Source organism: Cervus canadensis, chromosome 3 (genome assembly GCF_019320065.1).
Source record: "Cervus canadensis isolate Bull #8, Minnesota chromosome 3, ASM1932006v1, whole genome shotgun sequence".
Taxonomy (NCBI): Eukaryota; Metazoa; Chordata; class Mammalia; order Artiodactyla; family Cervidae; genus Cervus; species Cervus canadensis.
In genome coordinates, this window is record NC_057388.1 from 72776176 (window position 1) to 72889449 (window position 113274).

General features: G+C 55.5%; 2 protein-coding genes across 12 annotated transcripts; one reads left to right on the forward strand and one right to left on the reverse strand.

The window, feature by feature from the left end:
• Positions 1 to 727: 727 nt before the first annotated feature.
• Positions 728 to 94085, forward strand: CAMK2B (calcium/calmodulin dependent protein kinase II beta). Of its 10 annotated transcripts, XM_043463468.1 has the most exons (24): positions 729 to 1033; positions 34595 to 34689; positions 52196 to 52255; positions 58207 to 58261; positions 62319 to 62384; positions 67968 to 68040; positions 71459 to 71561; positions 71654 to 71737; positions 72432 to 72526; positions 72689 to 72811; positions 73276 to 73359; positions 74153 to 74195; positions 75129 to 75203; positions 80134 to 80171; positions 80328 to 80399; positions 81864 to 81908; positions 83541 to 83589; positions 85027 to 85140; positions 85454 to 85534; positions 86384 to 86497; positions 91169 to 91244; positions 91372 to 91466; positions 91747 to 91981; positions 92253 to 94085. In XM_043463468.1, the coding sequence occupies exons 1-23, from the start codon at positions 969 to 971 to the stop codon at positions 91977 to 91979; spliced, it is 1938 nt and encodes a 645-aa protein (XP_043319403.1). In that variant the 5' UTR covers positions 729 to 968; the 3' UTR covers positions 91980 to 91981; positions 92253 to 94085. The 10 variants fall into 10 exon arrangements, with proteins under 10 accessions (XP_043319405.1, XP_043319406.1, XP_043319408.1 ...); XM_043463470.1 differs by lacking the exon at positions 81864 to 81908 and having other exon boundaries at positions 728 to 1033; XM_043463471.1 differs by lacking the exon at positions 75129 to 75203 and having other exon boundaries at positions 728 to 1033; positions 80131 to 80171.
• Positions 94086 to 96725: 2640 nt separating this feature from the next.
• Positions 96726 to 106108, reverse strand: YKT6 (YKT6 v-SNARE homolog). Of its 2 annotated transcripts, none has more exons than XM_043463482.1 (7): positions 105848 to 106108; positions 103359 to 103441; positions 102053 to 102153; positions 100939 to 101043; positions 100603 to 100668; positions 99173 to 99274; positions 96726 to 98491 (listed from the first exon to the last, which is right to left on the reverse strand). In XM_043463482.1, exons 1-7 carry the CDS (start codon positions 105949 to 105951, stop codon positions 98456 to 98458), a joined length of 597 nt encoding a protein of 198 aa, XP_043319417.1. In that variant the 5' UTR covers positions 105952 to 106108; the 3' UTR covers positions 96726 to 98455. The 2 variants fall into 2 exon arrangements, with proteins under 2 accessions (XP_043319417.1, XP_043319418.1); XM_043463483.1 differs by having other exon boundaries at positions 103359 to 103434; positions 105848 to 105996.
• Between the last annotated feature and the right edge of the window lie 7166 nt (positions 106109 to 113274).

The following is a 113274-nucleotide window of genomic DNA, read 5'->3' on the forward strand; positions in this document are numbered from 1 at the left end:
CTGACGGAGCAAACACTGTTCCCTGATTCAGGGACCTCTTTCTGAATAGGAAATGTCTGTTCCGGGGACCTCTGCTCGGGAGCCCCCAGAGCCGAGAGCTAGGAAGAGCGAGGGGCTGAGACTGTGGTGGAGCAGGCAGCCTCCACCCTTTCATCTAGTACTGTGTCCCCAGTGTGCACACCTGGTCTGGAGGCTCCTGGGTGGCTCTGCCAGGGAGCCTGGACCGTGTGGTGTGTGGAGGGGTAGAGACCCGGGCCGGGCAGGAGGGGTCCTGCAGCATCTCCTCGTGGGGGTGTCAGGAATGAGCCTGTGGAGGGAGGGCTCTCCCCCCCCCCCGCCCACCATGTGCACCTGCGTCCCCTCTTGAGGTCCAGGTCGAAGCAGCCCTTCAGAGGAGAAAGGGGGCTGGGTTCATTGCGTGCAGTCCCCGGTGTATGTGCGCGCGGCAAGGGAGTCGCCAGGAGGCAGCGGAGAAACCAGCTCAGGGAGCCAGCGGTTGCCCGTGTGCGTGGCCCCAGGCGCCTGGGCGCGGGTGCGGGTGCCAGCGCAGCAAGCGCAGGGCGCGGGCGCGGGTACGAATGCCGGGAGCAGGAGCGGGTGCGAGAGCGTGTGCAGGGCGCCAGTGCGGGTGTAGGTGCAGGCGCAGGGCTCAAGTGCGTGTGCGGGTGCAGGGCGCGGATGCGGGAGCGGGGCGCGTGCAGGGGGCGGCGGGCGGGGCCCGCGCGGCGGCGGCGGCGGCGGCGGTGACAGCGGCGCCCGCGCTCCCCGCGCGTAGGTGTGCGGCGCGCTCCTGGCGGGGACGGAGCGCGCAGATCTCGCGTGCGCTCGCCGCCCGGCCCCCGCTCGGCGCCGCGAGCCGAGGTGTCGCCCGCGCCCGCGCCCGTGTCGCCGCCGTGCCCGCGAGCGGGAGCCGGAGTCGCCGCCGCCCGAGCGCAGCAGAGCGCACGCCGAGCCCGTCCGTCGCCGCCATGGCCACCACGGTGACTTGCACCCGCTTCACCGACGAGTACCAGCTCTACGAGGATATTGGCAAGTAAGAGCTGAGGCGCGTGCGGGCCGGGCCGGGGACCCCGAAGGGCGCTGCGCTCCGAGGGCGGTGATCCTGGCGACCCAGACCCTCTGCGCCGCCGGCTCCGGGCGCACTGCGGCCCCGCGCGCCCCCGGCTGCTCCCGGCGCGGGGCCGGGAGCGCACGTCCCCGCGCGGCCTCGACCCCCGGGCCCCCGGGCCTGGCCGCCGGACAGCGGCGCGTGCGGCCCTACCGGGCCCTGTCCGGCACAATCGCCGGACCGGAGGCCCCGGCTCGAGGCGCGGGGCTCGGCGCAGCGGGGGCGGCAGCAGGTGTCCCCGGAGCGCCCGGCAGACGTGACGCATTTGGCGGCGGGAGGTCAGAGAGGAGCCGCGCGCGGTTTCGGCCGCGGGGCCTAGAGCGCGGGGGAGGGGGCGGCCCTGGCCCGGAGTGTCGTCCCAGGCGCGGGCCACGTTGTCCCCACCCCCACCGGGCGGCCGGGCGCGGGGGCGGCGGGACCTGCTCTGCTCCTGCTTCTCCGCGTGGCTTCATCTACGCGGGGGGTGCCCGTTGCGCTCCGCGCCGCGTGGGAACAGCCTCTGCTGTGGGTCCTCAGGGGATCTGGGGTTCTGAAGGCTTTTTCCCCAGATCATTCTGGAAAGAGGAGTCTGGAGAGCTGGGGGCTGAGATCAGGGAGCTGGGACCAGGTCACTGGGGTGAAGATGAGGAGGTGAGGTGGGAGCTTGATGGGCTTCAGGATCGTGGGGGTAGGTGGGGGCGCAGTTTCTGTAGAGTTATTTGTGGGGAGGCAATAGGACGGACTTTGAAGGCTCTTTTCAGGTAGGGCCTCATAGAGGGAACAGGTGGCTCCTGGGCTCTGCTCACCGATGTGAGCCGTGTAGAGCCCTAGATGGGGCTCTGCCGTCGGACTCTGACCCGAATCTGATCGGAGGCTCCTGTCCGGCCTGGGAGTCTCCACTCTGAATCAAGGTGGCTTCACCTGGCATGTCCTGGTCTGGCTCCAGAACTCCTGAAATCCCTCGGTTCCAGCTTGGCGGCGGGCAGAGCTCTCCTCTCCGCCATCCTCCCCCATCTCTCCGGCATGGTGGGGGCGCTGGCGAGGTTTCCTCTTACACCTCCAGCGGCAGATCCCTTTTCCCCTCTTTATTAAGAAACGTCTGTGGTGATTCCTTGTGTTGGCGAGGGATGCTGATCACTGATAATTGTGGGTGAGAGCTGGGAGGAGTGTGGGGGCGTGTGAATTCACCAGTTCTCCCTGCACGTGGGGGAGGATGGCAGTCAGGCCTGGGGGGCTGAGGAGTGGAGGGGTGGAGTGGAGGAAGCCCCTGATGGGGTCGGAGGAGGCTGGGCCCTGGGGACTCAGAAATTCCTCGCCCTCAGGTGGGGGCTGGTTGGGTGCCTGTCCCCAGGGCAGGGGGACCTGGAGAGCAGAGCAGAGAAGGGGGGGAGGGGTCCAGCACCCAGATTATATATACCCCCTGAGGCCCTGAGGAAGCTTCCAGGGCTTGTCTGGGACCAAGCCTGTGAGGATAGTGTGATGGGCTGGTGGTTCTCATATCGGGACAAAGCGGGGGGTGGCAGTGGGAGGAAGGTCACCCCATTCTAAGAGACCTTCTTGTTGTTTCTCTGTGCCCAGGCCCTCACGCCAGGCACCCCGGGTCCCCTTTGCAGAAGTGCCTCTTCCCATTCACCCCATCTCCTCCGCCCGAAGCTGGCTCCACTGACCGCTCCTTCACTTTTCCGTGAACCTCTTTGGGCCAGCGTCCCAGCAGGGTGGTCGTCCCAACCCCAGGCCTCTAGTTCCAGTGGCCACAACTGGTTGTCCTGGCTGCTGCCATCCACACCCACACTGGGGGATGGAGGTCCTTGGGACTGCCCTCGGGGAGGGTGTGGGGGGTGGTGGTAGACCCTGCAGTGGAAGCCAGGCTCCTCTCCTGTCAGCAGGAGTGTGAGCCGTTGTGGAAACGGAGCCGGGGGCTTGAGGCATGAGTAGGTGAGGAAGCGTAGCTGTTGAGGGGGACCAGGGGCCTGGGAGAGGAGAGGAAGGTACCCCATTGCTTGGGCTGGCCCAGCGCCCCTTGGCAGAGCCTCCAGTCACCAGGCCCTCTGAAGGATGCCCAGAGGCCTCTCATAGCCCCTCTGGGTGGGGAGGAGGCTGGGCCAGTGCAGGGGGAGCTGCAGTGGGGCAGGTGTCAGGAGGGAGGGTCCGGCACTGGGGCCACTGCCTCTGCCCAGGGCTGGGGTCCTCAGTGGCCATGTAGGCAGTTGTTGACAATGCCTGGCCTGCCCGACGCACAGTTGGTATTGCTTCCTGGTCCAGGTGGATGAGTCCAAGTTTATTTAAAGCTGCAGCCCCTGGCACCAGTCAGGCGACACTGAGCTCCCTGCCCGGGAAGGGCCGGGCCACAGGCCCACAGCTGCTCGCGTGACATGGCCACTGGCCTGTCCCCTTCCTGCCCTGTCCCTTCTCTACCTCGTCCCCACCACCCCCCGCCCAGCCCGCCGCTGTCTCTGTGCGGGATCGGCCCTTGGGGACCTGGGCTTTGGGTTCGAGGGCCAGGAAAAGCTGTTTTCTGGGGTTCTGCCCTTTCTTGCCTGGCCAAGGCATGGCTCCCAACAGCAGCATAGAGGTAGAGAGCCTTAACTTTGGCTTTAAGTTACAAACAGTTACAGATCAGGGCTGCGGAACCCTCAGCCCAACACTGAACTGGCCAGCAACATGGCTTAGAAATGTTTCATATTGGATAGATTTTTTTTTTTTTAATGGGAAGAACTTCTAGGAGTAATAAAATAAACACTTGTATCTCTTCTACCTGGAATTGGAAACTGTTTCTTCTTTTGTCATTTTGGCTTTCAGTTCAGTTCAGTCTCTCAGTCATGTCCGACTCTTTGTGACCCCATGGACTGCAGCACACCAGGCCTCCCTGTCCTTTAGAGTTCTTTTTTAAAAAAATCATCAGAAATAAAGCCTTACCAAGAAATGTTAAGTAACCATTCTCTGCCAACAACTGTGATGTGTTCAGATTTATCCTTTTAGACTCTTGGTTCATTTGCACACAGATAGATTCGCAACTAACATACAGGATTCTTTGGGGGTGTTTTCTTTTTAACTTTATATAAAAATGTGGAATCCGGCGCTTTCCCTCAGCCTAGTCTTCTGGCGTCTGTGTGGGGACACTGACCTTTCGCTGCTGCTCTGTGTAGTGACCGTAGTACCTGTAGTACGTCGTGTTCGTCTCCTCGTGGCAATCCCCGTGTTGCCAGTGTTTCTTCCAGTCCCACTGTGGGTTTGCTGGTGCCCAGGGGCGAGGCTTTCCTCAGAGTTTGTCTCTGGTGGTGGGCATGCCAGTGGGGGTCTGGACATTCTCCGTGTCTCCCCTGGGCCCACTCCCCGACAGCCCCTTTCCTGGGCTCCGTGCTGACCTCCTTGTCTGGCTGTTTGTTGGGTAGGGATTTTGTGCATTTTGTGTTCAGGCTCCCGGAGCTTAGACTCTGGGGAGTCATCCCCTTTAAAATCTGAGTGATCCCCCTCTCCAGGAGAAAGCAGCTCCCACATGGCTTTGGATGTAATTCAAGGGTTCATGGACCCCTCCCCTTGAGAGAAGGTGAGCCCCATTGTAATAACCTCTAAGTGGCACAGTACTTTGAACGCCTGATTTTATTTGATTCGAGTTGCTCGGGAACCCCCCCTCATACTCCCTCTCCCCATTTTATAGACACAGAGCTGCAGCTCAGAGAGAGTGAACAACTTGCCCCCGTCAGCCAGGAAGGCCCCCACTCCCAGTCCAGGGCGCCCCTATCCTTCCCAGCTTCCCCCGAACCTCAGGCAGGCCCCGAGCTGACCTTGGTGTGTCCTTGACTCTATCCAGTGTGCCCCAGTTGGGGGAGAGCAGGTCTTATCCTGGGGTGTGACCCCTCAGCGGGAGAATCATCACCATCCACCTTCTGTGCTTTCTTGACGTCCTCTCCACTAGCCACCAGCCTGCTTGGTGGTTAATAGATAAACTCAGGAAATTCAGAGCAAATCGACGGTGAGCCTCCTGAGCCCCAAAGCCTGGTTGCCAGGGAAGCGAGGACTCAGGTGGAGGAGGAATCACTGTGTTTGCTTTCTCCTGCCCTCAAGCACATTGGGTACTTCCTGCCCCAGGACCTTTGCCAGTGCTGTTCCCCCCTCCTCTGATGGCCCCACAGCTCATCCCCCTGGCCGCTCCCCTGGAGAGGTTCTCACGCCGCTTCCTGCTCCTCCCCTACCTCGCCTCCCTGCTTCTGTCTTCCCGGGTCACCGGGCACCATCTGACCCAAAGGCGGGTGGGTGTCTGGCCCTGCCCACAGTGGACTTTCCTGCACGCGTGAGGAAGGGGTGAGTCAACCTGCCTGTGGCTTCTGCCTGCTGGGCCGGGCCCCAGGGTTGGAGTCCAGATGCCTAATGTAGGGTATTTAGAGAAGAAGTCGCACATGTTGAGGCTGCTGTGAGATGCACATGAAGGTGAGGCTAGTTTAGTTACTATTGAACGGTATTTTTATACCATAACCTACTTTGCTGAGAGCTAAGAATATATCTTGCGCTTGCTACCTGCACTCTTTCTCTCCTGGTAACAGTCGCTAGCAATTAAATGGTGCTTGTTACATTAAGGTGCTTGATCTGTGAAATAGGTACCGTGATCACTCCCAGTTTGGAGAAGAGGTGCCTGAGACTCAGAGACGCTCCACACAGGGCTGGGGTTTGAGTCCAGGCTGTTGACTAGAATCCACTTTCTGCTTCTCTCAGAAGCTCATGACTCGACTCCATTCTGTGTTTTTAAAAGGCGGTTATTCCACTGGCTGACTCACGGCCCGCTTGTGGTCCACTCTGACTCTGGGCTCCTCAGGGTCTCACTTGTCCTTAACAGGCTGCTCGCCAAGCCCTCTTTGTGCTTTACCAGCACAAAGCATTGCCCTATGGCTCCTTTTTATAAAAACATCCTATGGTTTTTATAAAAACCATTTCCTATGGTCGTCCCTCTGTGACAACCAATACTCTACCCCCATTTGGGGCCAGCAAGGCTTATTTGATTTTAATGATTAAATAGACAACAGGGATAATATCTTAAAAGAAAAATCAATACATAACTATGTGCAGTAAATGTGACTCCTTCACACTCAAGTTTATTCATTCCACAGAGGAACCTGCACTGCCTGTTTTAATGTTAGTATAAGGTATGTGTGGTGTATATATGTACACATTTGTATACATGCATATACGTTACACACACACGTATATGTATATGGCTTAAAAACACGATGGAATCACCATATATGTGATTCTGCAGTTTGTTTGCTTCTAACACTTTTTCATGATGATCCCTCAGGTCAGAGAGACTTTTCTTACAGCTAAGTGCCTGCCAGTTCTCTTAGAATCAAGAGATGGATGTATATGTGGTGGCCTTATTTTTAAAACCCCAAATGGGGACCCGTTCTCTGACTAGCAAGACAGAGGGAAGAGAGGATGCTGTGTTTGAAATAGGGGCTCCCAGGGTTATCAGGTGGGCATCATCGGCGGTGGATGAAGGAGCACTTCTTGGTGGAACCCTGGGTTGGGGCACAGGGGTCTTGATCAAAAAGAAGCCAAGAACGTATTCCTCTCCTTTTTTTTTTTTAATTTGTGGGATCTCCCAAGAGCCTAGGCAAGAGAGATGCAATGTTGGATTTTCTTTCTTCTACCTAAAGTGCAATTCTATCAGAGATGGTTCCCTTAGAAAGTCCATATTGAGTTGCCTGGAATTTACCAAGTACTTTAATAAGAAAGATCAAGTGGAGGTGACATGAACAGCGTCTGCTCCCTGGAAACATCTTGTCCCTCCCACTGCTCTCTGAGGCCACCTGGTCCAAGGCAAGAGATGAGGCCTTTCTGGAGATCTCACATATATTTTCAAAATTTTTAATTCCTTCTCTCTCCCCGCCTCAAAATGGAATCCGATTTAGTTATTTTTAAAGCATCTTTCACAGCTGCAAGTCACTTTGTTAGTGTAGAAATGTAAAAATGCATTATGTATCAACTTGGTTTTCCAAAAATTACCATATTGGCATGTTACAGAGAAATGTATATTTTATTCATATAAAGACTGAATCTATTTAAAATGAAAACATCCTTATTGGCAGCTAGTGGTGTTCCTAGGTTCTTAACTTTTGGGTGGCCTTTGTCTCCTAGGTTAGAGGGTCACTAGGTCATTCAGTGGCCAAAACTCCTGGTGGACTGTTGTTTTTTTTTTTTTTGCATTGACATAATGATCCTAAAATAACTAAAGTTATGCTTCTTTGTTAAGCCAGATACAAGCTTTTGTTGAATTCAGGAACAGATTGGCAATAGCTGGGCATAGATTTAAGAACATTTTTTGGAGGATACATAAACCATGCTGTTCTACAGGCCTAATTTGAGAACCACCTCCTTTCCCTGCTTTATGAGCAGCCAGTGAGCCCTGCGGGGAGGAGATGCTGTGACCATTCCCATGAAACAGGAACACCCTCCATGGTGTTGGGCATACCCGGGTTGGTGCCCGTTTCTAGTGAAGAGCCAAGGGCGGTTCCTGCCTCCCTGTCACTCAGCCCACGCTGAATTCCAGGGCTTAGAACCATACCCATTGCATAGTAGTGCCCAACAGAGTGGCTTTATGTCACCCACTAAAAGACGGGGGCCCTTCAGGTGGTTGGGGGCAGGAGGTGCTGGTGGTCTCGGGGGTCTCAGATGCCTGGCCTGAGTGACCACCTGTCTTATGACCTGGTGAAGGGTGGCATGACTTGGGTGCTGGCCACAGAGCTGGATGCCAAGGGGTTGAAGCATTTTGCCCATTTCTTAGTGAAGTTCTTCATGTGGCTTTTGTTCTTGTATATTGAGGTGCAGCCTGATTTTCAAAGCCCTTGGTTCGATCTGGGACATCTGTTGGGGGCTTTCCGGGTGCAGAGTCCTGGTCTAGTTGGGAGCAGTACCTGCTGAAGAAGGCGATCAGGGTGGTGCATCCTAGCCCCCGGCTGCACCTGTAGACCCCACCCCAGGCCTGCTGAATTGGACCCAAGGAGGGTGGTTGCCCCTCAGTGATGATCAGTGGGCAGCACAGATTCAGACCCTGCAAGGGGCCTCTATGCCCAAGACCAGGTGCCTGCGCCTGCTCCCTCCCTGGGCTCTGTAAGAGCCTTACTTGACCATGTGTTTGGAATTTGCCTTCCTTTTTTCAGGCACTCGATATTACCCCTTGACCCTATCCAAGTCTTCTGGAGCAGAGCTTTCTAGAAGAAACAAAACTTGAGCCGCAAATGTCAGGCATATGTGTAATTCAAAATTTTCTGGTACGTGAAAAAAACCTAAAAAGGAACAGGTGAAAAGAACTTTAGTAGTGTATGTATTTAACTCAGTTTATCCAAAATATTGTTTCAACATATAACCAATACAAAAATTATTGTTAAGCTATCTCAAATTAAAAAATATATTGTTTTTGAAATCTGTTGTATCTTTTTACACTTACAGCACATCTCAGTGTGGACTGCCACATTTCAGGCTGTTAGGGCTACACATCGGCAGTGGTTACTCTATTGGACCGCACACATTTAGAGCTTTAAGATCATTCCTGTTATTATTATTGTTACTATTTGCACCGTTTCTGGTTTCTTTTGCTTTACTTCAGATTCCTTCACATATCCAGCAAATCTCCCTGCACACTTATCATTTGCCAGGCATTTTCTTCGTGCTTAGGAAACAGTGAACAAAGCTGAGGGTGCCTGCCATCATCGAGCTTATACTGGTGGCAGAAACAGGTGGTAAACCCTAAACAAATTATATGATGGGGTAGAAGGTGATTTATACTTCTGCTTTTTGGATTAAGGAAACTAAAGAATACCAGTTAGCAGGAAGGTTGTAGTTATAAAAACAGTGGTTAGGCCAAGAAAAGGAGAGAAACCTCAAATTGCCAAAATCGGGAAAGAGCGGACATTACAACTAATTTTATAGAAATAAAAGGCTGATAAGGGAGTTCTATGAAAGACTGTGTACCAAGTGAAAGGTAACCTAGATGAAATGGACAAATTCTTAGAAAGACAGAAACAACTGAAACTGACTCAGTAAGAAATGGAAACTCTAAATAGACTTGTAGCACTTAAAGAGAATAATTAATAAGTTAATAAATTTTTAATGTCCCCCCAAAAAAGTCCCTTCAGTTCAGATAACTTCACTGGTAAATTCTATCAAACGTTTAAAGAATTAATACCAGTCCCTCACAAACTTCTCCAAAAAATAGAAGAGGAAGGAATTCTTCCTAACTTACTCTGTGAAGCCAGTAACTACCCTGATACTAAGGCCAGAGAAAGACATCTTAAGAAGACTACAGACCAATATTCCTTTTAGGTACAGATGCAACATCCTCAGCAAAACACTAGGGAAACAAATCTAGCAGCATGAAAAAGGGTTCATTATGAGCAAGCAAGATTTATTCCAGGAATAAAAAGTTGGTTCAAAATACAAAATTCAGTCAATGTGATATGCCATATTAACAGATTAAACAAAGAAAGTGTATGATCATTTCAATAGATGCAGACATAAAACATTTAACAAAATCTAATACCTTTTCCTGCTAGAAACACTCAACAAACTAGGGTTAGAAATGAATTTCTTCAACTTGATAAAAGGCCTCTATGAAAATGCCACAGCTAACATATTTAGTGGCAAAAAACTGAATGCTTTCTCCCTAAGACCAGAAACAATCAAGAGTGTTCTATTCAACATTGTACCGGACGTTCTGGCCAGGACATTTAGGCAAGAAAAAGAAATAAAAGGTACCCAGATAGGAGAGGAGTAGGTAAAACTACCTCTTTTTACAGATATCATGATCTTGTATAGAGAAAATCCCAAGAAATCCCTGAAAAGCTATTAGAACTAAAAAATGAATTTAGCAAAATCACAAGATACAAGCTCAAGATAAAAGAATGCGTATGTTTCATTACACTTGCAATGTTCAATCCCAAAATAAAATTAGAGGGAAAATTCATATTTTAAAAGAATAAAATACATAATAAGAAAATTTTAAAAAGGTAATACAAGAGTTGAACATTGAAAACTACAAACTACTGTTGAAGAATATTAAAGATCTAGATAAATGGAAAGATGTTTTATGTTCATGGATCTGAAGACTTAATACTGTTAAATGGCAGTATATGCCAAGTTGATTTATAAATTCAATGTAGTACCTATTACAATTCCAGCTACCTTTAAAAAAAGAATAAAAAATTAAAAATAAAATTTGTAGGTAAATGTAAAGGGTCCAAAAGAGCCAGAACAATTTTGAAAAAGAACAAAGTTGGAGGATTCCTACTTCCTGATTTAAAAACTAACTATACTGTTACATCAGTCAAGTCAGAGCGGATATTGTCTAGCATAAATGTGGGTATAGTGTGACTAAAGGATAAACACATAGATCAGTGGAATAGGATTGAGAGTCTAGAATAAACTCATATTTCTATGGTCTGTTGATTTTTTTTGACAAGGGTGGCAAGACAATTCAATGGAAAAAGAATAATGGTTCCTTTAACCAGTGGACAAATGGGCATCCATGTGCAAAAGGATGAAGTTGGAACCCTATCTAATGCCTGATACAAAAGTAGATAGGACTTCCCTGGTGGTCCAGTGGTAAAGAATTCATCTGCCAATGCAGGGGACATTAGTTTGATCACTAGTCTGGGATGATTCCACATGCCATGGGGCAACTAAATCAGTGTGCCACAACTACTGAGCTTGTGCTCTGGAGCCCACAAGCTGCAACTACTATGAGCCCATCACCACAACTACTGAAGCCCCGGTAACCTAGAGCCGGTGCTCTGCAACAAGAGAAGCCACCGCAGTGAGGAGCCCATGCTCTGTAACTAGAGAGTAGCCCCCACTCTCTGCAATTAGAGAAAAAGCCCTTGCAGCAACAAAGACCAAACACAGCCCCAAATAAATAAATATTAATAAACAAACTTTTAAAAAGAAATAAATAAAAACAAAAAAGATATATTAGTGGTCAGGAAGCAACAGTTAGAACTGGACATGGAACAACAGACTGGTTCCACATAGGAAAAGGAGGACATCAAGGCTGTATATTGTCACCCTGCTTATTTAACTTACATGCAGAGTACATCATGAGAAATGCTGGGCTGGAGGAATCACAAGCTGGAATCAAGACTGCCGGGAGAAATATTAATAACCTCAGATATGCAGATGACACCACCCTTATGGCAGAAAGTGAAGAGAAACTAAAAAGCCTCTTTATGAAAGTGAAAGAGGAGAGTGAAAAAGTTGACTTAAAGCTCAACATTCAGAAAACTAAGATCATGGCATCTGGTCCCATCACTTCATGGGAAATAGATGGGGAAACAGTGGAAACAGTATCAGACTTGATTTTTTTGGGCTCCAAAATAACTGCAGATGGTGATTGCAGCTGTGAAATTAAAAGACGCTTACTCCTTGGAAGGAAAGTTATGACCAACCTGGATAGCATATTTAAAAGCAGAGGCATTACTTTGCCAACAAAGGTCCGTCTAGTCAAGGCTGTGGTTTTTCCAGTGGTCATGTATGGATGTGAGAGTTGGACGGTGAAGAAAGCTGAGCGCCGAAGAATTGATACTTTTGAACTGTGGTGTTGGAAAAGACTCTTGAGAGTCCCTTGGACTGCAAGGAGATCCAACCAGTCCATCCTAAAGGAGATCAGTCCTGGGTGTTCATTGGAAGGACTGATGTTGAAGCTGAAACTCCAATACTTTGACCACCTGATGTGAAAAATTGACTCATTGGAAAAGACCCTAATACTGGGAAGGATAGGAGGCAGAAGGAGAAGGGGATGACAGATGATGAGATGGCTGGATGGCATCACCGACTCGATGGACATGGGTTTGGGTAGACTCTGGGAGTTGGTGATGGACAGGGAGGCCTGGTGTGCTGCGATTCATGGTGTCACAAAGAGTTGGACATGACTGAGTGAGTGAACTGAACTGACTGAAGCACACAAAAAGATACTCAACATAGTTATCTCAAAATGGCCTAATTGTAGGAGCTAAAACCAAAAAATTCTTGGAAGAAAACTTAGGAGTCAATCTTTGTGCCCTTCAATTTGGCAATGTTTTTTTTAGGTACAACACCATAAAGCACAAACAACAAAAGAAAAATAAATTGGACTTAATTAACATTAAAAAAATTTTGTGCTTTAAAGGACACCACCAAGAAAGTACAAAGACAACCCATGGAAGGGAGAAAATATTTGCAAGTCATATATCTGATAAGGAACTTGTATTTAAAGTATTTTAAAAGCTTACTGCCTAACAATAAAAAGACAAATGACCTAATTAAAAAATGGGCAAAGGACCAGAAAAGATATTTCTCCAGAAAAGATATACCAGTAGACCATAAACACACAAAAGTATGCTCAACATCATTAGTCATTTGGGAAATGCAAATGAAAAGCACATTGAGATCCCACCTCATTTCTACTAGAATGAGTAGAATCAAAAAGACAATGTCAAGTGTTGGTGAGGATATGGAGTTGGAACCCTCATATGTTACTGGTGGGGATGTAAAATGGTGCAGCTGCTATGGAAAACAGTCTGACAGTTTCTCAAAATGTTCCCTTCCTAGGTATGTACTCAAGAGATATGAAAACATGTTCCCAAAGATATACAGATGGGCAGTAGACACATGAAAAGATGCTCAACATTGTTAACTATTAGAGAAATGCAAACCAAAGCTAAAGAGACTTTCCTGGTGGTGCAGTGGTTAAGAATCTGCCAGCCAGTGCTCAGGGGACACAGTTTGATTCCTGGTCCAGGAAGATCCCACATGCCGTGGGACAACTAAGCCTGTGTTCCACAACTGCTGAGCCCAAGCGCTGCAACTACTGAAGTCATGCACCCTGGAACCCATGTTCCACAGTAAGAGAGAAACGACTGAAACAAGAAGTCCATGCACAGAATAGACGTGCAACACCTGCTCACTGCAACCAGAGAAAGCATTTGAACACCACGGAAGACCCAGCAGAGTCAAAAATAAATACATACAACTTGTTAAAAAAAATCAAAACTTCAATGAGGCATTGCCTTACACTAGTCAGAATGGCCATCATCAGAAAATAAATGTCTATAAATAGTAAATACTAGAGTGAGTGTGGAGAAAAGGGAACCACACTGTTGGTGGAAATGTACTGGTGCAGCAATTATGGAGAACAGTATGGGGTTCCTTAAAAAACTGAAAATAGAGTTACCATAGAATCCAGCAATCTCATTCCTGGGCATATATCTGGAAAAGATGAAAATTCTAATTAGAAAAGATCATGCACCACAATGTTCATAGCAGCATTGTTTACTATAGGCAAAACTTGGAAGCAACCTGAGTGTCCACTGATATAAATGGATAAAGAAGATACTGTACTTATATACAGTGGCATGTTACTCAGTCATGAAAAAGAATGAAATAATGCTATTTGCAGCAACATAGATGGACCTAGAGATTCTCATACCGAGCGAAGTCAGACAGAGAAAGACAAATATCATGCAATACGACTTATGTGGTGTATGTGGAATCTTAAAAAATGATAAATGAACTTATTTACAAAACAGAGGCACAGACATAGAAAACAAACTTAAGTTACCTAAGGGGAAAGGAGCGGGGGAGGGATAAATTAGGAGTGTGGGATTAACAGATACACACTACTATGTATAAAATAGATAAACAACAAGGACCTACTGTATAGCACAGGCAAATATTAATATATTTTACATGTGGGGAAAAAAGCTCACATCCACACAAAAACTTGTTCATAACAGCATTATCTACAATAGCCAAAGAGTAGAAACAAACCACATGTCCATTAACTGATGAGTGGATGAAGAAAATGTCATTCCTGCACAATGGGGAATTATTTGTGGAGTGCATTATGAGTCCACTTGTGTCTGAGGGCAGGGTCCACAGTGCTATGGCCAAGACACAGTGAACCATCCCCCGGCTCCCTCCACCCCAGCCTGGGCTCCATCTCACCCCGGGACACCTGTCAGCATGCCCAGAAGCAGCTGAGAGCTGCCTGGGAGCTGGAGGCTGGAGGCTGGCATGAGCTAGACAGTGGGGAGTGAGAGGCTGCGAGGGGAGGCCCACAGACCTCCCCTCTTACTCTGCCACATCTTGGTGTTTCATTTCCCACGGCCTGGACTGGCTTTGGGTCCAGAGTGGTCTCAGAGTGGACACAAGACCATGGTGAGCAACAAGCGGCCACACCCCCACCCTGCCCCCCGACCTAGACCGTGCGCTTGGACACAGCTCCTGAAGGTCCCATCCTCTCAGCTCTCACCTGGCCCTGACTAGGGGAGGAGGGTGATGCCGGATGGGTGCTGGAGGGTGAGGCTCCTCTGGGAGCAGGAGGGGTGGGTCCCAGTGGGTGGGGTGATGGGTGAGGGTGGAGGAGGAGGACAGGCTGTCAGTGCGATTGGCAGTGATGGGAAGGGCTGGAGTAGGGGTGGAGCCCAAACCCCAAACCCCCGGCTCTGTGATTCCGGGATATCTGGTTGCCTTCTTTCTGGGCCTGCCCTGTGCTCCTCCTTCCTGCCTTGGTCCTCCCCACCGCCTCTCCTTACCTCCTTCTCTTCTCCTTGGCCCCTTTTCCAGGCTCCCATGTCTCCCACTCCTTCTGTCTCCTGGGGCACCTCCAGGGCGGGCTGTGAGCCCTGCTGGCCTCATCCCCAACTCCCTGGACGAGGAAGACCCCTGAAGTCCAGGAGCCAGGAGTCTCTAAGAGCAGGACCCGGCTGGGAACCCAGAGGCCAGGTGCCGCATGGGGTGAGGGTCCTCCCACCCTTGGTGGAAACCAGTGCGGGGACAGACCCCACTGGAACACCTCAAAATCAGGGTTCCACTTCGAGGGACCAGTAGGTGCCTTGGCTTCAGCGCTTTGGCCCTGGTGTTGATCTGTGTGCTGGGGCTCTACTTGTTTCTGTCCTGAGTGGTCCCCTTGGGACAGTACCATGCATGATTCCTGGACTGGGACCTGGGTGCTGAGGCCAGGGCCCCAGCATCCTTGTCATTCCAGTGTGGGGTGGGCTGTAGGGTCCCCTCATCCATGCCCCTTCCTTCCCTGAGGGTCTCTGGCCCCTCAAGTCTGGGTGGAGCTGTGGAGCAACAGAGAGACTTCCAGCTTGCAGACCATAGTGACTCAAAGGCAGTGCTTTTCATGATTCCTCTGCGGCCTGAGAGTGGGCACATTTGTACAATTGCATTTTTATTTTCTGACCCATGAACAAATGCTCATCTTGACTGATTGCCTGAGGGACATACTGCCTAGGACGGCCTGTCTTGTGGCAGTTAAGCTCTCTTTTCTGCCTCAAGTTTAGACTTTTCTTTCCTTCCTCCTTCATCTGCATACAGGCTCTTCCTGGTATGGCGACCAACGGTATCCCCTTCATTTTGCTGGCTGGACCTTGTAGAGCAGGGACTGGGGGCTGGGTTGGTCCATCCGTTTCCCTTCTCCTCTCCTCTCCTTACTTAAAGGATGTTTCGGGGTCTCTCCATAAAGAAGGCTGAGCACCGAAGAATTGATGCTTTCGAAGTATGGTGCTGGAGAAGGCTCTTGAGAATACCTTGGACTGCAAGATCAAACCAGTCAATCCTCAAGGAAATCAACCCTGAATATTCATTGGAAGGACTGATGCTGAACCTGAAGCTCCAATACTTTGGCCACCTGATGTGAAGAGCCTACTCATGGGAAAAGACCCTGATGCTGGGAAAGACTTGAGGGCAGGAGAAGAAGGGGACGACAGAGGATGAGATGGTTGGATCGCATCACCGACTCAACGGGCATGAGTTTGAATAAACTCCGGGGTATAGTGAAGAACAGGGAAGCCTGGTGTGCTGCAGTTCATGGGGTCACAAAGAGCTGGATGCAACTTAGCGGTTACACAACAAAGGGGTCTCTCCTGAGGCCGTCCTGGGGTTGCCTTCTCTGGTCTCCCCATTCTCAGGCTCCTCTGCCGGTTTGAGCTGTCACCTGAGTTCCAGTTCCCTCTGCTTTCCCATCTCCTGCATCTCCCAGTCCCGATGGTCAGTACAGACACTGGGTGGGGTCTGGGTCTTGCTCTCACTGGGGACTTCTGCGCATCACCTCTTGGAGTGCACAGGGTCTTCACCTTGCTTCCCCACTGGGGTGCTGTCTGTGTGGAACCCCTGCACAGTCTCCAGGCTCCGCTGTGCCTAAGTCAGCCTGGGGCTCCCAGGTGAGTGGACACCGAGGCCTGGGCTCCGTGTGGCAGGGGCGTCCAAGTGGGTCCTTACCAGCAGGAGGGGACAGTCACGAGTGTGTTCTCTTAGGAACAGTGGGTGGGTGTCACATCCCTGGGCAGAAGAAGGGTCACCTCTTAGAGCCTCAGTCTCCTCATCTGTGACGGGGGTGTGTGATCATGAGGTCAGTCACACAGTGCAGAGCTTGCCACGTGGCAGGGAGGGCAGAGCCCACGCCAGGCCTGGAGGCCTCCGACGCTTCAGCTTTCTCTGCACTGTCTCTGGGGCCAGGGCCTGGGAGGAGGGGCCGGGGTGACCATTAGGAGGACACAGCCCAGAACTGAAGAGGAGGCTGTCCAGGACACAGTGTGGTTGGCACTGTGGACCAGCCACTTTTCTGTGCCCAAACCAAGGAGGGTGGTTCCAGGCCAGGTGGGACGAGGAGGACGTCCATGGGCAAGGCAGGCATTTCCTGCCTGTTGGGTCATCTCTGCCCTGGCCTGGCCCACAGATCAGGGACTCTGCCTATGCCTGGCAGCACTGAGCCCATCACAGCTGTTCTTTTCAGTTCATGGTTTTCTGTCTGGGGTTGTTATGCTTTTTTTCTCTAAATGTTTCTTGTTTGTCAACAGAGGTTGAGGTATGCCACATGGTTCTAAAGGCACTCCTTTTGAAAATCTGATTTTAAAGTTAACAGGACAAGTACAAGTCTCTTTTACTTATTAGTGCTTTCTTAAGACATACGGCTACACATCCTACCAGTCTTCCTCTTTTTTTTTTATTGTGGTAAAATATATATAACATAAAATTTACTATCTTAACCATTTTTAAACGTGTAGTTCAGTGGTGTTAAGTACATTCATGTTGTGATGTTACCAGTACCACCATCCATCTCCTGAACATTTTTATCTGATTTAGAACTGAGACTCTGTCCCCATTAAACATCACCAGCTTCCCTTTCCCCCGACCCCTGGCACCCACCATTCTACCTTCTGTCTCTGAATTTGACTGCTCTGAATGCCTCATGTAAGTGGAAGCACACAGCATTTGTCCCTTTGTATCTGACTTACTTCACTCCACATACTGTCCTCAAGTTTAACCCATGTTGTAGCATGTATCAGAATTTCCTTCTTTTTTGAGGCTGAATGATATTTGTTGTATGGATGGACCACATTTTGCTTATCCATTCACCTGTCAATGGACACTTCGGGCCTTGCGGCTGTTTTAAAGGACATAAGATATGGTTTCCTCCCACTGGCCACGACTCTTCAATACTGAACTGTGTGGCTTGGGCCACCATGTAATCTCTCCAGGTTCAGTTTCCCCCGCTACAAGCCAGGAAAGTGAAAAGTGAAAGTGTTATTCACTCAGTCGTGTCTGACTCTTTGTGACCCTATAGACTCTAGCCCACCAGGCTCCTCTGTCCCTGGAATTCTCCAGGCAAGAATACTGGAGTGGGTCACCATCCTCTGGGGATCTTCCTGACCCAAGGTTTGAACCCAGGTCTCCTGCATTGCAGGCAGATTCTTTACCATCTGAGCCACCAGGGAATCCTGATAAACCAGGAGGTTTGGGTCAAATGACCTTCTGGGGTCCCTTGTGGCTCCATGAATTGACTGTGGAAATCCCGTTTCCTTCCTCTGAGACTTGCTGCAAAGCTCACCTGTCAGATGCTCGGGTGTCTGTGGGCCAATCACATAGGTATTTGCATTCCTGGAGAATACAACTTAAGGAGGATGCAGTATGATTGACCTGAAACATAAAAGAAAAACAAGTCCCTAGAGCTTTAATGGATATGCCCACCCCCTCCAGGAAAAAGGAATCAAATGGCCACAAAGCTCATCTTCCTAAGTTCCAGATCCTGTTGGGTCTGGGCCACCATGGGTGGTGAGTTGCCGTCCGTGTTCAGAGCATCTGTCCAGGCAGGCAGTGCTGCTCCCATGCCCGCCCAGATGCCCCGCCTCCCGCCAGGGCCACTGAACCTTCCAGTCACTGTCCCTCCTCCCTTGTCTGCTCCTGCTTGTCCTCCGTGAGCTGCGCAGCCTCAGCAGTAATTTCAGGCCCCCAGGGGGTTGACTCAGTTCTGTCCCCGTCGGTGACTGCCTGGCACTGTGACGAGTGGGGCGGACCTGGCTTTGAAGAGCTGCTTTTGAAGGTTGCTCTGTGGGCCGCTGGCTCACAGACCCAGGCTGCAAACACGGTCCCAGCTGCTGCGGCTGTGTGTGCATTCAGTGGTCCCATGGCTCCTGAATCGGACCTTGGTCCATCGACGGTCACACAGGGAGGGCAGCCACGTGGGCTGCTTTCTGGGCTGCACTGGCCCTTACAGTGGTGCTGGGCGCATCCAGCTGTGGGGATGCCGGCCAGGTTCCATGGCCCTCTAGGGTGGCCCCTGAGCATGAAGGTAGCAGATGGAGGCAGAGCTGGAGAGGACCCTGGGCTCAGGTTCTGATAAGGGCATCTTAAGAGCACAGTGGCCCTGAAGTGATGTCAGTGTCCCCAGATCAGGACAGGCAGCCTGAGGTGGGCAGGTGGGCTGACCGGGACCCCAGCAGAGCAGGTGTGAGCTGCTTCTCATTGGAAACTCCCGTACCAGCTTCCTTGGTGCCTCTGCTGGACCTTCCTGGGCCCGCCTGGCCTGGCCATCAGTGGAGGGCTGCTGACCATGGAGATTCCTGGGGGCACACACAGCCTCGACCTCTAGCCTTGGGGGTTCTGACACTCCCAAATTCAGATTTCTTTTTGGACCAGAAACCTGAGGGGGTGAGCTTTTCCCCTCGGGGTTCACATGTACACCCCCCACCCCAGAACCCCTTTGCCGAGGCAGCAGGTCTCTGCATCTGTGGGGTGAGGCGGGCGGGCAGCTTCCCAGAGCCTCCTAGCTGAGCACCTCCATGGCCATACAGTTCTGTCATCTTCACAATCAAGGGGACTTTTACTTCCTTCCCATAATATGTTCAATGCTTCTGACCAAGTATTTGGTGGTGAAACAACTTGGCCCTCTCTGTCCAAGTATCTGTGAGTCCCATGATGTGACACCCTGCCTCTGTCCAGAGCACCCCAGATGGCTGGACCAAGGGCAGGTGTGGGTGTCCAGGTAGGGCCAGGACCTTCTCTCTGAGCTGGTTCTTCTGATGGAAAACAGGTGAAAAGTCCATAACGGTTCTGGGAACCTCTATGGTCACTGGTGTCTGATAATGCAGGGTGAGTTGACTTCTGCTTCCTGGGTGCTCGAGGGGGACATCCAGGTACCCCAGGTAGGCATGGGGCTGGGAGTAAGGAGAGGAGGGCTGAGACCCAGGATGAGGGCCTTGAATGGGGTGCCTCATTCACACAAGGTGGTGGAGGCCCCAGGCCTCCCCAGGCTGCCCTGCCCCCCAGCTTGTCGCCAGCTTCCCTTGACGAGCTGGAATCCTGTGCCATCAGGATTCTAGGGGCCAACAAGTTCAGACCCAACCCTGCCCTTGAAGCATCCCAATTTATTTCAGGGGCCAACAAAAATGTGCCTTGCTACCTCACTCCCAAGCGTGCAATAAGCCTCCTGCTCCTTGCAGGTGGGCCACGGGGGCTGCATGCGGTGAGGAAGGGTTGCCTTCACATATAAAGAGGTCCTACAGGTCAATAAAAAAAGAGCTAAAATTCCAACTGACATATGAAGGACCTAAGCAGGCAGCTCACAGAAGATGAAATGGAAGTTCTTTCAGGTGGCCGAAAACATGAAGAATAGAAATGAAACCAAAGCCACTTTTGTCTTGTCCCTGAGTTCACCTCGTGCTTCAGGTATGAAACGGTTTTTCCAGGTGACCCGTGGGCTGATGAGGCCACCTCGGTCAGTCTCCAGGCTCAGCTACCCTGAAGCTGATGAACAGAGGGCCTGGGCGTGGGTAGGCTGGGCTGAGGCCTCTCAGTGTAGGCAGGAGAGGAATTCTAGAGATGCGGGTGCCTCCTCCTCCAATACTGAGCTGTGCAGTTGCAGAAGGCCTTGCTTACCCCCTCCTCCTGCTCCTTCTCCTGTTGTCCTATCAGCATGTGCCCCACCCCCACCATGGGTCAAGTGGGGCCCTAACTCTCCCATTACCTGCTCCCCCCAACCCCCTCTGCAGAGGTCACTGCAGGGCACAAGGCCAGGTCCAAACTGCAGGCTCTGCCCTGGCCTGGTGGGAGGAGGGGGCCCCAGGCATCAAGGGGTCCAAGGTAGTCCAGGGCCTCCCTTCGCCCTGTCCCACCTCTGTCCTTGTTTTGGTCTTTGCTTAATGCAAACCCTCAACTTGAGTCACCTGGGGAACTTGCTGCTAAAGATTGTACCTGAGAGAAAGAGGGAGAAGGAGAGAGTCAGACCCAGCACAGAGGAGGGGAGGTGGGGTGGGCGAGAGCACGGAGCATGTAGGCGTGAGCCTGATCCCACCAGGAGCCCAGGAATGGCATGTGTCCACTGAGGCTCCACATGACAGGCTGGATTTGAGAGGAGCCCTTGGCAGAGATCAGCTCTTACCTTGGGGCCCTCTCTTGTCCTGGGACAGCCTGGACTATCTGCCCTCAGGAGGCCTCTGGCCTGGCCAGGATCTCATCCACCCCACCCCTTTCCCCACATTCCACGCCATCCATAGAGGGGGAGGGAGTGGTGGCTTTCCCTGTTATAGTCCCCTTTCTAGTCATACCTGGTCAGTGTTAACAGCTGGGCGGGGGTATCCTGATCCATGGTGCTTCCCCATTCCTGTGGTGTAAACACACCCATCATGGCCCAGGTCAAGCTTGACATCAACCAGAACATTTGGTTTTGTGTAGCCAGTAAGAGCTGGCCTGTGAGCCAGACCCCTGGGTGGGGTGGGGCCGGGGAGGGCAGCCCCTGAGCCTTGGCTCTGGCCACAAGCCCCCAGCCCCTCTTTTCCCAGAGGCAGCTTCTCCTGCTCCTTCTCTGCCCTCAATGGAGTAGACCATCCATCCCCACCCAACCCCCTTTCTTTTTGAGCCAACAAGGGTCACCTGATAGGTGAATGTGTAGGAAGGGTGTGTGGTGGCGGTGGCGGTTTAGTTGCTAAGTCGCGTCCGACTCTTGTGACCCCATGGGCTGTAGCCTGCCAGGCTCCTCTGTCCATAGGATTCTCCAGGCAAGCATACAGGAGTGGGTTGCCATTTCCTTCTCCAGGGGGTCTTCCCGACCCAGGAATCAAACCCTGGTCTCCTGCCTTTCAGGCAGGTTCTTTACCGACTGAGCTATGAGGGAAGATCAAAGGGAGGTGTGCGTTTAGGTTCCGCCTCTGCCACCCACAGTGCCGCGGGCTTAGCAAGGCATTGGTGCCCCCACCCTTTCCATCTTCCACGGGGGTCCTGAGTGCCCAGGAGACAGGCACTTCGGAAACTGTAGAGGGCAGTCCTGGGAGCTGTCGGGTCTGGAGAGTCTATGACACCCCCAAGCACGCTTCTCACATTGTGCGGGTCCTTGGTCACGCTGGAGTGTCGAGGTTTCGATGTGACTGATATACTGGTATTTTCCTTAGGCTTTTCTACATGTGGTTAAAAAAATCCCCCAACCCCAATGTCTGTCATAAAAATACTTAATTTTCCTCTTTATACTTTAAAAAAAGACTGAATGGACCCTTTTTTAGAGCAGTTTTATGTTTACAGAAATATTGTATGGAAAGTAGAGAGTTTCCATATTTACCTCACAGCCGGGCCCCAGTTCCCTTTCCTATAACCATCTCCCTTCGGACGTGGTACACTTGTTACAGCTGGTGACCAGTATGGTTCAGCATGCTTTTCATAAAGCATGCAGTTAATATTAACTGAAGTCCACAGTTGCCATAGGCTTCACTCTGCGGCACAGGTCTGCAGGGTTGACAAAGATACAGTCATGTGCCTGTCATTATAGTATTTCAGGTCCTCTGTGCTCCTTTGTTCATTCCCACTCCCGACCCTCCAGAGTCCCAGACAACCACTTCTTACTGTCTCTATAATGTTGTCTTTTCCAGAATGTCACGTAGTTGGAATCATACAGTATGTCGTCTTTTCAGATTGGCTTCTTTCACTTAGTGATATGCTTTTAAGATTCTGTCATGTCTTTTTCTGGCTTGATAGCTTGTTTCTTTTTAGAGATAAATAATACTTCATTGTTGGGACATCCCAACAATGTCCATTTACCCATTCATTCTACGAAAGACGTCTTGGTTGCTTTTAAGTTTTGGCAGTTATAGCTACTATAACCATTTGCATGCAAGCTTTTGTATGGACTTAAGTTTTCAACTCCTTTGGACGTATACCAAGGAGCATGATTGTTGGATCATATGGTAAGAGTAGGTTTAGTTTTTTGGAAACTGCCAGACTGTCTTCCAAAGTGTCTGCGCCACTTTACATTCCCACCAGCAGGTAATGAGAGCTCCTGTTGGTCTACATCCTCACCAGCATTTGGTGTTGGCAGTTTTTTTGGATTTTGTACATTCTGGTAGATTGTGGTGGTATCTCATTGTTGTTTTCATTTGCATTTGATGACATATGATAGGGAGGATCTTGTCATATGATTTTTTGCCATCTGTATACCTTCTTTCGTGAGGAGTCTATTAAGGTCTTTGGTCTATTTTTAATCAGGTTGTTTGTTTGTTTTATTATTATTGAATTTTAAGAGTTCTTGATATATTTTATATACAAGTCTAATCAAATATGTGTTTTGCAAGTTTGCTTAACTCATCTTTCAAAGAGCAGAAGTTTTTTGTTCTAATGAAGCTTAGCATATGAATTCTTTCTTTCATGGATCATGTTTTTGGTGTTGTATCTGAAAAAGTCATTGCCAAACCCAAGGTCACCTAAATTTTCTCCTATGAGATCTTCTATAACTTCTGTAGCTTTGCATTTTACATTTAGGTCTGTGATCCGTTTTGAGTTACTTTTTGTGAAAGGTGTGAGGTCTGTGTCTAGATTAATTTTTTTGCTTCTGGATGTTCACTAGCTCCAGTACTCTTTCAGATTGTTCAGGTTGCTATAGCCTGGCTATAGCATCCATAAACTGGGTGGCTTATAAACAGCACACATTTATTTCTTACGGTTCTAGGAACTGGAAATCCAAGATCACGGCTCTTGGAGATTCAGAGTCTGGTAGAACTTGCTCCCTAGATGGTCATCTTTATCCTAGTGTCAGAAGGGGTAGAAAGATTTATCTGGAGTCTTTTTTATAAAGCATTAGTCTTGTTAATGAGGGCTCTGCTGTCATGACCTAATCACCTCCTAGAGGCCTCACTTCCTAATACCATCCCACTGGGGTTAGGATTTCAACATATGAATTTGGTGGTGGGGGATGGGGAGGGGATGGACACAAACAAATATTCAGTCCATAGCAAACTTCATTTTTTGAAAAGATAGTCTTTTCTTCTTTGAATTGCCTTTATTTCTTTGTCAAAAATTTGTTTACTGTGTTTGTGTAGGCCTATTTCTAGGCTGTCTATTCTGTTCCATTGATCTACTGTCTAGTCTTTTACCAAATCACACTGTCTTGATTCCCATAACTTTATAGTCTTGAAGTCAGATAGTGTCAATCCTCTACACTTGTTCTTCTCTCATCAATATTATGTTGGCTATTCTGGGTCTTTTCCCTTTCTGTCTGCTACACTTGATCTGAACCAAAAGGTTGAGAAGTGATTTTTGCCTCTCTGTATAAACTCTACAATTTATTTGTCAATAGCCATAAAATAACTTCCTGCAATTCTGATTAGGATTACATTGAATCTATAGATCAACTTGGAAAGAACAGACATTCTGACATCTATCTTCCTTTTAATGAACATGGGATATCTCTTCTTTCATTTACTTCTTTTATTTCATTCATCAATATAGTACATATTTTGTAGAGTTATACCTAAGTATTTTATTTTTTGGTGCTAATGTGAATGGTATTGTATTTTTAATTTCAAATTCACCTACTTTCTCACCAAAACTATGATGTTAGTTGAAGGTTTTTGGTAAATGCTTGTGGTAGACTGAACTGTGTGTCCCCCCAAATTCATAGGTTGAAGCCCTACCCTCTATATGGCTATATTTGGAGATAGGTTCTTTACGAGGTAATTAAGGTTAAAAGAGGTCATAATGATGGGGCTATAATCTGACAGGATTGGTGTATTATAATGAAATAATCTCAGATATGCAGATGATACCACCCTAATAGCAGAAGGCAAAGAGGAACTAAAGAGCCTCCTGATGAGGGTGAAAGAAGAGAGTGAAAAAGCTGGCTTAAAACCCAACATTCAAAAAACTAAGATTATGGCATCCAATCCCATTACTTTATGGCAAATAGAAGGGGGAAAAGTAGAAGCAGTGACAGATTTTATTTTTTTGGACTCCAAAATTGCTGCAGGCAATGACTGCAGTCATAAAAATAAAAGATGCTTGCTCCTTGGAAGAAAAGCGATGACAAACCTAGATAGCATATTGAAAAGCAAGATGTAACTTTGCTGACAAAAGTATGTATAGTCAAAGCTATAGTTTTTTTAGTAGTCATGTACAGACGTGAGAGTGGGACCATGAAGAAGGCTGAGCACCAAAGAGTTGATGCTTTCAAACGGTGGTGCTGGAGAAGACTCTTGAGAGTCCCTTAGACTGCAAGGAGATCCAACCAGTCCATCCTAAAGGAAATAAACCCTGAGTATTTGTTGTAAGGACTGATGCTGAAACTCCAATACTTTGACCACCTGATGCAAAGAGCCAATTCATGGGAAAAGACCCTGAGACTGGGAAGGATTGAAGGCAAAAGGAGAAGAGGGTGGCAGAGGATGAGATGGTTAGAGAGCATTGCCAACTCAATGGACATGAATTTGAGCAAACTCTGGGAGATAGTGAAGGACAGGGAAGCCTGGCATTCTGTAGTCCATGGGGCCACAAAGAGTCAGACACAACTTAGTGACTTAACAACAACAAATGTAAAGTTTAGTGGTATTGAGTCTCTTCACTGTGTTGTATAACCATCACCAGTACCCATTTTCAGAAATTTTTCAATACCCCAAACAATAACTCTCTACCCATTCAGTAATCTCAGTGCTTCCCACTTCCTTCAGACCCTACCATGTTCCCTGGGCTGGTGCCCACCCTCTTGTTTCCACTGGCTTTGCTGCCTTGAGTCCTCCTGGAAGCTTCTCAAGGATGTCTATGCCTGGTGGAACTGGTACCTGAGGACCCCGGCTATGGCAGGGGTGGTGGTGGGTGGGTCTGGGCAGTATTGAGGGTGACAAGGTGAAGTGTGAGGGCTGAGGGTTTAAGAGGAATGCAGTGTCACGGGCACGTCAAAGTTGAGTTATACTCATCTGTGTGAGACTCATAAACTTGATGTGACTATATAGTGTAATGATGATGACGTTAATGCCTAAGAAACATGAAAGGGTTACCCTTCTTGGTTATTTACATCTAAGCCTCCTTAGGCTGTAGGGTGCATTTTGTCATAAGCCTTATGTGGTCAGGACACAGCCCCCTGTCTGCTCATGGAGTGTTTTATCTGCTCTCGGCATTGTCAGAAATGTAAAGAAAACGTCCTCTCTGGATTGACCTTTCCGGCTTATCCACCTGAAACTCCACTCCGCAGGGCATCCAGGAGGAGGGCCGTGGGGGGACCTCGATGCCCGTGTGGTTGAGGGGCGGCCGCTGTAGCCTGGGTGCTCTGTTCAGAGGGGCAGAGAGAAGAGGAGACCACACTTGGGTTTTCCCCATCTGAGATGCGCCCACAGACTCCATGGCAGCACTGCCGTTTTTGTGTGTGGGTAGGTGTCCTCAGGTGGCATTTCTGTCCTACACTCGCCATTTGTTTGTCGATGGATTCATTTGACGCTGAAGCTGCAGACCAGAAGACCTCCCTGCCCTACCCGCTCTTGGCCCTCTTGAGATTTCTTTGGGTAAAGATTTCTCTGATCAAAGAAGTTAGAGAAAGGCTGCACTTCACACTCACTAGTGGGAAATTCACTGTGCAGACGACCATGTTAAAGGCCCTGAGAAGTCCTGCAACAGAAAAGGAGAGGAGGGAGGAAGGAAGGGAGGGAGGAAGACACTGTTTAACTTACTGGTTTCTAAACTTATTTGCTCACAGAGCCCCCTTTGTACCCAACATCTGTTAGCATCCTGTGGAATTAATATTTGAGGATGGTAATTCGGGATACGTTTGCCTGGTACACACAGTGGCAGACTCCGACTCCCTGAGGCAGAATGGAGGGTCAGCATGTGCTGTGGGTTGAACTGTGTCTTCTTAAAATTCAGATGTGGAGTCCTAACCCCAGTACCTGAGCATATGACCTTATTTGGAAATAAGGCGGTTGTAAATGTAATTAGTTATGGTGAAGTGGATGATGGGCCTTCATCCAAGTATGACTGTGTCCTTATTTTTTATTTATTTGTTTTGGCTGTGCTGGGTCTTCATTGCTGCGTGGGCTACTCTCTAGTTACGATGCACGGGCTACTCATGGCTGTGGCTTCTCTTGTGGAGCGTGGGCTCTAGGGAGTGCAGGCTTCAGTAACTACAGCAGGTGGGCTCAGTAGTTGTGGTCCTCGGGTTCCAGAGCACCGGTTCAGTAGTTGTGATACTCAATTGCTCCGCGGCATGTGGGATCTTCCTGGATCAGGAATCGAACCCGTGTCTCCTGCATTGGCAGGCAGAATCTTTAACCCTAGGGAAGTCCCCCCCCACCCCGCCCCGCTTTCTGTGTGTCTGTATAAAAAGGAGAAGTTTGGGCATAGGGAGACATACGGGGAGAATGCCATATGAGCATGAAGGTGGAGACGGAGGTGATGCTTCCGCAAGCCCAGGATCCCCCGTGGAGCCCCAGAAGCTGACAAGAGGCCTACATCAGTCTCCCACAGCCTCGGAAGGAACCAACCCTGCCAGCACTTTGGTCTTGGACTTCTGGTCTCCTAACTGTGAGACAGTAGTCTGGGGTTTCAGCTGCTCAGCCTGTGTACCATGTTGTGGCGACCCCAGTTCACTAGCACTGCATGGATGACCTATGGCTTGAGTTTCTGGCCTAAGCTCAGAGGTTGGGGCCGAGGAGCTGCCGGGATTTCAGAGAAGGACCTTGGAAAGGCCAGGGATGGATAGTGGGCCAGTGGCAAGAGCTGGCATTTTCATCGCTGGTGTGGTTGTAAATCACCCAGCGATTGTGCCTCTGGAAATCAACTCTACAGAAATAACTGAGATGTTTACGGCAGGCATTTGCGAGAAGGGAAATTGGAAACATCCCAAATGCTGCCAATTGAGGAAGTGCTCGGCTATCCGTGGAAGGAATGTTCTCTACTATGAAGATGACACGTATATGATCTAGGTCAGGGAATGGGAACTGTGTGTGAAGTGATGTTAAATATAAAAGGCCAAACACGAAGCCAGAACTCACCCGCTGGGAGGCTGCAGAGACTACTGTGATTTGGGTGTTCACAAACAAAATTAAATGTTGTCTAGCATCGGTTGCTAGTTTGGCTACTTTGGGTCCTATTTCTGGAACCCAGGATATTCTGGGTTCAGGGCAGGAGGGCGACATGGTTCCCTGCACTCCGTGGGCCGTCGATGATGGGCAGCCCTCGTGGGCCTGCAGCCTGGACATCACTCCTGTACTGGGCCCTCCTGTCCCCACCCAGCATGGCACACATTTGCCCAAGTCCTGTCAGAGCCAGCACGCTCTCCTCATCTGCCCAATCCTGAGGCCAGGGAGCCACGGAGGGTCACATACCCTCCTGGTGCCCACCAGTAGAGCAGTATGTAACGGCCAGGTGGTACTGTGGAAGAGTTGTTTGCAGGGTGGGGAAGTGGTAAGAGGAAGAAGCAGAGTATAAACAGCAAGAGATTCCTGAGTGTTGATGAGGAATGCCTTCCTGTGGTGTAGACCTCACCGAGACACATCAGAGCATCGTGGGACTCTAGCAATGGGTTCTGAAAGTGGAGGCGGCTTCAACTCACTCTATTGAAACTAGCTTGTTTACTCCGTTTTCTGCCTTGAGTATGGATTCTGTTTTTAAAATTATTATTATAAGCAAGAAAAAGCCCCCACAATAATTTCATGTACAAGTCCTTATTTTCTACCAAATCGCTTAGGTCCAGATTACAAATATAAACGGACCTCCCCTGTCATTTTAATCAAAGGTAGAAAAAATTTTTTCGCTAACACACAAATAACCAGCAGCTTGATTTAATTTAAATCCACAAATCCAAGCAAGCGGAGGGCCTGGTGTGGTGAGTGAGCATGTCTGCTGGACTGTCCACCCTCCCCACCTGAGCCCTAACCCAGACCCTTCTGAGCTGAGCCCACTGGGGCGGCCCAGGCTGGGCAGGATGAGTGTATTCGGCCTCAGGCTGCTTTAAAAGAACACCCATTTGTTAACTTACATGGGAACTAAAACTGTTGGACCAGCCAAGTGTATCTGCCGCCTGCTTAGCCCATTCCAGAAAGATCTTTCGTGGATCTGCCAGGGAAGTCAGGGGGCCGGGACGGCCGTTTTCACTGAGAGGACATCCCAGCATCTGACTTGAGTGGGAGCCTTTACAAAACAGATCAACAAGGGTTTGGGTCTTTTACTCAGCACTCCTGGCTGTGTTTGGCTCTACAATTTAAGAAACCCATGGACTGGTCCATGTGTGATGTGGGCCCTCAGCTCTGGTTGGTTGTCAAGAATTCCTGCTCCTGAGCATCCGGGTTAGCAGAGTGTTGATGGGGATTTACCAGGTTGTTCAGCCACCAGCTGTGTCTACAACAGGGCCGTGTCAGCCCTGTTAGCAGCCAGGCCAGTACCTGCGAGGCCAGGCCGGGGCACAGAGCCGGAGTCAGGTGCAGGGGCCCCGTCTTCCAATGGATCACAGGGATGGGGGCGGCAGAGAAAGGAGGTGCTGCATCCCCGGAATGTGCACCAGGAAGGAGGCAGTGGAAGTGCTGAGTGGCCGTGGAGGAGCAAAAGCAGAGGTTCTCTGGTTACATGAGTCTGATGCCTGCTCTGTGCCAGGGCCTTCACACATCCTGCGTCAGGAAGCCCCAGGCCCAGGAGGCAGGGTCCCGAAGTGATGTCCATCGTCAGCGCTTCCCTGTTCTGCAGCCCCCACTGTGGGGACAGAGCAAGACCAGACCCTCCTGCCCATCAGCCTCTCCCACCAACACCAGCTCAGCTCAGTGGGCAGAAGGTAGGCTGGGCCACTGGGCTCGGCCAGCAGAGCAGGAAGGAGGCAGGTCCCCAAAGCAAGTGCCATGGGGGCTCCATGGGGGCTGCAGGTAATCCATGTCAAGGGCAAGTACCAGGTGGCAGCAGGTGGTCAGGCATAGGGGCAGCTAAGAGCCCTGCAGGTGGAAACCCAGGCCGGACCCTGCCCCCGAGGGCCAGTGGGCTGTCTGTGTCCAGGTAGAGGCGGGGTCAGGGGCATACCCTCAGGTTGGACAGGGAGGAATGAGAGAGGAAATGGGCTGGGAGCCCCTTGTTGGCTCGAGGCTTCTGCCCAGCGTGTCAGGAGAGTGACCCTTGAGTGCCACCATGGGCCGGCACGGCCGCAGCAGTGCTGGGCACCCACGTGCAGCTGACCAGACCCCAGGCAGCTCCGGGGTTCACCCCCCCACCCCCCTGTCCCCTGGCCAGCCTCTCTGCTGTTGTGGTTCCTCAGTCAACTTTCTATAAATGGCTTTATGAAAAAGTGTTTTCTTTCTTTCATTAGCTTTACTTGATTCTTAAGAGCCCCTGCTTGGTGCCCCGGAGGCTCCTGATCTGATCACATTCTTCAAATAACTTTAAACCTGAGTGAAGCAGCAGGTGCCCCACCCGGCATCGCATATGACCTCAAGGTTCAGGGGAGCCCCCACCACGCCCTCTCCTGAACTTCACCCCCACCCAGACCCCCACCTTTCTGGCTTCTCCCACATAAGTTGTGCCCCAAGTGGCATTTCCAACCCTGCAGCTGGCCGCCACCTGCTGTGCCATTCGTGGATGACTGGAGCATCGGGCAGCCGATCCAGACACAATCCAGGGACCTGGTGCCCCACCACTCACCTGGTCTGTGCCATGCATCTGCACCCCAGGCCCCCTGTGGGCAGGGTGGGGGTCTGCCAGGCTCCTGCTTCGGTGGCCCTCTGCTTTGATCAGGGGCCCCATGGCCTCAGCCCCGCAGGAGACATTCCACCTACAGGCACTCCCCACCCTCCCGCAGACACTCGTTCACCCCATCCAGGGAGGGTTTGGGAGCTCACCTGCCCCTGCTGGCCTGCTCTCCAGAGTCTGACCCCTCCCAGTCTCTCCCTGTCTTCCCAGAAGGCTGCCCCTTCTTGTCCCGCAGGCCTGAGGTATGCTGAAGCCAAGCCCTTCCACTCACTTCCACTCATGGTGCTTGGAGGTCAGTCCTTACTCTCTCATCACAGTCTGGACCCTCTGCCTGTCCCCAGCATCTTGATTGTCTATGGAGAGCCACAGTGGAGGGCCAGAAACAGATAAATTATTATAATAAAGTGGGCAAAGTGAGCCGAGACATGTAGAGTACAGTGTCCCGAGGAGACCGAGCTGACCTTCTGTGGCAACTGGGGAAGATTTCCTAGAGGAGGTATTGAATTGGGTCTTGAAGGACGCATAGAAGTTTGCCTGGTGGCAGCGGGGTTGTGCTTTGGCATACAGACCTGGGTTCTTTGTCCGTCATTGTCTCAGTAATTCTAAGTTTCAGGTGGGCAGATGCTGTAGGTTCTGAGGAAGAATGGCGCTGGTGCTCACCTGACTGTTATTTGTGATGTTCAAGATGTTGGGGGCCTGGCCCGTGGTCCTCACTGCACATGCTTCTTAGCATCGGCTCTTCTGGGGAGCTTGCTTGTGATCTACATCAAGCAACTGGCAGAGCCACTGGAAAGGGGGTGGATGCCTGGGGAGCGGGCAGAAGGAGACTGGGAATGGTGGTGACCAAGAAGCTGGCTTCAAGGATGGGAGAGGAGAGGTGGGGGAGACTGGCCTAAGGAGCGGTGGTCATCGGGGGCCAAACTGCTTCCCTGTGCTCTCACTCCAGGTAGTTAAGCCATGGAGAGTCCTCTAGTTTGTGAGCTTTGTCAGGCACCTGACCAAGTTTTCAGGGAAACTTCCATGGGTCTTGAGCTGGAAGACTGAGCTCCGAGGGCTCCCGAGGCTGCCCCTCCCTGCTGCAGGCACAGCCTCGGCTGGCCCAGGTTCTCCCTCAGAGTCAGTGGGCACTAGGGTGCAGGTTTGGGTGACCAGACTTGGGGGAGGGTAGGGCATCTCTTTCTAGAAACTTTTTTCAAGCCGGGTCACAGAAGCAGGAGAAACCCTACCCCACAGGGGCTTCCAGAGCTGCCCCCTCCCCAGCAGTCAGGACTCTGGGAGAGAAAGACCTGTGTCCAAGAGCAGGCCATTCTCCAGCCTGAGTGCCACCTATAAGGTCCATTATTGAGCGCTTGCTGGATGCCGGGAGCTTGCCTGCCACGTTCCTAATTGCCACCACTCACCCAGAGCCCCCTGCAGAAGAGACAGTGGGGTCTGACCCGGAAGGACATGGGGCAGCAGGGCAGCTTATCTGGGATGGTCCATCTGGCTGTTCCTCTTGTTCACTTTAGGCACATCCTGCTGTGTCCCTGGGAGGATTCCCGGCTCACTGTGCCTTAGTCCTGTGCTTACCCTGGCTGGACAGCAGCAGGTGGACAGGCCCTGTAGGCCCCTCCCCACTCTGGGCACAAGCTCACCTTTGGGCCCCATGGTGCCTCACCCGGCACCCACCAGGCTTGTGAGCAGCCCTCTGGCTATTTGGAACTTCCAGCATCAGTGGGTTTGGATTCTGGCACTGGAAGCCCTGACTACTCCATGGAGGCCTGTGAGCCGGTGCTTGGGTGTCTGTGCCCTTTGGGGGCCAGAGCATGAAGGTGAAACTCAGCCTTGTACACCTGATACCCTCCGCGCTCCTGGGCAGGAAGTGGATGGCAAGACCAGGGATAGGCCGGGCTGGTGAGGAGGAGGCGAAAGCAGCCTTGGGCAGACAGCCACCTGGGGGCTGGCTCAGCCTTTGCAGTGGCCCCGTGAGCCTTTGCTGCTCCTTGGGTGGGTGGGGAAACAGGCTCAGAGGGTGCAGCCAGGGAGAGACAGAGCAGGGTTCAAATCCAGACCTGCTTGAAGCCTCAACACACTCTCCCTCCCCCCAAAAAAAATCACTGATCAAAAAAAAATCACCCTTTCTTTATGTTTTTTTCTTAAAATAAAAGAATATTTTGAGACTGTAACTCTTACACAGTGAGAAAATCACACAGGACAGAGGATGTGGAGTGACTAGTGTGCCAGCCCCCAGCTCCCCGCCGCGCCCCCCCAGAGGCAGCCACTGCCCTATTCTGACTTTGAAGAAGCAAAAATACAGCTCTAAGCACACCTATTGATCATAAAGACTTGGGATGTTAAGGAAATGTTCAATTAGATTTAGTGTAATATTTACTTTTTTCCCAAGGAAGACAAGAGTCCATCTTAATGAAGTTTAAAAAAATATTTTATTATTCTTATGGCTATTTTTTAAAGGTAAGTTACACTTTAAAAAAATTTTATATATGTATTTTCGACTGTGCTGAGTGTTCACTGTGGTGTGCGGGCCTCTCATTGCGGTGGCTTCTCTCGTTGCAGAGCATGGGCTCTGGGGCGTGAGGGCTTCAGCAGTTGTGGCACGTGGGTTCAGTAGTTGTGGCTCCTGGGCCCTAGAGCACAGGCTCAATAGTTGTAGCCTGCAGGCGTAGTTTCTCTATGGCGTGTGGGATCTTCCCAGACCAGTGTTTGAACCTGCACCCCCTGCATTGGAAGGGCAGAATCCTAACCACTGGACCACCAGAGAAGGCCCTGAAGTTTTATTCCAAAAAGGATTATAGCAGAAATGTGTTCTCTATGTAAGACGTTGCTTTCCCATCACCTGGAGCCTGGGCTCGGGCAGCTGCTGGGCTTCTCAGGCTCTGTGGGGAGCAGGGGTGGGGGGGTGCTGGGTTCCGATGGGGGCTGTGCCGGCAGGGCCTCTGCGGAGGGAAGACAGAGGGGGGCCTGTGGCCAGGGGTGTCCCCCGCCCCGCTGGCCCACGTGCTCAGCCTTTGTGCCCCCCTCCCCTGGCAGCCTTCCCCAGACATTTCCTGTTCTGGCTTTGTCTCAAACATGCTGGGTCTAATGTTCTTCGAAAATGATCTCAAATCAAATTAAACCAACGGTGGTGACAAGTCAAATACCGTGGAGGACCTTCTGATGGACCCCAGGCTCCCTCTGGCTGTGCTCCCCACCGGCCCCGGACCCTCATGGGCCTGCTCTCGGGGCTCACGGGTCTGCTCTCGGGGCTCTGGCTTGCTCTGCCACCTGCTGCACACCGTCCTCCTCAAAGGGTCAGTGTTTGGGGAGTTACATGCAGAACCTCTCAGTGACCTCAGCAGCGGTCACCCCTCTTTCAGGCTTCCTTCTCCCAGCCCTCCAGGCTGATCCCTGCTCCTCTCAGAAGCACTGATGCTGTGGGTGGGTAAACGTCTCCTCCGCTGTGGGACTGGCCGCCTCTGCTGTATAGTGGAGGTGGAGGATCTGGGGGAGAGGGCCTTTGCCTCCAGCTTTGCAGTGTAATTATGTGATGCGTCTCCCTCCTTCCTGAACCTTCAGTGAGTCCCCACAGGCTGCGCCTCCCTATTCCACTGTCTGGAGCCGGGCCAGCGTTCATTGCTCTGGCAGGACCCTGGGTCTCGAGGACTTGGCATAGAGTGAAGGAGAGTGCTCGCTGAGAGGCCCCCAGACAGGCCCTCAGTCCTGCTGGTCCATGAGGATGCTGAGGCTGGGGGTCTCGCAGGAGCTGAGTGTGCCAGTCAACTGGGATCTGCCAGCTGCTGGGAAAGAGGCCCCTGTGGGGCTGGCACGAAGGGCGCAGGGGCTGGAAGTCTTTTGGGGAGGGGTGCCCCTTCCTCAGGGCTTGCTTGGTGGCTCAGATGGTAAAGAATCTGCCTGCAATGCAGGAGACCCAGGTTCGATCCCTGGGTCAGGAAGATCCCCTGGAAAAGGGAATGGCTACCCACTCCAGTATTCTTGGGGCTTCCCTGGTGGCTCAGATGGTAAAGAATCTGCCTGCAGTGTGGGAGACCTGGGTCCAATCCCTGTGTTGGAAAGGCCCCCTGGAGAAAGAGAATGTCTTCCCACTCCAGTATTCTTGTCTGGAGAATTTCACAGACTGAGAAGCCTGGTGGGCTATAGCCCATAGGGTCACAAAGAGTCAGACACAACTGAACAACCAACATTAACACCAACTAACACACCCCTTCACACAAATCTCTGCCCGAGGCTGGGCATCAGGACTGAATGCTGGGTGTTCACTGGGGGGATTAACTGTCTGTTTCCCTGTTTCTCTCCCAGGGGGGCTTTTTCTGTGGTCCGACGCTGTGTCAAGCTCTGCACTGGCCATGAGTATGCGGCCAAGATCATCAATACCAAGAAGCTGTCAGCCAGAGGTAGGAAGGGAATGGCTGTGTTGGCCGGTGGGAGCTGGGGGCAGGGGGAGCCTGTGCTGGGGGATGGGGCATGGCCTGTGGCTCCCGGGGTGACACAGTCGGAGTGGGATTCATGGCTGCAGTGGGGTGTGAACAGGGCTCATGGCTGCGCAGGGCTGGGAGCAAGAGGCACCCACACACCCTCACATCTGCTATTGCACTCTCACTCTTGTTTAGGGGCCCATGGAACCTCCGTCTCTTCTCCCCAGAGCTGGAGGGGAGAGGCATGCAACCAGGTGACTGGACATGGTCCGATAGTGTCATCTGCCCAAGAATGTGGGCCAGAGGAGGACATAGGGACCTGAAGACTTTGGATGCTTCAGGGGCCACCTGAATGGCATGTTTCCTGACTCAGACTCTGCCAGTCTTCTGGACCCAGGGATGCACGTGGGGACTCATCTGACTGTGCTGGGAGGGCTGGGAGGGTGTGCCTGCAGGGGTGGATGTGATGCTGGCCATGAGCTGGCCCTGGGCATGTGGCCTCACCCCATCCGGGACTTCCCAGGCCCTTGCTGGGGGCGGCCTGTTCTGGGCAGACAGACAGACCCCTAATCCAGTGGTGTTCCATGTGGTGGGGGTGGGGCAAGATGTGTGTGAGGGGGAATGACATGTGGTGAGTGAGTGTGATAAGGCCATGGTGGAGGTGCCGCCCCGAGCAGGTGAATTCAGAATACAGAGGCATGGGGACAAGGGCGGGGAACCAGGGAAGAAGTTTGGCGGGACCTGCCACCCCCCAGGATCTCCAACCCAGGATTAGACAGGAGGGGCTGGATGAGCCCTGGGGAAACAGTGCTGAGTCAAGTCCTCTCCCACCTCCTCCCAGGCACACCCACGACCCTGGTTAGCATCCAGACACAAATCTAATTGAGAGGCTCCTTCTCCTCCACGAGGCCCTGACTGTCGGCAGTCCTGGCCCACATCCCGCCCTGCGGTTGGCGCAGAGAACGCCTCCGTCTGTGGGGTCTGCAGCTTCTAGCCCAGCAGCCTGCGGGGGCGAGCGGCTGAGCCTGCTGTGTGGTTCGCTGAGCTGTGTGTGGGTGTTTGGGTGCCTGCTGTGTACCAGGCCTTCGGGGCTGAGTGTTTCCAGGGGCAGGCGCTCCGGTCCCAGCCCATGTTGAGAGGCTGGTTGTGCACCAGTGGGGTCAGTCCTGCGTCCTCTTTTTTGCTGCCGGTGTTAGGAGGGGACAGGGGTGACACGGGGCACTGTGGAGACAGGTGGTCTTGGAGCCAGTGCAGCCCCGGGGCATGTGTGGTGGGAAGGCTCAGATCCTGCAGCTAGACTGATAACAGCAATAACATGAAGGCTAATATTTACCAAGCGATTGCTGTGCGTACTGCCAGATGCAGGGCTGCTCCTGTGTTCCCTGACACTGGGTGGGCGGCACCGGTCGGATACCGTTGTCACATATGTTTGGGAGCTGTGTCCGCATACGTGGAGTTTCTAAAGCAGGAGGAGCACTCTGCTTCATTCTCTAGGCTTGTGCCAGGCCACAGGAGGCGAGAGAGCCCACCTTCAGATGTCCCCTGGGCTGCTGAGGGAGACCCTCACTCATTTGTCAGCTTTACCCAGCGCCTCCCACGTGCCTGGCACTGAGAATGGGGTGATGAGCAAATACATCCAAACAAACCACTACAGCCCCATCTTTGGGGTGGGAGCCCAGGAGAGGGCACAGGAGGTTGGATGGGTCTTGAAGGATGAATAGGAGTTTGTGAGACTCAAGCAGAAAACCACTTGAGTATGAGTATGTTTCCGTGGAATCCGACAGCTCCTTTCAAGTATATTCACACTCCCCTGTTTATACCCTTAAAGTGAAAGTGTTAGTCGCTGAGTCATGTCCGACTCTTTGCGACCCCACGGTCTGTAGCCTGCCAGGCTCCTCTATCCATGGGATTTTCCAGGCAAGAACACTGGAGTGGGTTGCCATTTCCTACTTCAAGGGATCTTCCCCACCCAGGGATTGAACCTGGGTCTCCTGCATTGCAAGCAGATTCTTTACTGAGGATCAAGAGCAGTGGAAGTCTGAAATTCTCCGTGTTCCACAATTACCACCTGCTCTTTCTTCTGCCCCCGCAGCAGCAGGCCTGCTGCCCGCTTCCTGACAGCCAGCCTGCTCTCTGCCCTTGAGTTCCAGAGGCTGGGCCAAAGAGATTCCGGCTCATGGCGACTTTGTGGAGCTGTGCAGACATGGGGCTCCATCAGCCCTGCTTCCGGTCTCAGTGTCCCAGCTGGACGCAGCTCAGGTTGGGTGGTGGGAGGCAAGGCAGCTAGCCAGGGCTGGTCTGGAACTGGAGCAGCCAGCTCTCACCTGTTGTCACCTGCCCTCAGGAGCACTTCCCCCATGAAGACACTCCCTGCTTTGCGTCTACACTTGGGCCCTGGCATTGCTCAGGTCTGTGAAGGTCTTGGGCATTCCCCCTACCCTGTTAAACTCATTATCATGGAAAATTTCAACCACCCCCAAATATAGATAAAATGATAGAATGAGCCCCCAGGTTCAACACAACAGTTTTCAACACTCGGGGAATTTTGTTTCATCTGCAACCCTCCCCATGTTCCACCCCCACTTGCATATCTTGCGGCAGATCCCAGACCACCTGTCATTTCACCACAGTGATCAGCGTGTTTCTCTAATGGAAAAGGATTCTAAAACCAACCAGCCACCTCCATGTACAGGGACCTAAGGGTCTTTTGACACTCCCCAGCCCCTTTTCGAGCTGAATGGGCGACTGGAAGGGTAAGAGGAGAGAGTCTCGGACCCCCAACCCTCATCTTCATGCTGAGTGTGGGCCAGAAATGGGGTACCTAGGCTGATGGATTTGGTTTGGTAGCTACATGGCCCTGGCCACATGGTCCTGACTGCCTCAGTGTGTGACCTTGGCCGTGTTACTTAGCCACCCTGTACCTCAGTTTTCTCAGCTGTAAAATGGGAATAAATCTAATCACTACCTCAGAGGGGCATTGTGAGGGAGAGAGGAGTGAGGTACTTTGGAGTCAGCCTAGCACGGTGCTGCCCGAACACCCTTTGCTTTCTTTCACTTTTCTTGCCAGACCATCCTGCCCAGCCTGCAGGCTCTAGGACTCCTCCTCCAGGAAGCCTCCCTGGGTCCCCCCAACCAGCTTAGAAACCTAGAGGCCCAAAAGCAGTCACTTTATGAATTTTTCCATTGATCATTTGCTCCTTGAGGGCAAATGCAGCAGGTTCATCTCTGCACCTTCTCAGCTCCCAGCCCAGACACTCGGAAAATACATGTAGGAACATCCCACCCTCTTCTTACTTCCCTTTGAGGACTGGCTACATAAAACCCAAAGTTCTCATTTGGCCTGAAACTCTGCCTGTGGCCCTGTCTTCTCTCTCCCTCCCAGCAGCTCTGCTCAGGCACTGGCTTCTTCTGGTTCTGTAAACCCCAGGGCCTTTGCGCATGCTTTCTCTGAGGCTCAGACAGTAAAGAATCTGCCTGCAAAGCAGGAGACCTGGGTTTGATACCTGGTTCAGGAAGATACCCTGGAAAAGGGCGTGGCAACTGACTCCAGTATTCTGGCCTGGGAAATTCCATGGACAGAGGAGCCTGGCAGGCTATATACAGTCCATGGGGTGGCGAAGATTTGGACACAACTGAATGACTAACACTTTCACTTTCTTTCTAGAGATGCTTTTCCTGAACTTTGTACCTGCTTAACTCCTGTTGATGACACTTCTTCAAAGGGGTCTCCCTTGTTTCATACGTAGCAGAGCAGCTCCCTCGCTGCGATCTATTGAAAGTCAGCCCTCGACACAAGGGTTTGTCGCTCTGGCCGGCCGGCCGCCCGCCGGCGGGCCGGGGCGTTGTGGTGGTCCGTGCCACCCTCGCTCTTTTCCCTCTGCGGGCTCTGCCTCTCCCCCGGGGCGGTCGAGGGGCCGCCGTCCTCCACGGAGCTGGGGGATGGGGGAGCGGGTCGAGGAGAGGGAGAAGAGGGGGGCGCCCCTGACGGCGCCTCCCGGCCTCCGGGTGCTGTGCCCTCCTCCGCTTCCCCGCCGCGGGCCCTGGCCCCGCGGGCTGGGACGGGGGACAGGGGGAGAGGCGTGGCGCGGACGAGAGTCTGGGGGTGCCGCAGGGCGGCCCCGCCGTCCCCTTTCCCAGGGGGGGCGAGCGGGGCCGGGGGGCTGGTGGCGCGCGCCTGTGGCGGCTGTCACCTCCGTGCGCGCACGTGTCCCTTCCCTCTGGTCCTGGCGGCAGGGAGAGGGAAGATGACGGCACGTGGGTACTCGCGGGGCCCTTGCGCTCTTTCCTTCCCACAAAAAAAAAAAAAAAGACAAAGGGGTCTCCCTTGAGCCTCCAGTAGGAATCTGGACCCAAGCACCCTGTTTTTATTTGATGACTGTCTCACACACTAAACTGCCAGGCCTCACAGGCAGGACTTGATCTGTTTTGTTCACCATTGTATCTCCTACCCTCCACCCAGGCCCTGAGAGGTGGGGAGCTCTCCATACATCTTTTGGAATGAATGAATGCTTTGAGTGAGTGGGTTTTGAAGGAGTGGATGTGCAGCCTGTGCTGGAGTCAGGTTAGTCTCCCAGGTGAGAAGCTGGGACAGGGATTGGGTGGAGCAGCGTCTAGAAGAAGGTGTGTTGCAGGGTCGGGTTTGCAAGGGAGATCCCTGGTCACTGAACACCTGAGCATCTGGGAAGTCCAAGTCCAGGAGAAGTTCTGTGGTGAAGCCAGAGAGTGGTTGGGAAGCAAGGAGGGGAAGCCCAGAGCTGGCTGCTCCTCCCTGAGTCCTGGTGTTCACCTTGAAGCCTGCACCTATGGCGTCCTGCAAGGTCAGACTTGATCCACACAGAGAGTCCTGACTCCAGACAGTGCTCCCTCACCAGAGAGGCCATTCAGAAATGCTTGCCCCAGCTGTTATCCTGGAAGGTGGGAGCAGTGGATCCATGGGTGGGGAGTCTGCAAGGCAAGTGGGAGAGTGGGGAAGTGGAGACTGGACTCAGAGGTCAGAGGGGAAGCCCCTCTTCTGCCCGCTTCATTTTCAGAGCAGTATGGAGGGGCCTCACCCAGCCCTGCAGTGAGGGTGGTCCCCTCCTGGTCCGAGGAGACTGGCTTAGTCCTTCAAGGCTTCCAGTGATAAAGAAAGCAGCAGGAGAAGGGTGCTGGCACTGGACACAGAAAAACTGTCCCACTTGGTAACTGACAGTTCTCGGGGCCACGAGGACACTGCAGATTACATCCAGCTTGTGCCAAAGGCAGTAAGAGTTAGACTTTTTAAATTTAATACTTAATTAAATAGAGGATTGTGAGACATTCAGAGTCTGTGAATGTACTGAATAATAAGAGATTATTAAACTACCATTAACAAAAGCAGTTAGAGGAAAATTAATTGACGGGGGTGGTGGGGGTAAGATGATCATCAGCAGGCACTTCTTGTTCCTCCCGCCTCCCTGTCCCCTCCCCTTGCTCCTTGTCAGCACCAAGTGGCTGCTCTTTAGGGCTGGTTTAGTGGCCATTTGGAGGACATCCTGTGGACCGAGCTCTTTTAGTACTCACTGGCCCCGAGCGGGTGTCCCAGAAATGACCCCGGTCAGCGGCCGACCTTGAGGAAGGAAGGAGGGACACAGCTGCGCAGGAGCGGGGGCTCAGGCCCCTGGGTATGGTGCCCTGACCCTCAGCAGCATTTTCGTGAGGTCAGTGGTGGGAGGCCTGTGCCACAGCTGAGGAAACAGAACCCCACAGAAGCAGAGTCTGGCCCTGGAACCCACAGTTGTGATGAGCAGAGCCTGGGACGCTGGCAGCTCCAGTTTTCACTCAGCTGCCGAGGGTCGCAGGGGGATCAGGTGTAGGGGCTGACCTCACAGTGGGTGCTCACCGTACAGGTGGGGGACTCACCCTCCCCGTGAGGAGGCTGAGGCCACAGACGAGATCGAGGCTCACCTCTGACCCTCCTCCCGACCCCAGGCTGAAGCTCGGTTTACCTCCAGCTACCTTTACGCAGGGTCACGCCCTTCGCGGGGTCCGGATGGCCCCTTCTGCCTTGGGGGCGCCCCTGTCGGCGGTGTAACGGGGAGGAGTTATCTGGTCTCTAGGGGCTCTGGGGCTGAGCCTGCACCCCTGGCCAAACCTGCCCAGGCCCCTGCTTTCCTGCTGCAACCCGTGCTGCCGGTTTCCTGTCGGCCCCCACGACCCACAAGCGGGAAGACATCCCGAGACAGAGGATAATGGGCGCCGGGAATCCGCGGAACTGGGTTACTGGAGGACGCGGCGCCGGCACCGCATTGCAGGGGCCGCTGAGCATGCGCAGCGGGCGCTGGGGCACCCTCCCTCCTTTCTTTCCCTCCTCTCCCCTCCTCTCCTCACCCCTCCCCTCCTCTTCTCTTCCCTTTCTTCCCCTCCCCACTCTTCCCGTCCCCCCTCTCCCTCCCTCGAGCACCCCTCCCTCACCTGAGCACCCTTACGGGGCCATTCCTCAGCCCCGCCCCCTCCCTTGCAGCTCCCAGGGCCCCAGGGCCCCAGCCAGGGCCTCACTGTATAATGTCCTAATTTCAAATAAAAAATGATTTTTTAGAATAAGTATGTCCTAGGCCCCCAACCAGCCTTTGGTGCACCCTGCTTTGGAGTAGGGGCTCCAGGGGACCCTGGGTAATGGGAGGGGGTCTCCCTAGGGACCCAGAGGGTGCAAAGGAGTGGGGGTCCCTCCCTTTGTCCCGGGGTCAATCTTAAACTGGACAGACCCATTTCTCCCAGATTCTGTTGCCAGGGAGTAGGTTTGTGTGGAGTTGCAGGTGTCCTGGTGCAGGTGGGGAGGGAGTAAGAGGGAAAGTTGGGAGTTCTTGTGGGAGGTGATCCCCCCTCATTCCCATCCCAGTGGGAGGATGGGGGAGCAATGAGGGAACCAAACTGGGGTGGCCAGATTTTGCAGTTAAATTTGAATTTCAGATAGGCAATAAAAAATATTTGAAGACAAATCTGTCCCAAACTGCATGGGACATGCTTCTATTAGAAAACTGTTTACCTGCTCGTGGGACATATTTATATTAAAAAAAATACTTGTTGCTTATCTGAAATTCAGATTTAACTGGTCTTTTTTTTTTTCTTGAGTATACCATGCAGCATGTGGGATCTTAGTTTCCCAACTAGATCAAACCCGTGGCACCTTGCAATGGCAGCATGGAGTCTTAACCACTGACCCATCAGAGAAGTCCCAAACGGGTCATTTTGTGTTTTATCAGGCAATGCTAAACAGGTCTTTGTCATTAATTTGTTAACCAAACAGGCTAAGTCAAAACTTCCCTAAACTGGGCGAAGGCAGAGGAGGAGAAGAAAAGGGGTGGAGGCCAGGCTTTGTGGGCAGGAGTCCCCGTGGACACCCGCTCCGTGTTCTTGGTGGCCTCACCTGTGAGGAGGGGAGAGTGGCAGCTCTGTGGCCTGGCCGCTGCTTCTGGCTCTGGGGCATGGCTGTCCCTGTGAACCCCGGGTCCCGTGGGCTCTGGGGCCTGGTGGCTCGGATGATACAAATGCTCTGTGTAGTCAGGCCGAGGCAGTTCCCACCCCATTGGGCTGTAGAAGGTCAAGGGAGTATGGGGAGGTGGCCCAGCCCCAAAAGGAGGGCTGGTCCACGGTTATTGGGAAATGTTCCCGAGCTCCCGGGCCCTCTGGAGGGGTTGTTTCATCCGTTGTTCCTGTCATTCCCCCCAATCTGAAGAGCTCCTTCCTACCACCCCTGCCCACCCCACATGCACCAAGAGCGCCCTCCAGGGGTTCAAGGGGCACCCGCAGGTTTGAGGACCCAATTTCTGTCCCACTTTACAGCAGACAAAACTGAGGACATGAGAGGATAGTCATTTATAGTCGGATCACCTCTTTTTTGCCTGTTAGTCAAGGTGGGAGCCCGCCAGAGGATCGTGGGCATGACCAAACACAGGACATGGGGCCCAGAGAGCCGAGGTGGACAGCAGGCTGCACCGCACAGGCTCAGGGCCCGGGAGGTCCCTGCACGTCACACAAGCCACGCAGGGCAGAGTGAGCAGCAGACTCTGGGAGGCAGGCTTCATGGTGATGAGAGAGTGGGGTGCCACTCATTCCCCCAGGGGGCCGTGGTCGCTCGTTTGAATAATTCCTTGCCTGCAGGGGGCTGAGGCCACCAGTGGCGGACAGCTCAGGTCCGAGCCTGGGAGAAGCACCACTTGGCTGGAGGAGCCGGGTGGGGTGCCTACAGCTAGGCCATTAGGGGCCCTCCCGGTTTCACCAGACTTCAGGGCAGCACATCACATGGGGCCTCAATCATGAGATGCCACGTCTTTCTGCAGTGGTAACGTGCTGGGTAATGATGGCTCTGAGCCTGAAGAGGGCGCCTCTGCTCCCTGGAGGAGCCGCTGAAAGGCCAGACCGGAGGGACCGTGGAGTGAGGGCTCTGAGGACCACTTGGCCGGCTCAGTGCAGCGGGGTGGGGAGCTGCAGGATGCCGGCCGAGCTCCCGGGCACCTGGCAGCTTGCTCGTGCCCCCTCGAGAGCCCTTTCTTTGTTGCAGAGAGGCAGTGGCAGCTGCAGGACGCACTCAGGCGCCCTTGTGGGCCGTGTGGCTGCCAGGTGATGCTGGTGTGATAATTGCTGGTTGTCTTTTAGAAGCAAAATCTGCTACAAGAAGCTACAGTGGCGGCCATTCTTTTCATCCTCATGGCCCTGCCGGTGCCACCGGGGCTGCAGCGAGACTGGACTTTCCAGGGGCCCCCAGTGCTGGATGCAGAGCAGGTTGAGATGCCCCCAGGACCCTTGGTGCTCCCTGGGTGAGCAGGCTGGGCTCAAGCATGTCAGCCTGTTGAAGGCTTGAGAAGCCTGGTGGGAAAGCCTTGGGATGGCTGAGGCTTCTGGGCCAACCTTCCTGGGTGGTGGCCCAGCCCCATTCCTCGCACCCTCCAGCCTTCCCATGCCCTGTCGGAAAGTTGGGAGCGATGTTAATAACAGCTCTACCTCAAGGAGGGCCCTTTGGCAGCTCTGCAGGCCTGTGAAGAGCCCAAGAGCTGGTCTGTAAACAGCAAGCGCTAGTTGCAGTGGTCCTGAGGCACTCCTGTGCCCTGGAGTGGAGGAACCACCGGAGTCTCAGACCGTGTTCCACTGTGAACTTCATCCTCCCCCTGAACCAGCTTGCACCTGGTGACAATGACCGGATGGTCAGGCCCTGCTGCAGGACGCTGCGCTGCCCCTGGAGTCGGGCTGGTTTGTCCCACACGTCCCAGGCCTGGGAGCCCTGTCAGGAGGCAATAGCTGCCGAGGCCCTGGCTTCGTGACGTCCTTCCGGAAAGACCTGTCCTCCTCTGCAGCCTTCCATCCTGTGCCTAGAGAGGGGATGAAGCTGAGGTCAGAGCCTCCAGCATCACCGTTGCCGATCTGAGTGGTTGTGACCAAACGCCAGGGGTCCTGCACCAGCCAGAGACAGAGCCACCCCTCCCCTGGGTGGGGGGGGCCAGATGCTGACGCTGTCCATCTCAGAAGGTTTGAGGAGAGCTGTAGCCTTCGGGGGGAGGGGGAAGCTTCCATGTCCTGTTCTGTGTCAAGCTGTTGGCTCCGCAGGGTAGGTGCTGCCCAGGCTCCCGTTCCCTCCGGGCTAAACCAGCGGTGGGCTCAAACCGGCAGATGCTGGTGCTTACACTTGAACTGGCCTTTGCCCTGGTGCACCCACCCCCAGGCCTGCCCACCCCTTTCCTGGGACCCTGAGGATCCTGTAGGTGGTGGTGCAAAGCACCCAGGCTGAGGGCACCGTGGAGGGTGCCAGGGTTTCTGCTGTGCACTCCACTGGCTGCTGTGAATGCCCAGGGTATACTGTCAGATTCTGACCCAGCAGCTCGGAACCACAAGAGCTGCCCACCTGTGTTCCCGTGCTGGGTCCCTCCGGACTCTCACAACTTTGGGACACGTGAGTTAAGGACTTGATGCTGGGTAGTGACTAACATGAGCCTGAATGAAATGGGATGTGGGTGTCCATGAGCCTCCGAAGACTCTAGAAATCTCCCTGTGCCATCCGATGGCGTAGGCGGTGGAGACAGGTGGGAAGGAGAGGAGGGAACCCTGAATGAGGAATCCCAGGGCTCAGTGGGGTGGGTCACCTGGGGACAATGAGTCCTTGTTCTCATGTGCAGCCATGGACTCCCACCTCCCTTCGGAAGAATAGAAGCCCTCGAGAGGAGAGGGGAGATAACTGCTGGGGTCTTGAGTGTTGTCTTGGATAGAGGCTGGAGGAGGGCAGCAGGAAAGCAGGGAGGATGACAGGCCAGGTGCCCAGCTCTGCAGGGCAGGCTGCGGGGAGGGGCTAGCTGCTAGGGGAGGGGCCAGCAGTGGGGGTTTCCTCTCTTTGCTGGCCTCTCTCTGGAAACACCCCCCTAACCCTTTTCACACATGGGAAACTCTTGGAGCACAAAGCTTGGCCCTGTTTAGGGCCCTGTGCCCAGTATCCCCATGGTCACTTGAGTCTGGCCCATAAGTGAGCCTCCCATGCCCCAGCTTGATGATGTTGGTGTGAGCCCACCGCTGGTTTAGCCTGGAGGGAATGGAGCCTGGGCAGCACCCACCCTGTGGAGCCAACAGCTGAACACAGGATAGGATGTGGGAGCTACCCACCACCCCTGAAGGCTACGGTTCTCCTCAAACCTCCGGAGGTGGGCAGCATCAGCGTCTGGCATCCCCCCATCTGGGGGAGGGGTGGCTCTGTCTCTGACTGGTGCAGGACCCCTGGCATTCGGTCACAACCACTCAGGTGAGGATAGGAAGGCAGCCGAGGGCAGGGGCTCCTGCTTGGACACCCGAGAGCTGCGTCTTCCTGCTGCGCCTGCGCCGCACGGTCAGGCGGGTGATTCTATAGACAAGTCGCTGCCTGGGGCCTGGCCACACACACATTCCCACACCTCATAGCCTGAGAGCCGGCCCTGTCCACTCCTTCCCTGTGGGCACCCTTCTCCCCTGAGATCTCAGCCACAAGGGGTGGGCATTCCACACTTCGTGCAGAAGTGACCCCAGGTGGGGGCTTAACTCTGATATGATGCTTGGACCCCCGCTGGCTCAGTGTCCAGTAGCTGCCAGGTTTGGCAGGGTGTCCTGATGATGGGGTGTCCTAGGCAGCGGACACGGTGGCCCATGACCTCTAGCTGGTGCCCTGGCATGTTCCAGCCTCCTTGTCTCTGGCCAGGGGTCCAGTAGCCACCCAGGAGGAGAGAGCAACCCAGAGCCCCATCCACGTGCTGGGCAGTGTGGACCTTCCATGCAGGGTTTCATGTTCGGTCCAGCATGACATGTCCTCACTTCTGACTTCCTCACTTGTCCCAGGCTGAGCTGGGGAAGCGGGTGGCAGCCCCTCCCGGTGGCTGGGCCTCCTGTCCTTCCTCCGCCCCTGCCCGGCGCCTCGCGGGTGTCCTTCTGCCGGTGACAGCACTGCTGCTGCTCCTGGCAGCTGGCAAGGGGCCAGCCACCCACCCACGTCCCTCCTGTCGCCCTCCTCCTGGCTCCTTTCACCCCCCACCCCGCTCTGCTGTGAGTCACCCGCAGCCAGGGAGCAGGTGGGGGCTGGGGGGCTGGGAAGGCAGCTGTCACTGGGCCTTGGGTCGAGTCCTGATCTTGGGAACACAGCTCTCTGGGTACCTGTTTCCTCTACTGTGACTGTGCCCCACCCCGCAGGGTGCAGACATCCTCTCCCGCCTCTGAGGGCTGCATCTCTTCTCCTGCCCCCAACAGCCTCCTCTTTGTTCTTGACTCAGCTCTGGGTTCTCCCATCTGGGGGTCTGTGGCTGGGGGGACCCACCTCACTGTTGAGTTTAGGATAGTACAGAGCTGGTTTGAGTCTCCCATTGCCATTCTTCAGGGTATTATCAGAGTTAAACAGCTAACGCCTGAAACCACCAGGTGGCGCCCACGGCCTGATTGCTGTGTGTGGCAGCGCCAGTCTCTTCCTGTTCCTTGGGGGTCCCCTGCCCATCTCCTTCATGGTGGGCGGTGGGTGCCAGCTACAGCACAGTGGCAGCCCCAAATGGACCTGTTCCCGCCTCCTGGGGGCTCCTGGGGTCTGGGAACTGCACTGGGCCACCTCCCTTCCCGGGTGCCCCTGCCACCCACCTTGGGGACCTCCAGGATGCGGGGTGCGCCTGGCACTAAAATCAAGGTAGAATTACTCAGAAGCTTCCAGGCCCCGCGTTGCCAGGGACACAAGCTGCAGAGCTGCGGGGTGAAGCCTCACGGGCTGTGGCAGGAGCTTAGGGTGCAGGAGCCGCTGATCACAGGTCCCATGTAGCTGGTGTCTTTAACTAAAGTTCTTTTTCTTTTGTTGGATAAACACTTTCATAGGGTATAAGTGAGTGCTGTGTTTTATCAGTGGGGTGTTTCTCTGGCAGGAGAAATAAATAGCTTGTTTCTGCCTCTGCTGATGCTGTCTGGGGAGCAGGTGTAAATGTCACGTGTGTGTGTTAGGTTGCCCCAGACGCACCACACCAGTCATCTTTGGCAACCGGCCCACAGGTACTTAGGTGGGTCTCCATGGGTGCGGATCCATTAGATGCCTGAGCTTTTACAAGATGGCTGAACTCAGGAGTTCCCCTTTAGAGCTTCACATCAGAGGGGGTGTGGGAACTGAAGCTGTACCCCCAGGAATGGCAGACTCCTCCAAAACCTGCCTCTGGCATCCCCCGTGAGTCTTCCTGCCCCCTATCCTGCTGTCCTTGGGGCTTATGGTACTGCTGCTCTGCTCCTTGGGACCCAGGATGGGTGTCCCCGGGCTTCCTGGGACATGCTCAGCCTGTGGGCGAGGGGGGGGCAAAGAGCCCTCCCTTCAACAGGGTGGGGTTCTGGAGGCTGGAGGGGGCTTGGCTTGTGCCCTCACTCCCTGGCCCCTCATTCTTCCACACCCTGTTTTGGAGGTTAACCTGAGACCCCAAAGCCAGTATGCGTGAGGGGAGATGAAGGGACCAACGCGGGAGAGGGGGCCCCACACCGTCTGGGGGCAGGATCCGTAGGGGTGCCAGTGGGGTGGATCCTCAGGGCTCACTCGTCCTTGGATGCAAACCTGCACAGGTGTGGGACACGTGCCGAGCCACATACCAATGTTAGTAACTAAACACTAGCTGACATGGCAGGGGGTCACAAGCAGCAGGTGCTTGGGTCTCAGGGCAACTCTGGACACCCAGACCCTCAGTGCACCAGGCTGCAGCTCTGGGAGGGCCCTTTTGAGCCTCTCAGCTGGATTCAATGCCCCCATGACCTCTAGAGCCCTGGCAGTTGCTGGTGGGCCCCTCTTGGGGTTGCTCACTGCCTGCCCAGCCAGGATATCACTGCAGTGGGCATGGCAGGGTCTGGCTGCTCAAGAGGACTCTTGGACTTCCTTCAGGAGGGAGCACTAGGCTGGGGTGCCTGGTGTGCTGAGGGGTCCTGGTTGGGGTGGGCAGCCTTTTGATCGTGTTCTCTCCATGGCCCTGCTCGGTGGTCACTGCTGTGGTCTTCTGAGTCCAGACAGGTCTCTGGGGTCAGAGTTCCTGGAGGGAGGCAGGTGGCAGGCTGAGCAGGTGCGGCAGCCCTGAGAAGCCACAGAGCTTGCTCAGGGTCGCTGGCCCATCACATGTCCTGCTGTCCACCAGGGGACGGGTTAGGTGGAGTGTCCTCCCAGGTTCTCACTGACAGTTTAGGACTGGGTTGCACTTCTTGTGCGAAGCAGACTGGGTTAAATTTGACTCCTCAAAAAAAAAAAAAAAATTTGACTCCTCCAACCATGTCTATGGTTGTCTATTACGATGTTAATTTTGAAATTCGGAGACAGTAGCTCCTTGACTTTGTAGAGGGGCATCCCTGGTAGCTCAGTTGGTAAAGAATCCACCTGCGATGCAGGAGACCCCAGTTCGATTCCTGGGTCGGGAAGATCTGAAAGCAAATCAGAGGATGTGGGCAGAATTGGGATGCTGGGTTCTTCCTCCCACGGCCACATGCCTGGCCAGAGGTCAGCCTACTGGACCCGAGAGGAACAGCCTCCTCCTCCAGCCCCTTCTTATGGCTTCTGGTTCCCATCCAAGGTCACAGAATATCAACTTATATTTTTAATTTCAGGGCAAATATTTTATGACACTCTCTCATCATATTTAACCAGTGGCTTTGTGCTTACTGGAGACAGGACCAAATTAGAAAAAAACAAAACAGCATTTTTCCCTATGACAAAAGTAACACAAGGTTGTTGTCAAAGTTGGGGAAAAATATAAAGAATAAAAATTATTCATAATTCTGCCACCCAGAGCAGAGCAGTTATGATCTTAATGAGATGTCTGCACTTGAACTTTGACCAACTTGAAACATGTGTCGTGATACAGAGTTTCAGAGCTGCTCTCTGGTCAAGTGCTGCTGTGCCTGATACGGAAAGGAGACAGCCAAGAGGGTCAATAACCTGCGTGGCCATGGGGTAGACATCTGCACCTGGGCTGGGCAACCTGGTGCCCCTTCTTGGCCCCAAACAAGTAATTTATCCCCCAGACACACGCAGGAGTAGGACAAGATTTTTTGGATGGGGCTCTGCCATTGGTGATAAGACTCAGGAATATGGTTGTTTAAATTATCTGCTTTCCAAAGATGGGTCTCCACATGAATTTTCTCCTGGCTTTTATTTATGACTGCAATCAGGCAATTTTTCCAGGAAAGACGACCACCCCTGCTCTTATCACCTTACCATCCTGGGCTTTCTCTGACTTCAGCCTTGCTCCGCCCGTCTGCATGTAGGTGAGCTATTCATTAGCCATCCACATCAGGAGGAAATGAGCTATGACATTATGGGGACAGGGACAAAATTGGAATATGGACTGTAGGTTGTACTGAGTATTGTATCTGCATTGGATTTAGTGAATAGGGTAACTGCATTGAGATTACGTAAGAGAACGTCCTTGTTCTTACAAAACACGCACCGAGCTCTTAACCTGGTAGAAGGACGTCAAGTGTGGGGCTTACTCGCTCCTGCTGCAGAGGAAGTTAGTACGTGCATAGGAAGAACAGAGATTATACAGAAATGCCCCGTTCATTGGCACTTTGTGCTATTCTTGCAGCTTAAAGTTTGAAAAGTCTTCAGATAGTGTCAAAAAAAAAACCCACTAAGCAAGAACAGAAGAACCCCCCGAACCCACCAGCCTGCACCTCCAAGCCTCCGTACTGCTGCCTGCGGGGGAGCCGCCATCTTGGCTGTTGCAAGGACCACTCCCCTCCCCTCTAGAGTGAGCCTCACAGATAGGACCCCGACCCCTGTTGTTTGGTGTTGCCTGTTAATGAGCTTCATACAGATGGAAAAGTGGAAGCCACGTCGCTTGTGTTCTTCTGTAGCTGTTTTCCACTTATCCATCCTAATGGTGGGTGACTCTTGGGCTGCATCTTGTCGACTGATGCCGTACCCACCCCCCAGCAGGATGGGGAACGTTTGCTGCATTGGGTATGGAGGTGAGGGCAAGATGGAGATGGAGTGAGGCAAGACATGCGGGTCTGTCCCGAAGGCCCACCCACTGCCCTGTGGTTTTGCCAGAGCCCTCCCAGTCACAAGGGGTCTGGAAAGACAGGTGGGAGCCAGATGAGCAGCTCAGGGAGGTGTTAGCATTTCCGGGGCTATGGCAGGGGGCAGGGGGATGGGGTGGGGGGCGGGCTGAGTGCCCATCCTGAGAGGAGGGAGAGCCTGCTGGATCTCCTGGAGACATTCTGTCTGTAGGCATGGGTTGCCTCACTCCAAAAGGGCACACGCCTGTTTGCAGGTATGTCCATGTTCAGGGCTGTCCTGAGGCTCCCAGCCCACCATCATCACTCAGCCCAGGGAGAGCTGACCATAGATGGGCCAGGGGGCGCCCTTCCTGCAGGAAGACTTGGTGGCTGGGTCTTCCTCATCCCCTCCCAGCAGAGCCAGGGATGGGCTGGCAGGTCTGAGAAGGCCTGCCCAGTGACTTTATTGCTTCTGAGAACATATTGTAATTAGCCCAGTAACTGTGTCCCACTAGTGGGGCTGTCAGGAGTTCCCTGGTGAATCAGGTGATCCTGTGGTCTTCTCTGGTATATTACTGTCCTCAGGCCCTCACTGTGAAGGGCCCAGGGCAAGCAGGGGTGGGGGCAGGTGTTCCAGGCCCCGGACACTCCCTTTCCAGTCACATCCCACCCTGGGGCAGCCTCCCTCCTGATCCCCCGCCTTTTTTCGCCATCTGGCCACACATGCCTGCCAGTGCCCTGCTTGTTGGCCTCGATGTGAATGAAGTGCAGTTTGGGTCTTCTTCTGTGAGCGGCTTCTTCCACTTGTCCCCATGTTGGAAGATTGGGGTGATATGCACACGGATGGGTGTGTTCTGTTGTGTGATTTATTTCTGTCTTCTCTGGTCAGTGGAAATAGGTTTTTGTTTTTTTCAGTTTTTCGCCATTATAATCTCATCCGCTTTCAAAATCCTCCTGGCACCTCTGTTTGAAAGATAAAACTTCTGGCTGATAAGTTGCTCAGCCCTTGGGGGCAGAGAATTGAGGTTCTGTGCTTCTCTGGGTGGAAGGAGGCACACAGGGCTGGGGGGAGGAGGGGTAGTTTCATGATCAGCAGCTGTCTTGCCTGGGGCGACTTCCTTCTGAGGCTTTTTTTTTTTTTTTTTGATGACTTAGGGAATTTTTATTTCTCTCAAACTTTCTGAGTAATGCTTGGTAATTTTTAAGACTTGGTCCGAAGTCTACCATTTTGAAAATCTGGGGATCATGTTGCATACCCATGACCACTTTGTTTCATAAATTTCAAAAGCACCTCTAAAACATAATTTTAGGGAGCCTCATCTTAACCTGCATAAAAACTTAGATCCTGTGGAAGGTCCTCTGAGGCCTTGACTCTTCTTCTTGCTGACCTGGCATCGACACCAGGACCCATCAAAATCCAGGCCTGTGTTTTGGAGGTTTGTGCATGGGGTGGTGGTGTGGGGGAGGGTATGTTAGGTCACACATCCCTTCCCCAGATGCCCCGCCAGAGGAAGGCCCGGCCCCAGGCTGACCCCGAACACTGGTCGGATGCCCCCGTCGGCCGACAGCGCTGTTCTGCCGGCCCACGGCCGCCTCTGATGAACAAACTGGGCCTCTGCAGAAAGCTCCACAGAGAACAGAATTAGGACAGATAAGGAAAGGATTAAATTGGTGCTGTCAGTTCTGTTGCTGACAGCCGGCATTTTCTCTTTCTGCATCACGTAGGGGAAACTTTTGGCCCCGAGTGAGCACCAACCATGCCTCCCATGGGCCTCTCGCTCCAGGCCCTGGGCAGCCTCTTCCAGCACCAGTGCTGCCAGCCGGGGGTCTGGGCGTGGGTAGGGGGTACAACCTGATGTGCCCCCTGGGCAGGCGGTGGTCAGCTGGGTAGACATCGCAGGAAGTGGTGGCCACGTCTGCCAGCCGTGAGTCTCATGGTTGGCGGCCCGTCCAGCATGCCGTCGAGGGGCTCCAGGGTGCCACTCGCTGCAGGGCCACAGGGTGATGCTGTGTCCCTTTCTTTCCCCAGATCACCAGAAGCTGGAGAGAGAGGCTCGAATCTGCCGTCTCCTGAAGCATTCCAACATTGGTGAGCTGCCTGCGGCGGGGTGGGAGGTGGGGGGCAGGGGAGGTCCCAGCTCTCCCGTTACAGGCAGCAGGAGGACCCTGAAGGCGTCCCTTTCCTTCCCCATTGAAGGTCCCCACCCTCAGGCCCCTGGAAACATCTCCTCCTTTTGACCCAGAGGGAATCCTGCACAGACTCTGGGTCAGCCCCCTGGGGGAGGCCAAGGTCGGGTTCCTCCTGGACGGGTCCCTGCCGACCACTCTGTAACTCTATGCCAAGATTCTGGTGATAACACACAGGAGCCTAACATTCTGACGCTTTAGAAAAACAATGTGATGGCCTGATTACAGAGAAAAAAGTTGGGAAACCAAAGACCAGTCAAAGACCACACCCAGCCTCAGCCTGAGCTCTGAGGTCTGAGGACCGAGGTCTGACTCTGGAGGACCTCTGCTCTCCCCGAGTCCAGGGCTCTTGGAACTGTGGTCTGGGGTGGGTATCAGCTGCCCTGGGGGCCCGTGGAGTTCCCGGAGCCTGGGTCTTGGCCTTAGGGAGTGTGCCTGCCCTGCCTGCAGTAGGACCCTTCTTTCTGCAACCTCCAGGCTGAGTACAGACTCAGCCCAGACACAGTCACAGGAGCTGCTGGGACCCCAGACCCCGGAAGTTGGAGCAGATTTCCGGGGGCCTGTCAGCCTCTGCCCACCCGCCTCAGCTGTGAGGGGCCCCTTGTCCCCACAGCATAGCTGCCTGTCTCTCCACTTCTCATCCCTTTAGGGACTTCTGAGGAGCCCAGGACCCAGATCTTGCCCATGCTGGGAGGTAGACAGGAGACACAGAGGGGACAGTGGGCCTGTGGCCTCAGAGGCACCCAGGGAACTTGTCAGGGTGGATTCCTGGGCCCTCTCGCCCACGTTTGGGCACCAAACGTGCACCAGGATGGTGCCCGGCACTTTGTTTACAAGGGACGCCGGGCTGTGCTGAGCAGCCGCATCCGTGCCACTCCCAGACCAGGGCCTCAGCCGCAGGGAGGGCCCGGAGGGACCCTGGGAGGAGCCGAGAGGGCTCCCCTGGGAAGCAGGGCATAAGCTGTGAGGGCCCTCGTTTCCGGGGCGGTGTTCAGAGGTTTGGAGCTCAGAGACCTGGATTCGGGTGTGGCCTTCCACCCCCCCACCGCCCCCACCCAGAGAAGCCGCCGCAGCAGTCACTGAACTGCTCTGAGCCCCAGTCTTCTTGTTCGTGGACTGGGCATGTTTCACAAGTGTGTCAGTGGTCCAGGCTTCACAACAAATTACCCCAAAACTCAACCAACAGGCACTGATTTTCTCTGTTTCTGTGGATTCAAGAGCAGTTCAGCTGGGTGACTGAGGCTGCCACAGATTTTATGGGATCAATGCCTTTGTTCAATACTTACTATGAAGTTTAAGACAGCAACAGCAGGGTAGGATTCTCTTGAGTCTGGGGGCCTGGGGCAGCTAGGCAGGTGGCCTGGCTCTGAGCCAGCCCTGCTCAGGGCTCTGGAGACAGACAGACAGAGACAGAGAGGGTAACAGAAAGCGAGAGAGACACACAGAAAGAAAAGACAGAGAAGCAGAGACTGAGACAGAGACAGAGACAGAGGGGAACAGAGACACAGAGAGAGATGGAGAAAGAAAGAAAAAGACAGACATAGAGATAAAGACTGAGACAGAGAGATGGAGAGGGAAGGAGAACAAGGAAGACAGTGCCCCCCAATTGTGTCAGATATACATAGCATATATACATATACTTATCAGTTTAACTGTTTTTAAGAGCACAGTGCTGTGGCGTTAAGTATATTCACATGTTATGTAACCATTGCCCTTATCTGTACTCAAAACTTTTTTCATCATCATCAGTGGAAACTCTGCATCCGTTAACGCTAACCCCCACCTGCCCCCCGAGGCCCCACCACCCACCATTCTGCTTTCTGTCTCTATGAATTCAACACCGTAGGAACCTCATCAATGGGACCATGCCGTGTTTGTCTTTCGGGGACCAGCTTATTTTACTCAGCCTAATGTCCTCAAGCCTCATCCTTGTCGTAGTACGTGTCAGAATTTCCTTCCTTTTTAAAGCTGAATAATATTCTACTGTGTGTATGTTTCACATTGTGTTTATCCATTCATCCGTCAGTGGACACTTGGCCTTTTTCTGCCTGTTGGTTATTGTGACTAATGATGCCACGAACATGGATGTACAAATCTCTTTCTGGATCTCTGCTTTCAGTCCTTTGGGGGTAAACCTCGCAGTGGAATGGCTAGACCATGTGGTGCTTCTGTGTTTAACTTCTGGAGGAAGCACCACGCCTTTTGATGGTTTGGTCTGGAAGGGGTGATGCCGTCACCTTGCCTTATTTTTGCTTGAAGGAGCCCAGCTCTCCTCTTAAAGGAGGCTCATCAGAGGATGCGAATGCCTCTCACAACCAACACGGTGGCTACCTGGCTGCTGGCTGGGCTGTCTCATTAGGAGCGGGTACCCAGAGTCGGGCCCCCAGGGAGCAGCCCACAGGCAGAGCCCCCACCACTCCTGGGGCTTTAGTTTCCATTCAGAGACAAGCGGGCACCTGGGCAGAGGAGACAGGTGCAGGCTGCCTTGGCCCTGTGTGGGTACGCTGTGGGCACTGGGCAGCCCACTGCACCATGTGGGTCCCCGGGAAGCAGGCGAGGGTGTGCAGGATGGACATGAGCTCCAGGGCCTCACTGTGGGTTGTGCCCTCCACACACATGTCCGTGTTGTACCCAGCTGTCCGGGAGGTTGGCCGCCTCCACCCGGGGTCTCTGGAATTCGTATTCAGTGCATATTTCCCGTTGCCGGTGGGAGCCTGGAGTGGAGACTTAGCCAAGGGCAAGGCTTCCTGCACCCTCACCTCACTGGTGGGCCGTGGCCACCCTGAGAGGTTGCCGCTCAGCAGGTGAGCGTGTCCCAAGCTTCCCTCCCTGCCCCCGGAGCTGTGGGTGACAGATTAAGCAGAGTCCGTGGTAGGCAGAACCATCTGCTGCTGCTGCTGCTAAGTCGCTTCAGTCGTGTCCGACTCTGTGCGACCGCCTAGACGGCAGCCCACCAGGCTCCTCCGTCCACAGGATTCTCTAGGCAAGAATATTGGCGTGGGTCGCATTTCCTTCTCCAAGGCAGAACCATCTACAGCCTTTTAAAATGGGCCCTGTCAGGAGTGAGTAGAGCCATCAGCCTTGACTCTGAGGAGGGCAGCCCTCAGCCTCCCCAGCCTCCTTCCATCCTCCTCTCAGCCTCCTTCCAGCCTCCCCTCTGCACACTGATCCTCTCTCTCCTGGGCTCGGCTCATGGATGGCAAATTCCCACGTCCTGGTTTCCAGGGCTGGAACTGCCCTCCCTGGCAGGATAGTTCATCTAGGAGCTGGGCAGGTGGGCACCAGGGAGTACGATGGCCCTGGGAGGACTTCCTGCCGAGATGAGGAGGCCAGTGCAGGAGGGGAGGGTAAAAGGTCTCCAGTCTCTGACAGCTCAGGGCCCTTGCCGCCATCCACAGCCCTACCCTCCCAAAGCCGATCATAAAGCTAGGTCCCGGGGTCCTTCCTCCCGTCGCAGTACTGCAGTCCATGGAGGAGTTCGAGGGGCAGCTTGGGAGGGGCAGAAGGACCACCCCCACTGAGAGCCCCCTGGCCTGGGACTCTGTGTGGTCCCTGGAGGAGCAAGCCCCACAGTGGGAGGCTTGTCCCGGGGCTCCCGACCCCCCCCTGTAGCTATTGGTGTCCCCCAACCCCTTGCTCCCAGGCTGGACTCTCAGGAACTACCTGGACTCTAGTTGCAGCCGCTGTATGTCACCCACAGTTATTTACTTACTGTTTTTACTTAAATAGATTCTGTGACAATTCCCCTTTTTACTTAGCCCCGTCTGTGAAATCACGGGTCTGTTGTGCTAGGTGGGTGTTATTCTAAACCATTAAAGTAGTATATAACTATTTTTTAAATGTTAAAAATGTTTAAGTGAAAAAAAAGGAGAGTGTGTGCATGTGGCCTTAACTCTCAGGCTGAGGGTCCTGCCAGTCCCCTCTCACCTGCTCAGAGGGGCCTGGGCCTGAGGGCAGGGGTGGCCTCCATGGCGGGGGAGGAGGGGAAGGTCAGCAGGAACCCAGATTTATGGACCCCTGGGACTCCCCTGGGGAAGGAGGATTCCCTTGCATGGGAAGAGAAAATGGTCCCCCCAGGAGTGTTCCTCTAGGGGTGCTGTCTGCAGGCCTGGCAGGGTGGTGGAGGCAGACCCCTCCACTCCCTTCCCCCTTCCACCCTGGGCCTGTCTTTGCTTGGAGTTCCAGGGGAAGCAGCTGGGGGCAGGGGAGGCTGCTCAGAGGGGCCAAGCAGCTGGGCCCCCACCAGAAAGGAGTCGGCGGGGGGAGAGTTTCACTCAGTGATTTTGCAGGAGAGTCCTGGAGGAGGGCGCAGTGAGCCGGTTTGTTGTATGTTAGGAAAGTGCAGACCCACCTGGTGGAGTTGAGGTCTGGGTGGGAGTGAGAGGGTGCCAGGCGTTGGCCCCAGGACCTGGGTTGGATGAAGCTGGATACTGGCCCCTTGACCAGAGAGATCCAGAGCAAGCAGTGGGTGGGGGAGATGGTGAGAGAAGCAGGGTGTGAGATGAGGTGCCCCCTGGAGCCGCCCATGTACTTTGTCCTTAGTGGCCAGGTGCCCTGACTGCTGGGAGTGAGGCCTGCCCCCTGAGCCAGGCTTTGCCTGAGGTTGGGGGGCCACTGTAGCCAGATTGGGCTTCCTGATGAGAGGACCCTGTTGGCCGGGCCCTTTGGAAGTCCACAGCTGGAGGAGGAAGGAAGCCAACAGCCAGCTAGAAACCAGAGCAGCTTCGAGGGCATGAGGAAGGGACCTGTGGGGCCTGGGAGAAGCCTGCTCTTCGCTCTTCCAGCTCCCGCAGGCCCGTCCATCCTGGTGGAGCTCAAGACTGCCAGGAGGCCCAGGGAGCAGAGGGGCCAAGCGGGAGCTCTGCCCACACTGCTGCTCAGCGTTGTGTGAGCTGTGTGACCCTCAGCCGGTCACTTCTCTCTCTGCACGGCTGCTGCATGCGTGACCTCTCAGGATGACTGGGATGGTTTCTGATGGGCACACTGTAGGCTGCAGATACAGAAGGCAGGATCTGTCACCCGGCGGGAAGTGTCCAGAGTTTCCTAGAAATACCTGCCATTCAGTGCCGGGCGCATCTCCAGCTCAGGGAAAAGGAGGCCTTGGAGTGGTGTTCTTCATGACGAAATCTTTCTTGTTGTTCACTCACTCATTCATCCCCTCATTCATTCATTCGTCAACTCCTAACCAGCACAACTCTGGCCAGGCCTTGTTCCAGGCTCAGGAGATGGAGAAACAAACTAAAGCAGAGAGGGCATGCGTGGCCGTGGCGCCATCCTGCTGACTCTGCAGGTTCTGGAGTGGGAAATCAGGGTCTGACTCTTCTGCAGTGATGCCATACTGGGCCCCGGGCAGGTGGTCCTTCCCCAGGGGTCCCTGCCACCTCAGCCTGTCCTGACGGGTTAGCAGTGGAGCCCTCTGCCCTCCTCTCCCATGAAGTCCCTCAGCGGCTCCTTTCCAGGCCTGGTGGTGGGGGCCTTTGTCCCCGCCCCGCCCGCTCCTGCGGCTCTCTGCTGCATTTGGGAGCAGGGGACCTGGCCAGGGACTGAGAGGGGACTGGGTCTCCTTCTGGCAAAGGAAAGGAAAAGACAGGAAAGACCAGACCCCTGAGGCCCTCGGATGTTGAATTGCGGTCAGTTGACTGCAGGGCCCACGGCTCACCCCGCAGACTCTGCCTGCAGTGCCCACCCGGGCCCTCCCCAGCCCAAACTGTGGGAAGCCACAGGCCCTTGGGGGGGTGTATGGGCCCTCCCTGAAGGGCTTGTGCTGCTGGCTTTGGGCCTGGATGAGTGTCTGGGCAGTGTGGGTGGGCCCCGGGCTGTTGCCCCTGCTCATGGCCTCTCCTGTTCCCACAGTGCGCCTCCATGACAGCATCTCCGAGGAAGGTTTCCACTACCTGGTCTTCGATCTGTAAGTGCCGGAGCGCAGGGACATGGGCTCTCGTCTGCTCCCAGCATTGGGCCTGGGCTGGGCCCCTTGGCTTCTGTAGCCCTGGCAGACAGTCCCCCGACTCCTGGGTCACCTCGCCCCCAGCCTACGTCGTTGGTTTGTTGGCTTTGCATTGGTGTATGGAATCCCCCAGGGATGGGACTGCCCAGCTGGGCCCCTTCCCAACCACCCAGAACAGGGTGTGCTGGAGGCCAAGGGAGGGAAGGATCTCGGAGGAATGGTCTGGCCCTCGGTCTTCTGTTACCTTCCTTGGTGTTCTCATCACCGCTGCACTGGGGCCCATGGACTGGCATGAGTGTATGCTTGGGTGCATGAGACTGCCTGTGTGTTTGTGACTGTGTGTGTGCATTCACATATGTTGATGAGCAGGCATCTGTGGGTGTGATTTGTGGGGGCATGTGCATGAGTGGGTTTCAGTGTGTGCATATGTGTGTGATTATATGAACACATGTACACGTGTGATTTGTGGTGTGTGTGCATGTGTATGTATGTGAATGTGTGTGTGAGTTGGTGTGGATATGTGGGGTGTGAACATACATGTGTGTGCATGGGTGTATGTTGGCATCAGCATGTAACGGTGTGTGTATGATTGCCTGAAGTGTGAGTGTGCAAATGATTTGTGGGGGAATGTACCTGTTTGCATGCATGTCCACGGGTGCATGTGTGCACACACATGTGGCTTGTGGGTGTGTATGTGCCTGTGTGTATACATGAGTATAATCTGTGGGGTGTGTGTGCATATATCCACTCTCACGAATCATGCATGCACGTGTGTGCACATTTGTACGTGTGATTTGTGGGGGTGGATGTAGATGATGGATGTGTGATTCGATCAGTGTGTACATGGGTGTATATGTGCACATGTGTGTGTGAGCTGTGCTGAGTGAGAGCATCTGGGGCCCCTGCCTCCTCTCACCTCTTGCTGGATTTAGAAGCAGTGATCTCATCACCTCACCGACAGCTCTGGCTGAGCGGGGCTCTATTTAGCTGTCCTGAGTCAGTGTGACTCTGGACCCTGCGGTGGGCAGAGGTTGTAGTTTGGGGTGGCTCTGTGTGGCCTCTGGGAAGCCCAGCCAGGGGGCCCTGGCCATGGGGACAGGATGTGTCTCTGAAGGGACCTCCCCCCTCAAATGAGATGCCTCGGCCACGGGGTGTGGAGGCCTGAGGAATGAACCTCTGGCCTACTTGGGGTCCTCTGGTCAGGAGATGCTGGAACTGTCCCCCACAGTCCCCCGTGTCCCACAAGACACCACTTCGAGATACCAGCCAGGTGTCCAGGGCTGACCTGTGATACAGCTGCCTGTGCTGGGCCAAGGCTGTGCCCCGAGCGTTCTGTTTCACAGACCCTTTGCTGTGGACCCTTTGCTGTCACCCCCGTGGGTCCCCAGATCCATTCAGCTCCACCAGCTTTTTTCCAGGAAATATAGAGGCCCCGGGCTGGAGGGTGGCCATGTCCAGGCCCCTGGTGGCAGACAGGAGGGTGTGTGGGATTGAGAAGCAGTAAAAGGGGAGAGAATGATGTGTGAGCTGGTGCACATGTGTGTATATGTGTGTACACCCATACAAGTGCATGCACGAGTGTGGGAGCGCCTTGACTCTTCTGGCTCAAGCAACAGGCACGTGTGGGGAAGGCTCTGAGGGGGGCTAATGAGAGGAAACTGGTGGGTGTGTTTGGAGCAGGTGGGAGGAGGGAAGCCCTGGGCTTTGCACATCTTCCCCGCAAACCACTGTGGCCCTCAGGCCTGTTGAAACTGCATCTCTGGGGGCATCCAGGACACTGCTAGGCCTCAGGCAGCTGTTTGGTGGGGGCAGGAGGGCCTGCATGGTGTGGGGGGCTGTGGAGGGAGAGGGGAGGAGTGGAGGCGTAGAGATGCTGCCAGGCCCTGCCATCCCCACCCCCAGCCGCACGCCGCCCTCCTGTGACACGCTGCAGACCCTCTGGGACTCTGTAGCCCCAGAATTGGGTAGAAGTGTCTGGCCTGAGTTGGCATCACCTTCAGGAGGCCCTTGGACCTAGGCGACTTGGGGGGCTCTGTGGATTCGGGGACTGACAGATTTCCCCACTCTCCATGCCTCAGAATGTCACATGGCCTTGGAGACCAGGCCTGGGGACAGAGGAAGGGGCTCGCCCGGAGGCTGTGGCTGCAGCCCAGAATTGGCCATGCTGAGTGGCCAGGATCTGAGGAAAGGGAGAGGCTGGTTTCCAGACCACACCCTTTCTGGCCAGCTTGAGATGGCAGCCTCCCACCCCACCCTCGCCCCCACCAACTCCCCACCCTGCAGCCCTGGACCACAAGGCCCCTGATGCCTGTCAGCACAGCCGGAGCCTCCTGTGGATGTGGGGCCCCAGCGGTCTTGTCCCTGGCTCAGGGCAGGGCTACTGGGCTGGGGGGCTCCCTGGGCCCCTTTTGCAGCCCAGGTCAGTACCTGTGGCCTTTTCCTCTCTGCCCTGTGCTTGGACTCGGGGCCTGCAGAGCCTGACCTGTGAATTGTGGGTGCAGAAAAATAAATAGCGAGTCTTCTTCTGGGCTGGACCTAGTACTCCATCCTGCTGCTCCACACACATACGTGTACACATGGATACACAAGGACACACAGACACACGGGGCTCTGCTCCCTTGGACAGTCACCTGCTCTGAGCCTTGTTGTTGTTTAGTCGCTTAGTCGTGTCCAACTCTGCAACCCCATGAACTGCAGCACACCACCCTCCTCTGTCCTCCACTGTCTCCCAGAGTTTGCTCAAATACATGTCTGTTAAGTAGATGATGCTACCTAACCATCTCATCCTCTGCCGTCCCCTTCTCCTTTTGCCTTCAATCTTTCCATCATCAGGGTCTGAGCTTTAGTCTCCTGGAACCTGAAAAATTCCTTGCTCCTGGGGTAGTTGGCTTCCAACAGGATTTGAGGGCCAGCATCTAGCCTCCAGCAGGGGCATCCTAGCACCCACTGCATCCCCAGTTTTGTGTTTCTCTAAGAGAGAGCCTGCCCACGCCAGGGCCACTGTTCAGCAGTGCCCATGCCTGTGGTCACTGTGGACCAGCCTGGCCCTGAGTGCTGGGCACAAAACAAGGCCAACCCAAGCGCGAAGTCCCAAGAACGAATGGGAACTGAGATGCAAGTGGAGAGATCCCAGCATGTGGGGCCAGCACAGCTGGAGGGGGTGTGGAAGGAGGGTGTGTTTGCAGAGGGAGTGCCCTTGGTGTCCCCACTGGAGGAGACATGGGAGGGAGACTCAAGACCTTGCAGGGGTAGAAAAGCTCTAGATGGACCTTCTGGTGGACTTGGAGCTGGCCGAGTAGGCTGAGGGGCTCGGACAGACCCGGGGATTGAGCTTTCCTGCTCCCCTGTGCATCCAGCCTTGGCCCCTGCTTTTCACCTTGCTGTCCACACCCACATTCTCAGCCAGGGGATCCCGAGTGGCTGGGATCCCTGCTGGGTTCACTGAGGCTCTCCAGGCAGTGGTTTCTGCCCTGGGCAGGGGGATCCATCCTGACCTTAGGACCTGAAGGCTGCTCCCTGGCCCAGGAACAACCGGCGAGAGAGTGTGTGGATGGAGGTCCTACTCTCTTTCTGGAGATGGGACTTTGAACACCTCGTGACGTCACCCACTGGGGAGGCCACATCCATGCACTGTCTCTTCTGGCCCCTCTGCCTTGTGCGGGGGCCGCATCACTGGCCTTGGGGGTTCAAGGAGGGTAAGCCAGTTTTTCTCAGGCCTGGAATTAGTCACAAAGCCTGGGTAACAGTCCAGAGGCCTAGAACAAACTCCTGGGCTGCCCACTCTGGGAAAGTCACTGAGATCATTGAAGCTCAGTTTTCTGAGCTTAAGAGACCAGTGTCATGGAGAGGGGTGTGAAGACTAAAGCGTGTCAGTCCTGAGTAACTCTGAAGATGGAGGTGCTGGCGGTGTGGGGGACGTGGAGGTGAAGACGGTGGAGATGCTGGTGGTGATGACGAGCACGGGGTGGCAGTGGAGATGCTGGTGGTGATGGAGGGGACCTCTCTGCTCTTCTCACAGGGTCACTGGTGGGGAGCTCTTTGAGGACATTGTGGCCAGAGAGTACTACAGTGAGGCGGATGCCAGGTGGGTGTAGAGCCCTCGCACGCTCCCTCCCCCTCTTCTCCTGCCCAGCCCTCCCTCACTAAGCCTTGCTCCTCCTCCTCTGGCCCCCATCTTCTCTCATGCACTTTGTCCCTGACATGGTCCAGGGAGATGGTCAGCTGGGCGAAAGCCCTGCTTGGAGCCCTCTGGGGCGGTCCTGGGGCCAGGATGGGGGCGGGCAGCTGGTGTGTCCCAAGTCAGGGAGGGCCCAGCCTGCCCCAGGGTGGGGACTGGCCCACAGCGGGGCTCTCCGTGCGGTGGCTGGTGGGGGGAGAGCGGGTGGAGAGTGGTGCTGGGCCTCCTCTTGCCGCCGTGGATGTCTGACCAAGGCCTTCCCCGTGGAGACTCACGGTTTCCAAATGCTTTTGCCCAAGACAGGCCGGGAACCCCTTTCTGTGACATCCTCCCAGGACCACCTTGGAGGCAGAAAGGGAAGGCCATGGGGGCCTGGGCTGGTGGGAAAGGTGCCCACTGGCCCTCCTTCAGGGCTCCCTGGGGGGCAGTGAGCAGGAAACCAGGGCCTGAGGTGGGGGGTGAAGGAGCTTTATCAGCCCTCACGGGGGGTTGAAGGGAACTGACATTTTCAGACATGCTGTCTGCAGCGAGGCTGCTGGTGGATGGCAGGGCCCCGCCTGGAAGGGTGGGCACCGCCCCCCCCCCCCATGACCAATGCTGTTGCCCAGACGCCACTCTGATCCATGACAGTTACGTCACTCCTGACAGTGCATCTCTGGGCCACCACTGCCGGCCAGCCCAGCCTGACCCCGCCGGGCTCCCAGGAAAACATGCACTTAAAAGAAAAGAATAAAAAGACTAGCAGCAGTCGTCTCTAGGCCGTGAATTTTCAGATGCTTTTCAATTTTTGAATCTTCTTTGTCTATTTTAAAATTTGTCTTTAATGAATATGTATTCCCTTTCTAATCAACATTATTTTAAAAAGCAGCTATTTGAGACTGGCTTCTGCACCCCCAGACAACCTTGCCTGTCAGTGACAGCCTGAGCCCCCTTGAGAGGGTGGGAGTGGGTTCTGGTATCACCCAGGCAGGCCCCCACCTGGGCAGCAGGAGGCCAGGGGCCTGGCGGGCGCTGGGTGGGGTGTTGGAGTCTGTGGTGGAGTGGGGCGGCCGGTCAGGGCTCTGGCTCCCGAGGGTACATGGGCACTGGCTGCTTTCTTGAGGCTCCTTGAAGAACGGTGTTCACTTTGCATGACAGCCTGGGAACGACTTGCAGAACCCAGACGAGGAGGGCTGCCTTCCGGTTCTGCCTGCGGTGCCTCCCGGGTGCCTTGGGGGTGCGGGAGGGCTTACCTTAGCTGTTCTCTTTTACCCTCCTAGAACATCCTGCCAGAGCTTCTTGGTCTTACGGGCCCACCACGGGGCACGGCCTGGGGCCTGGCACCTTCCCACACTCTGTCAGGGACGGTCTCGCTGGAGAGGGGATGTGACCCACAGCGGAGCCTTGCTTTTGGCTGGGAGGCCCCCGTGCCCACCTCTGCTCCTGCGCTCCCTCCCCCACCCCACCCACGTCCCCTAGTTCCCCAACACCTTGTCGTTGGCGCTCCACCCTTGCCCCCCTCACCTCCTGACCTCATCTACTCCACCCCCTTCTGCACCACCCCACCCATCCAGCTCTGTGCCTCCCTCCTGCCCGTCCAGGTGGCAGGGATCTGGATCTTCCTCCCTGGGTATCTGTTGTGGAGGCTCCTCTGGAGTTTGGCGCCCCCCCCACACACACACAAATGCTTGGTTTCCTAGGCTCCGCCTTGCTGGTGGCCAGACTATGAGGAAGAGGGTGAGAGGCAGCGCTCTTGGGGATCCCTCCCAGCTGGCCCCACTCATTAAACCCGTATGTCTGGCTGTCGTTTCTCCCAGGAATCCTGGCCCCAAAACTGTGTGTTTGATCTTTGTGTTGTGTAGCCTGTAGGCAGGAGGGTCTGAGAGAGTGATGTGGATGCCCACTTGGGTGGGTCGCCCATGGGCATCACCAGGAGCTGTGGCAGATGGGGGTAAAGGCTTTCTCCCACCCTGGGAGGGTATTTCCCCTCGGGACCTCCTCTGAAAGGGATCTGGGCTGTGTTGAAACTGGAGCCCTAGACACCTGGCTGGGGTGGTGGGTACCTCCCTAACCACGATGCAGTCTGGCCCCCATCTAGTGGACCCGCCACCTTCCAAGGCCCTGCCTGGGGCCATGCTGCTCATAGCTGAGCATCCGATGAGTTCCCGAAGTGTCACATCTCTAGAGGAAGAGGACGCAAGGCAGGAGTTGCTTTTCTGAACCCTTTTCTAACCAAGAAGGCTGGAGATTCCTTTGAAGAGAAAGTGGAATCTTTATTTTGGAGTTTATGGGGAAAATTAGGGGTCTTTTTTTCAAACCTTGGAAAGCAAAGTTCAAATCCATTTTTAAAAAACCCTGAAAATAGTATGGCTCATGAGAGGTGCTTGGGGGTGTGTGTGTGTGATAATGCTGGCTGACCCTGGGGGGTGGGGGAGGAGAAGGAAGGGGAAGGGAGGGGAAGGATCATATCCCAGGTAACAGCAGAGCCTGGAACCAGGAGAATAATGTCCAGGACCGGCCAGCATCTGGAATGATGCGGGGGAACAATTCTGCCCACAAAGTGACTTTCTAAACTCTTTCGTTTGAAAGGAGTCCTCATGAGGAAGATGGTATAATGTAGATGGAAGGCAGAAGGGACCTTGTGACGGGCCAGTCAGTCTCATGTTCACCAAGGCCCTGGTCTCGGACTGGAGACCAGGGTGGGAGCAGGGTGAGAAGGGCGCCAGGAGCGGTCTCCAGGGATCCCTGGAGGGCAGGCTTCCCAGAATGGGCTGCTCTCCAGGCACGTGAGTGTCCCGTCCACCTGCTGGCTGCAGAGGCCACTTGCCCATCAATCCCAGGGATGCTGTGAAGAATAGGCTTGGGAGACAGGCCGGTGCTGCCACATTGGCTGTGAGAAGGGGTGTACCCTCCACAGTTTTCTCTGGGGCGGGCCCTGCGGGATGGGCGGACAGGGCTGTGTCAGAGCTGTAGGGCTTGATTTCAGCGGCCGGGCTGAGCCCTGGGATGCCCAGGGAGAGATGCAGACTGGTGCTGGCTCAGCAGGTGTAGTCACCCCATCCTGGCACTAGTTTGGAGCCCTGAATCCTCAGGAGGGGACACAGAGGAGGAGAGGGCACCGCCCACCCACATCTGAGCCGATGTATCAGTTGGTGCTGCGGCAGGTGCCTCCCGGGTCCAAGAAACCTTCCTGCAAGGCCAAGGAGAGGAGAGAACTAACACGTGTCTGCAGTCACGGAGGCCACAGTCCAGTGCAGAGATGCACGCCACCCAGAGTGCAGGGCCGCCACGTGACTGCAGGGGGGACGACGTGGGAGCCCCGAGCTCGTTCCACACGGAGGAAGGTCTAGAGAGCGTCCTGAGGTTGAGAGCAGAGGCAAAGTCATGAGGGTGAGGAAAGAAGATGGGATTGACCCAAAACTAACATCAAGACTTGCAGGGGTCTCAGCAGGCCTGAGGTTGGAGCCAGGTCATTCCAGGGCTTTCAGGGAGTGGCCAGTGGCCCAGGGGACTCCAGCCTGTGTCTGTGAGGACTGCTGATGGTGTGGAGGAAGGCTTGGGGTTCCACATGGATGGCAGAATACACAGCTCAGGTGGACACCCCCAGGGGCAGAACCAGGGTCTGGCCACAGCAGTACAGGCAGGGGCTGGTCAACCTGAGGGTCCCTGAGCCCCTGGGTGGGGTGGGGTGCTGCAGTGAGCAGGTGGTCCAGGGACTCAGGGCTGAGATCCAGGAGGATGCAGTGACGCCCCAGCACGGCTCCCCAGGGCTCAGATTTCCAGGAACTGGGAAAGCCAGCGCCCCCTTCCCGGGGCCCCGGCTCAGCGGCCTCAACTGCAAGTGCTGGCGCTTCCTCTGGCCTCTGCCTCCACCCAGTGGCCTGTCCTGCCCTCAGAGGAGCTCCCCAGACCTCACAGCTGAGCTCCGCCCATGAGGAAAAAGGCCCCTGGATGAACTTGCCCTGATGGGGCAGCCTGGAGGGGCTGAGCCCGTGTCTACAGTCATGGGAGGGCTGGTAGTGGCTGGATGTGGACCTGGGGATACAGGGATGAGGGTGAGGACAACAATAAGACCGAGGCTGGCAGATGAGAGTGTGGTGGGAGGGACAGGAGCAGGGAGGGAGGCCCTGGGAGCAGGTGGGACAGGAGAGCTCAGGGCTTGGGGCGGGGGTGGGGTTTCCAGCCCTTAGAGGCATCTAAAGGGAGGGGCTGCTGGGGGACTGTTACCCACAGGTTTGGGCCTAGCTCCTTCTGACCCCATAAACCTCAGGAAATCCATCATCACTAGGACTCTGAGGTCCAGGTTTCTCCAGGGTGGACACTCAGGGTTACTTTTCTAGCAGGTGACCACCAGTAGGTGGTCTCCAGGTGTGGTCAAAGCTATTTGAGAACATGGGCTGGTTTCTTGTCCCTTCTCGAGTTTGCTGTTAGGAAAACAAAGTCCATCCCTCCAGCTGACCTTTAGTCACCTCCCCGATCTAGCCGCGGCAGGAGCAGTCCTGCCTGTGCCTCCCTCGCCCCCACCAGAGGGGCTGGGGCCAAGACCCCAGGGATGGGCTATGGCAGCCTGTGGCACGCCTGTCTCTGGTAGCTGGTAATGCTGCAGGGGTGCTGTGGAACCCCAGGGGTCTGTGCCTGGCTCTGGGGGCAGCTGGACACTTCCCAACCACCTAGAGGAGGCAGGTGCAGGTCACTGGGGCTGGGGGCATCTAGGTCTGGAGGCACCTGGGTCTGATACCTAGGGCCATTGCTGAAGCCCAGGTGTGGGAGGTGCCTGGGGAGAGCCTGGACCTTTTTCTCCAACCAGTGATGCCCCAGAAGGCTCGGGACTTCTCCCTAATCTGGAAGGAAGCCCCTGGCTCGGGGCCCTGGATAGTGCCAGGCTGCCCCCAGCGACCCCAGTGCTGCTATGGAGCTGAGCTGTCTAGCACGGCAGCCAGCAGCCAGCAGCCAGAGTGGACGTGAAGTTTATTTTAATGAAATGACACCCGCTCTCACACATGTGTGCTGGTGACTGCAGCGTTAGCACAGCCTCAGAACAGAGAGGGGCCCCGGTGCCCAGGGCAGCACCCCCGCAGTGTGGCACTGGCCTGCCCTCTCTCCCTTGCCCTTTCACCTCTCCCCTCCCCTCCCGTTGTCTGGGTCTTCAGCCTGCCTTGCAGGGTGTACACTCAGCCCTGGCCTCCCTCCCCAAGGGCACTCAGCGCAGGGCCAGGTGTGGCCAGCATGAGCCTGGGGTGGAGTGCACTGGGGCCAGGCATCTTTCCTCTGTGGGCCTGCTTAGAGGGGAGGGCGTGCCTTGTGTTGACCTTTGGGGGTGAAGAGGGAGCCCCAGAGGCCCCCTTCTGGCCAGGGTCTTGTCCCCCATGTGGCAGGCAGCACCTTGATTCCCTGCTTCCCCCGGGCCCCCACTGGGCTGGAGACCCCAGCACTCCCACACAGCACCCTTCTCCTGCACCCCGCCCACTCCTCAGGGGCCACCCGCACTAATGCGCCTGCTGTTTGCTGCAGTCACTGCATCCAGCAGATCCTGGAGGCGGTTCTCCACTGCCACCAAATGGGGGTCGTCCACAGGGACCTCAAGGTGAGTTCCCCCCCCTCACTCTGTGCCAGGTGTCTGTCGTCTGTAACTGCATGTTGTGTTTGAGGGGAGACTCGGGGGTAGGGCAGTGCACCAGAAGACACGTGTGTGTGTGGGATGTTTGCATATGTGTGTTCCCGTGTGTTTTCGTGTGAAGGTGTGCGCCTATGAGAATGTGTGTGCACATGTGTACATGTGCATTGGCACATATAAGAGTACGTGTGTGCATGTGTTTGTGTTTGAAGGTGCATGCTTGTGAGAATGTGGGTCTGTGCGTACACATGGACATGTGTGTATGCGTGAGCACGTGTACATATGCATGTGCATTTGTGCATGTGTGTGAGACTGTGTGTGTGCGCATGTGTGTTTGTGGGTGTGCATGCATGCATGTGTCTGTACACATCCCTCCCAGTGCCTCTAGGCTTCAGGGCTGAGAGGGGACAGTTGTCAAGAACCAGCCTAGTAGCACATGTCCATGCGGGGTCTCGCTTTCTGGGCTCTAGTTGAGATTCGGACCTGGCAGGAGAGACACAGAGAATGTACATGCAGGTGGGGCTGATGCCTCGGGAGCAGGGGGTGGAGGGGACAGTTTGGTCTCTTCAAACTTCCAGTCCTTTCTACTCATCTCTGTGGCCCTTGGCTCAGCTCTGGGCAAAGTGACTGCAAATCATTTAAAACAAGAGTTGTCACCCACAGGCCTCCGTGTGGTGGGAGGGGCCCTCAGGAGGAGCTGCAGCCCTTCTGCCTCTCCCTTCTCCTCCCCCTTCTTCCTGCCCGTCCCCCTTCCCCCTCCTCCTCCTCTCAATCTCTCCTCCTTTCTTTGACTTCAGCTTTCTCCAAGTCTGAGTTTGGGTCAGTTTCTTCTCTCACTGGTTTTGCAGGGGATGGGGGGACCCTTGGGCCTGCATCCTTGCTGGTGGTGTTTGAGACCAACCTTCCCGTGGGTGCTAGGGCTGAATGGAGTCACATCCTTCTGGGGCTGCCCAGAGGTGTGTGTGTGTGTGTTTGTGTGTGTGTGTGTGTGTGTGTGTGTGTGTGTGTGTGAGCTGATTTTGTGGAGCTGCTCTTGAGGGGATGTCCCACCAGGAGCAGGCCCGGGACCTGCCCTGTGCCCTCATGTGTCCCCGCTCCCACTCTGCATGTGCTGTGTGGTCCCCTGTCCTCTCATGGGCCTGCCCAGGCTCCCCCTGATGACTGCCTGTCCTGTGGGTGCCCCTCTGTCTCTGTGTCTTGTGTCTGCATGGGCCTCACTCAGGGGCCTCTGGAAATAGGGGCCACAGGGAAGAGGGCACGCATCCCTCCTTCATCCTGGACCTCACGATGCATAACAAACCTGGAGCCCAAAGCTCCGAAGTGCAGATGGATGCTCTCCCCAGCCCAGGTGTGACCTGAGGGCACCCAAAACCCTTGCTGAGAAAAGGAAAACGGGGTTAGGACGAGTTGGTCTCCTGTCTCCCACCAGGTGTTGGGGGGAGCAGGCTGTCCCTCCTCCTCTAGAGAGGCCTCTGTCATCTTGGCCGAGACAGACCTCCAGGAGCATGCTGTGGTGGCTTTCCTCTCAGCCAAGGTGTGGAGGGTGGAGAGAGCAGAGGGGCTTGGTGCCATCTTGGCGGCTGTGAGGGAGCCAGGGTGGGGCCTGCAGGTGGGAACATCCCTGTGCAACCCAGCTGGGTCCCCTCCATCTCCTCCCAGGGAAGAGCCTTCTTGCCCAGCTCTTCCCAGGGACTAGGTTCCCTTAGCTCCTTCTTCCCAGAGAGGCATTCTAAGTCACTTCAGTTGTGTCCGACTCTGTGTGACCCCATGGACTGTAGCCCACCAGGCTCCTCTGTCCATGGGATTCTCCAGGCAGGCATACTGGAGTGGGTTGCCATTTCGTCCTCCAGGGGATCTTCCTGACCCAGGGATCGAACCCACAGCTCTTATGTCTCCTTCACTGGTAGGCAGGTTCTTTACCACTAGCGCCACCTGGGAAGCCGAAGAATGCTGGTTTATTTTCTTGGGGTGGGGGGAATCTGATCTGTAGAAGCTGGGTCAAGCCCCCAGCTGCAGCCCCTGACCCATAGTATTTCAGACTTCTTTTTTTAAAAAACCAATTTTTAAAAATTTGAAGTATAGTTGATTTGCAATGTTGTGTCTATTTCAGACTTCTTGGTGTGGGGTTTGTGGGGAGGTAGGGGTCTGGTTGGACCCTGGGAGTTGGTGATGGACAGGGAGGCCTGGTGTGCTGTGGTTCATGGGGTCGCAGAGTCGGACACGACTGAGTGACTGAACTGAACTGAACTGAAGGGGTCCCCCTGCCCTACTCACACTGGCAAAATCAAGGTGTTCAGAGGCCTCCTGGCCGTGCTGGGCAGGCGGGGCTGAGTATCCCCAGCACGTGTCACCTGGAGTGACGGAGCCTCATCCACCAGCTGTGTGGGGCCTGGAGAAGCTCTGGTTTCTGCCTCATGGGCTGGCATGATTCATCTATGCCACACGATTTGTCCTCACACCCCCGGTGTCCAAGCAGGGTTAACTCAGTTCTGTTGGCGGCATTTGTCTTTCTTGGTGGCACTAAGGTGGGCGGCATGGTGTCAGCAGACCTTCCTGCCGGGAGGGTGGCCTGGTGAGGGGGCTGAGGGCCCGGAGAGCCCCCATCAGCCAGGGACGAGGGAGTCCAGCGGCTTCAAGCTCTGAGCGCTGCCCTCTGGGAGCTGGCGAAGCCAGTGGGGCAGGCTGGGATGGAGGAGCCTAGCAAGCAGGACACAGTGAACAGGGAACTCCTAGGGCCTTCGGAGCCAAGTGTTCCCAGTCACAGGGCAGCAGCCTCCTTGGCACCCCAGTGGGACAGGGATGAATACCCTTCCTTCTGGCATGAGCAAGGCACTGCTCCCCGAGACCAGGAGGTCCGCACGGGGCCCTCCCCTCCTGTGGGCAGCCAGCCCAGGGCTGGTGGGACTTGGATGTCCTACTCTGCTCAGGCCGTAGGGGCCGTTGGTTTTCCTCCTTGCCCTTGAGAGTCTCCATCCTGCAGGAAGTGCCTGAACCTTCCAGCAGCCGCTCTCATTGTGCAGCCAGCCTTGGTTGGGGGAGGGAAGCCCCCCTACAGTGGGGGTCTGGGCCCCGCATGGCCTGCTGGGGCCTCCAGGGTGAGGTGTTTTGGTCCCAGCGCCCCGAGTTCACAAGCTTGCACTTTGAGAGCCAGCTTCCCTCAGCTCTAGGGCTCATGTCCCTGCCCCCGGCAAGTGGGGGACAGAGACAGACTGTGGGGTGCAGGCTCTGGGGTGCGCTCAAGCCAAAGATGTCAGCCATGCCGGGGGGGCACCCATGTGGTCAGGGGACCTGTGCGCCCCCACCTGCCAAGGGGTATTCTGTCCCCCTCTCTCCGGTGACACCCCTGGGTGTAAACCCCACACCCTCGGGCTGCTCACCTTCCCCACAGCCCGAGAACCTGCTCCTGGCCAGCAAGTGCAAAGGGGCTGCGGTGAAGCTGGCAGACTTCGGCCTGGCCATCGAGGTGCAGGGGGACCAGCAGGCGTGGTTTGGTGAGTACCTGGCCGGCCCACTGGCCAGGGGACAGAGCGGGGGTGTCTGCCACCCCTTTGGTCCTTCACACCGCCCTTTCCCCTCCTGCTAGGGTTTGCTGGCACGCCAGGCTACCTGTCTCCAGAGGTCCTGCGCAAGGAGGCGTACGGCAAGCCGGTGGACATCTGGGCGTGCGGTGAGGCTGGTGTGCCGGGCGAGGTGGGCTCCACCCACAAGCACTGCACCAGACCCACACCTGGCTGCCCCTAACTGGGAGCACCCTCCCACCCAGACCGGAATTACTAATACAACCCTGGCTGCTGCCGAGAAGCCCACCACCCCACTCCCTGCCCTGCGCTCGGCAGAGCAGTCTGGAGAAGGGGCAGCAAGTGCCCGGATGGTGGATGGATACTGGAGGAGCGGGGGCTGTGTGGACCACCCTGGCAGGGCTGCCTCCTTGCCAGGGGCATCTCCCCCACAGTCAGGGCAGTGGAGGGGGCTGTTCTCGGGCATCCCCTGTGAAGTAGGGTGGGACGGCAGAGGAGCTGTTGATGCCATTCTGCAAACATGAGGGTCTCCAAAGAGGGACACTGGTTGACGCTGGCTGTGGGGGTAGAGAGGAGGGGGTGCTTGAGGACCCCAGTGTCCTCATGGGACTTGCTGGCCTTGGGCCGCGACTCCCACCCTAGCCGATGCTGAGAAACTAGCTGAGCGTCCTGTAGCTGTTCAGTACCAGAGCTGGGCATCTGGCTCCCATCCTGGGATCACACGCCAGACACTCTGTGGCAGCATGTGACTCGTGTGTGGTTGCACTGGTGGGCTCCGCTGGGCTGCTGGGCGTGGGCAGTGAGGGCAGCAGCAGGAGGCCCTGGGCTCTTGGCTCTCCTCAGGGGTGATCCTGTACATCCTGCTTGTGGGCTACCCACCCTTCTGGGACGAGGACCAGCACAAGCTGTACCAGCAGATCAAGGCCGGGGCCTATGACGTGAGTGCCAGGACCCCCAATCCCTCCCTATCTGGGGGAGGCAGGCTGGCAGAGGCAGGGTGTGGGGTGACACCCCTGTTTTCAGATGAGACCCTTTGGAGAAGTCTGTCTCTGTCTGGGGAGGGGGATTCAGGCTCCCCTATGCCTGGTTTTCCTTTCTAGTTCCCGTCCCCTGAGTGGGACACGGTCACTCCCGAAGCCAAAAACCTCATCAACCAGATGTTGACCATCAACCCCGCCAAGCGCATCACGGCACACGAGGCACTGAAGCACCCGTGGGTCTGCGTAAGTCGCACCAGCCCCGGACCACCCCCTAGCCTGTGGACCTTGGGCCCTCTCCTCGAATCCAGTGGGTTGGTCCTGTGGTCTCCTGAGGGCTATGTGGCTTGGGATGTGCTGGTGATTTAAAGGCCTCAGTCCCTGGGAGGACAAGAGCTCCATGAGAAGAGGAGGCTCAGTCCAGCATGTGAGGGGATGGAGTGGCAAGGAGGGTGAGGGCCAGGTGGTGGTGGGCACAGGTGGAGTGGATAGCCATAGGAGGTGATGGACTTGGAGATTAGGCAGGCAGTGGGGATAGGTGGCCTTCGACTGCAGTGAGTAGCTGGTAGCTCTTGGCTCAAGAGCCCCAGGGGTGCTGCTGCCCTGAGCCTCTCCCTGACCACCCCTCTTTTGAGCACCCCACTTGGGGACAAAGCTGGTGCCCCTCGGGGCTGCTTGCAATAACACCCTCCCTCGTTCCCTCCCCACAGCAACGCTCTACTGTGGCCTCCATGATGCACAGGCAGGAGACCGTGGAGTGCCTGAAAAAGTTCAACGCTCGGAGGAAGCTCAAGGTGAGACGCTGACCCCAGTGTGTGGCCAGGGTGCCCTGCCACGCTCACATGCTTGCCTCCCCAGAGGCGCTGAGGGCCCCACACTAGGGGTGGCTAGAGGGGTCCCAGCAGGCCTGGCAGGGGTCCTAGCCACCCAGGACAGGCTGCTCGTGGGTGAAATCTAGACCAGATGTGTCAGGTGGACTTGGTCCCTTCCATGGCAATGACACCAAAGGTGCCCAGATGTCGGGTGGCCCCTCCTCAGTCTCCCACGCTGCCCGTGAGGTGTTCCTCGGGCTCCCCAGTGGCAGGGGGCTGGGAGGCATGCCCTGTGGTCGGTCATGCTGTCTGGGTGGGAGTGAGCTGAGACACTTCTGACCCGGGGCACTTCTGGTCAGGAGAGCAGCCAAGCTCTGCGGCTCAGAGGGGCAGGAGGGAGGGGGCCCTGGGCACAGAGGCCACTGGGCACCAGGCCCGTCCTGCCTACAGGCTGCTGTGTGCTGAGGGCGCATGTTCAGGCCTGACCGGGCCCCTGGCTGCTATGCACGCACCTCTCAGGGAGAAGAAGCGCTGTGGGGAGAGGCAAACCCCCTGCCTCAGTGCCCCCAGGGGTCCTGAAGCACTTTAGAAGCTTGGTTTGCTGGATAGTTTAGGGCCCAGGAGAGGTCACTGTTAATTCTGCATGAGGTGACTTGTCTGAGTGCAGCTGGTGGGCGTGTAGAACTCTTGGCTCTCTAAGAGACCTTGACCCCAGGTCTGGGGGTTGTGGGGGGAGGGGGTCTCCGCCTGGCCTCAGCCGTGTGTCTCTCTCCAGGGTGCGATCCTCACCACCATGCTGGCCACACGGAATTTCTCAGGTGAGAACAGCCATCTCCAGGAGCAGCAGGCCTGCGGTGGGAAGCCTGGGGAGTGACCCGCCACCAGCCGCCTGCCCCGTCTTCACCCCCACGGTCCCGTCCTCTGCTGCCGGCCCGGCCCGGCCCGGCCTTCCTCCCTCTGAGACCTTTGGGCCTCAGAGGAGGCCTGGGCTCTGGCTGGGCCCCCCCGAGGGCCCGTCCCTGCGTGTTGGGTCTGTGTCTGAGCTGCCTGCCGGCCGGGCCGCACTTCCGTGTATCTGTCCAGGTGTTGGTCGGCACCTCTGTGGCCTCGTTGTTGTCCTGAATCCTCTGAGCACCCGTTCTGTGTTGGGAGAGAGGGAGGCGAGAGGAGGCTCCGGACACGCTGGCTGGTGGCCGCCCGCTTGGGCACGAAGGAAGGGTGGGCAGGGCTGGGGGCGTGCTGCCGCTCCGAGGGTCTATCGGCGACCCTGAGGCCTCGGGACAGGGCAGGCCTAGCGGGGACAACGTCCCCCAGGCGGGGCTGCCGCCCCCTCGCTCTCCTGTGGCTTGTCTGTCGCCCGCAATGCTGGCGCGGGAGCGTCTGTGGTCGTCCTCGTTGTCCGTTTGCATCAGCACCCGCCCCCTCCTGTTACCTTGCTGTGATACTGTGCTGCCGGGCCGGGGGGCATGTTGTCACACCAATACTAATAGGACGTGTCCTGTCGCACGCCCGGCCGGGCACCCGGAAGGCCCCGCTGGGGTTTTCCAAGGAGAAAGGAGGCAAATGCTTTTCCCAATGTCAATCGGTCTCCATCTTGTTTTCACGCTCCTGTGAAAGGGGTTCTGGAACCATCCGTCACCTAAACTTTGACTCTAATCTTCTTCTGCTTCCTTTGTCTCTTCTCTTCCCTCACCTCGCCCACCCCTCGTCTGTGTCCGCCCCTCCCCTCGTCTCTAACCCGGTGCTAACAGTGGGCAGACAGACCACCGCTCCAGCCACAATGTCCACCGCGGCCTCCGGCACCACCATGGGGCTGGTGGAACAAGGTAGACGTCCCGCCTGTCGGCATGCAGCTCCCCTCGCTGCACGCAGCCGCCAGCAGGGCCTTGAGAGCCACCCCAGAGGCCCCGGGAGCCCCTGCTCCCGCCGTGGACACGCCCACAGAGCCCCCACCCTGGGCAGGGAGCCAGCATCCATGTCCCAGCAGCCTCACCTGTTATAGGAGGGGCCAGCCGAGGTGACCCCCGAGCCATGTCACCCTGCGTGCATTTGACTGAATTCCCTGGTCCTGATTCCTGAGTCTGGGGGTCGGGAGACCCCCCACTCCACTTCTGGTCTGAGCCCTTTGCTGTCTGAGGCTCACTCCCCACTTGTCCGTCAAGACCCTATTTAGAAAAACAAGGAGCCTCTTTTCTGGGGCTGCTGCTGGGGGGGTTGAATCCCGAATGGGAGCCCTGGGGAGAAGGGCATGGGCAGAGACCGTGCCCCATGAGAGCCCACTCGCCACCCCATCCACCCCGGACTTGGCCTCTACCTGCCCTCAGGAACGTGCCCTGTGCTCCCGGCCGCTCATACGGAGCCAGTGGTCCGTACTGAGTCTCAAACACGTATGTCTGCCCTGTGAGTCTCAAGATGTGGCCCTTGGCCTCCCAGGGAGTGACTTTAAAGACCTCCTCCTGGGTTCCTTCTATGAGGCCCCTCACCTCGTCCCCAGCCCATGAGGGGAGAGGCAGAGTCTGTGAAGGGCAGACTTTCCAGGGAGTCACCCGACTGTGACCTTGGCCAGACCCTATGAGGCTAGTGGACCCCAAGACCTCCTAGGAAGCCCATGGCCCCAGCCCAAGCTGAGGGTGGCACGAACTTAGCGGGGTGGAGCTGCAGCTGAGGGCCAACCAGGTGCTCCCCAGACGGGGTTGTGTGGCTAGAAGAAGCCCTCTCTTCCTGCCACTGCCTCAAGTGTCCGCGGGGACAGGGCAGATGCCCAGCTGCTCCCAGGCCTAGGCCCTTTCTTCCCTACATGTCCAGCCCGGCTCTTTTCCCCTGACCCTGCAGGATGCGCAGGCCTGCCTGCCCACCCAGAGGACCCCAAGTGCTGCCTCCTGGGGTGCTCAACGCAGGGCCATCCTGGGTAGGAGGGTCCACGCTCCTCCTGTGAGCCCAGTGGACAGGTCCAGAGGGCCGGCCTTCGGGGGCTATCCTGAGTCAGCTTCATTTTCTGGGCCTTTCTGGAGCACCTGGGGGGAGGGGGGGCAGAGGGGCAGGGAACGGGGAGACTAGGGGCTCCTGGTGAAGACCGGGGGCGGTGAGTGAGGCAGGCGCCTCTGAGCCGCCCTCTGCCCGGGGCCCCCGCCTGCACTGCCCGCTGCCTGCAAGGGGATGTGGGGCGTCGGTGCATGAGGCCGCGAGCATGTGCGGCTCCGCCCCGGGCGCCAGGGGCCGCTGTGTCCTGCGGTGGTCCGTGCATGTGGACGGAGCCCAGCATGGCTGTCCGTGAGTGACGAGCTAGGGGACGAGGTATCGGCTGGGCCCTCTGGGCTGAGCCCTCACACCCCGGCTAGGGCAGCCCACCTCAGCCAATGTGCTGGACCCAGGAGACATGGCGGGTGAGGGGGCTCAGTCCCGGGGACGTTGCTTCTCTGTGGATGATGGCCTCTGGGGTGACATAGAGCACTCGGCCAGTGGAAGACTGGGTGTCTGTAGGTCTTTTGCAGTTCATCAAAGCATCCTGGTTGGTCCCACTTGGCCTTCACCGAGAGGAGACCCAGGCAAACTGCTGGGGTGCAGTGACGGCGTGGCCCTGAGGACCCGGGGCGGGGTAGGGCAGAGGGCCGCTGTTTGTCTCCCCGGGGGTCTAGGGTTCCTGGTTGGTTCACCTCAGTTCCCGCCGCATAGTAATGAATTTGACTTGAGAAGATACGAAGATACTCCCTATGCCTTCAATCACTAGTGTAAATGGAAGTCAACAGGATCCTGGTTAATCTCAGCCAGAGATGTGAATTTCTAGGGAACGTGGCGGCCAGGAGCTGTGGTCAGGATGGGGGCAGCTGTGTGTCCAGACATGGAGGTCTGGGGATTCCCAGGGAGGAGCATGTGGGAGTCAGTTCAAAGAACAGGTGTCTGCTGCAGGCTTCCCAGAGCCTGGGCCATGGTGTGGTCTGTGTCCTCAGAGGGATGGCTTTTAGGGAGCAGAACTGGTACTGTCTTGAATAGCATGGTCTGGAGTGTGGGTTCTGACAGAATCAGGGACTGAAGGGGACCCTCCTAAGACCCAGGGCTGTCCCAGGGTCTCCATCTGTCTCCACCCAGGCTCTGATGCACGGGCCCCCTTTCCTGCCCAAGGGGAAGCCCAAGGCACAGCTGATTGCACCTCCACCAGGGCCCTGAGCGGGCCCTGGCTGGACTTCTCAGACTGCCACTGGCCTGTGCTGGTTTTGAAGAGCTGGCCGGGAGTGCCGCTGATCACTGCTATGTGGCACTGGGAGGTGACTCTCCCCAGACTGCCCACCCTAAGTTGGGGGCTGGAGGTCAGTTTGCTCACCTGCTCAGCTCTCACGACAAGTGCCTTCAAGATGGGGTGGGCGCCACTTTCCTCCAGGCCTGTCTGGCCAGCTGGTTGGCCAGCACAGACAGGGTCCCTGGGCTCTTCGACCACAGCAGGACTCCCACTTCAGGGGCGGTGGCACCCTCCCTGCGCACTGGAGGTGGGGAAGGGAGCAGAGAGGTGAGGTCAGCAGGAGTGTCCTGCTGCTCAGGAGTCAGGCTTTTGGCCCTGGAGGCTCAGGAGTTCCTACGTCTGACGGGCTTGGCGGTTCCTCTGTGGTGAGTTACAGGGAGGCAGACGTGGCTGCCACCAGGGGAGGTTTTCCAGCGTCTCCCCCGTAGAAGTGAGATGTGGCCCCAGATGCCTGCAGGGCAGGGCTGCCCAGGCATCAGGGTGTGATCCTGAGACCAGCCTCACCAAGTGAGGCCTCTCCCTTGGGAGGATGAACTGCAGAGTGGCCAGGCTGGGGGGACAAGGAAAGGCCCGTGGTCCCTTCACTCACTGGGATCCTGTGGTGCTTCTCAGGGGGTGAGGCCCACCAGATAAGAGGTGAGGCCAGGAGTCCGGCTTTTCATTAAACTTTGCCCCGTGGATCCTAGGAGGAAAACGAGGGTATTGGGGGGCTACTGGGGAGGAAGCCTGGGGACTGAAGCTGCGCCCAGTGTTAGCGGTTCTCTGATGACCCCACAGGGCCCTCTGGCTGGGGACAGTCATCTGTGTCCCCATACAAAGTCCAGAGGCCACCTGGACAGGAAAAGGCCATCAGCAGGTGGGGGCCCAGCAGCCGGGGACTGGGCTGGCCACCCTACTGGGGACCTTGATTAGTGGTTCTCAAACTGAAACAGCATCAGGATCCCCCAGAGCAAATGAACAATTAAACTGAGCCCACCCAGGAGGTCTGGGGCTGGCCCAGGCTATGTGATGCAGATGTTGCTGGTGGGGAGTGGGCCCATTTTGATAACCGCTGCATCCCTCTGGGTCTGAGTGCCTGTCTTTCTGATGTGCCGTCGGAGTCAGTGGTCTCCGGGGATGTCCCCAGCAGCAAATTGCCCCCCGCAGACCTGCTGGGGCTCCCCGGTCCCTCTAAGCAGGCAGCCCCCACTTCAGGGCTGGTTAGCCAGAGCTTTCGGAGCCGGCCATCGGGGCTGTGCCACCTTCTTCCGGGGCAAGGGACCCTGCCCCTGGCGTCTGACCCGGGCTGCTTCTCTAACCTGCACCGGCCGTCCTGGGGCACCGCTTGGCGTAAACGTGGGCAGGGCGGGCGAGGCAGGAGCCGCTGAATCCCGGGCTGCAGACTTGCGCTCCCTGCCTGAACCTCTACAAATCTTGTTTTCTCTCTCTCTTCCTTCCTTCCTCATTCCCTCTCTTCCCCTCCTCACCTTTCCTTTTCCATAAGGTAAGCTGACTTCTTCTTCTTCTTCTTTTTTTTTTTGTTTAAGTTCTATGATTAAAACTACCCCTGTGAAGGGGCAGGCGCTGGAGGCTGAGGACCTGTGGGGGTGTGGCAGGTCAGGGCCTCTCAAGTCAGTGCACAGAGAGGCGGAGTTGCAGAGCGGGCCATCCTGACCTCTTGGGTGGGGTGGAAGGTTGGGGTGAGATGGGCCGTCTGCTGTGCATCTGAGAGGTGGTGAGACCCTGGGGTGTAGGTGGTCTTTTGGACCCTCCCCCAGGCGTGTCCTCCTCTTGCCCTCACTCAGAGCTCAAAGTCCTTGGTGGATGGGCACGGAGGCCTGTGTTGGCCCTGTCAGTGCTGCCAGAGCAAGGCCAAGAAGTGGCCCAAGGCCGGGGCTGCCGGTGGGGCTAGGAGGGAAAGCGAGGCTGCCCTGTGTGTGTGCTCTGAACCAAGAGGCATGGCCTGGGGCCTGGCCATAGGGGCAGAGCTCTGAGCGCTGTCTGCTGAGGGAGGGGGTCTGGGAGGCTGAGAGCAGGCAGGCACCTGGGCTTGGGACAAGTCCCTTCCTATGTGGGTGGCCAGCTACAGCCTGCTTATCCCTGCCTGAGGACATGGAGAATCACCGGGAGGTGCCCACCACCCCAACCTGTTGCCCTGTCCTGCGTTTTCATCTGGGGCGAGGGCAGTGCCTGCCCTCCTTTTGGGGGATCCCACGGTTTCAGGTGGGAGAAGTCTTGTTGTCCTCCGAGGTCATGGGCGCGGGCTGGGGGAAGCCCCTGTCCTGGGGACGAGGGTCCTCAGGCAGCCCTGGCCAGGCTGCCCACAGGGTGGCCCTGCTCAGCATTGGGTACAGACCCGCTCTGTCCCCAGCGGGCCCCAAGTGGCAGAAGCCACCCAGCCTTGGGACCTGGGGTGGCCCGCTCACTCAATCTTGGGGACCTGGGCTCCTTGCAGGCGCCCAAGGTTGCCTCACGGCAAAGGGGTGGGCTGCAGTGGGAGCCAGGCCCCTCACTCACCATGTCTGTTTCCTCCAATGCAGCAGCCAAGAGTTTACTCAACAAGAAAGCAGACGGAGTTAAGGTAAGGCACCGGCTCGGCCCAGGGGGCAGTGGTTGGCCCCCTGCCCCAGCCTGCGGCGTGGCCCAGCCCCCAAAGCTCCTCTGGGCCTCCCCCGTCTCGAGGAAGGGGTGTGAGCCCTCATTCTCTCCCTAATGGCCTCTCTTCCTCTCTCTGCAGCCCCAGACGAATAGCACCAAAAACAGTGCCGCTGCCACCAGCCCCAAGGGGACGCTTCCTCCAGCCGCCTTGGTACTGAACCCCTCTGCCCCTCACTTCCTGGCCATCCTTTCCTGTGCCCCGGCTGTGTGGTGGCCACTGTCAGGAGGCCTGGGGTAAAGCCAGGGTCTGGCTCCCAGCCTGTCTCTTGACAGATAACACCTAGCCTTTCTAGCCCCTCTGCCCTGGGATGTGGGGGTGAGGGAAGACCCCAGTTCATGCAGTGCCAGGGAACCCATCTTGGATGCAGCGGGCAGGCCCCTGCTGACTTGTGGTCAGCAGTGGGAACCATCAGGGGTCCAGTGAGACTGAGACCCAGGGTCTGGGCATCAACCTGGATTGGTTCCTCTGCCCTCAGGAAGCTGGCCGGGAACTCAGCGGGGGCTGGCTCTGCAGGGGGAGTGGTTCAGGCTGCGGGTGGGGACAGACTGCCAGCCCCTCTCCTGGGTGCTGCAGGGATGCAGTGTCTGGGAGGGGCGGGTTTTGGTTTCTCCCTAGGGAGAATGGATGAGCCTGGCTTTAGCTTCAGAGCCCGCCCAGTGATCTGGAGGGATACAGGGGCCCCTTGGCTTTCCCCCGTCACAGGCTAGCAGTGGCTGTCGGGTCTAGGGCAGTGTCAGCCATGGTGTTCCCCATCAGAGTCCGTGTCCTACAGGGCCGAGGTGGGTACAGGGAGACACGCTTCTATGGCTGTGCAGGCCTGTGGCTGCCGGGAGGGTTCAGGGTTTCCCCTGATGGGGAGGGGTGGGTAGACATGAGATCACAGGGACCCACCAGCTCCAGCTTTCATCTGGAGGGTCCTGTCCAGGGGACGGAGCCGCTGGTGCAGGGCTGTGGCCAGTAGCATGGCCCTCCTGCCCAAGTGTCTCGTGTAGAGCAGGCAATCCCAAGAGGTTGCGGTTTGCTGGTCCACAGGTCCCGAGTTTGCTGAAAGTACACTTGGTGGCCCCACGGGCCTCAGGCCCTGCTTCTGGGACTGAGCCCTGGACTGCCCGTGGGGAGGCTAGCTTTGCCAAACGGAGATCCACAGCGAGTGCAGGTGTGGGGAGTGGCCTTGGCCCAGGAGGGGAGGGTCCCACACGCCGGCCTTGCAGCCAGCCCCGTCTCGGACCCGTCCATCCCACGTGCCACCCCCACTCCATGACATCTTCAAACCTGTGCCCTGCCCATGCCGGGCAGGGGGTCCAGCAGCAAAAGCAGAGGGCAGAGCGCCCGAGGAAGGGACCCCAGCGTGCGGCTCTCACCCCCGCCCTCAGCCCCACTCTCTCCATAGGCCTCCGGCCGCTGGTGCCCTGGAGGCCCCGGGCTGGTCTGCTTGTTCCATCCACATTGCCCCAGGTCCCTCTCCAGCTGCTCCGCTCCCTGCTGGCCATCTGCCTCCATCCTGCTCTGCTGCTACCCTCTCCTCTCCTCTCCCAGGCTCCTGCTGGGGGGGCCTCTGCTCTCCTCCTCTTCTCACTGCACTCTTTCCTTCCTCTGTGCTTCCTTCTTCTGTAGGAGCCTCAAACCACCGTCATTCATAACCCAGTGGACGGGATCAAGGTACTGCACGTTCCTCGCCACCCTCTCGGGGGCGTCTGCTCAGCCGGGAGGCAGACCCCCGGCCCTGGGGAAGGTCTGGGATGTTGACCCTGGGGAAGCATTTGTGCCGAGACAGGTGTACTGTGACCCGCCCCCCTCGAGGCAGGACAGAGCCCCCAAGTCCACGGGCTGCTCCTTTGGGGAAAAGCCCCAGGTGCCGCCCTTGGAGGCACGGTTGTACCAAGTCCCCGGCAGACACGGGAGCCTGGGCTTCCTCCCTCCTGAGCAGGGTCCGCTTCTCAGACCCTCTCCATCCTGCCCTGGGGGTGGCCAGGCCCAGCCTGGTCAGGAGCAGCCGAAGGCAGGGACCGCTTCAGAGGCTCAGGGTGCCAGAAAGAGCCTGGGTGTCCTTCGTAGCGTGCGGCCAAGGTCTGGGTGTTCCAGGGGAGAAGGGCTGAAGGGGGCTGCCCTGCGTGCCCCTCGAGTGTGGGGCCAGGAGGAGGAGGGCAGCACAGACCCTCCTGCCCTCACCTGTTGCTCACCTCTGCCCGCCGCGCCCAGTGCTTCCCGCTGAGCTGACCCCTCCCCTGCTCCTCCTCTCTGCTCTGGCATCAGCTCCCATCCCATCAGCATCTTCACTCTGCGGCCAGGGAAGGGGCTGGCTTTCTGGGGTGGTGGGAGAGCTGGGTGGGGAGCCCAGCTGCATTTCTAGGACCTCACTACCTTACCCCCACCCAGACTCCCCCTGGGCCTGAGATCCTCAAAGGGTCCCCACATATCCTGGCCACAGACCAGGACGGGGGTGCTATGGGCCACTGCATTTGAGCTGACCCAGCCTCGAGGTACTAGGAAGAGCCTGGGCGTCCACTGTGACTCAGGCCAGGGATAGGTGTTCCTGGGACCCAGTGTCTGGGGTTGAGGGCCCTGCTTTCCCTGCATGGGGCCTTGAGACAACATTCTGTGATGTGGGCCCTGATCTTACAACCTGTAGATGCCCCATTTCTGGCCCAGGGCCCAGAGCAGTGTCTAGTAAGGAGGTTGGTGGGGGGGAGGTTCCTTGGGGACCCTGTTAAGATGTTTCTTCTGAGAAGCAACCAAGCTTTCTGGGAACTCGGTCACAGGTGGACGGCATCTGGTTTTGTATCTGAAGGGCAGCAAGCCAGGGGTGAGGGAGGAGATGCTGGGGCTACCTCTCTGCCCTTCAGGCCACCTGAGAGGTAAAGCCAGGCCTGGCTGGATGGCCCAGGCCTGGGGAGGAGGTATGGTGCTGCTGCACTCTGACTGGCCAGGTCAAGTTTCCTGAGGAAAGCTACTGGAAGCTCTGCCCTGCCTGCCAAAGTGGGCAGGCTGTGGATGCTTTCCTGCTTCCCCAGGAGTCTTGGAATTAAAAAAAAAAAAAAAACCCAAAACAGTTTTTATCTTGTTCAAGAGTGTCTTCTGAGCATGCTAATCTTTCCACTGGGTGTGTCTTGTTGGCAGAAGGGGAGTTGGGGTCCTCAGCTGTTGGGGACGTGGGTGGCTCAGCCTGGAAATGGGTGACCCCTGGGCCTGGCATGAAGCTCTGTTGCTGCCGGTGGGTTTCTGGGAGTGGGGCCTGGGCCCCGTGGGGGCAAAGGCCACATCCTGACCCGCTGCCTCCCTCTGTCTCCCCAGGAATCATCCGACAGCACCCATACCACTATAGAGGATGAAGACACAAAAGGTATCCAACCTACCCACCTGTGGGGCTGGTGGGCAGGCCACTGGTGGGTGGGGAGCTGGGACAGCAAAGGCCACATCTTGCTGACTTGTTGATGAGGGGCTGACTTGTTCAGGGCTACAGCCCCACCTGAGCCTGGGTATGGACTGGCGCTGGGCGGTCTTGGGCAGAGCATCCAAGCAGAGCCTGGCAGACCTGAGCACCCTGACCAGCGAGGAAGCCACTGCCCGGGATGGGATGGTTCTCTGCAGGGGCCCCCAAGTTGCTCCGGGAGCTGTGTACCCAGTTTCTATGGTTGAATTTGCTGTTTCTTCTCTCAAAGGTCCTTAAACCTGTGCCTACCCAGCTGGCAGTTGATACGCGGATGGGCAGCAAGGGGCATTTCCTGGGCTCATTGCTGGGGGGCAGGTTGCAGAGACATGTGCCCTGTTCCCCACTCAGGGATCCCAGGCTGAGCTGGCTCTGGCTCTGTCTGTGCCCCACCAATGCCCCAGGGTGCCTGGCGCTGTGTGCTCACCCTGGCACCCCTCTTCCACCCTCAGCTTTCTCAGCTGCCCCAGGGAGGGATCTGGTCTCCATTCCATCTAGGCCAGGTGACCGGCCCCCACCTGGGGAGCCCGCCTCTCGGCCTCACTCTGTGTAGATGAGCACTGAGCCGGCGGTGGCCGCTCTGCCAGTTTGGGAGATGCAGTGATCCTGTCCTGAGTATGCCCCTTGCCCTAGAGTGGAAGCGAACGAGTGCAAGGCTTTGGTCTCTGGATGTAGGGCGAGTGGACATTTGTGTGATTTCCCCAGACTGCGGGCCCTGAGCCATCGGCATGGAGCTTGGAGGTCACACAGATCTCCCCCAGGCCCTGTTCTTGGACGTCTGCCCTCACCCCAACCGGGCGGGGGCCTGAGATGGCCCAAGACTGCAAGAGCCCGGGGGAGAGGACCAGCCAGCCAGCCTCATGCCAGCCCCTTGTCTGGCTGGGAGACGGTCAGCAAATGCCTGAGGGGCCTCAGCCTCATGCCAGCCCCTTGTCTGGCTGGGAGACGGTCAGCAAATGCCTGAGGGGCCTCAGCCTCATGCCAGCCCCTTGTCTGGCTGGGAGACGGTCAGCAAATGCCTGAGGGGCCTCATGGGGCAGGGGCCGGGGGCATCTCAGCCTCAGCTATGCCATCTGTCATGTGCAGAGAAGCCCCAGTGGGCTCAGGCCTGCCCTCTGCTGTTCCCGGCGGGCACTGTACACAACCCTCCAGCCTTGCAGGTGGCCCTGTGTCTTCCTCACATACCTGCTGTGATCTCACAGCCCTGGGCACACGGGGGTGATGGTGCCCCAGAAGCCCTGGACCCCACCGTGTGATTCTCTAGCTTAGCCTCCTCTCATCCTCCTGCACCCCCTCGTCTCTCCTGCGTGTGCTCACCTGTCTGTGTTCACGTCTCGTCTGTCTGCCCAGCCCCCAGGGTCCCTGACATCCTGAGCTCCGTGAGGAGGGGCTCGGGGACCCCAGAAGCTGAGGGCTCCCCGCCCTGCCCGTCTTCGGCTCCCATTAGCCCCCTGCCCGCCCCATGTAAGTAGCCGGGCCCTGCTGCTGTGGGGGTCTCCTGGAGGGGCCTGCAGCTTCTCTGAGGGGACGCTCGAGGGCCAAGGGCCAGTCGAGCTCGGGCACCAGCCTGCCCCTCACAGCCCCCCAAAGCAGCTCCCCAGCACCTCTGCCCCTCAAGCCCGCCTCCATGCGGGCCTTCTCCACTGGCCTGGGGGTCTCAGGGCCGGGGCTCCTTGGTGCTGAGACAGGCCCTGGGGCGGGAGAGAGCGGGAGGCCTGCTTCCTCTCCACCAGTCTGGCCCGCCTCCTCCTCACGTATCTGCTCCTGTCCACCCCAGCCCCCAGGATCTCTGACATCCTGAGCTCCGTGAGGAGGGGCTCGGGGACCCCAGAAGCCGAGGGCCCCCTGCCCACCCCATGTAAGTAGTGCCGCAGGCCTGCTGCCTCTGCTGCCAAGTGGCTCCTGCATCCTGCCATGCACGGCCTCAGCTGCCCCTGGGCCGGGCTGCCGAGGCCTGGCTAACTGTCCAGCCTGGCTGGGCGTCGGGGCGCACGCGCTAACTCTGCAAGGCAGCTCTCCCCTGGCTCCCCTGCCCCCACCTCCCACACGGCTCCCTGCACTGCTGTCCAGCCCCAGACCTCACGCCCTGAGGGTCTCCCAGACCCGGAGCAGCCATGTATCCTGCCTCTTGGGCCATGGGCCGTGGCCTTGTCAGTCACGCTGACTTCATATGGGCCCCACACCGGGCATCCAGGCACGAGGAGCTGTTAGAGAAATCCTCTCGACCACAGGCCTGTGGGTTTCAAGGGAGAAGAAAGGGCCCAGCCTCCCTGCAGAACTGGTTTTCCAGAGGGGCCAGGCGTTCTGCACACTCCTCCACACACCCATCCCGTCCTCACCTGGGGGCGCCCACCCCGGGCCTGTCCCACACGGGACTACTCTCTCCTCTCCCGGGCCAGGCTGCCCTTCCATGGAAGGCACCCTCTGCCCACAGCAGCTTTCCCCACCCCCACCTGGTCAGACAGGTGCAGCTGCCTGAACATCCCTGAAGCTTCCCCCTCATCCCCCTCGCCCCTCTCTGTCACCCCTGTCCCTCACGTCCCCCTCCACCCCCCACATCCCTTCTCCATCCCTTTCTGTCCCACATGTCCCTTCATGACCCCTCCATCCCCCCCACTCTCTCTGGCTTGGCTCATCAGCCCATAGGTTTTCTCTCCTGCGTGTCCCCCGCCTGCCTCGTGTTCACGTCTCGTCTGTTCCACCCCAGCCCCCAGGATCTCTGACATCCTGAACACGGTGAGGAGGGGTTCGGGGACCCCAGAAGCCCAGGGCCCCCCACCCTGCCCGTCTCCGGCTCTCCCAGGCCCCCCACTCACCCCGTGTAAGTAGCACCTTGAGTGGCCCCGCTGGCTGCTCCTGGGGGCTCTCGGGTGTGGAGACCTCCAGCTGCGATGCGCCATCCCCTGGCTCTGGGAAGGGGTCGGCTCCTGGGTGGGGGACCCAGGGAATTCACACGAAACTGCTCTTCGGCTAAAGATGCGCACCTGTGGGGAGAGAAGCCTCCGCTCCCAGGGGCTGTGAGCTGCAGGTTTCTTGGATAGTGGTAGTGAGGATGGGGGTGCGTGCCGTCTGGGGTCGGCCCTGGCTGGTGAGTCTAGGGCTGGGGGGCGGGCTGGGGGCGGGCGCTGGGCTGGGCCGCCTCCCCGGGCAGGGAGGAGCCACCGCGGCTGTCTGCAGCCCGTCTGCCGACTGCTCACCAGTATCGCTTACAGGGATGGATGACATCCCAGGGCAGCAGCCACCCCCTCCTCCAGGGAGACACCGAGCTCTCAGAGGCGAAGCTGCTTCGGGGCTGGGGGGCCGGGCATGGCGGGGGAGAGGCTGGGTGAGTGCTTGGCTGTGGGGGTGCCGACCCCTGCCAGCCATGCCTGGGGACCAGGGCAGGGGTGGGTGGGTAGGAGGGAAGCCGTGGGAACAGAGGGGGAGGCTGGGGGTGGGGGGCTGTGGCCTGAACTCAGGCTCTGCTAGAGGAAGTGGAGATGCGTCTCAGAGGTGAGAGAGCAGAGTCTCGCTGGTGGGCACACAGCGGAGCCTGTGCCGGTCCCCTATTGTACGGGGTCTTATTCAAGTTTAGAGGCCTCCGTGTCCCCCAAATCCAGGATCCTCCTGGACCCTAGTTTCACAGATAACGAAGCTGAGGGTAGCAGATGTGGAGGGTTGTGTCCAAGGGGTCCTCTGCAATGTGACCCTGGCCCAAGGCCAGGACCGACCTTTGGGGCACGCCCGGCCCAGGTGGGGAACTCCGAGGACAGGCTGACGGAGTGGGGGAGGGGGAGGCACAGCACAGGCTTGCCCCTTTAGGGGTCTGTCCTGAGCCTGACTCGGGAGGTGGGGCCGCAGAAGGGGCTGTCTGTGACAGGATTGAGTGGAGGGGACCTTGGGGCCTGGATGCCTGGCACGTGTGGCCGGGCCTACAGGGTGCAGGGGAGGGCGGAGCGCTGGGGGAGGGGGGCACCCAGGGGAGGGGTGGCCCCATCAGTGTCCCTTAGACTTACCTCCTGCCCTCCCACCTGGGGTTCCCAGCAGGGTCCTGGGTGAAGGGAGGCAGGTGGGGCCAGCCTGGAGAAGGGACTTCTGAGTGGCCACTTCGGGGTGAGTTCTGGCACTCCGTGGGCCAAGTGGAATGGCCCCCCTTCCCAGCTCTGGGACCAGGGACTGCCCCCACTGGCGCAGAGGTCCGGCTGCAGGGGGCCATCCTTGGGCTGGGTCATGGGCAGCCTCCTTTCCCGGGAGCCAGCTCTCCAGCTGTCTCAGTGGTAAACGGGTTGGTGCCCGCCCTGAGTTCTCCATAATCGGGGATTATGCACAATCCAGGCTGATCCTGTGCAGCTGCCTCTCTGCTGTGGCTGGGGACGTCCTGGTGCCCCTGCAGCTACTTGGGGTCCACCGGGGGTCACTAGGGTCCTCCTAGACCCTTTGCTAGTGTCTGGGCCTCCCTGGCCTATTAGCTCTCCCCAAGAGAGCCAGAGTGGATGCAGGGCTACGGTTCAACTTTGGGACTTCTCCCAAGCCAGACCATTTCTGGAGTTGCCTGGTGGGGGCAGCTTGTCCTTGATAACCAGCCCTCCCCCCACCCCACACCCCACACACAGGAGTCCCTTTATGTGGTGTGTTACCTGGGGAGGCAGGATTGTTCTGTATGGCAAGGAAGGAGAGGCCAGAGTCCTTCCATGGGTTAGGAGCGTCTGGCTCATTCCTGGGCTGTGGGTGGGCTTGTGCAACCTCAGCTTTCCCATCTGCAGAATGGACGTGGGTGCTGTTTCTCAAACTTCAGACTTCACAATGTGTTTTGTGACCTTAGAGTTCTATTTACTTAATACTTTCTTTTTACACCAACTCCATTTTTAATTACAATTCATTTAAAAATACTCAACATTACCTCATCAAGTGGAAAATTCGGCCACTTACCATGGTGCAGTAGGATGGCCGTAAAATCAGAGTGCTTGGGGAAACAAAACAGAAAAAACGGTCTCTTAATTCCAGCTGCGAGGTTGTCGGCTGAGGGCTCACGTTGGGAGGGGAGACAGCTCACACTCTCTGTCAAGAGGGGGATTGACGAGTGTCTGGGAGGTCGGGATGTGTAGATATCCCCTCAGCGAGATTAGCAGGATGGCCTGGAGCTGACAGAGTAGCTCACAGTGGGAGGTGGGCGCTCTTGGGCAGGGGCTGGACGTGGTGCTTCAGGAAGGAGGCAGCGGGGTCCAGGGTGACCAGCCGCGCAGGGCAGGGACGGGAGGGGCAGGCGCCGGGTGCTGCCGTCAGACAAGCCCAGGGGCCCTGACCGTCGGGGTGGCATCTGGTGGGGGAGCTGGGCTGCAGTGGGAGATCAGAGACTGAGGCTTGAGGCCACTTCCAGGAAGATGACAGGTGAAGTGGGGGTGGATGAGGTCCCAGAGGAGAGGGCCACCCAGAATTGGGAAACGCCCAGGCAGAGGGCTGAGAGGTGGGCAGGCTGTGGAGGAAGTCCTGAGAGGGGAGAAACAGTGTTATGGGGTGGGCACAGGAGGAAGTGGGTGTGCCGAAGGAGGTGTGAAATATCCAGCAGGTGAGGACAGGGACCACCACATGTGTCTGTGTTGGGACAGAGCTCTGTGGGTGGATGGAGGCATCAGGGCAGCTGGTCCCCCTTCCTGAAGGCCAGCTTCCAGCGGGGGCCTGGGTTCTGCAGAGACAGCCTGAAGCCCAAACCCTGTTACATCCAGACATGGAGTTCTGTAAGAAACAAAAACAGGAAGCCGGCAGCAGCTCAGCCAGTGCAGAGAGACGGTCTCTTCTAGACAGGGGAAGCGCATGTGTGCTGGCAGGTTGGTGTGTGCACATGCAGTGCAGACACACACACACGTACGCACCCACGTGCATGAAGGGGCACATATACACACATGCGCATGCATTCCCTGAACCTCTCGGGTGTCACAGAGCTCGCCCAGCAGCCACTGTCCAGAGCCGGTGCCGCACTACCCAGGCTCCCAGCTCACACACGGGCACGCCCCCGCTCGCACGCAGCATCTCCTGCTGTGGGCTCTGTCCACTTCCCATCTGAGCGCCTGGGAGAAGGGAACACCCAGACCGCTGAAGGTGCTGATGGGAGGGCCTGGGGCACATGCACCCTTTGGGAGCTGGCAACCCGCGCTCTGGGAATGTAGGCCATGGATCAACTCACACGTGTGCTGAGCCCAGCTGCACTGGCAGCTGGACACTGGAGAGCGATAGATGCCCGTCACTGGGCTTGGTTGAGCGGGGATGCGCATCCACAGGAGTGGCCCTGCAGAGCGCCTGTGGTCCCCACGTACTGCGGGGAGCGGAGGGGACACAAGCACCCATGTGAGGGTGCACAGATGCGTGGCTGGCATGGCCGTGACTGGGGAGGGGGCTGTGGAGAGGACTGGGGTGCTGCCTTTGGTGCTCTTCCTGGGTCTGGGTTTTACTGCTGGCGTGTTATTGCGTTATGGAATCACCATGTCTGGGTGTGTCCGTGGCTATGTGCACACGCGCGTGTGTGTGTTTCCTGTGTGCCTTTGGGTGTCGATGTATCTGCACAGGAGTGGTTTAGCACCTAACTCAGGATGGTACTTCTTTGGGGAGAGTGAGTGAAGAACCAGATTCAGGGGAACACAGGCACCTGCATCTTTCTTTGGCAGCTCTTCTCTCTGTGGAAGAAATCTTAAAGCAAATATGAAAATTGTTCAGATGTGAACCAGCAGGGTGTGGGTTATATTATTCTTTGTGCTTCTTCCACGTGTTTAAAATATGTAGCCTGAAAATAAATGGTAGTTAAAGAGATAAAGGGGGGCCCCCAGGCGAGCACCCCAGGGACTGGGTTCGTCTAGGACCAGAGGTCAAGTGGGCAGTAACCTGGAGAAGGCTGCCGGCCCAGGGCCTCAGGTGGAGGGTGCAGGATGGAAGAGTGGTCCTGGGGCCCAGGACCACAAACAGGTGGAGGCAGGAGGAGGTGGGAGGCCAGCCGGCAGTCTGTGGGCTTCCATGGAGAGAAGGCGGTGAGGCCCACGCTCAGCTTTCCACTGGGCTCTGCTTCCTGGCCTTCGCACAGAGGCCTGGCCTGCAGCCTCCGGTCCCCTCCCTGCTTTGTGAGCCGACCCCTAGTGGACACCTGCCCCCCAAGGAGCTGTCAGGTACACGGAGGACTAGAGAGCAATGCCTGGGGAGCAGGAGCCAGGAAGGCTGGTCACGGTGTCACAGGGTCATCCCCTGCTGAGGGCCCAGAGCATGTAGCCGGGGGAACTGGGGATGCAGGGTGGTCGTGGCAGGCTTTGCTTCCCTGTCCTGCGTTTTCCAGACCGGTAGGGATATTGTATTTAAGACAAACAAGATGGAAGCTCGTTGGACTTGGAAACAGGGAAGCCGTGGGTGGCCTTGAAGGGAGCAGTCTGAGCTGGGCAGCCTTGGGATGGGGATGGGGGCTGGGTACTTTGCCCGGACCCTCCCGGGCGGGCACAGGTGGTGGGTGGGTCACTGGGCAGCTGTCTCCCCACAGCGCGGAAGCAGGAGATCATCAAGATCACGGAGCAGCTCATCGAGGCTGTCAACAATGGCGACTTCGAGGCCTACGCGTGAGTTGGGGCGCCCGGCCTGTCCTGGAGTGGGGCGGGTAGACCTGGAGGGCTTCCCCACAGGGAGGGGGCTGGATGGGAGCACCCGGTTCTGAGGGGCCCCTCCTCACCTGGGTCTGCCCCCCAGGAAAATCTGCGACCCAGGCCTGACCTCGTTTGAGCCTGAAGCCCTGGGCAACCTGGTTGAAGGGATGGACTTCCACAGATTCTACTTCGAGAACTGTGAGTGCAGGGCAGGGGTGGGGGGAAGAGGGTGGGTGCCCCTGGAGAGCCTGCGGACCCCCAGTCAGGGGCCCAGGGAAGCCCTGTCCCCTCTGTGCTCAGGGTCAGCCAGCCACTTGTGCCACCCTCTGTGGCAGAAACCCCCAAGCCACAGGGATGAGGGGCAGGGACACATGGGGACAGGGAGGGGGAACCAGATGGTGCTCTTGGGGGAGGAGGCTGGGCTGGTAGAGGGGCTGGGTGGGGGGAGGCACAACGCTAAGCCCCTGCCCGCCCGCAGTGCTCGCCAAGAACAGCAAGCCGATCCACACAACCATCCTGAACCCGCACGTGCACGTCATCGGCGAGGACGCCGCCTGCATCGCCTACATCCGCCTCACACAGTATATCGACGGGCAGGGCCGGCCCCGCACCAGCCAGTCCGAGGAGACCCGCGTGTGGCATCGCCGAGACGGCAAGTGGCAGAACGTGCACTTCCACTGCTCGGGCGCGCCCGTGGCCCCGCTGCAGTGAAGGTGAGGCCCTGGGGAAGGGGAGTACAGCCCAGGGTGAGGGGGGCTGCAGCCTAGGGGTGGCGGCCAGAAGGGGTGGCCGGAAGGGGTGGCCCAGCAGGCTCCTGGGCATAAGGCAAGCCTGGTGTTAGGGGAGCGCGGGCGCTGGGTCAGAGTCTCCAGGCCCCTTTCCGGGCAGCCCTGCAGGTGCCCACCTTGCAGCCACCAAACCCGGGTCAGACGGAGAGCTGCCCCCAGAGCTGACCTGCCCGCCCTGGCGCCCGCTCCGTTTCAGAGCCGCTGTGGCTGGTTTCACCACGGGACAGACTCGGTGTTTGGAGCCCAGCTGCCCTCGGGCGCACGGCCTGCCTGTCGCATGTTTGTGTCTGCCTCGTTCCTCCCCTGGTGCCTGTGTCTGCAGAAAACCAAGACCAGATGTGATTTCTTTTTAAAAACAAGATGACAACGACAACCACACACACAAAATTGACGTCGATGAAACGGAAAAAAAAAAAACTAAACAAGGGAAAAAGCTGTAAAAATCACTGGCATTTGTGGGGCTTCGAACCTTCCGGCCGCACCCCACCCAAGCTCCACATGTCTGTCCGCTCCTGGCCTCCTCCAGGGACTGGCCGGGGGAGTGAACTTGTCCACCAGGGCCTGCCGCCCGAGGAACAGTTTGCTAGGTGGTGCCCACCCCCCAAGAAGTCTGCATCCTCCCTGCCGTGCATGGCTCCTGGTCAGGAGAGTCAGGTGTTGTCGGGGGAGGACTGGGGGGGTGGCAAGGGGGCCCGAGCACGGCTGTCTTCCCTCCCACTTCCCTTCCCTCCTCTCTTCCCTGAGAAGGTGTGGATGTGGGCTCCCAGTGTTCCCGGCATGGGTGATCAGTGCAGCAGCTGGGCCAGCCTCTCTGGGAGGATGCTGAGCCATCCAAGGAGGCCCAGGGATCCAGCTTGGGCCTGGTCGGGGCCAGGGAGGCACACCTTAGTTTCAGATCTCACACCTGGCAGGAGACATGGGTGAGGACAGTGCTGGCAGCAGCCCGCTGAGGAAGGGACCCCCTGGGCTGGCCTCTCTTCTGCTCGGGTACCTCTCGTCTTTGCTCACCTTCTCCCCCGTCCCCATGTGGGTGTGGGGCAGAAAGGAGAGAAGGGTCAGAGGTGGGCGGGTGTTTCTGGCTTCCAGGTAGAGGCAGGGCCAGGCAAGTGTTTGCTGAAGAGGCTGCACTTTTAAGAGTTTGTGCCAGAGCAGCAGGGAGCAGAGGGCTGCACTGGGCTGCGAGCGACAGGGACCCAGGGGTGGGGAGGCGGGTCCCCCTGTGTGCCGGTGGGCACTATGGTGAGCCTCTGGGACAGGCCGCTTGGTCAGGTGGTGGCAGAGAGAGCCGAAAGCGTTTGGCCAGGCATGGGGGTGGGTATGATCTGGCCTCCTGGGCTATACTCGGGAGGTGGTCAGGGGCCGTGATCCCAGAGGTGCAGAACGCACCCCCCCACCCCAGTATCTACCCCTTCAACTCATGTTGTTTTCAACAAGGATTTTCTTTATCTTCTCCCCATACAAGCCAAGGGAGGGGCCCAGAGTGGGGAACAGGACACAGGATGCTGGTCTCCAAGGGGGACTGTCCATGGACAGACACTCAGAGTGGACGCTCACCTGCCTGTCTGCGGCTGTGCTCAGGACAGCCGTCCCCACCCATGGACACAGGGTAAACATCTGCAGGGCTCCCTGGGCCTCGGGCAGCGGCAGGGCTCGCTATGGACAGTGTGCGGCCCAGCCGCCCTCACCTCCTGGGGCCTCCTCCCCTCCTCTCCCCGCTCACCCGTTCTCTCCAGGGAGCTGCCTGTCTGGGATAATTTGGGGATTTTTTTTTTTTTCTGGGGTAGAGTTCTTTTGCATGACCCCTCATGAGCAAGCCACACCCGCTCTTCTAGCTAGATGTCCGTGGTGTGGCGGCATCGGCCGGCCTGCCCTGCAGAGGGTCGGCTGCACACGGTGCTGGCCGGCCTTTCCTCTTCTCTCTTTTTGCTGAGTTTCATTGTCTTTTCTTTCTGAGCCTTGTAAGTGTACAAAATTATTATTTTGTTCTGTCTCGGGAAACTGCAAATAAATGGAAAACAGGACAAACTGCTTCAAGTGTATCTGGGTGCTCTCTGCCAGGATCTAGCTGACCCCTTACCTCTAGGCAGGTCCCTCCCCTGCTGTGTGGGCCCTGGGCTGGCCAGGCTGCAGAAGCCCTGGACCAGATGTTCCCAAGCCCATCTCGGGTAGTTGGCACGCCCAGGTGGGGCCCCTCTGTGAGGCCACAGGTCAAACTCTGCCAGCTGCTCCCACCCTTCTCCCTGCTTCCCCCAAGGCCTCTGTTAGCTCCAGACAGGAACCAAAAATGACACCTTGAGTCCTAGGACCCCCCAACCTCTGGTCACTCTAGTGGTCTCTGAAGATGAGATCAGGAGGGCAGATCTATATGGGAAGAGCTCCAGGCCCCAGCCCTGCTGCCCTGTCCGTTCTCCACGGACAGGATGGAGATCCACCTATAGGTAGGAGGGATAGGAGAGATCCACCTCTCTGGTCTTTGTGTGTGTTGCTTGAGACACGTGGTGCCTGCGGCTACCAGGGGTGCTTCTGTGGGCCTGCACGCTGGGCTGTGTAGACAGCACACAGGTTGGCACAGACGTGAGGCACCGATGCCAGGAGCAGGAGTGGTGGCTGCTGGGATGCAAAGATGACACAGCAGGTGATGACAACCACGGCCCGGAGAGGCTCCGTGAGGAGACCCGAACAGCAGAAGCCCAGAGCTGAGACCTGGGAGACGGAGGGATGCCAGGCACAGAGGCTCCCAGGTGGCCCCAGACTGAGGGGATTGAGGGCCCAGGTGGGCAGAGCCAGGCGCTCCCCACCAGCCTTCCCTCTGCAGCTCACCCCCGACATGGAGGGAGGGACGCGGCACCCAGTCACCCACTGCACTCCCACACCACAGGGAAACAAAGCCTCTGGGCCTTCCTTGGGAACACTCTCGGCTGGCACCGGCTGAGCGAGCGCTGGCCACGTGCCTGCCTGACCACATGGCCATCCAACCTGCCTGATCGCCAGACCACATAGCCACATGGCCGCCTGACTTCACAGCTTTCTGACCACGTGGCCACAGGGCCACACAGCTGCACGGACACACGGATGGCAGGCCGCCTGCTTCTCTGAACATCCTTCCCTCATGGCTGCACGTGTTTAGGCCGTGCCGGGCGAGGGCTGTTGGGACCTGCCCGTGCTCCGCTGGCCCCTCGAAGGCCTCACGCACTCCTCCCTCCTGCACAGTGCCCGGCAGTCCTGCTGACACCCCAGAGACACCCTCGTGTGGTGATGGGCAGCCTCCCCTCTACGCCTGGTCCCCAGGTGCCACTGCCTGTCTGTACCTCACACCTTAAGCTTTCTCAGGACAGAAGTACGGGCTTCCAAACAATCTGATACACCCAACATACCCACCCAACGGGTCCAAGCGACTTCTGATGAGGCAGGGCCGCCTCAGGCCCGCTCAGTCCTGTCCACAAGGACACAGCAGGCCTCCTGGTCCAGCCTTGGCACCTGGTTGCAGACACCTTCAGATGGGCCAGGAGGCTACCTTGCTGGCCCTGTGGGTGGTACCTGGCAGGGCTCTCAGGCGTGCAGGCTGACATGAGGGCTGCCCGGGGAGCACCAGGGCAGATTGGAGAGCTTGGCGCAGAGAATCTAGGACAGAGCCAGTGAGCGGAGTCATCACCACCCCCGCAGTATCTAGGGCTCGGCTCACCTATCCGCTGTAATCCGAGGAGGCTCTCCGGGCCAGGCCTCCCTCTGGGTACCAGCCGTGGCCCCACCCCACCCCCGCTGGGGATCCTGCAGGAATCCTGAGGTGGACCAGCACTCTGAAGCCATCCCCTGGCCCACCCCCAGCAGGCATGGCAGGATAGGCAGAGGGAAGTCAGTGAGGGGCCTTTCATTTGTCATTTTAAAGAGCACCTGCTTTGGGCAAAGCTCCCTGGGCACATGCCCTGGTGGGTCCTCTGAGCAGGAAAAGCTGGAAATACCCAGGCTGCTCCCTATTCCAGGGGTCTCCAGGTCAGTCCCAGGCCAGCAATGAAATAGGTGAGAAGCACTCACAGTCTAACAACCAACTGCCAAGGACATTCCCTAAACTAGGACCCGAGTTGCCAGCCTGCAAGGATTCGTGGGGCACAGGACGCTCCACACCGCAGCAGACACCCTGATCTGCAGTTTCTGGGTGTGTGGTCCCGCCTCTGTGGCTGTGAGGAAGCCTCCCAGGTGGTTTCTAGGGTGCAGCGAGGACCAGGTCACAGGATTCAGAGCAGGACTTCTCTCTACTCTGGGGCTCCCTCCCCGACTTCTTGCTAGAAAGGTCTAGGGGGTGGGGAGAGGGGAATGGGAACATTAAAGTAGAGGCTGCCTCCCCCCAGGATGTGGCGAACCCCGCACTCGGCGGGGGCACAGCACGAGGGGCAGGGCTCCCGTGGGAAGGGGTCCCTGTGGCTCAAAGCAGTGTGCGCTTAGCCGCTTCAGTCGTGTCCGACTCTTGTGATTATGGACTGTAACCCACCAGGTTCCTGTCCGTGGGATTCTCCAGGCAACAGTACTGGAGTTGGCTGCCATTTCCTACTCCAAGGGGATTTTCCTGACTCAGGGATCAAACCCATGTCTCTTACGTCCCCTGGATTGGCAGGTGGATTCTTTCCCACTAGTGCCACCTGGGAAGCCCAAAACAAAGCACAGGACTATTCTGGAATTTCAAAAGACAACTTTATCCAGACAGGAACCTTCCAAACAGAACACAAAGAAAAGTTAGGCAACAGTTATTAAAATACACTTTGCCAAATGATTTAACATTAGAAGACAAGAGGAGCTGGGGGAAGGGTGGATGCAGAGGTCTCGGCCAGCCCTACCCACCCTTGCCACCCTCTTCCCAATCTTGACCACCCCCCACCCCCCAACCCCAGTACCCTCCGAAGTGGGAGGAGTCAGACAACTCTCAATCATCCCTCAGGGGTGGTCATGGCACCTCAGAGACCAGTGAGCAGGCCAGGTCTGCACCTTTCAAGGGTAAACATGGCAGAACTCACGCTGGGTAAGCTACTTTTAGGCCAAGTTCTCTGGCGGCACAGTGCCCAGAGAAAACGAGCAGCTGGCAGGTCTTAGGGTGGGTCCTCGGAGGCCACGCAGATCCCACTTCTGGCCCATGCCAGGGCATTCAGGGCCACAGGCACTTCCTGTCGGGGCAGTGGACCTCCTCGACAGGGCAAGAACAGAGGGCTCAGGGAAGCACAGCTGAGGATGAGACCACACTGGTTGATGCCACTCCAAGACGGGCATCCAAGGAGACTGAGTCTCAAGGGTGTACCTTGAGCCTGTGTCCTCAGGAAGCGCAGCAGGGCACTAGGAGGCGGTTTACAACATGGCAGTGTGGCCCGAGGGACCAGCAAGGCCAAGAAGAGCCTGGGACCTCCTGGGCTACTGCCTGGGTTGCCCCCTGCACCTGTTCTTAGGGCTGGGCCTCGGAGCCATAGGCCTCGTGCTGCTGGGGGCGGGGGTGGGGTAGTGGTGCTCAGCAGTGCGTCTGCCGGGGGTTGGGCTGGAATGTGGACAGCTCAGCCCACAAGTGGAAGCTGGGACCCCCAGGCTGGCCGGCATCTTCTCTTGGTGCCTGTAATGGCGGCCACAGTGAAGGTCACTTGCTAAGACGTAAGTCCCAGGTGATTGTCAGAACAGTCCTTCTTGTCACCAGAGAGGCAAGTGACAACCATTCACGAGACCGCAGCACACATGCTCTGATCCAGATGCTCAAAGTCAAATGGCAAGTCAGGGCAAGTGCCTCCTCCCCAACTTCTAGGGCTCTTGACGGAACTTGCTTGCTGGACGGGTATCACAGAAAGTCAAAGTCAACCTCAGCAGGAATGCAAACCAGGTCTCAGAATTTGTGAAGTCCAGTAGCTGTCTCCTCCCAACATGGAAGCACTGGCCTGAGCCCCCCACCCCGCCCCCACGCCCACTGCAGCCCCACAGTGGCTGTCCCTCCCCAGTCCTGGAGTCAGGGCACCCTGCTCCCTGTAGTGTTAATAGTTAGTATACAGACAAAACCCAAACACGTGAAGATCCACAAAGAGCTGGCTCTTAACCCCCCATGGGCCTTGCACAAGTTGGGGGCCCACATCCTTCCCAGGGGATTAGAAACAAGCCCTGCAGCATCCACGGAGTCACTGAGCTTTATGGTTCCATTTGGCCCCCAAATACACATTTAGGGGCCTCAGTATCTTTTCAAAAATAACTAGACATGTGAATTTGAACGTTCCCCACCCCTAGGTCCCCATCCACCCTTCGGTTTCTCCCAGGAGCTCCAAAGTCGAAGTTGAATCTGTCCCACTTGGGTTGTTGCGAGGTGGCTCTGCTTCCTGGGGGGCCGCGGCTCCGGTGTGAATGATGATGACGTTCCAGCGCAGGGGCCTCTGCTGGTGGCCATCACATGATTGCACAGCATGAGTTTTGTTTCCGGGCCTTGAGAGGGACAAAACAGAGCTGAAGAGGTGGACCTCAGCACACATAGAGCTGGGAGTTCTGAGGGGACCAGCTGGCTTTACTAGGAGCTCTGGAACCACCAAGGAGAGAGAAGTGGAGGGAAGCCATCCAGGAGTAGTTCACACTCCCAAGATTGTTCTGTCCACCTTCCATTAATGCTATCGATAAGGAAGGAAACTTCCTATTGTTTAGCCGAGTATAAAGAACAAGAATGTCTCTTCCTTCGCTCCAGCCTTGACTCCCCATAAAGTTATCTGACCCCATGGGGGTGTTTCTTACTAAGGATATCTTCAGAGAGCAGAGAGGTACCCACTTGGTTCATGGGGCCCCTGTTACCTTCTCCTTCACCTCCTCTTCAGATACCTCCTAACCCCACAGGCATCTCCCTCCAAGGCACACCATGACAGCAAATGTGTGTGGGTTGACCAAGTAAATGCAGCACCCCTACTGTCCAAACGGTGAAATAGTTCAGTCCAAGTTAACAAATTAGAAGTGTCGGAACCTCTTTGGGAAGGTGGCATACCTCAGACAGCAGGGGTGAGGAGGACCCATCCTCACCTTGGGGAGGTTTTGGGGGGGCGGGGGGGGAGGCGGGTAAGCAGCCCAGAGGCAGGGAGAGCCAAGTGAAGGTGTGCCCAGGAGTGGCCAGGCCACACTCACCGTTTTATAGAAGGCTTTAGACTGTATTCCCAGCACTTCGGATTTGGATACCAGGTCATCGAGCTTCTCACCTCGTTCCAATAAAGACTCCATGGTGTTGTGCTGGACAAGGGGAAAGACACAAAAGAATGCCTTGCTCTGTTCACAAGGTGAGCAGACGCAAGTCCCTCATGAAGCTCAGTCACAGCAAACTGCTTCCTTTGGGCTCCTCCCCCACATGAGCATCAACACACAGTGACCCAGACCTGTGGAGGACACAGAGCCTAGTGACCTTCCTGGAGGATCTAGAAGGTTCTAACCGGACATAAAGCACTGCCCCCAAATCCTCCAAAGCAGAGGCTTAGATAGCCACACTCCAGGAGAGGTCCCCTGCGCCCGTATTAACACACACATATTCCTACTGCACAGCCATGTCATGCTTCCCCCAGGGGAATTGTGTCTGAATCTCACGACTATCAGCTCTGTGAGAGCCCCTCTGTACTTAGTGCAGACAGACCCTTTCCAAACACATGAGGGAGGGAGGTCCTCACAAGAGTCCCTAGCCCCGCCACCAGGGCCATCAGGAAGTAGCTGACTTGCTCCCACCCCAGATAGCCACTGCTTCAACTGCAAGGCCCTCAGAGGCAATTGGCATGACCCTAGGTTTGGACATATGAAATGGCACAGAATGAGAAATGAGCAAAAACATTCTTTATCTCTACACACGGCTGAGCAACTCAGATTTCCACCATAAAAAGTTAACTGGATCAAGACATGAATGGGATGGATAAAAGGCAGTGTGACCAGTAATCCAGATTTTACCACTGCAGCCAGAATGGGCTAGGTGACCTGGACCCATCTGCTCTGTGGAGAGACAAGGAAAGACAGTGCGTGTGTGTCCCCTGCCTCTGTGTGCTTGCTCACAGACTGAGGCTCTGAAGCAGCAGAAGACAGAGACAGGGCTTGGTTAGCAAACATGGAGAAACGTTACAGAAGACAGAGAGGTGCCTGAAGACGGTCATCTCTTAACTTTCATTCCAAAGCCAAGGTAGCCCAGAGTTTAAAAACAAAGGCAGAAAACAGCAACTGCAAACTAGATTTCAGGTAAAATGCAGGGTTCCCGCTCTTCTGAATCAGGCCTGTTTCTGACAACTCGGGACCTGTATTTAGTCAGACAGCCTCAGTCTGCACCGAAACCCACACTCTGAAAAGAAGGAACCTGCTGGGCTGTGGGTCAGGCTAAGGCAGGCACCATGGAGGTAGAACCACAGAGTGGCTGTCTGAGTGAGTCTGCTTTCAAGGCCTCTGATGCACAGGGCCAGGAGGGCCACCACCACTTTCAGAAGCGCTCTGACTATAATTAAAACAAGTGTCAGCTGCGTGGGCTTGACTGCTGGCAAATCTTTTTGCCTCTCAGTTTCTGAACTTGGTCTCCTAATTTACTTACTTACCAGGATGATCTTGGTCTCATCCAGTTCAGCCTGCACTTTAGTCATGGGGTCAGCTTCTCGGGGGTTCTAGGGAAGAAGCAAAAATAAAAACGTCAGGACTGGAGTGGCTGCCTGGAAACTGGGCTCAAAACCAAGCAAGCTGGATATACTTTCGGAAGTTAAAAACCACAGGATGCTTAAACACATGCTGGAAAAGTGAAATCCTGCCTAGGAGCTCAGGTTCCAGGTCCTATTGCGGGTTCCTGCGGTCTTCAGGAGGACATCAACCTCCATATCACCCAGAGTCACAACCATCAGGCCCGTTGGCTTTTCTGTTTCACAGCCTTGGCACCTTACCTGGTATCTACTGAGGTGACTGTCCAGGCCTGTGTACTGGATGGTATCAGGGGATCCAGTTGGCCAGTCTTTCCTGTCGACCTGCTTGGAGAATTCGTCTAGTACCTGCAAGACAGAGGAGCTCAACAACAGCCCCATCTCTGTGCTCATCCAAAAGAGGCTCTCAGGACCCCAGGACCCACAGAGGAAGGCAGAGGAGGATGGCTAATGGCAAGGGAGAAAATCTAGGTCCAGGTTTCTTCTTCTTCAGTATTCTTGGAATTAAAATCCAAGTATGCCCAGCCTGATAGGAACCTCATCTGGGAATGATAAATTATTAGAAATTCAAATTACAGATTTCCACTTTTCTCAGGTTGTGAATTTCCAGGAAAGAGGATACTGAACCTTTAATTTTTCAAAACAATTCTTCAAAAAGGTAATTAGGTCATTTGAATTTAAGCAGTCACCAGACTTCATGCGCTTATACGCATGTGTGTTTTAGGGGATGTGGGGCCAGGGTGTTTGAGGAGTTTATCATCCGCACCACAAAGAAACACATTGAAGAATGAGGAGGCACCAGTCCCATACTAGGGAAAGAAGCAGCTGTAACTGCAGGAAGGGCCAGCAGGGGGACTCCTTGAGCAGAAGCGCAGCAGGTGGGGAGGAGCCTGGTGTGTGCAGGTGTGGTCTGAAAGAGCAGAGGAAGGGAAGAAGGGAGGTGGGTCATGGGGCAGAACATGCAACCTAGTGTGGCTCAGAAGGAACTGAAAGTCACAACTTTCAGGGCGGAAGCAGGAGCAGAGCTGGCAACAGGAGTGAGTGGGGGCAAAAGCACAGCCAGAGCTGACCCGAGGGACCCACTGGGAAGGAGAGATGCTGGGACTCTGTGGCTGACAAGAAGAGCCAAGGTGGCCCCAGGGACACTAGTAGGATGAGAAGCAGAAATCAGTGGGGGACGAGGGTAGGGTGGGATGAGACAGTCAGGAATGAGAAGGCTCCCAGACTGTCTCTTGGTTTAGAGTGAGGAGGCTGAAAGCAGGCTGATTTTGGACATACTATTTCATCCCTTACATCACTCCTGGTCCCAGTCCACACCTGTCTGCCCAAGTACAGTCCAGCCAAGCTGCAAACTCACCTTCTCTAGCAAGGTAAAAGCCACCCGGGATGGGTATTCACTGTCAGCAATGACCACTCCCGCAAGACTGTCATTTCTCACGTAGACATGGCACAGATATTCTAAGGAGACAAGAGGATGACAAGAGGGCTTTAGACTTTCTCACCCCCCAAAGCCGCTGGACTGATAGATACAGTGCTGGGCTTCTGTCTTCTGGGTCAGCAAAGCGGCTCTGAGCCAGGTTTACGGTGAGGCCCTGCACATAGGGCAGCATGTGCAGGGGCTCTGCTGGCAGTGTGGCCCAACACCTGCTTCAGGGTGAGTGAAAGTCCCAAGGCCCAGCGTGCAAAGCCAGGGTCGAAGGATCACCAGTGGCGCAGAAATATCCCAGGAAACGGCCCCAGGGGCTCGTCCGAGTCCCACCCTGAGCTCGAGGTCAGGCTCCACTATGTCTTGGAAGCTGCAGCCCTCAGAGGTGCTCTGCTCTGCTCCCAAGCTGATGGAACTCTGGACAAGCTAAGTGGCTTCCATTTTCATATATACACAAGAAACTTGGTAAAAGATTTCCTGGCTTGAGCCTGTCAGGGCACCAGGTTTCCTCACTACAGCAACCTAGCCTGCTCCAGTCTGTGGTGAGCCTTGATGGGGATGGGGCAGGAGAGGGAGGAAGAGATAAAACCCATCCAGAAAAAAATAAGCCACTGCTGGCTGGGGTCTCAGTACGACTGTGCTGAAGTCATCCAATTATCAAAAGGTACAGCCTGTACAGGGCTTCTGCAAAACAGTCACAATCCTTGAAATGATATTTTGTCATTTGGAAAGGATTCAGAGGTGACATAGCTAACCAAATACTCCTAAAACAAATGCCTAAAAATTCTTATAGGAAACCTGAATCATAATGAAGAAAAAAAACTAAGGTCATGAGGAAAAATAAGGGGTCTCCAGGCTCCTGGGCAAAAGCACTAAGCAGCACAGAATAGTTTTTCCTCAACAGGGCTGGGTAGAGGTCCTTTTCTGAGACGTTTACAACTCCAAAGGCAAAAGAGGACAAAGCAGGAAGGCTGCTTACTGCTCCAAGAGAGGCAGACCCTAATTGTAAGCGAGTCTAAGCTTTTGGGGGTGATTTAAGGAAGCAACCAACATACCAACACTGGGCATAGAATTTTGCATAACAGGAAGTGTAGGAGGGAAGAGAGAAGCCAGTAGAGGATCGTGGTTCTGGGAACCCTCTCCATCACAAGGCAGCCCCTCCATGGATAGAGCTCTAGGCCATCTGAGGTGGGGCAGCCAGGCCAGCACATGCTTGTAAGGTGGTAGGTCTTCTTACCTTGTTCTTTCACAGAAGCTCGGCTGCCTTTTCCTGAGCGCTCCACAATCAGCTGACTTGTGAAGGTCATGAACTCCTGAACGCTAAGAAACACAACACATATTACCTGTTCCTGTCACCTTGTCCCCAACACAATGCAAAGTGACCCCTGAGCTTATAGACTAAGGAGACATTGCTTCCTGGTTTCATTCCTTCTCTTCCAACCTTAGGAAGAACTAATAAACACTCTGTCGATGATCATGAATACAGATAATTACACATCATCACAACCATTCAAACCACATCTGCTTGCTACTGAGCAGACCCAAACAACCCACTTCCAGACTTCTGGGGAATCTTCTACAGGTTATAATTAATTCAACATTTTGGTCAGAGTATGATTTGGGACACAGCAGAGACCAGAGGCCAGCTCCTGTTCTCAAGGCTCCACTAACTCCCAAAAGTGGGAAGAAATAAAAACTGTGATGGAGATACCTAAGTGGCAAAAACTGTTCAGCGGATGCAGTCAGTTATGGCAGCTGCCACACGCTGGACCCTGCAATGCGACAGTGAATGCTGGCTCTAGCCTCAGGTCAGGTGGGGCTAATCCATGGTACAGGCCTGGGACACTCTGGATGGAATTGAGGGCAAGAGCTCAGCCAAGACAAGGAAACAGAAAATGGTTTGTACCAAGGCTGAGGGAGAGGAGGAGGTTCACGGGCCCAAGAAAAAGATGTGGCCAGAATGGAAGAGTCATAGGTGAAAACAGTCCAGCTGGAGGAACCAGAGTTAACAAGAAGCCTCTGACTGGGAATGTCATATAAAGGGCTGTCAGTGCAGGGTCCTGACTTGTGGAATCCACAGTTGGTTCCAGCAAATTCATACACTCCTGAGATCCCATCAAGAGCCACACAGCAGAGTGAGGACTCACAATGTCTGGAGTGGACTCCCCTGGCTGGGATCCCAGCTCCATCACTTACGAGATGTGTGACCTCTGGTAAGGGACTTACTGTACCGCGCTTTGTCTATAAATCGAGACGTGCTGTGACGACTAAATGAGCACTTAGCACAATGTCTGGCGCATAGTATTACTTGTTATTAATATCCTGAGAGAGTGAATAGGACCAGAAAAATCCCTTAGAGGAAAGTCTGAAAATAAGGAAGTCCTTGCAATAAAACTAAAAAGAGACAGAGCTTAGAGAAGAACTATAATTAGACAAAGGAAGAACTGCATTCATTGTGACATTCTGCATACAAGAGCCAGAAAAGCTGGAAAATGTTTTAAAGCTCTGAGGTTCGCATTCTGATAATCATGAGGTGGGGAGGACAGAAGAGAGGAGGACTTATGAGAAAAACAATGGGCTCAACTGGACTATATGTTGTTTTAAGAGACACTTGTAGAGATTTCCCTACAGTACTGCAATCATCTGAAACTGGTCTGGATACCGAAAACCAGTGAGATGAAAGTCCGAAAGTGAAATCTCTGAGGATCCTCAGTAAATGTCAGTAGGGGAAAGAGAGAAAGGAAAAGAATCAAGAGTTAACCAAGTTAACACCCAAAGTTCCATCACAGAAAAGCAGCAACACAGAACAGAGACTAGAGGTCACCATAGAGAATGCTAAGGATCAAGAAGGACTCAAAAAGAAGCAGAAAGTTTCAACAAAATAGCAAGTGGAATTGTTTGAGATCCTGCCATCAAGCCACTCTCATCAAGAACAAAACAGCCCACTGAAGTAATGAAGATAGAACCCAGATGCCACCAGACCTGGAGATTGGGTGTCCACAGACACAGACTTTGTAGGACCTTTCTCCTTTTGTGCCTCAGTCACCGCCACCCCTCCCACAAACAGGCTGTTAAGTGTCTGTGGTATTTCTAACACACACTTGATTGCATTAAAGTGCCTCGCAAATGTTCAAAGGTTTTTAAGCCCTAAAACCTCCATGCTTCCTTCCACATCTTCACTGTAGAACGCTTTCGTACCACTAGAGCCCAACCGTAAAGAGCATACAATTTGGGTTGGAGTCCTGGCTGGTTTGGTATCCATCTCCTGGGGCCTCAGTGACTTCCTCCATAATATGACAGAGTGTACCAGGAACTCTCACACCGAACTGTTGGAAAGCCCAGCCAGATAACACAAACGTGGCGCTTAAGGTGTGGCACGTGAGCTTCCTGGGTCAGAACCACTGAGTGGGATTTGCTGGTTTAAGATACAGATTGCTGGAACTCAACTGGGCGTGAACCTAGAGGAATCTGCCCTTTCTCAAAGCCCCCCGGTCATTTCTATAAAGAAAATTTGAAAACCCCTGATTGCGGACTACATTCCAGAACGGGCTACGGCTTTTCACGATTGAAAGGAGGATGATTTCTCAAGAGGCACAATCCGCAGGCCGAGGAAAAGGCCACCGGCTCCAATGCGGGAGGCCAAGCCCCGGGCCTCGATTCCCGGGCGGTCTCCAACCCGGACCCCGGGCCTCCCCGTCCGGGCGCCGCCCTCCTGGGCCCGCTCACCTGGATCTCTGAAAAAAGCTGAAGGAGGACACATCGTATGCGGCCTTGAGCAGCACCGTCTTGGACTCGCCTTTATACAGGACGCTTAGGCTGTACAGCTTCATGGCGCCGGGCCCTTGGGCTGGCCACCCGCCTGGCCGCGGCACCGGTTCGCAGGGAGCAGCGCAGCGCCGCCCCTCGAGGCCGCCGCCGGCTGCTGACGGGTCGGCCACCGGCTTCCTTCTCCTGGCTCGGGGTTCACTTCCGGTTCCGGTCAGGGGCTGCCACCCGAGGCCTAACGGAGTCTTTTCGTGCCCCGGATGCAGAAAGAAGCAGCCGGAAACACGAACGAGGGGGTGGTGCGGGGTCCTGCGCGTGCGCGTGAGGCGCTGTCGGAATTCTAGTAGGCTACCCCGCTGTCTCACTGCGAGTCCTTACTGTTCTCCTGCTGGCCTATCTCTCCGAGGCCTTCTCCCTCCTTCCCTGGCCGTCCTGAGTCCTCCCAGCGCCCCCCGGCTTCTTCCCGGTCCTTCTGAGTACTGTAGGAACACCTGTGTCCCGGAGGCTGTCCTTCCTCTGAGCAGTGAGACCCAGAGCCCCACCCACACGCCAGTACTTTGTAAACCCTACACCAGGGACTTTAATTTATGCGCGAACTGCCTTCTAGGAAAGTCTTTTGTAAATCAGATCTCCTTTTCGAGTGAAGGGTAGGGACCTTTTCGAGGCTCCTGCTGGGAGGTGAAGGCTTGCCTCTTATTTTCAGTTAATTGAACCCTCTCTTGCCCTTCCCACAGCTCCAAACTGAGGGAGCACTTGGCATACCATGACTTGGAAAACCTCATTGTGCTTGAAATGTTGAAATAATGCTTTTTCAGTGGATGGGGGTGAATAAGGCTCAGTTCTCTGAGGGTAGTACGTCTTTTATCTTGTTTGTTAAATGGTATGTTATCAGAAAGCATCTTGCAGGACAGACACAGCTAAAAGGACCTTGATATTTGGAAATTGGCGGGAAAGTTACACAACCGTCGTGCTAGAAGCAGCCAGATCTGAAATGATGGGAAACAGATGGTATGTTTGAAAAACCAATAGCATCACTCAAAACATGACTCTCAATCAGAGTACCTCAGTCTTGTCACTGGTGATATTTTGGATTGGATAATTCTTTGTTGTTGGGGGCGGTCCATGCATCGTAGGCAGCATTTCAGGTCTTTACCCCAACTAGATGCAAGTGGTACCCCAATGGCCATTAGGCAACCAAAAACGTCTCTGGACATTGCCAAATGCACTATTCTGCTGGCTGAAGGAAGTTCCCACCACCTGCCTTTTCATTCAGCACCCTTCTCATCGACCCTGGGTATTTTCAAGTGCAGGGGTGTGCGGAAGGGCTTTTTCCCATCCCCGATATTTTGGTACCAAACCTCAGGAACAGAGAGGCCAATGCCAGGCCAGTGTCTCAAAAAGATATGACGCTGAATTGTGTGTAACCCATCCTGACTGCACTGACACAATTGCCCTGTAGGGGGCGGGTGAAAGCCATTTCCGAAGAAAATTGAGTCCGTTTTTTTGTTTTTCGGTGTTTTTTTTTTTTTTTTTGCCACTGAACGTCAAACAAAAGGAGGAATCAGACGGACAGTATTTGTTGGAATAGATTTAAATGTATTCACTTGAAACAGTAGTAGTCGTCCTGAACTTTCCCTTACACCAAGCACTTTGCATATGTGACCTCATTTAATCCTCACAAAAACAGGAAGATACTATTAGCACTTTACAGATATACAAACTGAGATTCAGGTTAAGGAAATTGCTGGTAAGAGGAACGTGTCAACACCAAAACAAGGAACAAACTGTCTCATACACCTCTAACAGCTCTCTCCCTCCTCTCCGGCCTTGCTCAGCCACCATCACCGCAGATAGCCTCTCTTGGTCTATGTGGTTACCAATTCCCCAAGCTCATCTGTCTTACTGAAAAGTAAGATCCACCTTCCACTTCATCACCCCAGAAGTTATTCAACTTGGATTCAATCCTAGCACTGCCACAAACCACAAAACCACAGAAGTGAACAAACGATTAACCCCTCTGAGTGTGTGTCTCTTTCTCTCATCCGTAAAACTGGAAAAATGTCCTTCCCATAGGCACATTGCTAGGAATGATAAGGCATTATATTCCAAGCTCTAGTCATATAGATGTTTAACAATGATGATTATGTGTATTGTTATCGTTCATGACAAAAAAGGAGGAGAGATCATGGTAGGTTATAGGGATCCTGCAGGCTGTGGGAAGTGGAGATTTGACAGTAGGCTGAGATCTAAAGAAGGGCTATAGATTGTAGAATGGTATTGTATCTTTTAATTTAGTGATTTTGATCGTGGTGTTATGTAAGTGAATTCTTTTTTTTTTTCTAGGAAATACAAATTGTTGTTTAGTCACTGATTTGTGTCCGACTCTTTTGCGACCCCATGGACTGGAGGCCCACCAGGCTCCTCTGTCCATGGGATTTTCCAGGCAAGAATACTGGAGTGGGCTGCCATTTCCTTCTCCAGGGCATCTTCCTGACCCAGGGATTGAACCTGAGTCTCCTGCTTGGGAGGTGGATTCTTTACCACTGAGCCACCTGGGAAACCCATAATATATTTAAAGGTAAATAGCATAAATTTAAAGAGACAGGATGAAAAAGAAAAGAGTCAGGATGAAGGGTATCCAGGAGTTTGCTGTCCTGTTCTTGCAGCTGTCCTGTAAGTCTGAAATGATGGGACTAGGAGAGATTGTAGGGCAGGGGTGCTGACGTCACACAGGCAGGGGTGGCACAGCTCTCTGGAGTCCTGGCTCCCTGCAGCGCTGGGCCCTGCAGACAGAACTGGAACAAGGCTATCCATGGCAAATGGCTGAGGGTCTCTAAATTAGCCCCTGCTGGGCAAGGCAGACTGCCACCCACCTTTGAGGCTTTGCTCAGCTCACAGAAGGTGCTCAATTTAGCTGGACAGCGAAAGCCTCTAGGGAGCCAGATGAATGCTGGCAGAGGGACTTTCCTGGTGGTCCAGTGGTCAAGAATCCACCTTGCAAAGCAGGGGAAATGGGTTTGATCTCTGGTTGGGGGAACTAAGATCCCACAGGCCATGGTGCAACTAAGCCCATGCGCTTCAACCACTGCTCACTTGTGCCACAACTGGAGAGAGTCTGCGTGACTCAAGAAAGATCCCACACACCACAACTAAGACCCAATGCAGGCAAACAAATAAACAAGTAAATATGTAAAAAAGCAGGCTGAGGGGCATACCCCAGGAGGCCCAGCCCAGGGGGGAAACCCAGCCACTCAGCGGCCTCAGTCCCCACACCCCCTTGTCTGACCAGTCAAGGCTAGGGCAGTAGGGCTGTTTTCACTCTAAGCCTAACACCAGCCTCCACAGAATACCCAGGAAAGGGCCCTTGAAAGGGGCCTTCAGTGTAGTCAGGCTTCCAAAAGAGTTCAGAGCATGTCACCTTAAATATGCTGCTTTGACACATTGATTATTTTGAACCAACTCTCATCTTCTTTAGTCACTTCTCCACAATTTACTTTCCCTACCCAACACTGTTGTCAATTCTTCACAAATTTATTGCTTTTTTTTTTAAAAAAAAGATAAAAGTATAAAAGCTTTTTTACTCATCACTTCTTTGGGTCTTTATTCTCTTGTGAAGGTTCCTATATGCAACTCAAATTTTAAATAAAACTTGTATGCATTTCTCCTGTTACTGTCAGTGTAATTCTTCAGCCCAGCTGGAGAACCAAAGAGGACAGAGGAGAAATTTTTCTTAGTAGCTCACCAAGTCTAAGGAGCACAGACCTCATGCCATCCACCAGGGTCTACTAGCAGACTCAGCCTCCAGGAATGCTGCTCACTCCCATGACCGCTTACCCACCTGTCCTGTGCTTCCACCAGGCCACAGGGAAGACAGACATAGCTCTGCCACCAGACCAAAGGGAACAGATGTCAGAGCAGGAGGGGACGGGGTATACTATGAGAAGGTTTACCTGGAGGCGGTGGGCAGGAAGTGATCACAGCCAAGGAAGACAGGACCCAGTGGGGAGTTACCTGAACAGAGGGACAGGCCCCCTCAGAATTGCCTTGCCAGGACCTATATTTGCAACTCCAGGCACCACTTCCCTGCTCTGCATTTAGAGATGGATACAGAGCCCATGCTGGATACACAGTCATTTAGACTAGTGACTTGACCCCAGGCACCTTTACCCCTATGGCGCTGACCTGAACAAAAAAGTGGGAGAAATTCTGCAGAATAGGAAGGAAGGCAGGGAGGCAGGCAGAGGCTGAGCAAGAGGGACAGAGCCGGCAACCACAAAAGAGGAGTCTGGGCCTCGCACAAGCCTGGTCCCCAGGACCTCTGAGAGCAGAAAGCAGAATGGGAGACATCACATAGGAAAAGGCACTATGAAGAATCTAAAAGCACAAGCTATTGAGAGGACTGCGAGCCCCCTCCGCAGCCTCTTCCATCCCCTTCTGTCCCCTGCCCTTCCCCAACCTTTCCACCCTCTGAAGCTCTGCATCCCTGCTAGCACGTGGGTACCAGAAAGTCTGAGCCAATCAACATAAGGCCTTCCCTACTGCCTCAGAGATTGGTCTTACAGTTGGGCCCCTAACCAGGCCTCAGCCAATCAACGCAGACCACAGGGTAGGCTATCTAACCAGGGCACAGTCTAAGACTTTGTGTTTAAGGCTTGGGAGAAGCAACGGGATTTGCTCGGATGAAAAAGGTCAGTGAACCTCAAACAGTAGGTACAAACGTCTGGTTAAACATAGAAGATGAAATAAGTATGTTTATATGAACTCCACTAGAATGAAGAAAGAGAGCAGGAGAAGGACAAAAAATGGGAGATACTAACCAAGGTGGAAAGGTTTAAATTGATGAGAGGCACAGGTGATGGGGGTTTAGCAGAGTGAAGGGCTGAAACACTGGGACCTGGGTGGGGGGGAGGGGAAGCAAAGGGAGCCGCTCCCTCCCCTCCTGCTCCACAGATACTTCAGCCGGGAATGTACCATCCTCTACCTCCCCTCAGGGAGAAGATGCAGGACTTTACTTTGGAGACTTGAATGCTCAGAGATTCTGCGCTTTTGAGGCCTCCAAATTACAACCTGTTGTTTCAAGTAGTCCCTACTGGGTAAATGTCTCCTGTCGGGCCACCCCCAAGGCTCTGACCAGTGTGCAGTGTGTGGCTGCCCTTGGATTAGGTAACATATCAACTGTGGCCAGGGAGGGCAGGGCTCTGCAAGAGGATTGCCTTGTCTCTTGTCCCTGGGGGATGGTGAGCATCACAGTTCTTTTCAGCCCAATCCTTCAACTTCCCCAGTCTCAGTGAACTTATCTGAAAGTGGGGGGGGGGGGGGGGGGGGGTGAGTAATGAAAATAATACCACCCATGCCTACTGCCTCAAGATTATCTGATCAAATAACATAATGAGTATAAAAGTACTTTGTCAATCAAACATTTTAATCAATATTAGTTATAATGACAATTTCTCCTCCTATTATATTTCCTTTCTTTAGGAATAAATCTAATAAGAAATTTATCTATAAGAGAAAAATAATAAAGCTGAAAGGCATAAAAGAAGACCTAAGCAAATGGGGCATGTACCAAATTCTGAATAAGAAAATTTGACGTTATAAAGATGTCAGTTCTCTAAAATGGACCTCCCAATCCACAAATTCAATGCCTCTCCAGTGCAATTATCAGCAGCATTATTTTAGTGAAATGGGATGAGTAGATTTTAAGGTTTATATGAAAGATAAGAGGCTTATGGTAAAAAAAATTTTGAAGGGAAAAAAAGGGAGATGTTTGTCCCAACAGATATAAAAAAAGCTAAAAAGTTATGCTGACTGAAAGAGTGTGGCATCCACAGGAATGGACAGAGAGATGTCTAGTTCATAGACAACTGTGGGGCTAAGACGGGACAGGCAGAGTTCTGAGAGTCATTTTTGCATTCAGACAATTTGTTACTGACACAGGCAGCAACTTAAAAAAGAAAAAGAAAGAAAGAAAAAGGAGAGCACCCAAACGTGCTGTTTTCCATCCTTGTCCCATGTACCGGAAAGAATGATACTCAACCAAAGAGGCAGGATGCCTGCTCCTCAAGTCACCCCAAGGCATTACCTCTGGCTGGGACCCCAGTCAAGATCGCAGCTACATGCTGAGGGGCTGGGGCAGACAGCCTCACATCTCAGAATCAGAGAGGAGGGGGAACTCTACTGGATGTCTCCTGGGCAGATGGGGAGAAGAGTGTGAGGTGGCCTCGGCACAGCCCCTCCCAAGTCCAGCTTCACTTCCTAGAACACCACAATGCTTAGGCCAGCTGTACACCTCTGTGCACCTATGTGTAGTCCTGCAAGGTGACCAGAGCTGACCCGTTCCCTCACAACAGAGAAATACAGCAACGGAGCACAGACTGTGGTGCAGCCAACAGCACAAGTCAGTGGGAAAAGGATAGCCAACAAGTATTAGACTCCTCAGTTCAATGCCGTTCAGTTCAGTCGCTCAGTCATGTCCGACTCTTTGCAGCCCCGTGGACTGCAGCACGCCAGGCTTCCCTGTCCATCACCAACTCCCAGAGCTTACTCAAACTCATTAGACTCCTACCCTCAAACTATGCACTAATTAGAGGGACAAAAGTGCTGAACATAAACAAATTGGGAAAATATTAGAAGGAAATGTGGAAAAGCATTTTTCTAATTTGGGTGGAGAATGGTTTTCTTAGCAAGACAAGAGCTTCACAAAAGAAAGCAAAGAATAAAATTCATAAAAAAGAAATACTGTGTGATGAAAGACATCAGTGATCAAGCCATATGCTTAGCAATAGATGGGGGACAGGTATTATAGCATATTTAACAAGCAAAGGATTATTAGATATTATGGATGGAATATAAAAACAATTAATACAAACTGAAAAGTAGAAGACAATTTAATAACAAAATAGTTAAGTAATAAAAACAAATCATCCTTATGAAAAGAAATACAAATAACTATAAACATATGAAAAGGTGTCCAACACTTTGCCACTCAAATGATAATGAAATACAACAGATAAGTAAAAGTTATAAAGATTTATGAACTCATGGGTTGGTCAGCATGGAACCAAACTTCCAGTGACTGTGGAAAGATTAATTAGTGAAGCCATTTGAGGGGATAATGTAGTCTTTTGCAAGCAATCCTAAAACGTGCCCAGCATCTGACCTAGCAATTCAGCCCCTAGGAACCATCCAGGAGAAACACATGCATGTGTTGACTCTGGTAAAAGACCAAGATTTGCAATGGAGAAAAACTGAAACTGTCCAGATGACCATCAGTACAAAAGTGGCTTAAAAATGTTACAGTGGATCCATTTGGAGAATTCTCCCTGGTCACTCCTTGCTCCCTCTGCTGGATACTAACGTAGCTCAGATTTCCAGATGGTAGGCAGGGA

Coding starts and splice junctions, on each gene's coding strand:
- CAMK2B (XM_043463468.1), top strand. CDS start 969: ATGGCCACCACGGTGACTTGCACCCGCTTCACCGACGAGTACCAGCTC. Junction 72,812..73,275: donor TGAAGCACCCGTGGGTCTGC/GTAAGTCGCACC, acceptor CCCTCCCCACAG/CAACGCTCTACTGTGGCCTC. Junction 74,196..75,128: donor GGCCACACGGAATTTCTCAG/GTGAGAACAGCC, acceptor CGGTGCTAACAG/TGGGCAGACAGACCACCGCT.
- YKT6 (XM_043463482.1), bottom strand. CDS start 105,951: ATGAAGCTGTACAGCCTAAGCGTCCTGTATAAAGGCGAGTCCAAGACG. Junction 100,669..100,938: donor GTCACCTCAGTAGATACCAG/GTAAGGTGCCAA, acceptor CTTCTTCCCTAG/AACCCCCGAGAAGCTGACCC. Junction 99,275..100,602: donor ATGAGACCAAGATCATCCTG/GTAAGTAAGTAA, acceptor CCCCTTGTCCAG/CACAACACCATGGAGTCTTT.